At 39.7% G+C, this 144,179-nt stretch overlaps 3 protein-coding genes across 5 annotated transcripts; 1 reads left to right on the forward strand and 2 right to left on the reverse strand.

The window, feature by feature from the left end:
* Positions 1-5,940: 5,940 nt before the first annotated feature.
* tent5aa (terminal nucleotidyltransferase 5Aa) lies at positions 5,941-10,013 on the reverse strand. Its single transcript, XM_057834449.1, has 2 exons — positions 9,411-10,013; positions 5,941-9,045 (listed from the first exon to the last, which is right to left on the reverse strand). Exons 1-2 carry the CDS (start codon positions 9,834-9,836, stop codon positions 8,266-8,268), a joined length of 1,206 nt encoding a protein of 401 aa, XP_057690432.1. The 5' UTR covers positions 9,837-10,013; the 3' UTR covers positions 5,941-8,265.
* Positions 10,014-49,185: 39,172 nt separating this feature from the next.
* ibtk (inhibitor of Bruton agammaglobulinemia tyrosine kinase) lies at positions 49,186-102,805 on the reverse strand. Of its 3 annotated transcripts, none has more exons than XM_057834352.1 (29): positions 102,662-102,805; positions 101,016-101,898; positions 100,733-100,829; positions 99,807-99,931; positions 98,575-98,685; positions 84,475-84,645; positions 84,231-84,348; positions 81,829-82,009; positions 81,559-81,682; positions 79,118-79,295; positions 78,764-78,917; positions 78,229-78,613; positions 77,853-78,094; positions 77,685-77,771; positions 74,599-74,681; positions 73,073-73,110; positions 72,876-72,972; positions 72,649-72,750; positions 72,449-72,566; positions 72,232-72,292; positions 68,081-68,202; positions 67,850-67,962; positions 66,481-66,623; positions 66,290-66,399; positions 61,826-61,924; positions 61,552-61,710; positions 60,769-60,966; positions 53,080-53,212; positions 49,186-50,128 (listed from the first exon to the last, which is right to left on the reverse strand). In XM_057834352.1, exons 2-29 carry the CDS (start codon positions 101,337-101,339, stop codon positions 50,003-50,005), a joined length of 3,999 nt encoding a protein of 1,332 aa, XP_057690335.1. In that variant the 5' UTR covers positions 101,340-101,898; positions 102,662-102,805; the 3' UTR covers positions 49,186-50,002. The 3 variants fall into 3 exon arrangements, 2 of the variants coding, with proteins under 2 accessions (XP_057690335.1, XP_057690333.1); XM_057834350.1 differs by having other exon boundaries at positions 49,188-50,128; positions 66,481-66,626; XR_009063002.1 differs by lacking the exons at positions 49,186-50,128; positions 53,080-53,212; positions 60,769-60,966; positions 61,552-61,710 and adding an exon at positions 64,909-64,995 and having other exon boundaries at positions 61,907-61,924; positions 66,481-66,626.
* A 5,639-nt stretch (positions 102,806-108,444) lies between these two features.
* tpbgb (trophoblast glycoprotein b) lies at positions 108,445-110,441 on the forward strand. The gene has a single exon (XM_057834734.1). The coding sequence runs from the start codon at positions 108,808-108,810 to the stop codon at positions 109,942-109,944; it is 1,137 nt and encodes a 378-aa protein (XP_057690717.1). The 5' UTR covers positions 108,445-108,807; the 3' UTR covers positions 109,945-110,441.
* Positions 110,442-144,179: the final 33,738 nt, after the last annotated feature.

The following is a 144,179-nucleotide window of genomic DNA, read 5'->3' on the forward strand; positions in this document are numbered from 1 at the left end:
TTAACACCAGGGGTGCTAATAATTGTGACACACATTATTTGATGTCAAATATTTTTTTCTTTATGTGGGATTTTTTTCCCCACTGAATGATTTCACTTGTATTGAAGGTTGGATTTTTCTCTTTTTTGCCATTAAGGTCCCATTTTATTTGAATGAAAAAACATTATTAGAAGCTAATAAACACATCTTTTTCAGGGGTGCCAATAATTATGGAGGGCACTGTACATTATGAGGCAATAACAAAATAGCAACGCACAGACACTAAGGAAACTAACTTCAATCGGATTACTGATTTTGAAAAATGTGTTAGATATCTCCTTATTGAAAGAAAGTAATCACATTACAGTAATGCGTTAGTAATGCATTACTGACAGTGCTGGTTCTGAGACATTTTTCTAAATGTACGGTCCCAATTCAAAATTTCAAGGTAGAAACATAGTTTGGCTTTCACACCTGACACCTATCATAAATATCTTATTGTGAACAGAAAAAGAAAGACCTGCATTCAAATGTGAGACTTACTGTACAGCATGGCATGCATGTGACACGTGATGTTGCTAAGGATATTTTTCTCGGATCATTCTATATCTAGAACATAATCACATGTATTTCAAGGTTGTTAGAGAAGCCATGTCTTTATAAAGCAAAACCAAAATAAGTGACAGGAGACAATGTGGCCTTTTCTTTGCTGTTTGCAAGTTGCCGTTTCCATATACTGGAAAACTGTTATCATATGAGAGCCAATACAGTGGGGCCTCAAAATTCCAGCACCCTTGCGAGAGTTCAACTCTGTGGCTATCGAAAGATAAAACTCTGGGTGTGTACTGTATTTTTCTTTGGACTTCTCTTGCTTTTAAGGACAAGTACAGACTCAGACGTTCACACCTTGGCAATATTGGCACTGTACAAAGTCAAGATAGTTGTCATTGTTTTCAAGGCTCACGGTGCTTCTTTTTACAGTTGTGCGACAAGTTGAGAATGTTAAAAATGAGATGTGTGAGTCACAACTAATTCAAATCACCTTCACATTCCATGATCATCATTTGTTAATACTGACTGCATTACTGCACATACAGTGAACCGTGAAGAATGCCAGAATGCACTCAAAGGGTTTACACTGTTGACAGATGATTTTCCTAGCAATACGTCTTTTCAAAATCTGAGCACAAACAAGTCCAAACTTGGTCAACCCAGAAGTTTGCAAACTATATTAGCCATGCATCAGTCATGGATCAGTTTAGTATGAAAATTACTGATCAGCCCTAGCCTGTCAGCCATGACTGTTATGGCTAAAGGGAACAGATAATGCGATTAAGTGACAGTGATAATAATCTGATCACATTTGCTATATTTAGTATTGTGTCATACATTGAATTTCATAGACTCGTGCTGAGTGCCATGTGAAATGTGGGATTGTCAGCTCAAATGCAGACAATTTCTTTTTCAATCTGACAACCATTAGCCAATTGGACTCCATATGGACCTTAGGCTTGACTGTCAATGCACAGCTGCCAGCTATGAGCGGGATGCTATTCAAACAGAATTTGATGAGCAGGCAGAGATTCATTGTGAAAAAAGTGTGAAAGTCTCTCCTTTTTTTCAGTGGATGCAAATCCCTCCACATTCAGTTTCTGCTTAGTCTGGCAGGAGATGGCCACTGCTCAATGAGTTTCTGCTTGGGCCTGCTGGGCCCAACAGGCCCTCGCAGCAGGAAACTCATCTAAAAAGCATTTGAATGGCAACGTCAGTGAAAAGAGACACTCTTACTCTTCTTTTTTTGGTGAACAAAGTTTGGATGCATTTAGACTTGGTTTCTTACAGAATTCCATGCACACCGCAGCTATCTTTCACACATACGAAAACATAAATATATGTTTGGCTCTACTGGCAAGTGGCCTATCTTCCCCCTCACTGGACCAAAAAAAAAAAATCTTCCAAAGGTCAGTCAAAAGAGTCATCATGCAGGCAAGTACACATTGATCACAATGGTAAGAAAAATGTACCGTTTGTGTCCTTATTATATATATATTTTTTGTACGTCTCCAACTGATGTTTATTAGTTTTATCCTGGCACACGTTAAAACAACTCCATTTTCCAAATAAGAACAAGAATCCTTCTCACAGGGACACACAACTCAAACCTCAGCCTATTTTGGAACATTTTGAATGGAAATGTCTGGTTCCTTTTTTTTTCATGCATGTTAAATTAAAGGTTTTGAGGAAAAACAATAATACTCTTAGATTCGCATATATTGACAACCACCAAATTCCTTTCCTTCTACCACAAATTTGGTATAAAATGAATATTTAAGATTTAAATTATGAGGGTGAGGGGACCCTCTACTATGCGGTATTAAAATTACACATTCAAATCCCTCAGTTTAATCTATTACATTCAGTAAAGCTCCAAAATTCTTACCAAAAAAATGGTAGTTTTCCCTCACTGCTCTCTACATTTTAAAATGGACTGAATCTAGCTAACTAAGTTGATTATACATTTATCAGAACGCAATATAAATCCATATTAACTCAAAATATTTTACTAAGTTTGATTTTGTTCAACATTTACTTTGCAAATTAGCAAATTAAATTGTCAACTCTTACTGCACTGTTCCAATAGCATGCCGCACGAATGCTATTTTTAGACTGTGACGTCTCATCGTAAAGCGGAAGTGGGACATTATAGACACGCCCTCGCATACAAACCATTATATTTCTGCTATTTTTCTCCGGTAATCTTTCAAAAACGAACATGCAGATCAAGCACTGCTGCTATGGAACTTGTAGAGACAACTCTAGACATTACGACATATGAAGGATGTTTTCTTCATACGTTTTCAGAAACCAAAAACTCGGAGGAAAAATGTGAAGAATGGATCAACTTGCGTGGACGTTTAACGCCAGCAAGGTTAAGCCATTCACATGTCATATGCTGTAAACATTTTGTTGGGTTGGCGTGGTCCTTCAGAGGACAAAAAGGTAAGCCATTGTGATATTTTTTTCTTATTTTTCAGTGTCGTGTTTTGCCGTGCTGCTTCTGTCTGTCAATGAATGACTTGAAAAGAAGTAAAATGGTATCTGACTGCCACTGTTACCTTTTCTGTTGTAAAAAAAAAAAAAAAAAAAACTTTAGTAAGTGGGTAAATAAATTAATTGAATTAATTATAGAATTAAGATTTGTTATTAATGAAAAAATTAAAAGTGTTCGTTGGCTGTCAACGAGTAGCATTTTCGATCGCTACACGAATATAGCAATGTAAATTGCCCAAAACAGCAGTCAGATATGTAAGACAACCAGAGGATATAATATATAAGATAGACAGGGGATATGGTGGTAAAGGATAGATTGTTGAAACATGAGAATGTCCTTGTCATTGGCATAAGAAAATGGTGTCGATAAAAAAGCTAAGGCTAAGCTTAGGTCTGCTCGTTTCATTTTTTTCCATCTTTTTCAGCCATCGACACTCAAGCCATCTCTTTAACTGAACATTTGTTTGTTCTTCCACATCTTTACCAGTGAATTTTGCACCAGGGACATCATTTTAGGGCAGAATTGGTAGGTTTAGCTCTGTAAACATCTCCTTTGTTCATTATTTCCATTCATTTACTATTGGGGACAAACGGGAGCTTGTCCCCTCCTTAGCAAAAGTTGCTAACATCATGAATATTAACGAGCGAAAGTGACGTGTAGCGTGCGATACGCCATTACATATTTTTTCATGTTAGTCACCCTTGATTTTGTGGATCTGCCCATACTGAGTCCCGGTGTAATATCTCAGAAATCGATTCAAGAGAGGGAAAAAAATAGCACAACTAAATCTTTCATCCCCCACACACACACACAATTTCAACACAGCTATTAAAGCCATATAAAAAGGTTATTTGTACAGCAATGGTGTCAACGAAGCGAAAACAAAGTTAACTATTCCCTTTTTTTTGCTGTCGCTGTTTGTTTCAGTAGTGTAAATATTAATGCATACTGGGCATAGTATAAAACGTACTGTATATATTATTATTTCAATTTTTTTGTTGTTGTTGTTTTTTTTTGTTGCATTCCTATTATTATACCACTGGATTTTTTTGTCACTTATAACCCATAACACATTCACTGCCATTGGCAGTTATAGATATCAAATCCATTTCAACTGGGAAGGATGGCATTGAGTGATTATGTTAACAGCCACTGCTTATTATAAATTATATTATTAATATATATCATATATACTAGTATTATTTATATATATATATATATACTGGACTGTCTCAGAAAATTAGAATACACAATATTCTAATTTTTTGAGACAGTCCTGTGTATATACAGTATATATATATATATATACAGTATACGTATATCATTCTTGCATCAAGAGTAAATACTTTTACTTTTTACTTGTAAAGTGAATTTTAAATCAAATGCTTTTATACTTGAGTGATTTTTTTCTTAGATACTTGTACTTTAATTATATTTTTTGCCCCTATATGTGTACTTTTAACTTAAGAAAATATAAAAGTGAGTACTTCATCCACCACTATTCTATTCTATTCTATTCTATTCTATTCTATTCTATTCTATTCTATTCTATTCTATTCTATTCTATTTATAGTTTCTGTACCTATGCAATTTGTCTGCGCCTTTTTCTTTCTCAATTTGAGAGTCCAAGCCTGCGTCACTTCCTGGCTCCATTAAATCTTGTTTCTCCAATAGGCCAGGCAATTTGAAATACCTACTTTTGATTGTTTTGTATAGTACTGAGAATTAAAAAATGTCTGATGTCTATTTTCCAAACGTCCTTGAAATATTGGTTTTTATAGAGATTTTGTCTCCACTATTTGTTTGATTTGCTTTGTGCTTATGTTTGTTTTAATGTGTATATCATGTGCATTGTCCTCGGGTATTCAAACTGGTGATTATTATGTATCATAAAAATGACCTTTTTTTGGAATTATTAAACAAGAATCTCTTTGCTAATCCTGTCTTGCGCTTTATAAAATCAGTTGTAGTCATAATCAAAACCTCTATCTCATTTATGTACTATTGGTATAATATTTTATGTACAGGGGTTGGCCAAAATAATGGAAACAATTTAAAAATCAACAAAAACTCATTTAATATGGTGGAGGTCAGCTTTTTGTGGCAATTACAGCCTCAGTTCTCCGAGGTATTGATTCATACAACTTGTTTCCAAAGTAATTTTAAGCCATGCATCAGTTAGAATACCCTCTAACTCTTTTAGAGACGATGGCGGTGGAAATCTTAATTCTTAATTGAATCTCTAAAATCGGCCATAAATGCTCAATAATGTTGAGGTCTGGGGATTGTGCTGGCCATACAAGATGCTCAACTTCATTAGAATGTTCCGCATGACATTCTTCAATGATTATGATGCGAAATGTTAGGTGTTTCCATTATTTTGTGTCGGTGTGTTGATATTACTGATACATTTTCATTACTGTCTAAATATACATCAGAATCTAGTGGCAATACGAAGAGAATAGTCCCTCCATTGTACATGCCTGTCCAGCTCTTTAAGATTGATGGTACAATTTCCTATGGATTTGTTTGGTGAATTCCTAAAAAAAATTCCACATCTATGCAACAGGGTCAAGCAGTGAGTGAGTGCAGAAGTACAAGATGGATTGTGGTGGCAGCTACAAGGGTCAGGACAAAAAGCATCAATTTTTCTCTATAAGAAAAAGCTTTCTTTAAAGGCTTTTGATCCATTTTTTATACTTGGATTTCACTACATTCAATATGTGTATTTTTTTATCTTTATGTACTTTGGAGATGAAGGCTCATCCATTTGACTTTTATCTGTGAAAATGACTTGATTGGAATGAATGGGTTCAAAAGTACAAAGGGAGGACATGAGACATCCATCTTTATTCTTGTATATTTTATTGATGAAAACATCATTAAATTTGGACCCATTGGACAGACAACATAACATAGCAAAAAAGCTATAGAGAACATATCCATATATGTCCGATCACAGATTCATAAATCACTGCAAAAGATGCAGTCTCCTTTACTAATAAACACTGATTTAAAAAAAAAAAAAAAAAAAGTGAATATACAAGCAGTTAATGTTTATCTTTGTTTTCCTTATTGTTCTATAAAACACTGCATCATGAGGAACTTATTTGAGCCAACAAAGACAGGGCAATGCAGTAATCCACAATCGCAAATTGATAGGCACAATCAATACTCAACAGGCAGACTGTAGCGAGCAAGCTAGTCAGGTGGCAACACATCACTGAGTAGAAAAGGCAATATAATTCCTGCACAATCGCAAGTTTTACCATCAAAGACACTCACTGACAAGACGAAAGAAATGAAAAATGGTGTTAGACAGGGTGATACATATGTTGATTTATGACAGTTTGACTTGGCTCACTTTTTTTTTATTACAAAACAGCAGGAAAGGCTGCAGTATAAGTGAACTGGCAAAGCTGGAGCATTCATGTATGTACAACATTGTTTTATCGTGTAGCTGCATGTAGCATTCACAACATGTAATAAAGAGCTACATTACAATTGTAACACTTCACCTCAAATATTTGTTGAATTGTACATTCCTCTGTTTCTGTTTTTTTTTTTTTCTCTCTCTCTTGAAAGAAATCTGTTGATAAAAATAGCAATAATGCTCATGGTGTCCCGAATAAAAAGAAGCAGCACTGTCATTATTTTGTGATCTAGTTTGCACAGTGAAGCATGGTAGCTCTAGAGATAAACCCCATCACCAGCTGCACCCATCTCTCCAGACTGATTCTCTCCTGCTTCACGTCTTTCTCTCTTCAGGTTTTCTGTCTGCCTTTTGTTGAACACACAACCTATTGCTCCACATCCATTATCAATGACTAAATCAACAGCTTCCATCAATATATCTGCTACCACAGCGGATCCCCATAATATTTCGCAGTGCATTTTTTTTTTTTTTTTTTTTGCCCTCAAGAGAGCATCTGCAGAGGCAGACCAAGCTGGAGTGCTTGAGCAGCAGATGAGGAATTCCCTGTCAGGGTGCTACAGCAAATAGTGTCTCATCATCTGAGGTGTCATGGCAAATATTCTTCAAGCAGCAGCTCTGTCTGACTCCCTCTGATCGCAGAATTTGCTCTCGTTCAGCTGCTTTGTAGCACCGCCAAGGAGCCTCTTGTCATTACTGTTGTTTTTTTAGGTAGGAATGATACAAAACAATATCTGTGGCACTCCATTTTTATGGAGCCTGGCATGAGCCAAGACAGAACATATTTCACTATACACATAAATGAACATGAAATGGATTTCTTGTACACCCTGAACGTGTAGGATGGCTTCAAGTGCATATTTGCTCAGCTATCAAAGTGGCTATTGGCCTCTGACCTGTGTGAACTCTCACTGCAGTTTCCCAGGTGAGAGAGAGGGGGAAATATCACCCTTTCCTACAAAATATACTGATAACCTTGAGTTGAGGAGGTTTCTCAGGATATTACTACTTTGGTCAAGTGCTCTCATTAGTGACAAACAATTTCAGAATTCAAGTTGGACGCATGATAAAACGATGGTGCGAACTGAGAATATACTGTACTTAATTCTAATATTCTGTATATATAATCTATGCACAGCATTTTGCTGCTACTTTCATGTGAAACACTGGTCATGCTTTTAATTTGCAAATACCAGTCTTTGCAGATCTGTCTCATTCGCAAGCCTTCCTGGTGCTGTTGTCTCGTGTGCTGCACTAAACAAGCAGATTCACACAATAAATGGCCTGCTCGTTCTTTTCGGGCGATAGGCACTTAAACAAACGTTCAAATATATAAATAGACAGAGCTTTCACTTCATTCCCTGTTACAAAACAGGGATTCAATGTAAGAAAAAGTCTAAAATCTTTGGTCTGCAACAACCATATAGATATACAAATGAAAATGCTGATTTAATAACCCAAGTAAATCAAATGGCAGCTTCTATTTTCCCCACATTGAAAGGAGGTTAGGTTGGGGGATGTATTCCCCTTCAGAGCTGAGCAGTGATGCAGATTTTGCTGCTCACTTGCTGATTGTATGACAAATCTTATAATTCAAGAAACGGGAGGTTTTCACATTGACTGAAAGTCGACTGTTATGTTTTTTATCTATCAGTCATACTCAAAGTATGAACAAAAACACAAGCTTTGATGCAAAACATTAAAAAAGGCTCCCTTTGCTGTCAGCTGTCAAACAATTTGTTTGTTGGCAACTGTGGTCCTGATCAAACAAATTTAACCTTCTTCTCTACTCAGGGCTGGCTCAGTTACAGGGCAGCCAGGTGGAGTAAGCAGGCTGCTGGCAGGCAAACACTGGCTGCACCTGAGCTATGTAGTAGTTACTGAAGTTTCCATCTGCCACATAAGGAGCAGGTTGGTAGTAACAGGTGACGTTGGCCACGTTGGGAATGACGTTCTGCTCGGCCAGAACGCGCACTGCCAGCATGGCTATGAGCCCTAAGGTTTGTCGCCTCTCGTGTCCCATGAGGCACACCGTGCTCTCGTTGACCACCCCGTGGAGAGTCATCAAATAGTCGTACTTGCGGTCCTCCAGACCCACAAAGTGGTTTTGAAGGTAGGACTCCAGCTTGCGCTGTTGTTCGCCGATGTCAGGGAAGTCAATGAAGAAGCGGGAGCACATGTAACGCTGCAAGGACTTCATTTCCGTTTCAGACGTGGCCTGGAAGCCCCTCACCAGCAGGTGACAATACTTGAGCAGTCCGCCACCTCGGATCTCCTCAGGGTTGCGGGTGCAGATGATCTTGTGACGTAGGTGATGCAGTGCCTGGCTAAAGTCGCCGTACACACTCTCGCCCATAATTGTAGGGTGGAAAGTCGCGGTCATGGCATTCTCGGAGCACTCATAGAAGAGTAGCAGGGAGTCCAGCTTGATCTGGAAGGAGTCCACGCTGAACTCAAATTGACGGCGAAGAGAGTCCACGAACTTCAGCTCCACATTCTTGCCACGATTGTTGGAGAGAGAGATGAGGCTCCAGCGGTCTGAGTCGTTACACACCTTCACCATCTTCTGCACGTAGGCTTCCTATGAGAGGCAACAGATTGCAAGGATAAGGAACATATCGTACATGGACCCAGTTGTTAAAAAGTACTATCCGTGTTTCAAGTATAAATTAGTTGTGGCTCTATGGAATTGTTATCATGAATTCTCCTGAAAACCAAAGATTGTGCTGGGATAGGAGATCTAGGTGGCTGAGCTCGAGTTACCTTCAAATTGGTTTAACTTAATCCTCTTCGGCATCCTTTACTATCACCAAACTAATCTAATTGCCAATTAAGTGCGAGCACTATGACCGTTAACCTATATTGGCACAACTGTAATTAGATTTCACCACGTCAATAATAAATAAATGTCCAAAATATATGTATTTTTTTTATCTGTCAGCCTACCTTTAACGTTAAAGGGGTTATCCTCTCTTTATTCACACAGTCTGGTAAAAAGTCAAGGAGACAGTCCAGAACAATGTCCTTCACAATCTGGAAATCCCTTTCTCCTTTCATATCTGCGCAAAAAATGAGATCGAGATCCTTGAAACCCAATCCGCTGTCTTCGTGAAGTATGTGGCTGGCCGCGGAACCGTTTAACCGAACGTCCCGGACGTGGATTTCTTTCTCCTCCATCCTGCTGCGCACCACTTTGACAATCTGTCGGGGCTGCATCTCCAGCGTGGGGAAATTGCCCCGTCCGTGGATCGGGATGGTGTCCGTCAGTATGGCGTCCAGACGCTGCACTTGCTCCCAGCTCAGTACGCTGACGCTGACTCCTTCTGTTTCAGAGAGAGCGCTGCCAGCGCAGCTACTGTCGCTGTCTGACATGCTGATGCAGGAATATCCCCGAGTTATTCAAATTAAAAACAAGTGCCAAAAAATGAAGCAAATGCGCATTGACGCACGGATTCAGCTTCGTGGGCTGACCTGAACGTCGTATGCATTGAATCGCAGCATTTAAACAAGAAAAAAATGGACGTTAAAAAAAAAAAAAAAAAAAAGAGGGGGAAACGGGTTCTCTATCGCTTTTACGCAACAAGTGATTTTTTTTTTTCTTTTACGCAAATCGCAGCTGCTCACTTGAAGAAACATGCACTGCGCGGTCAGTCAAGAAGACAAACGCGTGGAAAGTGAAGCTCGACTTTGTGCTTCACCAGTGTTCGCTTCAGTGCTGCTGTGGATTTGTGCGCACCACGCTCTTTGAAGGTGCTGTACGATCCAGGAGGTGGTTAGCTTTTCCGGCTCCATCGCTCAAAGGCACGCCTATGATTTGGCGAATTTGCATGAGTATACGGCTCCCCGATTCACGCTTCTCTCTCTCTCTCTCTCTCTCTCTCTCTCTCTCTCTCTCTCTCTCTCTCTCTCTCTCTCTCTCTCTCTCTCTCTCTCTCTCTCTCTCTCTCTCTCTCTCGATCGCTCTCTTCTCACTTCACTGATCCCTCGTTTTTTGCAGTTAATGGGGACCAGAACCCACCGCGATGATTGAAAAACCGCGAAAGAGCGCCTCCCTCCCCCCAAAAAACATTTTTAAAAATTATTTCTGTTTTTCTGTGTTTTGTGCTCAATGTATTCAGATTTAGCATTGGAAAGAGATATACAGTGGTACCTCTACACCAGACATGTCCAAAGTCCGGCCCAGGGGCCAAATGCGGCCCGTGGTCAAATTTCATCCGGCCCCCAGCCTCTGTCTTAAAATCAATAGGCAAGGCAAGGCAAGGCAAGGCAAATTTATTTATATAGCACAATTCAACACAAGGCAATTCAAAGTGCTTTACATCACATGAAAACCATAAAAATCACATTTAAATCAACACAACGTAAAAACCAAGACAAAAGATCGCATTTAATCACAGAATAAAAATAAATAAATAAAAATAAAACAAAAATAGAAATAAAGCAAAAACTACTACTAATAATAATCATTGAAATCAGCAATGGAGATAAGCACAAGAGGAATAGAAGGCAGGTAGATTGAAATATATAGACAGTTATGGATATGCAGTGCTAAACAAAAGCGTTTTTAGCCCTGATTTAAATGAGCTAACGGTTTGAGCATACTTCAGACCTTCGGGTAACTTGTTCCAGAGGTGAGGAGCATAATAACTAAATGCTGCCTCACCCTGCTTGGTTCTTGTTCTTGGAACATGCAGAAGACCCGTTCCAGACGACCTTAAGGGTCTAGATGTCTCATAGGAATCTAACAAGTCAAGCATGTATTTTGGTCCAAGGCCATTAAGTGTTTTGTAGACGAGCAGTAGTATTTTATAGTCTATCCTTTGACTCACTGGAAGCCAGTGTAGCGATTTCAAAACCGGTGTAATGTGGTCCAGCTTCCTTGTATTTGTGAGGACTCTGGCTGCAGCATTCTGTACTAGCTGCAGCTTCCTGACTGATTTTTTATCAAGACCTGTAAATATACCGTTGCAGTAGTCCAATCTGCTGAAAACGAATGCATGCATAAGTTTTTCCATGTCTTGTTGAGTCAGAAGCCCCTTAATTCTGGTTATATTTTTTAGGTGGTAATAAGCGGATTTAGTGACGGACTTTAGATGGCTATCAAATTTTAGGTCTGAGTCAATAATTACGCCAAGGTTTCTGACTTGATTTGTAGCTGTAAGTGACATTGTGCTAAGTTGGCTGCTTATCTTTGACCTTTCCTTTTTTGGCCCAAAAATGATCACCTCTGTTTTCTCCACATTTAACTGGAGAAAATTCTGGCACATCCATTCATTGATTTGATGAATGCATTTACTCAGGGAGACTAAGGGACTATAATCATGTGGGGACACAGAAATGTACAGTTGTGTGTCATCTGCATAGGCGTGATAGGAGATGTCATACTGTTCCATTATCTGAGCTAACGGAAGCATATAGATGTTAAATAAGAGTGGTCCAAGAATTGACCCTTGAGGGACTCCACACGTGAATTTGGTTCGTTCTGACTGATAATTTCCGATTGACACAAAGAAATCCCTATCATGTAAATAGGATGTGAACCACTGAAGAATAGTGTCAGTAAGCCCTACCCACTGTTCCAATCTGCTGAGTAGTATGTTGTGATCAACCGTGTCAAATGCGGCGCTGAGATCCAATAGTAGCAGAACAGATGATTTGCCTGCATCGGTATTCCGACGAATATCATTTAGGACTTTGATAAGCACGGTCTCGGTGCTGTGTTGTGGCCGAAATCCAGACTGAAATGAGTCAAAAAGATTGTTTTGGATCATAAAAGTCTGGATCTGTTCAAACACAACCCTTTCGATAATTTTCCCCAGGAATGTCAGATTTGATATTGGCCTGTAATTACTAATGGTTGAGGCATCCAGATTAGGTTTTTTTAGGAGAGGTTTTATTACTGCAGTTTTTAAAGTCTGAGGAAACTCTCCTGTTTGGAGGGAAGTATTTATAATCTGAAGTATGTCTGGGGCTATGCAATGAAAAACAGTTTTGAAAAAGTTTGAAGGAAGGATGTCAAGGCAGCATGTTGTGGGCTTTAGTTTCGACACAATTTCTGTTAAAGTGGCATAGTCCAAGAGGCTAAACTGTCTAAGATTGACGTGGGGGACATGTTGGGAGGCATTTAGTGTAACATTTGTTAATCCGGAGTTGCACACAGTCTGTCTAATCATTAGTACTTTGTGTGTAAAAAATGCTGCGAAATTATTACAGGACACCTCAGATGCCAATTCCTGAGGTATTGATGCTTGTGGGTTTGTCAGTTTGTCAACAACAGAAAATAGTGTGCGAGTATTGTGGGTGTTTCTACTAATGATCTCTGAAAAATATGATTGTCTAGCATTTTTCAGTTCCTGGTTGTATTTGCGAAGACTCTCTTTGTAGATATCATAAAAAACTAGGAGTTTGTTTTTTCGCCATCTGCGTTCTGCTCGTCTACAAACTTGCTTTTGTTTTATAGCTAGTATGGCATTTCTCCAGGGTGACCTCTTCTTTCTTGACAAGGTTTTTGTCTTAATCGGGGCAATAGTGTCCATTACAGTCATCACACCGGAACTGAAACTGTTTACAAGTTCTTCCACTGGAGCTATTGTAGGGGTTAATAATGAGGCATAGGCCTGTGTGAATAACGCACATGTGTTATCACGAATGTAACGCTTCTTAATAAACTCTGTTTCCCTTTTCAGAGGATGGACAGGGGTGGTCATTTTAAACATAATGCAGTAGTGATCAGACAGAGCAACATCATTCACTGTGACCTCAGAGATGTTAAGACCTTTGGATATTATTAAGTCCAGTATGTGCCCTCTGTTATGTGTTGGAACTGTGACATGCTGAGATAAACCAAATGTATCCAAAATATTTAAAAGCTCTCTAGCACATCCTTCTTCAGGATTATCAACATGAATGTTAAAGTCACCCACTAAAACAACACAATCAAAGTCCATGCACACGGAAGACAGTATTTTGGTAAACTCATCAAAAAACATTGTGTTATACTTCGGTGGTCTGTAAATTGTTACCAAGGCAGCTCTGCAAGGGCTTTTTAGCTGAATGACAATATACTCAAAGGAATCAAACTGACCACATGAAATATTCGTGCATTGAAAACTGTCCCTGATCAGACTGGCAACCCCACCTCCTTTCTTATGGGTTCTTGGCGCACTAAAGAAATTGAAGTTTGCGGGGGTTGCCTCGATCAGAACTGTCGAACTCTTATCTTGATCTAACCAAGTTTCTGTTAGGAACAACATGTCAAGGTTATGTTTGCAGATAAAATCATTAATTAAGAAAGATTTGCCAGCTAAAGATCTAATATTTAGCTGAGCCAATTGGAGATGCCAGACTGGATTCACTGGTGAGCTTTGGGAATGACATACTATGTTTAACAGGTTGGCAGAATTTATTGAACGTTTTTTATTTCTCACCAGTCTAGCCCTTTTTTTGTTGTTTATCACCACTGGGATTGTTGAGCATACATACTGTACTCCATAAGGCCCCGGCTTTTGCTGGGACAGAAAAGTCTTTGTAATGTTTTCACAGCCTGGACCCGGTGCACATCATATTGGTGTCGCAAACATGGCTCCCTCCATAGAAGGATAATACCGTGTAGTTCCAGAGTTGTAGTGCTTTGGCTTTGCCCCGAGAGAATTCCAGTGGAGGCTGGTTGGTTTGTTGCCATCTTCCCCTGGCACCTGTCGGGTGTGGCAGGTACAGGGTGGAAGCGAAGACATGAACTTGAGGAGATCAAGAGACTGGTTAACCTTGCTATCTAGACCCATGGAGTCCCAATCAGGTTGACTCATTATTCCATCCAAACTAAGTCGTCGGCGGGGTGGCTTCCGGGACTGTGGGGATTTAGGCCTTGATGAGGCCTTAGCCTGACTGAGTCGGAGGAGTGGTGGCGTCTTGGAGTGTGAGGATTTGGTGCTGGATGGGGCCTTATCCTGGAGTCTGCGGCGTGGTGGCGTCTTGGAGTGTGAGGATTTGGGGCTGGATGGGGCCTTAGCCTGGAGTCGGCGGCATGGTGGCGTCTTGGAGTGCGAGGATTTGGTGCTGGATGGGGCCTCGACCGCAGAGGATTGCACGGTCGGGTCGTTCTCCTCCTGTTGAGCTGATGGAGCCACTTCTTGAGTTTCGTCTGAAGGGGGTCGATCACCTGCTACCAGGGTCTCCTTCCGTTGAGGCAGTGGAGCCTCAGCAGAGGAGGGTTGGTCACAGCCTGGCGGGGCTAGCTTAGTCACTTCCCCTTCAGCGACTATCGGCTCCATTTTTGGAGGAGAGATTGATCCTGCGTGCACACTGTCTGATTCAGCACTCATCCCAGCCATCATGTTTATCCGATGTTTTGGGACAGCTTGCCTCCTTTCCTCGAGATAAGCAGACTGTCTGTGCCTCAAGAGATAAAACATGCTGCTGCTTAGTAACCGCACTCCTGACTTATTTAGGTGAAGGCCATCGTTCTTAAAGAGGTGCCTGCGCCCTGAAAATATGTTGAAATTGTCAATGAAGTACATCGATTGTCCAGCGCATGTTGCTTTGAGCCATTTGTTAAGCATCATCACTCTGCTGAAACTTTCATCCCCCAGCCTGGGCGCGGGTATGGGTCCACTGAAAAACACCTCAGTATTTAAAGTTCCGACTTTGTTTATCAGTTCAGTGAAGTCTTGCTTTAAAAGCTCTGATTTTTGCTTCGCAATATCGAGGGCTCCTGTGTGTATTATCAGACTAGTGGCTGTTGGATGCTGAGCAGCAATGCTCAGGATACGTTCAGAGATAACAGACACCGTAGCTTTGTTTAAACAACATACTCTGGTATTGTTGCTACAAAAGTGTTTCATCCCATTCACAGCAAAGTCGCCCACTATCAGAGTGCGGGGCCCATTGGGTCGCTTTCTCTGTAGCCTGCTAGCACATGCATTAGCATCGTACCTCTCTTTCGAGCTGGGTGTTCCAACTTTCCCTGGGTCAGGAGTCTCGGAGAGTGGCGTAAATCTATTTTCCAGTAGAATTCCAGCAGCTTGAGGCACTTTGCTTTGAGCCTTTGTTGTTGCCTTGATCTGTGATAATTTTCCTTCTGGTGCCGGAGTAGATGACGCATTCTTCTGCAGAGGTGGCCATTCCTTTTCATCGTAAATCTGCCAGTGCTGGGTTCTGCCAGGGTCCCGTTGAGTCTCGATGGTGTTTGTTTGCATTCTATGGGTCCGCTCCCACTCGCTGTTTTGGGAGATCGGCAGAGTGGTTTCATTCCCGAGCTGTCCGTTTACCTCCATATTCACTTCAAGCCGGTAGATTTTTGTTTCCAGTACTGCTATCTTCTGGAGCAGTTTGTGGTAATCATCCATTGACAGGGGAGGCATGTTGCTGCTACTTAGCTTTCGTTAGCCGAATTCCTCAGCTCCGATAAGGCAGACTTGTGTTCCAGTAACGACAAAAAAGCACTTTAAAAGGCTTTAAAAGGCTCAAAAAACGTCTGGCCCGCACGCAGACTTAATAAATTGGTCAGCAGTACTGCTATAAGCATATGAAGTAGCTTACGCACTAAATGCTGCTCCTCATTTACCCACTAAAAGGCAGCAGCACTCTAAGCAACATTACAACATGTGACCCTTTACTCCCAATTTTCTAAAATGGCGACAATCAACAACAAAAAAAGTTGACTGAAACGGCTGGCGCTTCAAGGATAGGTAGAAACTGGACTATTTCTTCACAAAAATACGCAACAACTGTGTCTGCCTCATTTGCAAAGAGACAGTCACTGTTTTTAAAGAGTTCAATATGAGGCGATATTACCAAACAAGACACGCTGACATGTACTACAAGATCACAGGGTAGATACGTAGCGAGAAATTGAAGCAACTTGAAGCTAGTTCAGTTTCACAGCAGCAGTATTTTGCAAGAGCCCAAGGGTCGAAAGAGAACGCCACAAAGGCTAGTTGCAAAATTGCTGAAATTATTAATTAAAAAAAAATAATAATAAAGCAAATGTGACACACAGAACGGCTTGCTAAAATTTGCTAAAATATATTGTTCTACGTAAAGGACATCAGCCAAGGTCGGCCCCCCCACATTTTTACCACACCAAATCTGGCCCCCTTTGCAAAAAGTTTGGACATCCCTGCTCTACACAGAGGCTTTGCGTTCCATTAGGCAAACCAGGCAACTGCCTAGGGCCCCCAGCCAGCAGGGGCACCCAGAGGGCCAACAGATTTAGCACACGCAGCCAGTGAAAGCTTTGTGTCTGAGTTCCCTGAAGGGGCCCCTTCACTCGCAGGACACTTTGAGTGTCCTAAAAAGCATTCTATGAGACCGAGGCATTATTATACTTTCATTAAATATGCTATTGGTCCAAGTCCAACTGTCCCCCTTACTTGCACACGCTTGAAGAGCCCCATGCTGCTTGTTGCCTGGGGCCCCCGGGGACCCTTGCTACGCCTCTGCTAGGCTCTACATACGAAGTTAATTCGTTCCAGGACCTTACTTGTAAGTCGAAATGGTTGTATGTCGAGCAGGATTTTCCCATAAGAATACATCATAATTCCATTAATTCGTTCCACAGCCCGAAAACCTATGCTAAATTCTCAATAAATATTGATGTTACTATTGCAAATATCATTTACAAAGAGCAAAACAAATAAATTATGAATAAAAATCGCAATACTAATATATTAATACCAATAATAATAATAATACCTGTAATAATATAGCAAACCGGGTTCTAATTTGGCGAATGTGTTTGCGTGGTGTACCTGAACGCATCGCTTGGCTGACCCGATAGTGTGAGCCTTTTTAGTTTCACTTTCACTTTGTTTAATTGCTGCAGGCGAGGGACACTAGGCACAAGTTGATGGAATAAATGATTAGAAACCTGACGAAGCTGGCGATTTCTTTGGCGATGTTACCACAAGAAAAATTGCCACCTTAACTTAGAAAGACTGGCAAACGGAGGACGACTGTCATTGACTGTCTACGACTGTATTGTTGAGCAAGCCATATCACGGATGCGCACCCCATGCACATATTTTTCGATCCGATCTATCTTCATGTCAATGGTATCGGTAAGCATGAGCTTTTTTCCTTTTTTTCACCACCTGCACTAACATTGTTGGAACCCATGTTGATTTCTCTCACAAGAAAATCTACCATGCGTCCGTCTTGCGGGAAAACAAAGAAACTGCGGTGCTGTCATAGATCGTCATATTTAGAGCTTGTCGTCGAATGTAGGAACAAATGGCGAGTCAAATTTTACTTCGGATGTCGAAAAGATCGTGTGTCGAAGCGATCGTATGTCGAGGTATCACTGTATATGTATAAGGGACAGTTTACATGGCGACTCTGCGACACGAAGACACAATGACTGTGTTGCAAAGTGGCCTCGCATGTATATGGTGTCGGCGAAGACGGAAGGCGGAGACGAAAAATTCTGAATCCAGCCTCCAAAGTGGAAGAATCCAATTGCGGGGCTTTCAGGGGGGCTTCCTCGGCATGCATATCAAAGGTTCTCGTGGCGTGAGACCGTGCTGATAACGTCAGCGCTCATACACGTCACATTGGGCGTGCGCAGCTGTGCTACTAAACATTAAAAACAGCAAATATGGCGGAATGTCGGCTTTAATTTACTGTTTTAATAATATTTTTAAATTAAATATGTTGAATGTTTCCATTTTTGTGTCTTTTTGAACAAAATGCCATTGCCTCGAGTGAGCGGGCATATTTTTTTCTGGGCTGAAGGAGCTTGGTGGGGTCAAAGTGCATCATTCTCTGTCGCCCTGTAAATTTGCACTGCCCCCTAAGGCCTGGCATTAATACTACATCGTTTTCATGCGGAATTGCCACATTTTTCGAATGGAGACGCAAATGCAAATGCAAATTTGAAATTTTTCGTATTCTCGGAGAGTCACCATGTAAACGGCCCCTAAGACATGTTTGTATGGCGGAAAGCAGACAAGGCTGAAAAAGCAGTTTCTGCTCTTGCACCCCTCTTTAAAATAAACTGCTGTATTTTAAGCCAAAAGAACTGTTGTGTTTGATAGAACAATATGTCTACATGCTGCCATAGCAGTTTCATGGCGCATTAAGCCCCCGAACCATTTTTAATTTGTCCATTTTACCCTGGAGATCCCCGTTTACATACACCACGCAACCGCTTTTGTTTCAACCCAGCCATAAAAAGAAGATAAGTAATTATATTTATTATTTGAAATGTATATCATTTTTAGCTTAGAACAGTGTTTTTCAACCGGTGTGCGGTGAGAGATTATCCAATATTGATTTTTTTTTTTTTTTTTTCCTAAATCATCGAGCGGAGTTGCAGAAGGAAGAAAGGAAGGAAGGACTAGGTAGAAGGTTTCGGTTGTGCGCAAATGAGCGAGATATTGCTCGTGTTGTGCTCAAGAACTGCTCAGATTTCTAGCCACCTTGCTGTTCGCGACAATGTGGACCCCAGCACGTCATCGACTGTACATCATTGGATTAGACTCGTCACGTGATATACACGAAAGTGTCCTTTCCATATGTGACGACCGTCAATCCTCCCCCTGTGTTTTATTCCAACACATTCTCGAGGACAGCAAGGTGGCTGATGGCTAGAAATCCGAGCAGTTCTTGAATGCGGCCCAATCAACTCACCGACAGCGCCATGGTGCCAAGCAAGCTTAAACATCATCTCCAAACGAAACGCCCGTCGCTTCAAAACAAGTCGATGGACCATTTTGTTTGCCTTCGTGAAAACACCGAGAAAAAGGAAACTTTTTGAGAAAAACTACAAAGGTAAATGAGAAAGCCATCAAAGCCAGTTACCTTGTTGCTGAACTTGTTGCTAAATTCAAAAAGGTCCCATACGGTGGCAGAGAAATTAATACTACCTACCTGCAAAGTAATTGTCAGCAAGATGCTCGACCCTGATGCGGTTAAAGACATTGCTAAAGTCCCCCTGCAAGATAAACCTAACGGCAATAAAAAAATAAATAAATAAAAACACAGAGCTGTTGAAGAAGAGCTTCGTGTGCGTCTTTCTTCAATACCAGCCAGGATATCAGCTTTATGTTCATCTAAACGGGCTCAAGTCACACTTGGTTGAGAAATTATTACTGGATATTATTGGATAATTAAATATACTGTACAGGAAGTCATTTTGGAACATTTTTGGTTTGTAGTGTGCCGCAACATTCGTTCCTATATAAAAACGTGCCCTGACTCAAAAAAGGTTAAAAATACACTGGCTTAGAATCATTAATTGATGTCTAAAATTTAGTTTAAAAATACATAAATAAAAATATCATTCACTCGCATATTTTAAACTTTTAAACGTATTACGTCGCAATGAAAAAAAATAGTGTCTGTAATAAATAAACGATCCAAACGAAGAAAAATTGAAAAAAAAAAAAAAACGCTTAAAAGGGTTAATTTTTGAAAAAAAAAATCTTGACCACTCCTTCATGTCTGCGATTTCTGTATTGCGACCCTTGTTATATTATCGCGTATCACCCATAAAATCCCCCAAAAGTCCGGTTGTGGCCGTTCACAGCTGTCTTGACACTTGGTGATACATGCCACACGGAGTTTTTGGATCGAAATAAGGTAAGTACGCGAAAATATCTCGTTATTCATGGTGTCTTTAATTAAGCACTCTCCTGCTCTCACCTCGAGTTAGGTTTTAGGGGTTTAATTTTTTTTTTTTTTTTTCTAAATGCTCTCCTGTTCAAAAAATTTCGTCCCCCAGAAAATTGAGATTTTAAGCTTTCCAATGATGTATCAAACATGCATATAGAACAATTTTGAAATTTGGCCAAATTGGGGGTCTCAGAGCGGAACTTTAAGCCACCTGAGTGTTTTCCGCCATATGTCTATTAATGAATGGTTTATAAGCACTTCCAATGTAATAATTATGAAGTTTTAAACATCTTACTGTCCCACCGAATTATTTTTGAACAAGAATAAAGCAGAAAAATGCTTGGCTTTAATAAACTCTTCGTTGACTAAATTCACTCAAATCCGCTGAATTGCACACAATGACTTGCCACAGCAATTGTTTGACAATTTAAACGATGATTGACGTATGTGCAAAATACAATCGAGTACCGTCAAAGGTGCTGAAACATGAGCATTCGCAAGTAGTTCTCTCATTCTAAATGAATTGGACGTCCATAGTTGTCAATGGCTCGAAATGAGTTAATACCAATTAAAAATAAAATGTTTAGAGTGTTTTAGTTTTATTAGTTCCATTTTCACTAATTTATAATTGTGTTTAATATATACATAATATGCAATATTATTTATATTTAAAAAAAAAACATTTTATTTCATTAACTTCATGACAAAGCAAGAAACAACTGTCGAACAATAAAACCAAAGAAACACAAATGACAAGCATATCAAATAGATACAAAATAAATAAAAAGTAGAAAACAAAAATATAAAAATATCAAATCAATAGTAAAGAAAGTGTTCACATTCATGTACAAAAATGAATAGAATTATTTTTGAGACATTTTGGGTCATGTAGGCCACGCTTGTTTACCAAATGTTCATATTGCATTCTCGCAGTCGGCGTGATGTCACGATGACGTCATCTCACATAGGAACGTGTCGCCATTTTGAGATGGGGGCGCGCACAGGTAAACATCTGTAGACAAACGTTGCCTGAAATTCATATATTCCAGCCGTGTTTTGCATCATTTTTCCATAAAAACGTCATAAACATGACTTATTATTATCACGAGTCACTGCCGACAGACGCAAGGAGGTGATACAACTTAAAATTAGCATGTACTGGCCTGCAAATCTGCCCATACAAAGTTGCAGCTGATAGCTGGATAAACAATCCAAAGGATTTGCCTGCAGTGGAGTTCGGAAACATGTACAACTACCAAATAAAGTCACCCAGTAAGTTGACCTTTATCAATTACTGTACGTGGAATATGTATTGTGTGGAACTAAGAAAACTGGCTGAATATACGGGGTGATTATTTCTGCCGCAGTCGGCAATTCGCCTCCAAGCGTTATTTAGCTATGAACACATGATGGCAAAATAACCAATTCCCACCAGGCCAATAATATACCAATTGACCGATCAGAGTAGATCACGGCAAAAGAAAAATAACGCTTTGCGAGTTGTCGGTTCCGGTAATAATAAACATGGCCTAGTCTATTGAATCCTAGCAGTTAATTGGGGAAAAAAAAAAAAGATCGATTAAAGTTTACTCACCAGTAATAAAATGTCGGCTGCAAACATAATTGTGCCTGGTCCACGGAACCATCTTCTTTTACTGTTCCTCGATTGACTGCTTTCAGCCAATTGCATGTCCTTTTCTTCTCACGAGGACGAATGAAGAACTTCAAATGCGGCTCCGAACTCTTCCTTGTGTTACAACTCGCAACACGGCAATTTTCAGTCATTCCGACGGAAAAAAAGACCGCAAATAAGACAAAAGTTCAACGCATTTGTACTACAATGCACGACAGAGCAACTGCTTGTGACTTGTGTTTTGCCCCCATTTCAATATGGCGACGCTTTGTTGTGGCTGGTGACGCCATTAATGCCCGGATGTCCGACTGCGAGAAATGTTGCATATACAGTATACTGTAATACGAAATGTGATGTCCACATACATGGATGCCATGCCTTTTTGAGGTTACGCTTTTTTTCTTATTACTAAAAATAGTTTCTTTCCCGAGAAAGGGAACTGCCAGCTATTTACTTGGATGTCCAATACATTTAAATTGAGAGGTCTGGGTGGGAATTATCATGTTGCAGACAGCAGAACCAATGACAGCACTAGATGTCCAATCCATTTTGATCCATTTCTGTCTGTAGTGAGTGAGTGAGTGAGTGAGTGAGTGAGTGAGTGAGTGAGTGAGTGAGTGAGTGAGTGAGTGAGTGAGTGACTGAGTGAGTCAGTGAGTCAGTGAGTCAGTGAGTCAGTTAGTTGTCGGGTGATCAAGTATTTTGAAGCTGCACACCACAATAGGATTGAATGATGTATTGAACCCACAAATGTTGCCATATCGCCTCCTATAGGTTGTGCTGTGTACTGACTCCTGGCACAAAGCAACTGTATAATGTAGTGTTACATCCAGACAGACAGACAGACAGACAGACAAGCAGGCAGACAGGTAGATGTGAACTAGCTCTGTTTCTGAGTCACTATAAGGGTCGTGAACCAGCTCTGTCAGGGCTTGGCAGCTTGGCAGCGTAAAGCTCTGCGTCACTAACTGCCACTTGAATCTCTAAAGCCTGATTATCCCAATTACTTAACTTCAGTGTCCAAACAGAAGCTGCCGTGTTACTACTATCCCCTGTAGGGCAATGCTTACAGCATCCTTGTGAATACAAAGATAACGTAAGGTATCAGGTTTAATCCCAGGACTGGACCTTTAGGTTTTGAGCAGGAATACTAATAATAATAAGAATGTAAAACAAACCAACTGCAGTGCTAATCATCATATGTACATTTGGAGGGCAAAAAGTAAATCCTTCACTGATGTCACTAATTCTAAGCAAGATGTTCCAAGTCATTTGACCGAGGTAGAGCTGTAATTAACAATTCAACATGTGTTGTTACAAAAACATACGTTAAAAAACCTACATAGTTAGCATGATCATTGTGAATTGATGGACATTTCTGTTGTTCGGCTGAGTGGCATAGGCACTGGCAGGGAAGCATTTTTTTTTTTTTTTGCTGAAGTTCCTAAAGACGAACCAACCTAACATTTACCTGTGATAAAATATCTTCCACAAACCCGATGATAGAGTTTTGGACCCCAGACTGTCCCTTTAGAATTCGCTACTACACCAACGCGGAAGTCTTGCGAACATTCAAAGGAACCTCGGACCTAAAAACTTATAGGCTCTAATATGCCACAACTGTTTTCTTTTACTAAAATATGTTTATAAAAAAACACATAAAATACTGCCATTGAATTAAAAATCTAAAATATTTAGTACATGTTTTGACCTACGGAGGGCGCCATGTTTTATGCGCGCAATGGAGCCTCGGGGTGATGATGTTGATCAGGGATCTCCAAACCGGTTCTCAAGGGCCGTTGTGGTTCCTGGTTTTTGTTCCAACCGACCGAGTACCGACAGTTTAACCAATGACGTTTCTGCTAAAACATGCAGCACATGACTCAACTGATTACCCTTGTAAGACACCAGATTGGTGCATAGGTGTTGTCTTGTTTTGTTGGAATGAAATCCAGCGCACACTGCGGCCTAGGGTGTTTCAGGAATATCGAAGTGCGACAATTTTGTCAGCACGGGTTTGCCCGGGCTCCTTTCCTTGCAAAACTACGTTCTGCAAAGTTTTGGCAAAATCGGCTCATATTTAGGGGTCGCGCACTTTGACCATCTGCATTGCTCCTTTAGTGAGTGTGGGCAGAGTTGAGATTCCGCTCTCATCCTATCGATGGAAGACACGCATCGGTTCAGGGCCCCCGGTGCGTACCATCAGGCAAGGTGGATGGCCAAAGCCATCTACATACTCAAGCTGGCCCTGTTCCACAAGCAGCTTGATTTGACGAGGGCGGAAGAGCGAGGAGTCCATCGCCTGGCCAAGTTCGTCAGTCTTCTGTACGTCAAGTTCTGGCACGAGGCACCCATCGCACGGTGGGCCCCAAAGAACGACCTGGACCTGCTGCAGACTCTCTCCCTCTTCCCGGATGAAGAGCTGGGCTCAACAGCGGAGAAGGCTCTCCGGAGGCACCTCTGGTACCTGGCGGAGCAGGGGGTGGCTCTGGCATTCTTTGATGAGAGGATATCAGCTGCTGACCGAGCTGAAATGATCAACAACCTGGGCCGCCCAGCCACTGAAAAGGGACTCAAGCGGATCCAGAGAAAGACGCGCACCACCTTCCCCGGAGGACTTCCCGGACTCGTCACTGGGAGAACCCTGGAGACTCTTGGTCTCCTGGCGGGGAAGAAAGCCACTCTCCAGAACGCTGAAGAGATCGTGGAGGACCCTGAGACACGGCAAACTGTCTTTGGCCTCCAGGTGGTCAATGACTCTGCAGAGAGGGGCGTTGCCCTGATCCAAAAGTTCCAGACCCGCTGCAAAGATGAGGAACAAAAGCAGTTCCTCATGAAGGTGGTCCAACACGACCGAAGAGCCGTGAAACGAACAAAAAGTGGAGTGATCGCTAAGTTCAGCACGTGATGCCGTATCGCCCATCAATGCCCCTGTGGGAACAGCACCGCGATAGAACACATTGCGGCGACAGGCCAGTAGGGCGGCCCATCAGGTAGCCCTGGAGACACAGAACCGATGCTGGCGAATCCTGTTGTGACTGTGCGTTTGCAGAATATTTTGCCCTTTGAATGCTCATGTTCTCATTGTTGTTGTGGGATGTTCATGTTCATCACCGTTGTTGATGTTGCGGCAATAAATATTGTCTCAATGTCTGAATGCCTCTTCAAATAGGTTAGTTTCAGTGTTGGTTTTTATCAGACTTCCTTAATCTTTCAAGTGAATATCACAGATGTGCGCACTTTCTGCTCTTTTTTTGCTAATATTGAAAGGGGTCAATCTGCGCGACCAGTAAATATTAATGAATCGCTCTAGTTTTTTGCACAGAGTGTTTTTTGGTCAAATGGAACTAGGGGGAACCCGTGCTGACCATTTTCAAAAACTTTTATTTTCACCCCATGTGAGATGAAACACCCTACTGCGGCCCTATGTGGAATAGTTTGGAGACCACTGATGTAGATTGTCACTGTCACTAGACAAACACTACCGGGTTACTCCAATTCCTTCTACGCGGCGAGACGTCCAACACGTGCGCACAATGGTTAAAAGCAGCGAGTACTTACTATTTGTGTTTTTATTGAGTATATCATTACCTTTTCATTGCCTCAAAATACGTTTTTGCGTGTGTTTCCCTCTCATACGTTTAAGCATTGTGTTTTCTTGTCGTAGCTTTAAAGCAGATTGTTGATCTGTTGACCACATTAGTCACGTAGCATATTTAAACCACCCTTATTTGATATTACTACGTGTAAGTATTTTATTAAGGCATCTTTAGTATGTTCTGTCTTTATGCATCTAAACAATACAGGCTGAAAGCGCACGGTGGTACTTTGTGTGTCAAATTTGCCTCTTGTAGACGTTTCGCCAGTGTAGAACATTTTGCCAGAACGCCGTTTTTTTTCCTACTCTTGTCTTGTCTCATCTGGTCTTTCCTGTTCATTTTGATTTTGCTGCTCATTTTGTGAAATATCGACAGTGTTGTCATGCTCATTAATGTTCCTCTCGGTTTTAAATTGAAAGGGTTGAACAGATGACATGTTTATGTCGCTAGAGCCATACTCTGGAAGCCCGGCAGGGGAGCCATGTGACGTCACCGCCCTGCAACGTCAACAACAATGGCGACCTCTAGTTAAACTAATTTTACGAATTGTATAAAAACGAAAACATCAAGACGGTTTCAATATCAAATTATTTTAACTCATAATGACATTTATCTTTTAAGAACTACAAGCCTTTCTATCCGTAGATCCCTTTAACAATACAGTATTCATGACATTCACATGATTTATTCTTCTCACCGACTGCTTCAGATGAATAATTTAAGAAAGAAATTTGTCAGAAAGTACAACCAAAAACAACATTTGGATATATTTCTGGGTGAGCAACTCCAAACAGTGATAAGTTCAGGAAAGTACTGTAGCAACTACTCACATTTACATAGCAGTCCCTATATGGAAATATACATATTCATTTCAATCTATCGGCTGTACTGGACAGAGAGTAACTTAGTCAATATACGTATTGATTGTGCATGTTCCGTGATTTCTAGTCATAAACAAACATAAACATTATATGTTATGCACATCAACAACATTTTGATGAACACACTCCATCCTATGTTTGAGCCAATAGAAATATCTGAATGGAATTATGCCACTCGGTGACATGGTAGGAAATATAAAAATGATCAACAACATTCCCTGATGGAAAGTGGAAATGTATTTCCCAGTCATTAGATGGATTGTGGCCAAAAACATGTGCTTCAACAATGCAATGGAGATTTTTTTTAAAAATTTGTTCTGTCTTCAAAAAGACTTGGTATTTTTTTAGCATCACTTCAATTTTAATCACCATTTTTTTAGCATCACTTCAATTTTAATCACCAGGTTACCATCTCACGATTAAAGCAAGCTTTTTCAAGGTCACCATCTATTTAAAAAAACCTGTAAACCTGAGACTGTAATTCAAACGTTTTTTGTTTGTTTGTTTGTTTGTTTGTTTGTTTAAATGGTCTTCAATTATTATACTAGTGCACACAAACCAACGAACCTTGATGACACTATCACTGGCTCAACAACACATGGTAGTTATCGCTACAATATTTATTATGAGTCACTGGGAACCAGGCCTTACAGTAGTATGAAAAAGTATCTGAACCTTTTGGAATTTTTCACATTTCTGCATAAAATCCCCATCAAATGTGATCTGATCTTTGTCAAAATCACACAGATGTAAAAACAGTGTCTGCTTTAACTAAAACCACCCAAACATTTTTAGGTTTTCATATTTTAATAAGAATAGCATGCAAAACACTGACAGAAGGGGGGAAAATAAGTAAGTGAACCTTCTGCCTAAGGGGACTTAAAGAGCTTAACTTAAACTAATTTTTATCAAACATTTTAAGTCAGGTGTGTGCCCAACCACTGATGAATGGTTTCAAGCTGCCCTACCCACTATAAAACACACACCTGGTAAGAAGTGTCTTGATGATAAGCATTGTCTGATGTGCATCATGGCTCAGTCAAAATAGCTGTCTGAAGACCTGCGGTCAAGGGTTGTTGATTTGTATAAAGCTGGGAAAGGATACAAAAACATCTCTAAAAGTCTGGATGTTCATCATTCGACAGTCAGAGAAGTTGCCTACAAATGGAGAGACTTTGGCAATGTTGCTTCTCTCCCAAGGAGTGGCGCCGAGAGTTCAACGCAGAATACTCAGAGAGGTAAAAAAGAACCCAAGAGTGTCAGCTAAAGACTTACAGAAATCACTGGCATAGTCCAATATCTCTGTGTACATATCAACTATATGTAAAATTATGGCCAAGAATAGTGTTCATGGGAGGACCCCACGGAGGACGCCACTGCTGTCTAAAGAAAACATTGTTGCTCGTTTAATGTTCGCAAAAAGGCACATGGAGACTCAACAGAGGTTTTGGCAAATATTTTGTGGACTGATGAAACCAAAGTTGAATTGTTTGGGAGTGACACACAACGTCATTTGTGGAGGAAAAAAAATGGAACCGCTCACCATCATCAACACCTCATCCCCACCGTGAAGCATGGTTGAGGGAGCATCATGATTTGGGGCTGTTTTGCTGCCTCAGGGCCAGGACAACTTGCAATCATTGATGGAAGAATGAATTCAAAAGTTTATCAGGATGTTTTGCAGGAAAACCTGAGGCCGTCTGTCAGACAGTTGAAGCTAAAAAGAGGATGGATGCGACAACAAGACAATGATCCAAAACACCAAAAGTAAATCAACTTCAGAATGGTATCAAAAGAACAAAATACACGTTCTGGAGTGGCCAAGTCAAAGTTCAGACTTGAACCCCATGGAAATGCTGTGGCATAACCTAAAGACAGCGATTCATGCCAGACATCCCACGAATCTGACTGAACTACAGCAGTTTTGTAGAGAAGAATGGGCCAAGATTAGTCCTGATCCATGTGCCAGACTGATATGCAGCTACAGGAAACGTCTGGTTGAAGTTATTGCTGCCAAAGGGAGGCCACAAAATATTAAATGTGATGTTTCACTTACTTATTTTTCCCCTCTTCTGTCATTGTTTGCGTATTATCCTCATTAAAATATGAGAACCTCTAAATGTTTCGGTGGTATAAGTTAAGGCAGACACTTTTTACATCTGTGTGATTTTGACAAAGATCAGATCACATTTGATGGTGATTGTATGCAGAAATGTGAGAAATTCCAAAAGGTTCAGATATTTTTTCATACCAATGTATATTGTATTTCTAATTGTGGAAAACTGACCAAATTACAATGAGAGTTGTTTCTAATTTTGCCTCTTTCAAGAAGTAAATTTGATTTTTTCTTTGGTTTTTCCTTTTTTGAAGTTGTCACAACAGTTTAATCTTTTTTAACATTAAAGCCTTTAAAATTTTTAGAATCCATCCTCAGGTCTTCCCTCATTTATTTGAAGTTTTTCTTGGACTTTCTTTGTCCGGCGCTGCTTCTCATCCTATAATTATATTAAACTACCTGGTCAAGAACTTTAATTATGAAGTTAAGTTACTTTGCACACCACCATCCTTTGCTGTCATACTAAACTCTCCCTGACCACAACCTTTATGTCAGTGACCACCTGCATGCTTGTACTTACACTCCTGTAGGTCACTATATGTTCCTGCAGATTATGAAACGAAGTGTTCGCTACAGCCATGCCCATCCTTTTGACAAAATCCATCAACATCTGCGTCTCTAAGTTTTTTTTGTTTTTTTTTTGCTTACCAAACGTACCTATCACTTCTTTACCACCTATGCTTCATTCAAAAAATTTCCATTAAAATCTGTACTAATCCATATACTCTCATTGCCTGGGCTGCTCTGAAGTAAATGGTCTAGGAACTTCCAGAATGTATCTTTCTCTTACATTTCACTTCCTACCTTCTGTCATAACCACCAAACACATTAACAAAAGACCCTTAATTTCAAGTTTCAGACTCATCATTTCATTTGGCGCTTTGTTGACCTACAGAACTAACGTTTCCCCTGTGATATGCCTATGAGTATTTATAATGCAGACCATTTCATTGTGAGGGCATTGAATCGGAATTGGAATTTTCTGAATTTCTTGGAAATGGTTTTGCATTTATTTGAATTATTATCATAACGCTGTCATAAGACTTAATCAGGACATAGCATCTGTCACGAATATGAATGAATGCTTATGACAGATCTCATCAAGTGTCATCCAGTAAATTATGCCACTTTAATGCAAAACTGACCTTGTTTCAAATCTCTTTGGGTTATGCTTTGGGTTAGGAAATTTAATTACATTTATCATAAGCATTCATTCATGTTCATGACAGGTACAGGGGTACAGACAGGTATATGTTATAATTATGACAGGTTTATGACAGTTTTCTGAAACAATATGGGCCAAATTTTCCTATGTTAAGTCACTCAGAGATGACACTTAGCTACACACTTTTCTGGCTGCATGCAATCTCCCATAATCCTATGTCTGTCATTTAAGCACCTTCGTGCTCGATATTCTCTCACGGTGGAGCAACCCTAATGTATGGTCACTTTCAGTCAAATCTGGCTATCAGCGCATTCTCCAGTCGACCAAAGCAGAATTCTTTTTACACTTGGATTCTGTTAAAAAAAGCATAGTACATCATAAAATATTGTAAGATAGTTTCAGAAAGTTATCATGAGCAAAGTCTAAACAAACTAGCACACGAGTACTAAAGGACACTACAGGCTAAGGACTATGACAAACAGCGCACAAGTCCTCTATTGACTAACCTACAGCAACAAATCCGAAAAAATTAACCAGCCTTGGTAAACAACAACAACAACAACAAAAAAACTTCCAAGATCAGACGAGATCGGGTGTTCTCAGGGTAGTATGGCCGTAAGCTTGGTGGGTGGGGGCCGCTTCCCTGGGATGGCGCCCGCGTGGCGTCTCCGCTCGTCTGCGTGGCTGTCGCACACCTGGTGGGGCTCGCGTGCGGCTGAATGTGATAGGGCGCGCTCGGGTGGGGGGTCCCGGTGCCGGGATTGGCGATGGAGCGGCGTAGGGTTGGCCGCCAACGGGCTTACACTCACAAGGGATTCACACGATTACTGGGTTCTAGTTCACAGAGCTGATTTGTGTACACTCTATCCCCTTTCAATCATTTAGCTTATAGACTCCCCCACCCCAGTCCCCCTCTTTCCCTTGTCAACAGGCCCCAAACACGGTGTCAACCGCAAATACAGTAAATCTAGCTGACGATAGCACCAACATATTAGTAATTGGTCTAGATGTTCAATGTATTTCTTGTTGTAGTTTGTGTTTTTCTTTCTTCTCTTGTGTTTCTTTTCTTCTGTTCCCCCATAACCCCTTCCTGTTCGCTGCTTTATCATAATAAACGAGGTATGTTGAGTGATCACAATGGGAGTATGTCAGACTCTCAATGTGAAACATTAAAACTGTTCAGACTATCCGGGCAGCTTCATTCCACTTCCATTTGCCGTGTCAAACAGCTGAACAGGACAGGTTTTCAAAATAATAAAAAATCAGACCTCCGAGCATTGATAGATACTGGCCCATGGTATAGCAACCAAGTTCCAAGACGTTTGATGAATGTCCGAAGAGTAGGACTGCAAAATGAACAGATGGAGAAGTGTGAGTGCTTTAACTTTCAGAAAAATAAAGACGTAATGTGATGGTAACTTGATTGGTGATACTTACATTAGCATCCACTACTTTCCAAGAGCCTGTCATTTTCCTTAGGTTAAAAAGCCCTTTGTAATTAAAAAAAGAATACATTCAAAAAAATTAAAATTGATCATTCATTATATCTTATAGACACAATTTTGCAATATAAAATGGAAATGTACAGTATGTACAATTCCTTCGCTAATGTTCCAAAACAGTCAAATCCAGCATCTTCTCCTCTTTGATTTTAAAAAAATACAACATGAGAGGTTTCCAGTGGTTTAATTAGGAGTTTGTTTTAAATGAGTACACAATAGTAGTTTCATTCTCCATTCTTTGACTCTCTAATCTAATGCCTGGACTAGTCGGTTGTCAGAAATTAGCTGTCCAAATTAGGACTGAAAAAATGCCGAAAATAAATGAGCCTCCCATTTTATAAATTGTTTCCGATGTATAAAGTTGATATATCACATGATTTTTCTATAAAAAAGACTTTAATTAAGTCTTCCAGTGAATTTTAATCAATGCCCTCATACCGCTTTTATTTTAAATTATTTCAAATCTTTCCAGAACTCGGTAACAACACAATTGAGAACATGTTCATTTGCAGTGGTGGAATGTTACAAATGTTGTGTCTGTAAGATATATATATATATGCTGTATATATATAGACAGTTTAATACCATGGGATTGTGGGATATGTGGGTGGAGTTAGTGTGTTGTTAGCGTGTGTGGATACGGAAGTAAAGGAGTGTTCAGAAAGCCAAGCTTGTGTCCATCTGTGCTCTTACCGTAACACAACAATTTGGCGACGAAGATGGCTGGCTTTAACCTTCCTCCACCGGACCCGTTCCTGCCGGTACCGGGAGAGCCCGTCGTGCCGTGGGGCCGATGGCTAACAGGTTTCAATGCCTACGTTGTTGCAATGGGGTTCACCGACGAGCAGATGCCGGATAGGCGCAAATTGGCTCTTCTCATCCACTGCCTCGGCATCGAAGGACAGCGCATTTTGGAAGCGCTTGGGTCCGCTACGACGTTCGACGCGGCTGTGTTGTTACTGACGGCTCACTTCACGGGGAAACAGAGAGTTCTGATGCGCAGATACAAACTGCGGAAGCGCCATCAGCGACCGGGCGAGTCAATTCAGTCCTTCGTTGCAGACCTCCGCGGCCTTGCTAGTCACTGTGACTACGGCGCGCTGCAGGATCAAATGATACGAGATCAAATGATTGAAGGCACATCATGTGAAAAAACGAGAGAAAAACTCTTAATGGAATCTGACGATCTGTCACTCGCTGACGCCATCAAAATAGCACTTCAAGTGGAGTCGGCACTTGAATGTTCTTCTTTGCTGAATTCCACCGAAAACATGTACGTCCAACAAATGCCGACGCAGCACGTGGTACGACAACCACCATCTCAACATGCATCAGCTCCAGACACTGCAGCAACTGTGGCTCATTTACACATATAACAAGAGCACCAGACTGCCCCGCACGCGGTCAAACGTGCAGAAACTGTGGAAAACTCAATCATTTTGCTAAGTTATGTCGTTCAGCTACATACCACGTCACCTCACCTAACAATCCGGTTTGCAGTTCTCGATCTGCCACAGGCTCTGCTGACATTAGTAATGTCCTATCTACCAGTGCGTCATTCAAGACATGCACTGTCCAACTGGGAGAGGTGGGCATTCCATTGCTGGTGGATACTGGAGCTGCAGCGTCACTGCTCAATTATGCAACCTATAGGATGTTCTTTCACCATCTTCAGCTTGGCCCTCGTCCCAGACTCCCTCTGCAGGGGTATGGAAATTCAAAAATCGACGTGATGGGCACCCTTAATCTGCCGGTCAGCTACGGGTCAAAGCATCTACCATCCTTCCCATTCACAGTGGCACGCCAGGGGGCCAACCTGCTTGGCTTGGACCTGTTTATAGAACTGGGCTTTTCAATGATGGACAACAGCGGCCAGGCTATAATGCAGGTCCTACCTGCATCGCTTCAAAACAAATGTCCAGCATTGTTCGATGGTTTGGGATGTATTACGGCTTTCAATCACCGCCCTCGTGTAGATCCAGGGGTTGTGCCAGTAATCCAGCCTCTCAGGCGCGTGCCACTTGCGCTCAGGGATGGGGTCTCAGCCGAACTGTCCTCCATGTTACTGGATGGCATCATTGAGCCCATTGATGCTTCGCCATGGGTCTCCAATTTGGTGGTCGCCAAAAAGAAGTCAGGGGGACTCAGGATATGCGTTGACCTACGGCAGGTCAACAAGGCCATCATTCCGGACAAGTACCCGTTGCCCACAGTGGAGGAGCTCACAGCCCTTTTTCATGGCTCAACAGTTTTTTCAAAGCTTGATCTACGACAAGGCTACCTCCAAGTGCCTCTGCATCCCACCAGCCGGGACCTGACTGCATTTGTGACTCACTCGGGGGTTTTCAGATACACACGCATGCCGTTTGGTTTGAGCTCAGCACCCAGCTGCTTTCAGAAAATTATGTCAACGATTTTGGCGGGGCTTCCAGGAACTGCTGTCTACTTAGATGACATAGTGGTCCACGCAGCGGACCAGGCCACCCATGATGCCCGCCTACACAGTGTGTTTGACGCCCTGGAGAAACATCATGTCACTCTGAACGCTGACAAATGCTTATTCGCAGCTGAAGCTGTGGACTTCCTCGGGTTCCGTCTTTCAGCGAAAGGAATTGTGCCCCTGTCGTCCAGCGTTGAGGCGGTGCGGCGCATTCCTGAACCGACCTCTGCGGCCGAGGTTGCTTCATTTCTCGGGATGACTGCTTATTACATGCGTTTTCTGCCCCACTATTCTGACACCACAGCACCCTTGCGTCGCTTATTGAAGGTGAATGAGCCATGGGTGTGGTCTTCACAATGCTCTGCTGCCTTCGCTGCCCTGAAAGACCGGCTGATATCCCCTCCGATCCTGGCTCATTTTGATATTAACAGCCCAACCATCCTGACCTGCGATGCATCTACGGCTGCAGTTGGTGCTGTCCTTTCCCAGCTGCAGGATGGAGTAGAGAGGCCAATTGCCTTCGCATCTCGCGCTCTTTCTGAGACGGAGCAGCGCTACTCGGTTGGCGAACGTGAGGCGCTCGCCTGCGTATGGGCATGCGAACGGTGGCACATGTTCCTCTATGGTCGGCACTTCACCATCAGAACAGACCACCAAGCCCTGACTACGGTGCTTGCCACATCCGGCACCGGACACAAGCCGCTGCGACTCCACCGCTGGGCCGATCGCCTCCGGCAATACGACTATGATCTTGTATTCACTCCAGGCAGGGAAAATGTTGTAGCTGACCTCCTCTCTCGTTCTATTGCAGCCTCAAAGCCTTCTGTCCCACCCATGCTGTCTAGGCAAGCAGAGGAGGAGGAACCGATCCTTATACAGACATTGTACGCGCCTTTGCAGTCTACAGTCAAGCTGGAGGAACTGCAAGCTGAATCGGATAAGGATCCGATTTTGTGCAAGCTCCGCACATATATTAGACTGGGCTGGCCTGCCAAATTTCCTGAGGAGCTAAAGCCATTTGCTACGGTGAAGGATGAGTTGTCCTGCTGGGCTGACACATGTGTGTCAAGGGGACTCCGTACCATCATTCCGACCACCCTACGTGCTCGTGTGCTGGCGATGGCACATGAGGGCCACCTTGGAGTGGTTAAGCTCAAGCAAAGGTGCCGTGAGTTCGTGTGGTGGCCAGCAATTGACCAGGACATTGAGCATCTGGTCCGTGACTGCTCTGCTTGCCTCCTCAGTGGCAAGGCAGGGCCTCCACCCGCTGCTCCCTTACAACCACTTGCATGGCCTTCTCAACCATGGGCCCACGTGCAGTTGGATATATGTGGTGAAATCCATGGCCGTAATGTTCCTCGCCACCAGCGCTTCCTTGTGGTTGTGTATGATCTCCACTCCAAGTGGCCTGAGGTGGTTCCAGTGGGTACGGTGACGTCCTGTGCTGTAATCCAAATTCTTGATGATCTGTTTGCTCGCTGGGGGCTGCCAAAGACTGTGACGACTGACAATGGCCCTCAGTTGACATCAGCGGAATTTGTGGATTTCCTCGCCAGCAGAAGCATCAAGCACATTCGAACCGCCTTTTACCACCCTCAGGCAAATGGAGGTGTGGAGCGTTTCAATGCTACGCTGAAAAATGGTATCCGTGCTCACATGGCACAAGGCTGTAGTTTTCCAGTTGCTCTCAACCAAACATTGTTACACTACAGGGCGAGCCCCCATTCCACGACTCAAGTGTCCCCAGCGCAGCTTATGTTAGGACGGGACATTGAACTTCCGCTGCACAGGCTTCGGGCCCCCACTTTGTTGCCAATCAGGCCCTCACTCGCGCAGACAAAGGAGGTTGTGGCAGTACGGCAGCGGAAGACGAAGGAGCAAGTGGACCGGAGGCGCAGGGCACGTCCAACAACGATCCAGGTGTCGGACTGGGTTAGGACTCGGCGGCCACAACGCCTCAACAAGATGTCATCTTTCTGGTCGCAACCAAGGCAAGTCATACGGATTCTGGGCCGTGCGACTTTCCTTTTGGACGATGGCTCCCGTTGGCATGCCTGCAGACTGAGAAAGGTTCCACCGCCTTCACCTCCAGATGGAGCTGCACTTAGAGTTCCACCAAAAGTGGATCCTGGACCACCTGCACCTCCAGTGTGGGCCGTACCAGAGGAACCGGTTGCTCCCCAGCTCCAGGCGCCACAGCAGCTGGATGCCAGGCCAGTGAGGGTCCGAGCTCGGCCGGTTACTCTTCGGGACTATGTTACATCATATCATACCTAGGTTGGGTGTGGGACTACCGACAATAGTTTATGTTGCATGTTATTCTTCTTGTTAGTTGTTTGTTCTCAGTTGCACTTTCCGGTGGGAGGGGGAAATGTTGTGTCTGTAAGATATATATATATATGCTGTATATATATAGACAGTTTAATACCATGGGATTGTGGGATATGTGGGTGGAGTTAGTGTGTTGTTAGCGTGTGTGGATACGGAAGTAAAGGAGTGTTCAGAAAGCCAAGCTTGTGTCCATCTGTGCTCTTACCGTAACACAACAACAAAGTCAAAGTACTTCCTTACTACAGGTATATTTAAGTACATTTTTGTGTATCTATACTTTACTTGACTACAAATTTGAAGTGGTACTTTTTAACTTTACTACACAATATATTTTACAGCACGTATCTGTACTTTTTACTCCACTACTTTTCAAATTGTCATCTTCTTTACACGTTACTGTTGTTTGTTGTTTTGTTTTTTTTCATTGTGAAATTACGCTCGTGGCGCAATCGATATGCCTCATGCAAATATACCGTAACTGAGCACTAGGCAACCATAAACCTCATAATACAATATATTGACGGGACATGGGGCGCGGGGCCGATTAAGAAGGGGCCTATCTCCATCAAAGGTGAACGAGTGGAAACACAGACAAAGAGCTTTTTACATTGAAAATTCTTGAGAATTAATGCTTAAATCCCTCAATTCTTTACAGATATGGACGCAAAACAGTCTCAATTCTTGGTTAAAAGCAAAAAATAAACGGGCAGTTAGCATTTATTTCACGTAAATATGTCAAATGTGCTGCTAATCTTTAAGCCACTGTGGCGCCACCTTATCACCACAAAGAGCTTTTTACGTCAATAATTCTTGTGAATAAATGCTTAAATCCCCAAATTCTTTACAAATATGAACGTAAAACAGTCTCGATTCTTGGTTAAAAGCAAAAAAATGGGCAGTTAGCATGTATTTTGTCTAAATATTGCGAAATATGATGCCAATGCCGTAGTGGTTAATTCCTCCCATTGGTTTTTTTCACGTTTCAAAATACATGCATGGTACAAAAAATATAACATTTACCTTGAATCCTCGAACCAAATCACTCCTGAGACAATCCTTCCTGTTTGTATCCGGCACAGCTTTTGTACTTTTTCAACCTAAATCCGGCGTTGGAACGCTGCATGTGTTTGAGGATAACTGCGACCGACTTCGACCAACTGAAGCGGAGTGTGGGACGGCCCCCTAGTTGAAGGCGTGGCGCAGTGTCTGGGAAATGTGTCCCGTAAATATCATTAGGAAGTTTTTCTTAGATACCTGTACTTTTACCTTGGTATTTTTTTGCACATGTATCTGTACTTTTAATTAAGTAAAAAAAAAAAAGTGAGTACCTTACCCACAACTGTTCATTTGATAGTCATCTTTATGATTTTCTCGCAATACCATCGCAATCGCAACAAACAACCATCATTTCCTCTTATTTTATTCTGAGTTCAGGGGAGTTCTGATTCGTTTTGTACAGTGGGGCAAATAAGTATTTAGTCAACCACTAATTGTGCAAGTTCTCCCACTTGAAAATATTAGCGAGGCCTGTAATTGCCAACATGGGTAAACCTCAACCATGAGAGACAGAATGTGGAAAAAAACCGAGAAAATCACATTGTTTGATTTTTAAAGAATTTATTTGCAAATCATGCCCCAAAACATCACTGCTCTAGAAGAGCTCTGCATGGAGGAATGGGCCAACATACCAGCAACAGTGTGTGAAAAGCTTGTGAGGAGTTACAGAAAACGTTTGGCCTCCGTTATTGCCGACAAAGGGTACATAACAAAGTATTGAGATGAACTTTTGTTATTGACCAAATACTTATTTTCCACCATTATTTGCAAATGAATTCTTTAAAATTCAAACAGTGTGATTTTCTGTTTGTTTTTTTTTTCCACATTCTGTATCTCATAGTTGAGGTTTACCCATGTTGACAATTACAGGCCTCTCTAATATTTTCAAGTGGGAGAATTTGCACAATTAGTGGTTGACTAAATACTTATTTGCCCCACTGTATCTGTGCTCATATATTTAATCGTGAGTCAATGCGCCGGTGCAAAAACTAAATTTGACACAGATATATTGCTGAATAATATCTACTAACAGCATGTCATATTTGATCAGAAACACTCAGAAAAGGCTGAACAGTGTCCAGGGCCCCACTAAAGGTGACAACCTTATGAAAAAATATGATTTACTGCATGACTAAGAGACAACGATCCACTCATTTATGTCCCCTCAAGTGCCTCTTCAAGCTCTCTTTTCAGAGAGAACTTGAATTCCAGGAGAGTCACCTTAGTTTTGCTTTGGTTTTCCATGTGCTGCTTGCAGACAACAGTTTTAGCTGTGGTTTGTGTGCCAGACACATGACTGACAATAATGTAATTTCCTTCCTGTTTTTCAATCAAAATGCTTCAGACGCAGTCGTTAAAACCATATCTGTAGAATCGCTCCTGTCAAGAAAATGTCGAGCGGGACTGTGTGAGGGTCTCTGGAGGGGAGAAGCTGCAGTAATCAGTCTAACAAAGCGGATCCTTCATTTCAGTTGTGTTTAATCCCAGAGGCACGGTGTGTTTGATTTCATGTTTTTCTTGCAGATTAAAGATAAAGGTTACAAAGTGTATTATGTTTCACAACGGAGATAGGGAGGCCCATTTTACTTAATCTGCTTTATAAAGGGTCTTTGTAAGCATCAAGTCTGAACGTCCGTTGGCAGGCACACAGAGGTAGATTCTGGTGAGACACTTTAGGGACTACTATATTTTACAGACATGTTGTAAATTTGGTACTTCAGGTTGGAATCTGCTGTCCAAACAAACTCATTGAATTCAACCACTCCCTTACCTGAAAATTATCTAAATGTGTTGAAATTTAACATCAGTATTCACAGAGACACCTTTAATTTGAAGGGGTTCCCCTCTCATTTTAACTATGGTACAGTTTTTAAAAACCGAACCTCCTGCCCTAATACGTCCGAAAAAATAATTACGTCTACAACAGGACGTTTTCAAGAAGAAAAAAAAAGCTTCCACAGCCAACCGCAGTCATTTGTTTTTAAGTACATTCATAACAATGCGCGAACAATAATCGTCCATAATACCCTAATGCTTCGCATGTTTTCTTCAATATGAAGCACTGCAAGGGTTTTTAAATCAATGAAAGCAAACAGCACCTGTCCAATAATTAGATGTAAACACACTGCAGGGTTTTCTTCAAATGTAAACATTGTCCCATGTGTGATGTAGGAACAAAGTTTGTCGTAGGTCAGTGACGTTTCCGCAGTTGAATCTTTGGTTATCAGTGTCCACATGATGGCGCTACAAACGCAGAATTCACATATCTTCACTTTGGACGGAGTTCTTAAGAACCCTCGTTTTCAGTGCCCAAAATGTGTGCGTACATGTGGATGATAGGCCATACTATAGAAAAAACTTTTTGCCAAATACCCTGCTACGTGTAGACATGGCCTAAATCTATTCAGTACAATTTAAACCCATTTCTACACGTGTCAGTAAGAAAACTATACAAATCATTTTTTGTTTGGCTTCAAATGAAATGACTTATTTTTAATGTCAAAATAGACAAAATGACATCATGGTGACATTGAGAATTAGCCTGGTACTCCAGACTCACAGCTGTTCCAGCTATTGAGTCTGGCCATTATTAAGCGGATAAAATTTCCAGGGCTGAGCAAGCTACAGCAAACAGACAGCGGAGTGGACCAATCAGCGACGGGCGGGATGAGGGACTTGCACGCGGAAGTAAACATACGAGGAGAGCGGAGTTTATTCAACATGGCTAGCGCGAGACAGACTGTTGTCAATGACTTGTGTCGATGTGTTTTTGGTAATTTAAAACTGATTTTACCGTGGATTGAAACATATTCTCGGCTCTCCTGTTCGCCATCTGTGTTGTTGTGGAGACGACTTCCGACGCAAAAGAGTGACGTTGCTCGTTAAGAACACGTCACGCAAATAAACGAATCTGATTTGTCGATTGATTTTGTACTTGCTCGAGAGCCCGTTAATGGGCTGAGTCCCAGACTATTCTCTCAGTGTTTGAAAAACACAGGGAGAACAGTCTGGCCGTGCCAGGCAAGAGAAAAGTACTTAATTCAATTACTCACTCCTGAAAAAAATAATGCCGTTAGTAACGCCGTTATACTCTCTAACGCCATTATTAATAACACTGGTAGCTACTATTATGTATAATGTGTTACACCCACAATGGTTCATGGGTAGTTGTGGCAACCATGACTGAGAGTGGTGGTTGCTGTTGTTATATTCTTGTGTTTTCTGTTCAATGGAGGTGCTGTCTCTTGAGGCCGTGTGGTGTATGGGGCACAAGAGCAGAAAGTGTGAAACATAAAAACTGTGTCACTAGTTCTTATCCAGGTCACTCGCCACAATACTTTAAACAGTGATGGAAAAGCGACTGCGCATTAACCCCTTCATGATGCCCTTTTGTTATTACTACAAAACAGGTTTATCTCTAAGGGAAGTATGTTTTATCTAACGTTTGGTTGTATTCCGTTCACCTTAATCAAAACCGAGAAACGCTGGGTTATCCTGCTAGTAACATATACTTCCAAATCATACCACAAACCCGCAGGTTTTCCTCCTGCAGTCTAATGTCCTTTCTCAACCTTCTTGGGAAGCAGCCACCAGTTGTCCTGCTTTAACTTTTGGCTGTTCTTACTCAGTGAACGGAGAAAAAGCCACAGGGTCTCTTTGTAGACATGCTGGGTGATTGTTTGGCCGATGTTGAAAGGGAAAACTCATTAATCGTGGTTTGGGTTTTAAATATTTTTTTTTTAGCCTGTTCTGTTAGCTGCTTGGAAATGTAGAATAGTGAATCTGTATACACTTAAATGCTGAAACAGTTTTAATGTGCCACGGGGATTGTTTGGAATAATCCTTTTGTATGTTTTTTTGTTGTTGTTGTTATTAAGAAAATGCAAGGTAGAAGAGGTTTTAAGGGGGTAGCAAGAAATAAATAACAGGGGGAATGAGGATAAAAATGCATTATTGAATATACTAGTATATGCTACTTACTGTATCTATGAGTAACTTTGCAAACTCATTATGACTAATTTACTGAGATGACACCATCTGGAAAGGATACACCTAATGACCGGAAGAGAGGAGACAGAACAGATTGAGGTATGACAGAGCAGAGTTAGTCCACAAACAGAGCTAATGATAGGTTGTGTGGGAATCCTGTATTAGGACAAATCACCATTTTGAGAATAGTGAGTCAAAATTCTCATTTTGACTGTGTTAATTGATTTTGGCATACCAGTATACATCTGGCAATGCTAATTTATAAGTGCACCCATTCTCATATGCATAGCCATGTGGAGAACAGAACTGCTGTGCAGTAACCGTAGGATAGGCTTGCCGTCGCTCCAATTACTCTCGAGGGGAGCCGAGCCAGCGCCCTCCAACTCCCGTGCACAGTTTCTTTTAAAAGTAAATGGGACATTTTGAGCATTATTATATCTGATGTAAATAAATAATAATCATAAATAAATAAAAACTGGTCACATTTAGCAACAACTGCGGGACCAATATTACTATTACTACTACTACTAAAACGGAAGATCACAGGCCTAGATTTGAGGAGGGTTTGATGATGATGATGATGAAACTTCTTTATTTCGAGCATGCACACACAAAAGGAACAAAAACATACAATATAATTCAACAAAAATAATTGCACTCGAAAGGGAGTGGGAAGAAGAAAAAACTTATTATGTCACACCCCTGATCTCATTGTCCAGCATCCTTACTCGTGGGATACTCCTGTCCAGACAATGAAAAAGAAGAAAAAAGGAAAAACAGACAAAAACAACTAAACCAACAGACAACCAACTAATGTTGGCTCATTCACAATAATTTCAATATTTACACCAATTGACAAAAACAGCAACACACATTGTCAGCAAATGTCATTATATTGTGACCAGACCATATTTTTATACAACGATTTAAATTTTTGGATATTCTGACACTGCTTGAAATGATTGTCTAAATTGTTCCAGAGTTTCACTCCACATACAGACACACGAAAACGTTTGCAAGTAGTTCGAAATCTTGGCAACATAAAATCTCCAGAGCCTCGCAGACTATGGATATTCTCAGGAACCTTAAATAGGTTTTGTAAATTATGGGGCAGTAATTCATTTTTTGCTTTAAATAGCATTATAGCTGTATGATAGTTTACAAGATCTTTGATTTTTAATAGTTTTGAGTGGGCAAATAAACGGTGGGTTTGATCGAGAAATCCAACCTTATGTATGAGTCGTACCGCACATTTCTGCAATGTGACTAATGAATTGATGGTAGATTTGTAAGTGTTTCCCCACACTTCAATATGATATGCGAAATATGGGAGCACCAGAGAACAGTACAAAGTGCGGAGTGCACGGTCATCAAGGTACGATTTCACTTTGTTTATTAGTGACAGGCTTTTGGAGATCTTGGTTTTGATGTGTCTGATGTGGGGTTTCCATGATAATTTACTATCTACAATAACTCCTAGAAATTTGAATTCATTTACATTCCCGATTGGGACCCCTCAATCTTTATTTGTAGTTCTGCGTTATATTTTAGGTTACTAAATATCATTACCTTTGTCTTATTTAAGTTAAGTGATAATTTATTTATATCCATCCACCTCTTTAATTTACTTAATTCAACCTCGGTAAAAGAAATTTCCTCCCAGACAGACTTTTTTATTGTGCATGAGGGACGGACTGGAGTCTGCATTGTGTATGTATGTGAATGGACAGGCAGATGTCAACATTATTGCAGGATTTGCACTGCATGAGTACATTTAACCATCCTTTTTATATAATCCTTGTCCTCACTCGGGTCACATTTAAGTTGAAACCGATCCCAGCTGTCTTTGACCAGAGTGCCGGGGTAGACTGTTTGCCAGCCAATCGCATACACAGTAGTATACCATTAAAAAACAGTTTAGACTCACATTCATATCTATGGACAGTTAAATCTTCAATTAACCTATTATCTTCAAACTTTAGGAATGCTAGGGGGACGAGCTTAATAAAAAAAAAGATATGCTTGAAGTACATTTTGGAGGTTTGCTGTTGATTATAAACAGAGGTGGGTAGAGTAGTCAAAAAATATACTCAAGTAAGAGTAACGTTACTTCAAAATAATATACCTCAAGTAAAAGTAGTCGTCCGAAAAATGTACTCAAGTACAAGTAAAAAAGTATTTGATGAAAAGAATACTGAAGTAATGAGTAACATTGTGAGTAATTGCTTATATTTTTGTTGGATTTTTTATTTATTTATTTATTTATTTGTACTTAGGGTATTTTTTTCTGAGCACAAAGTTAGCTATATGATAATGATACTGTACAATAACCCACTACATACCCACATTAACCAAATAAATAAATAAATAAATAATGATTACATTCCGACGAGAGAAAAAAGAATAAATGAAGCATTATTAGTCCAAAGAGCATGACTGCCCTCTGGTGGAGAAAATAGTTCCGAGTTTGAATAGTGAAACGTTCCTTCATAATTACTATCTTAAAATTAAAAGGATCATATCTCCGGTTTTCCGTGGCCAATCGGTGCCAAATAAAGAGAGAGAGAGAGGTTAAGATCTGCGCTTTCAAGTCATGTTGAGGGAAAGATCTATTTCAAATACTTCATTGTTTATGAATATTTTCATTTTTTTACTTTAAAGACACCACATGATTGAACAGGCTGGCGTGAAGAAAGAACGGCCAGCTTGCGTCTGATTGGTATAATGGAGTCATGTGATTATTGTTGCGACGTCTCACTGGTGAAATCGGTAGAGCTACTTGCTACTAGTACAGCTGCTACAGCTACTTGGCATCGCTGCAAAAAAAAAAAAAAAATCTAGTATGTAGAATAAAGAGGAAAAATGTAACGACTCTTGAGTAGCCCCAAGTAGCGGAGTAATTGTAGTGTTTTTTTCTTCACAAATCTACTCAAGTAAAAGTGAAAAGTATAGCTTAGTAAAACTACTCTTAGAAGTACATTTTTCCTCAAAAAGTTACTAAAGTAAATGTATCGCAGTACATGTAATACGTTACTACCCACCACTGATTATAAATAAGGAAAATAATTTAAAATGGCAGCCATAGTTATCTTGGTTTTTCACTTTATTTTCATCTCAATAAAAATATTTGGCGCATATATGCAGGGTGAATTTTAACCATTTTCAAAAGGTTTCTCACTTTTTAAGGGACAATTGGCTGCCATGGCCATTTAGACATGGATGGCTGCCAATGGAAGTGTTTTTTTTTCACAAATGATTTTGGTGGCGTTTCAACTAGCCAAAACTAGGAAAATTGTGTCAATGTCCCAATATTTATGGAACTGACAACCACCCTTTCACCACCAAACCAACTTGTTTTGTTGTATTTATTGATAAGGCTACTACGAATGGCAGGATAGAGTTAGGTGATGGTACTTTAGGGTCTTTTGACTGTGCAGTAAAGGCGATTTCCACGGCTAATATGCTTCCCAATGATTGATTTTATTTTGTTAAGAGAGCACAGCCGTACTATGTTGCCTGAATGATTATCATGCAAAAAAGGGGACCTGAGATTTCCACAAGGCCTCAATCAACCACGATCTTTTACTAGAAGCATTTTTTGGGGGGGAGGTGAAGGTTAATCCTCTCCTACATTGACAAACCTTTTCGACATTGCTATTGACAAAGTAGTTGACTTTGTATTTTTTTATATTTTAAATGTCAAAACTACATAACTGGACTTAAATGGTAAATACAAAATAGACAAGTTCTCCAAAAATGAAAGGTATGTACACATATAGCTAGGATACAAAATAAGAATAAGCCTGTAAGAGTACTGGAAGAGGAATACTTTCTTCAAATGTCTTACAGCATACATTTCTTTAATAATCTCCCAGATTTAAAGGGTTCTTTATTCGGCCCAGGCAACATGCAAACAGCCCAGTAGCTTCTGTCAAAATCCTGGCAACAGAAGAATGATTTTATTATCAGAGTGAAAGTGAAGTGAAATTTCCATCCACTCGTTTCCATTGCATCTTGGATTGTGTCACTTAAGAATGAATACTATTTAAACGTTGATGAATCCGCAGAGTCACATTGGATAAAAGGGCAGTTTGAGTCACATTAAGGCATGGGCTTGGCACGCTGCAGCAGGTAGGAAGTGATTGCATCGAGCGTCTGGAACGTACTGCTAGCCCATAAATAATACTGAAAGAGAAGTTATCGTCACAATTTGGAGGACGCCCTCACAACTTTCCCATCTGGCTGACTGGAAAGATGTCCAGGGTCTGTCCTCCCTCATCTCCCTACAGACAGTTTGCATGCGCCGTCCCCAAATCAACCATCTTAAATAAATCAGTGCACCTTGAAACAATAAAAAGCTACTTACCTTTGGAGGCTGGACACCTTCTCTATTTCAGATTATAGGAATTTCCAGGGTGGAGTACAAGAACAATGGGATTTCTTCTACTGGGACTGACGTCTGAAATATCAATTTTAATTATCTTTTACCTTTTGTGAAATTAAAAAAACATACACTTAAATGAAAGGAACAGGACTCTTCATTATTCCTCAAAACAGTTTCCTCTACATCCACCTTTGAGTTGGGTTCTCGCCATTTTACACAGGCCCGGCACCAGACATTAGTCTGAAGGGGCACATTTGAAAAGCAGTGGTTTTCGTCAACAATGACAATAACGAAAATAATTTCGTCAACAAACACTTTTTTTCATGACCATCACGAGACGATAACGGGCTAAAAACGCGTTTTAGGGAAACTAAAACATAATGAGCCTAATGCCAGTTTTTGGAGACTGGCTAGGCCCCTCCAGAACCTTGATATGCTTTTTACGAAGCCACTCTTTGGTAATTTTGGCTGTATGCTTCAGGCCATTGTCATGTTGGAGGACACAGTGATGACCCATTTTCAATGCTGTAACTGAGGGAAGGAGGTTATTCCCCCGAAAATCTCAACACATGGCCCTGGTCATCCTCTCCTCAATACAGTGCAGTCATCCAGTCCCATGTGCAGAAAAACACCCCCCAAAGCATGATGCTACCACTCCCATGCTTCACTGAATGGATGGTGTTCTTGGGATGGCACTAATAATGTTTCTTCCTCCAAACACTATGAGTGGCCAAAAAGTTCAATTTTAATCTCATATGACCATGACTTCTCTGGATCATCCAAATGGTCAATGGCAAACTTAAAACAGGCCAGTACATGCCCTGGTTTAAGCAGGGGCTCCTTCCGTCCCATGCATGATTTTACCACAGTAACCTTGGAAATGGTGGTCCCATTCTTAGGATCATTGAGACCCTAAGAGGTAGATCTTGCATGGAGCCACAGTCCGAGGGAGACAGTAATGTTTAGCTTATTCCATTTTTTAATAATTGCTCCAACGCTGGAACTTATATCACCAAACTGCTTGGCAATTGCCCCGTTAACCCTCTTCAGCCTTGTAGAGGTCTACAATTTTGTCTCTGGTGCCTTTGGACAGCTTTTGGTTTCAGGGTTTCCCCTACAACTTAAATATTGTGGCGCACCGCCACAACAAAATAAAAGCCGCAACGCCTGTGCAAGAGATGTTTTATTTTCGTTTATTAAAATTTTTTTTAAAGGCCGTTTCAAACTAACGGCAGCCTAACTTGAAGGGTTCAGCGGCAACCTATTTGTTGTGTATTTTAATGTCTGTAACTATACGGGGCCACCTTAAAAAGTGACAATCGGACGGGGAGCTGTGACGTAGAGGGAAGCGAGGAGGAGATAGCGGTCGCATGTCGCGGAAGCCCGCCGTCATTTTGTTATTCCTTTTCTTTATCATTGTTGCCACAATAAAGTGGCTAAGCCAATACAGACTCCTGTCCTTCTCCCCCCCCCCCCCCCCCCCCCCCATCCGGGGCATTACTGTATTTTGGATCGGAGTTTTCGGCAAAAATGAGCGGTGGACGGCCGTCTTGGACGGAAAGGCAAGTTTGAATGAATTTGCGCCGAGCGGCGGGTCAGAGTGCCGCCGCGCTAATGTGTCACAACGCACTCAATAGCAGAAAATGCAGGGCTGTTTACAGCGGACGGATATATGCAATCACGGCTGACGAACCCTTGATAAATGCCCCCCCCCCCCAAGTTTCACGAGCTCTGGGACACTCGAAAAATGTCTCTCATACCTCTCCTTGCTAAGCTAAAAGGTACCGCGATGAGCGTTTGTGTGGAAAAGTAGTTCACGAACCCCCCCCCCCCCAAAAAAAAAACAAAAAACAAAAAAAAACTATTCACCTTCTCACTGAAACTAGTAAAACTCTTTACACGGCAATTAGAATTTCCCCCTACACCTTGAAATGGCTCCATTACAAGGACGTAGGTTTGGTTTCAATATTGGTGGCGATGCTATAACAGCATAACCTGCATGTACACTTTTTGCTGGGAACAGGACATTAATAAAACCAAACTGAATAGGGGAACGGAGATCAGTGCTTAATTTCTCATCCATATGAACCTAATTAATTTTTAGGCTAAATGATCAATGCAAAAATAAACCTGTATTGACTTGTACTAACTTTCACACTGCAAATTTATAACGTTTCAATCTGATGATTTTTTAAATTAAATCTATTCGAATATTTTTTTCCATCTTGTTTTGAGTGTTAAAGACTAGTGTTAACATATTAATGGGTCAGATTATTCAATTTACTTTAGGTAAATATTACCATTTGTTCTTATTAAACCCATTCATCTAAAGTTTGGTCATTTTTCACCAAATCAGAGGGGGGAAATGATTTCAAATGTTTTGAACAATATCACTTCTTGAAAGAACATTTCTGACGAAAAAAAGCTTTAAGATTAAAAATACTCACTTTTTGCTTAAAATAAGAGTTAAGATTATCTTCAGATAGCTGTTTTTTTATTTCAAGAAATCTGAGTAAAATTTACTTGAAGCACTGGCAGATAATTTCACTTATTTCTCGTAGATTTACACTGAAAACAAGGGAATTTAACTCGTCAACAGCCAATCAAACGTGCGTTTGAGGGTGAAAAAATGGTGTCATTGTAAGTCTGAACATAATGAAAGCAATTCACTTAATAATGGCAGGATCAGTTCTATGCTTACAAAATATGTGAACACAATCTAAATGACCTCTATAACTGAACTCATTATATAATGCAAATAAGGTTGCCTAAAAGTTGGTGTGGGGACAATTTGAGCATCCTGAAAAGTTAGTGTTATGTTCCTAACGTCCCTATGCAAACCTACTCCATTGGTCCATTAACGCACTAGTATTGTTGTGTTAATGTAGTACATTAAGGACTACGAGATGTAAGTAGTACTATTGCTACGAGAAAAAAAAGTCGTATTATTACGTAGGGTAATGTAGCTGTAATCAGCTACGCATTTTATGTACATGTAAAGCTGAGAGCTACGACATTTAGCCTGGCTAATGAAATATTTCAAATAGATGTTTGTTATGGTTCTTCTTGGGTAACAAAATGTGAAGAAAAAAAAAATTTGTCATGATATGATGCAATTTTGCCGTGGCACGACATGTTGAGGCGACTCCGATGCAGCCCACCACCACAGCTTCAAAAAATCATAGGGGAAACCATGGGTTTTGAACATGTTGGTAACTGGAGTCTTCCTGATTGTATGGGGTGGACAGGTGTTTATATGTAGGTAACCGTCTCAAACATGTCAAAAAGTCAAGACTCAAAAAGTCTGCCTCTACTTCACTAATTCGTTGGACTTTTTAAAGGCGACCAATGGGTTTTTGAGGCTCACAATTCTCGCTATTAGACAAGTGTTCAAATACTTATTTGCAGAAGTATAATACAAATAAATTGTTAAAAAAATGAAAATTGAAAATTTCAAGCCCGCCCATCATTTCTAAGTGGGAGAACTTGCAAAATCACAGGGTGTTCACTTATTTTCATCACTGTATATCACAAGTTTGTCAATTAAAACATTTTGGCAGTTGATTTTGTTCCTTCTAAAAACTAGGTGCTTTTACTGTTCAGTACTTGAATGAGGGCACACTAGCCTTTCAGGAGATCCAGCCCTCTATGGCTCTTCCGTGGTGACAGGTCTGATTATACACTTTGATTCAGTATAACCTGCTATAGTGGTATGATGAAAAAAAATACTCCAGTTCATTACACACTAATGAGTAATTAATATTTCTCTCACAAGCACTCCCTCTCAGACGTCTGATGTGGGCTTCACCTGCAATTACAACCAATAAAATTGGTAAATTACCCCAATCTGTGTTTAGATCAGGGTCATCACAGTCAATTAGAATCTTAGATGTGCAAATTGTCAGTGGCATATGCAGGGCAGCCAACAGGTCAGGAGGCAAGCTATTTTTCTTTTTGTATTAGTTAAGCCGAGTTTCAGGAAAAAGGCTAGGAAATGATTAAGGACATTTAAAGATGTCACCGTTTTCACTCGGCTTGCCATTTAATTAATATCCCATTCAGAATAGGAATCATTGCACAAGTGAGATACTTTATTTCATGCCATATCTCATTAATAGAAAGAAAATCCAATCACAAACTTCCTAGTTGTCTGAGGTACCGATAGAGGCTGAAGAAAAAAAAGAAGTAAATCAAAACAGAAAATCAATATTCTTAGAAGCTGCTGAATGCCAACTTTGATAACAGCACCTTGCAAACATGAGGCGTCAAATCCAGTTCCACATAATTCACCCTGCAAAGTCTATAAGTACCCAGAACACAAACAATGGATTAGACAAATAAAGAATTTTTGAATGACTCAATTTTTCTATCAATTGATACCAATGACATAATGACACTGTAAAATCAATTAGTTGAATGAGCAAGAAAGAGAATTGTCCATCAAAATTAAGCTACTGCCATTTTCTAGTTGGCACGCCAAACTTTCAAGATATTGGAGAACTTTAAATAATTAAACACACGTTCTGCAATGTGCAACCTGTGTGTCCTCCATTTGGTTTCTTTGGCAACATCACATTACAATAATATTGGGAAGTGTTAAAATAAGCCACATGAGCCTTTCACAAAAAAGCTCCAACCCTAAAACGCCTCAGTACATTTACTTAATGTGGACAACATTCACCCGTGACACATTAATAACACAATGCAGCATATGAGGAAAACTTGATGTAACACTGTGTAGAAAGTAGCATAGATTTCTAAACTATGAGCACATGATGTTAGCACATTGCCAAAAATCCTCTCACTTCACTGCAATGGCGTGGCAAGCAATCAGTGTTTGTTCCATATTGGAGCTGCCATGGGACCTGAAGAGGCCCTCTCCACCAAAATCAGCTCATCAGGGTTGTCGTGTGCCTTGTAATGGAATAGAAGGTCTTGAATAGCCCGTTCTTCAATCTAATCAGAAAGAAGGAAGCAAAAGTCAGGCAAATGAGACATATTTGAGGAAATTGTGGGCAGCGGAATCACACTCCTTCTGGGGGTGAAATGAAAAACTGCTGACACTTAAAGCTTGACGATCATACATGTTTGATAATGACAACCAGAAAGTCACTGGAGTGAAAAGAGGCTTTAGGAAGGTGCTGAAAGAAGGCTGGCAATAGAATAACTTGGAGAGGCTTTTTCCAGTTGTGTTCAGAAAATGGTATACCGCGGGGGGGGGAAGGGCGGCGATGTTGAGTGAACTCTTATGTCACAGTTCACTGCTATTTTGCAAATTTTTAAGATACAGCATGTTTCTCTATTTCCATTCATTTTATACGGTATACCTATGCAAGGATGTCTATGTACCTTCAGTCTAGTATTACATTGAGCTGCAGCATGTTGGAGAGCAGCACTGAGGTGTATTGAAAGCAATACGGCATTACTAATAGCAAATCGTCATTTCACTTGTACGTAATATATGGTTTGTTGCTCCCATTGAACAGAAAACAAATATCTGAGTACTATATTTTAGTATGTTAATGCTGTATGTCAAAGTTGAAGGTTTATAATCATCCCATCTGTGCTAACTTCGTTTAGCTATGGTGTTTTACATTGCACGTTAATATTCAGTATTAAGACTTTCATCAAAAGAAATTACTTGAGGCTTTGATGTAAAAAAAAAAAAAAAAAAAAAAAAGCAAATTTCAGTCTTTGTTTGTTTTGTTAGTTTTCAAGCAAACTTCAATAAAGTGTGACAAAGAACTCAAAAGCCAACACATTACCTTTTATTTGGTGGAATGTGGAAGCGAGAGCATGAGAAGAAACACTAGGGAATACTTCAGAAGGCATGTTTGTGTACACGGCTCAAAAAAATAAAAAGGAACACTTTTAATCAGAGTATAGCAACCTATTAGTCAAACCACTTGGATATTGATCTGGTCAGTTAAGTAACAGAGGTGGTTGTTAATCAGTTTCAGCTGCTTTGTTGTTAATGAAATCAACAAGTTCACCAGAGGGGTAACAATGTGACAGGACCCCAAAAAGGAATGGTTTTCCAGGTTGAGGCCACTGACACTTTTCCCCCTCCTCATTTCCTTGGTTGAATTTTACTGAATGCTTTTCTACTGCTGTAGGTTTTCATTTGGCTTGGATCAACATCTCTGTTTATAGCATGGATCAGTACCTGGATGCTACAGAGGTTGCACAAGTAGTCCAATTCCGCCAGGGTGGCACATCAATATGTGCCGTTGTAAGAAGGTTTACTGCGTCGTCCAGAAAAGAGCATGCAGGAGATCCCAGGAGAACAGTAGTTACTCCAGGAGAGCTGGACAGGGCCGAACGTCCTAAAAGTCTCAGCAGGATTGGGATCTACTCCTTTGTGCAAGGGGGAACAGGATGAGCACTGCCACAGACCTACAAAATGACCTCCAGCAGTTCACTGGTGTGAATGTTTCTGACCAAACAATCAGAAACCGGCTTCACGAGGGTAACCTGAAGGCCAGACGTTCGCAGTGGGTCCTGTGCTCACTGCCCAGCACCGCAGAGTTTCATTAGCATTTGGCATAGACCACCAGAGTTGGCAACTACGCCACTGCCACCTTGTGCTCTTCACCGATGAGAGCAGGTTCAACCTGAACACATGTGACGGAAGTGAAAGGGTCTGGAGATGCTGTGGATAATGTTATGCAGCCTGCAACATCATTCAGCTTGACCGGTTTTGTGGTGGGTCAGTTATGGTCTTGGGAGGCAAATCCCTGGAAGGACGCACAGTTCTCTAATGTTAGATAATGGCACTCTGATTTCTATCAGGTATCGGGATGAAATCCTAGGATCCAGTGTCAGAACCTACGCTGGTGCAGTGGGACCTGGGTTCCTCATAGTCCACAAAAATGCCCAACCTCACGTGGCTCTATGATGGGTGGACAAACCGGTTCTCAAGGGCTGTAGTGGGTCCTGGTCTTTGATCCAACTGATCCAGCACAGACAGTTTACCAATGAGGTTTCTGCTGAAACAAGAAGCACCTGAGTGCAATCAACTGATTGCGCTAGCAAGACACCATATTGGTTAAAAGGTTTTTTCTTGAAGGGTTGGAACGGAAACCCGCACCCATTGCCACCCTTTTTGGAATACTTTACCCACCTCTGGGCTAGAGTATGCAAGCAATTCCTAGAGGATAAAGGAACTGATACCGTTGACTCGCCCCCCACTTTCACCTGACCTAAACCCACTAGAACACCTCTGGGACATTATGTTACTACCATGTGGCGCAGCTAGGTTGCTTCTCAGACTGTCCAGGAGCTCAGTGATGCTCTGGTCCATATCTGGGAGGAGATCCCCCACGACACCATCCGCCGCCTCATTAGGAGCATGCCCCAACGTAGTCTAGCATGCGTACAAGCACGTGAGGGCCACACAACGTGTCTTTGATTCCCCTACCCCAGTATAGAGTATTCATTTTAATTTCCAACAAATTATGTGTCATCCTTTTGTTACTGAGAAATAACCTACTCTTTATCAGGAAAGACATTCAAGATAATTTTTATCCAAGTTAAGATCTGATGTGTTTTCAAAGTATTCGTCTAATTTTTTTGAGCAATGTATATATAGTGAGAAAAATCGTGAATGAGAGCTATTTTTAAAAAATTTAAGTATAGAGTTTTTTTCATTGCACTTGGGTCTGTAATGCATTACCCGTGATAAATGGAGGTTCATTGCACATTTTTGATGACAACCAGAAAGCCATTGGGGGAAAGGGATGTCAGACAAGTGATGAACGAAGGCTGGCTTAAATAAAATTAAAAACCTTTTTTCCAACCAAGTCAGAATATCGTCTGCTACAGAGGGAACGGGAGACGATGGCTGCTGTATGTCATGGCACGTGTGCGTCTGCGTCAGTCAAAAAGCACTACCACACACAGACAACCTGAATGAGCGCCAGCGGTTTCTCTCGGCTGCGGATTAGCGCTGCTTCCTGCTGTCGCTCCTCTTCCACGATGGAAGCAAAGGTCACCAAAGGGGGGAGGGGAGGGCTTCCCGCTGCTGCCATCATCCAAGGCCTAAGGGGAGACAGGTAAGGTGGGAGGAAAGAGAGTGGATGCATGAGGGGCTGTAATGTCTCAGTATGAGGACAAAAGGTTGCATGAACTACCACTGACAAGCTTCTGTGTGAATAGCTGCCTCTCCACATGGCTTGAATACATCCGTAATGCCTTTGTGCAACCAGTCTGGATTGCATGAACCTCAGTTCCAGTAAAATTAAGACAATGTTGAGCTTTAAATTATGATCTCACAATCTTGGATTTAGATGAAACAGCAGTCATACATCACTGCATTTCAATCAAGGCAACCAATAACTATTTTGTAGGCCAGAAAATGTTTCATGGCTATAGTTCAGTTGTCTGTTTTGTTACTGTTTCTTACATTTTCTTGACATGTGAAGTCTAATTAAAACACTGACATCAGAAAAAATATTCCAGTGGATACTTCACAGAATAAGGGACAAAGTTCTGATGTCAATAGTGCCTCGCTTATTTTTCAGGCATATGGTATTCTACAACACATTCTGGTAAGATTTGTGAAACTACAGTGGGAAGAACAAGTATTTGATACACGGTCAATGGGAAAACCCATTGGCAGTGTATCAAATACTTGTTCTCCCCACTGTATATAATTCTTACACAACTTAGTATAAACTTTTTTTTTGCATCATGGCTCTCTCAAACGGCTGGAAATGGGACTGTCTCTTTAAGAAACTCATCCCCCTATCTTTCTTTGTCCTTACTCAAGCTCTCCAGTTTAGTTTCATTTCACAGTTAAACCATTTTTGAGGAAGCACGTCGTCCTATGAAAGTGTGAAAAGATGAAACTCTCCTTTGCATCAAAAAATACATTTTATAAATACAGTGCCTTGCAAAAGTATTCGGCCCCCTTGAACCTTGCAACCTTTCGCCACATTTCAGGCTTCAAACATAAAGATATAAAATTTTAATTTTTTGTCAATAATCAACAACAAGTGGGACACAATCGTGAAGTGGAACAACATTTATTGGATAATTTAAACTTTTTTAACAAATAAAAAACTGAAAAGTGGGGCGTGCAATATTATTCGGCCCCCTTGCGTTAATACTTTGTAGCGCCACCTTTTGCTCCAAGTACAGCTGCAAGTCGCTTGGGGTATGTTTCTATCAGTTTTGCACATCGAGAGACTGACATTCTTGCCCATTCTTCCTTGCAAAACAGCTCGAGCTCAGTGAGGTTGGATGGAGAGTGTTTGTGAACAGCAGTCTTCAGCTCTTTCCACAGATTCTCAATTGGATTCAGGTCTGGACTTTGACTTGGCCATTCTAACACCTGGATATGTTTATTTTTGAACCATTCCATTGTAGATTTGGCTTTATGTTTTGGATCATTGTCCTGTTGGAAGATAAATCTCCGTCCCAGTCTCAGGTCTTGTGCAGATACCAACAGGTTTTCTTCCAGAATGTTCCTGTATTTGGCTGCATCCATCTTCCCGTCAATTTTAACCATCTTCCCTGTCCCTGCTGAAGAAAAGCAGGCCCAAACCATGATGCTGCCACCACCATGTTTGACAGTGGGGATGGTGTGTTCAGGGTGATGAGCTGTGTTGCTTTTACGCCAAACATATCGTTTTGCATTGTGGCCAAAAAGTTCAATTTTGGTTTCATCTGACCAGAGCACCTTCTTCCACATGTTTGGTGTGTCTCCCAGGTGGCTTGTGGCAAACTTTAAAGGAGACTTTTTATGGATATCTTTGAGAAATGGCTTTCTTCTTGCCACTCTTCCATAAAGGCCAGATTTGTGCAGTGTACGACTGATTGTTGTCCTATGGACAGACTCTCCCACCTCAGCTGTAGATCTCTGCAGTTCATCCAGAGTGATCATGGGCCTCATGGCTGCATCTCTGATCAGTTTTCTCCTTGTTTGAGAAGAAAGTTTGGAAGGATGGCCGGGTCTTGGTAGATTTGCAGTGGTCTGATGCTCCTTCCATTTCAATATGATGGCTTGCACAGTGCTCCTTGAGATGTTTAAAGCTTGGGAAATCTTTTTGTATCCAAATCCGGCTTTAAACTTCTCTTGTTCCATTTCACGATTGTGTCCCACTTGTTGATGATTCTTGACAAAAAAATTACATTTCATATCTTTATGTTTGAAGCCTGAAATGTGGCGAAAGAATGCAAGATTCAAGGGGGCCGAATACTTTTGCAAGGCACTGTACATAAATTATTCAATTAAAAAAGCGTCCATGAGCGTTTCTTGTTTTCTTCCCAAGTGCTAAGTGTTAGCATAAGCTGTAGCATTATATGCAAAATTGTCTTGATGGGGAGAGGAGGCGACCATTGGGGCACACGTCAGAGCAGAGGAGGTGGTAGGGGAAAGAGGCAGAGGTAGGTACCACCGAGCGTTTCAGCTGCTCCTACCGGCAGACATGAGACATTCGACAAGTTCTCATACATAGGTGTGATTAACAAACACTTCAACTGTGTTTTTAACCAGGCAATGACCATATAGCATGATTAAAATAGACGCAACCCCCCAATTAAGGCGAAACAATGATGGTTGGACATTTTGGCTGCCACCAATTGCTTCTACCAAGGGATGCTGCACTCGTTCCGACGAAGATCAATCAGATGCTTAATGCCAGAACAGAAGAACAGTTTAAGGCTAGCCATGGGTGGTTAAACAGATTGCCACAGTGTGCTGCAACAAAGTTGTTACGCTACAGTTAATGCTGACAGCAGAGTTCATTAAATCCTATGGTAAATGTTAAGAAAACTTTGTCCACTGCAAGCTTAAAAGTCAAAGTAAAGCTGATTTTATTTTTTTCTTCTTTGTAAATGTAGTGGCTTGATCAATAGTTATTTTGTGGGTATTTTGTGTGCTTTTATGATTTCAGAGTCTCAGAGAACATGAGTAGGCCTTAATGTCTGGCTTCCCTGACTAGCTGCTGAATAGAATGAGCAGGATGCAACTCAGCATGTTGATGTATTGTTAACTTGTTTATTAAAAATATTTTTGTTAAATCGAATGTTTGTGTCAAACATCTATGTAAATATATCTAATTAAGACATGGGTACCTGCAGCTTTTAAGTTTATAATCAGGGGTGGCATATATATGGATTTTTTTTTTTTTTTTTTTTTTTTTTAACTTTTGTGTAATTTGGGCTCAGTGGCTTATAGTAGGGCATGCTATTTCACACTTTAAAATGTTTAAATGGCCAAATAATTGTAATCATCATTTTGGTCATAAATCTGCCATAGCGCAGCCCTAAATATCCCCCTACCCCACAAAATCTAAACAAGTGAATTCACAAATGACAAACATGTAGCGATAACTCCTCTATAATACTACTCAAACATACAGTACATTTCACACATATATCAGACAAATCTAAACAAGTTCAAACTGACTTTTACAACCCATGTTGCATGAACATAGCACAAAGTGAGCCTTAACAATGACCTAAAATGAACTAAAAAGGATTTATTGAGCAGTGAACAGATTTTTTTTTTTTTAATCCCTCACTATACGTACTATCATATGTAGACCACAGAAAGCAAGTTGTATTAAAAAAATAAATACATAAATAAACAAGAGTTATGATTCTGAGATTAGAAATGCATCTGAAGGAAAGAGTGTTCCAAAGAGTAGAAAGCAACATGTACGAGGCTGGTGCTGCCATTTCTAGACTCTTCAGCTTAATACCAAGACGAGACAGATTCCTGCTCCCTCTTCTGTATGATATAGTGTGACATGAGGGCTGCCCTTATCATTTCTTATTAGCATCACCGCCCTTACTAGAGACTTACACAGCTGTTTAACATCTGGAGGAATCTTCGAAAATCTGCTGCAGGGTAAAACATACAGCACAAGTATAATAGCAGAGATGCAAGTTTCCAGACTAGCAGGAACTAAGAAAAAAAAACAACCTATTATTTCCAAGGCTGTCACTATCGAATATTTTTTCAAAACGATTATTCTGTCAATTAATCGAATAATCGGATTAAAAAAAAAAAAAAAAAAGAATTAGAATATTATTGCAAAGTCATTTTTACAGATAAATAACAGGTTATTATTCATTTGGTATTGTGTAAAGCTTACACAAAACTAAATAAAAATCATTTGCGTAAAATCACAAGACTGATTGATGCACTTGTCGAGATTTTTAAAACTAACAACCACTTCTTTGGTATTGGTTAATGTGCAACACACAAGGCTATTAGATTGCTATACAGCAGGGCTGCTTATTATGTCGATTGCGATCTACCGGTCGATCGCAACGCTAGTGTGGGTAGATCGCAGCATCAAAAAACTAATTAAAAAAAAAATGTACATAGTTAATTTTGTGTGAGTAACACATGTAGTTGTGCAACACCCACCCCACACTCCTGCTGTTAAGGTAGATCTCAAGAGGTTGTCTCCTTGAAAAGTAGATCTTGGAGCAAAAAACAATGAGCACACCTTCTATACAGTAAGCTCTTGGAACTGGTTATGATTCAACTATGTTTCAACTACATGTTATACATACCACTGTTCAAATAGCACAGTATTTTCATCATAGAGAATATTGAACTTTTTTTCTCCACAAAAATCAATTCTGAATAAATTACTGGTTCTTTCTTTAACATGGCAGAAACTAGTGAAAAATGTTATTTTCTGCGAAGTAACGGCAGACGCTTGCAAATCCTATTTTTTTAAAATAAATACAGAACATAATAGGTCTGCTTTGATCAATGATGATAGAATCCAGAGGATATTCATCTCTGAGGCTGATATTAGAGTGTGAAAAATTACTCAAATAATCGATTACCAATATAGTTGTTGATTACTTTCATTGATCAGTTGTTTATTAATCGATTATTTATAATACCTCTAGTTTTCTCATTACAGGGTCATAGGCTTTCGTAAAAAATAAATATGACATGCTTGAGTTTTATGTGTGTACATGAACAGTTTGTGTTATAAATAAAATAAATAAATAAGCATTTTTGACAAAGTTACCATGATTCAGTGTCAGGTCAGGTCGACCTTGCTGACCAGGTCAATTCGAACTGGCCATCCTACATCCACCACAATTCAGTTAAGTAAGCAGTTTTTCCGGTGTCATACCACCTTACTAAGAAAAAATAAACAAAATTTAATAGAGCAAGCTGCGGCATTACTTAAGTATTCTAATGATATCATTACTGTTTGTGTTAAGACAAAATGAATAATTTGCATTCTGGTGTCGATTTTTTATTCAATTGATCATGTGGTCCACACAGGTGGAGAGCTGCCTTTTCAATTCATTTCTGCTGTCTGACATTTTAGGCAGGTGAGTATGGAACCCCAAAAGGGTCTAAATAAATAAAAACAAAACGTTGAAATAAATACCCTTGATGAATAGACACATTGTGTAATATGGCCCTTAAATTGTAAAATAAGGTAATGTTATGAAAGATTCTACAAGATAAAAGGCTTGTTTTGCATTGTTATTATTTCATAATGCCTTTTTCCAAAGTAGCTTTTTTATTTCACAATGTCGTTTTGCAGCACAATCAAATTTTATAACATAAGCAAATAAGACAACTTATATTCAGTCTTGGTTACTCAATAACATTTTTTATGTGTATTGACCAGCGTTTTGTGAGCCCGGGGGGGGGGGGGGGGGGGGGGGGTAATTTTTTTTTTTAAAGATGATAAATGATAATACCAACAGTTGTCTTCTCATGTTAGTAACATTGTTTCACTACAACTAAAAATGACTACTTTAAATTGTTTCTTAAAATATAGAAACATTTTTCTTGAATGCTGATCAGTGCTAGCGTTTTCCTAACCTAATAAATGCATTATATAAACACTAGTAGCAGCTGATCAAAAAAAAAAAAAAAAAAAAAAAAAAAAACACATTAAAATAATGGAACCACTTATAGGTTAACATGTTTCCAGTTTCTGAAATGGGCCAAACCCTAAATTGAAGTATGGTAGATGAATAAAGCTTTAAATATTCAATGAATGTGGCCTGTTTACAGTTTTACGGACAGCAATATTCCTGTTATCAGACTACCAAAAGTCACCAGCCGTATGAAAAATACCAACTGTAATCAGAAAAAAAATCATGTTCCAAGGATCAATAGATACTGGCCCATGATACGTAGTTTCCAAGTTTTGACGTTCGGCTCACGAATGACGACGAAGAAGAACAACAACTACTACCTGAGTGGTACCTTGACAGGCCTTCAACCTGTAAAAAAATGGCACTGAGGAAACAGAACAGTGGCATAGCAGAGGCTTGGAGTTCAGTTTAAAAAGGCATTGAAGTCCATTTCCAATATTTAACAGTTTTATGCCCAAGAAGATAAAAATGGAAGTGTGCCCGGGTTGAAGGATATCTAGTTTTTTTTTTTTTTTGTATTTGACTGAAATCGCTTTTGCACGTGAATACTCTCTGCAAGTATGTGCGCTCTTCATTTTTCCTCCACGCCCACTAGTACCAGGAGTATCAAGGTGGCAGGTAATCTGTCTCGAGTTGAACCTTTCCTTGTTCTAAACTAAGCTGCACCAAGCATACACAAAATAAATAAATCAGTATTTAAATGTATACATGCAATTTGCTGTGGTTTATTACAATTTTTTTGTTGCACGACCAGTTCCTGTCTTTGTCACTTTTTCATTTCCCGACCTCCACCCCGTGCCGCTGTTCATCGTCTAGCTGGACTCACTGGTGAAAGTTGGCCTACTCGCCTGGTACTTGATCGACATTTTTGTTTCCCCTATCTCCTGTGCTTTGTCTCCCGACGTCTGCAATACGATGATGACCACTAGCCTTGATGCACCTTGTGAGTGTGTAGGCATCAAGTGAGTGATTGTTTAAGTAGAAATAAGGAATATCTAAGCGTTTTAGAACCAGAAAGTCCTGGCAAAAGCTTGCCTCCTGAATGAAATATGACTGTCTTGCACGGTACCCAGCTGAAGTGGAAATGTAAATGAGTGAATATTTTATTACGTATAATTGTTAAACAGTGAAGCTTGGTGTCAGTGAGGAACAATTGTAGTAGTAAAGGCGTCAAGTCACTACATCACACGCATTGCCAATGCCCAGAACCTGTCCACGACAACACACACTTTACCGACAGCCAATCAGAGCTAGAAGTTGAAAATTAAATACTAAATATTCAAACTGGATACAGTGACATATTAATGAGCATCAAACTTTTGCAGAAACTCAAGCCAAGGGGAGCAACTAAAATAGCTTATAAATGGCATGCTGTGCATTTTCTAAGCAAATTGCTGTGCAAACCTGGTAAAATGGAATTCAAAGTTATGAAAAACTATGTTTAATTTACAAAAAGAAAAAGAAAGAAACACGTAGGTTGCCACTTTAAGATTTATGCCTAAATAACAGTGATCACAAATTTAGGAAATAATTCAGGCCAAGTGAAGGGAGGCACACAGTGTAATTGGATACTTTCCACACACACCTGATCTATTTCGTGTCTGCAACAATGGTTGGGAGTTACAGGTTAGACAAGCACAGTATCTTGTGCAAAACAGTGTTTTATGACAACTGTGCCTCCTAGTGATAGCAGGACACACTACATGTAATTAACTTACCCAGGTTTCTCCAGCTCACTGCCCTCAGCACACTTGAATGTCACTTTCCTGCTAACAGGTTTAACACTGACAGGGGATGCTTGAGCTATGTGGCTCTTCTGAGTTCCAGTCTGACCCGCTCTGATGAGTAAGTTCTCCTCCTCCTTCATCAGTTCCCGAAAAGAGAATGAGGAGGGTGGAGACTGTAAGGCTGTTGCCCTGATAGAAATGGATAGACAAGAAAACAAACACATATAGTCCATCTTTTGACAAATTCCAAGACAGAGTTACCTAAACACTGTATATCTTTATACAATTCCATATTTTTTAAAGAATGAAAATGTATTTTAATTTACTTTTTTTTTTTTTTTTTTTTTTTTTCTTAAATCAATTTAACCATTAACTACCTAGTTGAGGCAATTCAGGACAGATTCTTATTTGCCCTGTCTACCTAGCTTAACACAACAGAGTGAAAGTGAATGCCAGCAACTGGCGGGGGGTTTGGGCAGTTCGAGTGAAGCGCTTAAATTCAGTCCAACATTGTTGTTTGGCATAAGGTTGCTAGAAGATGTTAAAAGCAAGCTTGTACTGCTTTCGCCTGAGCATAACAACAGTTGCGTTCTTAAGCAATCAATCATGGATAGGTTGAAAAATAAAAATTTAAAAAATACGACCACGTGTAAAACAAATACGAATATGAAAATTATAACATGAAAACTGTTCCACACAAACCAACACAATGGCATGGACATGAGGATATTTTCTTACGCCCTAGTTATCCTTCTCATCCTGGAACACACTCACCAGGTCTTCCCACTGCTGTTCTTGGATGGCGTGTCTGTGGGGGTGGGTTTGGATGGCGTGGACTCCACACTGTTCTCCTTACTGGCCAAAGACAACTTCTTCCTTTGCTTCTGGGATAATTTAGTCGGAACAGGAGAATGTTTGCAGAGGGAGAGAACACTGAAGGCAAGCAGAAAGATACGTAAAGTGAGTGAGGATACCAAAAATGTGTATGCTGTAAATAGTCTAGGCAAACAAAAGTCTCAGTCAGTATGAATGGATTGCGACATTTTACCTTGTTGGGCTTTTTGGAGCAGCTCTGAGGGTCTGCATAGAATTGGCTTCCATGTCCATGATAGCTCTAAAATCCAAGACAGGAGGTGGATGGGAAGGTCTACAAATTGGAAAAACATGCAGTAACATCACAAGACTTGTATTAATATATCAACTGTGCCATCTGCACATGTTATATGAAAACAAAAAAGAAAAATAGGTGCTTATCGACTGACTCTTCTGTATAAAAGCTTGAAGTGGCCTTTTTAAATCATGGCTAATAACTGATTGTCATTTGCAATATCTATGTGTGGACAAAAACATTGAAACACACCAAGACTTGATGAATTATTTGCTAAGCGGGTCAAACCATATCAAGGTTTAATAACCTCCAGGCTTCAACAGTGGCTATCGTCACATGCCAGTCACTAAAACATTCATAAATCGGCATACTGGCAGTAACCTTTGTAACGCATAACCATGTAACAGGGTTCCCCTAGGATTTTTACATTCAAATTTAAGACTTTTTAAGACCTTTTCAAGACCAAATCCAATGAAACTGAAGACCACTCTCGCACGTATTCTGGCATACATTTATGAAATAATGCAAAAGAATCGGTCAGAATAACTAATAACTGCGTAAGACAGGGACAAGTAACAATGACTTTCAGAAAGGGGCCAGATCAAACTTAATAATGTAGGCAGTCATGTTGCTCCCACATGTGAAAGTAGTTGTGATCTCTCAATCGGGGAACATGACTTTGAAGAGCTCACTCATATAGTCATTTGAAGGATACGAGTGGTGGTCCGATATTGTCGCCACAAACAGCTCGCATGTTACCTGGCTGAGAGGGCTCGGTGTTAGCGTTAGCATTAGCATTTAGCGTGGTGAGTGTCGTCTTAAACTCTTGGAAAACATTTTACAGTTTGTTGTGTCCAGGTGAGTTTGATTATTTGAAAATAATGTGCTCTTTTCCTGCTAAGTGTGTATCATCATGAAGATGGTGATGTCCTTGTAGACTAGGAGTGGGAACCTCAGGGCACCTCACGATACGATTTGATTCACGATACAAGGCTCACGATAACGATTATCTCACGATATCACGATACAGCGATTATCGATATATTGGTCAGAAATTGGATACATGATATTCTACGATACAACTGTTGAAACGGAAAAAAAAGATTTCAAAATAGAAAAAAATACTGTTTAAGTCATTTATTAAACAGTGACACCTTTTCTGTGCAACATTGCTGTAAAATATAGATCTACTGCAAATTGTGCACCTGCACATACAGTGCCTTGCAAAAGTATTCGGCCCCCTTGAATCTGGCAACCTTTCGCCACATTTCAGGCTTCAAACAAAGATATGAAATTTAATTTTTTTGTTAAGAATCAACAACAAGTGGGACACAATCGTGAAGTGGAACAACATTTATTGGATAATTTAAACTTTTTTAACAAATAAAAAACTGAAAAGTAGGGCGTGCAATATTATTCGGCCCCTATACTTTCAGTGCAGCAAACTCACTCCAGAAGTTCAGTGAGGATCTCTGAATGATCCAATGTTGTCCTAAATGACCGATGATGATAAATAGAATCCGCCTGTGTGTAATCAAGTCTCCGTATAAATGCACCTGCTCTGTGATAGTCTCAGGGTTCTGTTTAAAGTGCAGAGAGCATTATGAAAACCAAGGAACACACCAGGAAGGTCCGAGATACTGTTGTGGAGAAGTTTAAAGCCGGATTTGGATACAAAAAGATTTCCCAAGCTTTAAACATCTCAAGGAGCACTGTGCAAGCCATCATATCGAAATGGAAGGAGCATCAGACCACTGCAAATCTGCCAAGACCCGGCCGTCTTTCCAAACTTTCTTCTCAAACGAGGAGAAAGCTGATCAGAGATGCAGCCAAGAGGCCCATGATCACTCTGGATGAACTGCAGAGATCTACAGCTGAGGTGGGAGAGTCTGTCCATAGGACAACAATCAGTCGCACACTGCACAAATCTGGCCTTTATGGAAGAGTGGCAAGAAGAAAGCCATTTCTCAAAGATATCCATAAAAAAATCTCATTTAAAGTTTGCCACAAGCCACCTGGGAGACACACCAAACATGCGGAAGAAGGTGCTCTGGTCAGATGAAACCAAAATTGAACTTTTTGGCCACAATGCAAAACGATATGGTTGGCGTAAAAGCAACACAGCTCATCACCCTGAACACACCATCCCCACTGTCAAACATGGTGGTGGCAGCATCATGGTTTGGGCCTGCTTTTCTTCAGCAAGGACAGGGAAGATGGTTAAAATTGACGGGAAGATGGATGCAGCCAAATACAGGAACATTCTGGAAGAAAACCTGTTGGTATCTGCACAAGACCTGAGACTGGGACGGAGATTTTATCTTCCAACAGGACAATGATCCAAAACATAAAGCCAAATCTACAACGGAATGGTTCAAAAATAACTGTATCCAGGTGTTAGAATGGCCAAGTCAAAGTTCCAGACCTGAATCCAATCGAGAATCTGTGGAAAGAGCTGAAGACTGATGTTCACAAACACTCTCCATCCAACCTCACTGAGCTTGAGCTGTTTTGCAAGGAAGAATGGGCAAGAATGTCAGTCTCTCGATGTGCAAAACTGATAGAAACATACCCCAAGCGACTTGCAGCTGTAATTGGAGCAAAAGGTGGCGCTACAAAGTATTAATGCAAGGGAGCCGAATAATATTGCACGCCCCACTTTTCAGTTTTTTATTTGTTAAAAAAGTTTAAATTATCCAATAAATTTTGTTCCACTTCACGATTGTGTCCCACTTGTTGTTGATTCTTGACAAAAAAATCAAAATTTTATATCTTTATGTTTGACGCCTGAAATGTGGCGGAAGGTTGCAAGGGGGCCGAATACTATTGCAAGGCACTGTATAGACGAAACAAACCACAACCACTGATATCTCTTGAATGGATCATGATGAATAGCACCCTTAATTTCTTTACAGTTTTAAATCTTAAAAAAAAAAAAAAAAACTGTGCTGTAGGTGTCAGTCAGCAGTTGAGCTTGGAGTGGGGCAATTATAAAATTGGTGGGTCTTTTCTTTGTATATGACCTTTGTTGCCAAAAGCGTTGGTTTGAGCACTTCCACTATCTGCTTCAGCATTTGAGATGTCAGACTTGGTCAGTCAGTCTTCCTCACCTTAAAAACAACAAAATAAAACAAAAAATATTAGCTACTTCATAGCTTTTGAGTTGAAATCCTGATTTTTTTTTGTGTGTGTGTTGGAAGTATTGAATTTAAAAAAATATGAATTTAATGTATCGAAATTAAAAATGCAATAATTACCTATTTTTAATATGTAGGCTACATTAATTATCATGCACATCACTTTATATACAATATCTTGGAACCTATTCAAACTATTTTTATAGCTTATTGTATCAAAATGGCAGTAATAACAGTTTGTGTAGTAAACTAGATGGAAAGTGGTTCTCAAATAATATCAAATAAATCGGTAAATTCATGTGGGCTTGTTCGATATTCATTTTCATCCAGTTTAGGGTCCTGGTTTATTTTATATCATTCAACATCAAATGTCATCAAAATAATACATGTAAATTAAAAATCAATTACATTGCAAAACTTTCTTACCTCAAGTGATGAAAGCGAAGCAGTGAAGAAATTCGGTGTGCACTTCGTCACCAACTCCCAGTGAACCTTATTTTTGCTAGACAATTCTTGCATACAGCAAAGTCCTTGTTTACCTTACTTCCTTTCTTGTTGGTGAAAAATCTAAAGTGTGTCCCCATGTGTGATTTGTAGCAATATTTTTCTCCTTTTTTCCTCCACCGTTCTCACGAAGCTTTTTTATTTTTTTCAACCCACTTGGAATTTCCACTCTTCTTCTCTAGACGACTTGTGCGCACTTTACCTTCACCGCCACTCCCGTGCGCCCCTAGTGGACCGCCAAGGAATTGCTCAGCAAACATTGAGCAGTTTACAGCATCCATACTCCATTGTATGGCCAATATGTTAAATAAAAGTTTCGATACTTGGCGGGAGCATATCGATAACCGATTGGGTTGCAAAATATCGCGATATATCGCTGTATCGAGATATTGTCACACTCTTATTGTAGACACTACAATTATGTGCTCGTCTGTCAATGTTCATTCGAAATTGTTGGATACCCTTTATTTATTTATTCAAGGACTAAAACTTTGAACGTTATAGACTAAAACATTGTGAGTAGCTGTTGACTGAAACTAGACGAAGACCAACACATTTTGAATTGACTAAAATATGATTACAACTAATAAGCATCCTCGTCCAAAAGACTAAGACGAAGACAAAAACAACAGTGTCCAGCACTGGCCAGGTGCATCATCACCCCCCAGAGTGCATTGCATGCATAAAACATGGCGCCCTCCGTAGGTCATTAAGTCCGAGGTTCCCTTCAAAAACGAACAAGATTCGGTAATGTCCATCTTACCTGTTGAGGCTCTTCGGGATATCTTTTGGACCAGATGTGGGGGGAGCTGGGAGGCCATTCCTTGAGCTATTGGGTGGGGTTATTATCTTCTGATAAATGACCTTCTCCTCCTGTGACAAATAAAATTAATAATTTTCGTTTTAGTTTTGTACCTTGTGTGACCATTACAGTATTCATACTCCAACACTAACCACAGCCTTGTCATGAAAGATTGGTGACTGCATGTCTCTAGGGCTGCCCTGCTCCATGCAGCTACCCTCCGAGTCTGATGTGAGCAGTTCCTGTAGTGACTCTGTGGAGGTACCTTTTCCTGTCTTTATCAGGCAAGGAGAAACTGCTGAGAAAGAAAGTGCCAGTTAGTACACTATAATTTTGACATTTAGAAGCGCCTTTTAAAAAAAGCCAACATACAAGAAGTACTTAGATTTGTGTGGCTTGTGATCGTTGTTTCTTTCGTCAACAATGCCAATAACGAAAATATTTCGTCGACGAGCTATTTTTATCATGACAGTGAAGAGACTAACGTGCTAAAAATATGTCTTGGTAGACAAACATAATGAGACGAATGTCAGTTTTGGTTTGCCAAGACGAGAACAATAACAAAGTGTGACATAATTTCCGTCATATGTTCACAATGTGTGGTATTTATTGTATGTGTAGTTAACCCACGCTGCATCGCAGCAGTGTTTGGTTGTGTCATTCATGTGACGAGCTGCCCCACCCACACACACTCAATGGTGCCTTGAAGCTCGGCTTCACTCCAGGCTTGCTTGTTTTGAAACACATGGTAAGATTTGCTTTATCCTGGCGAGAGAATATGCAATGTTGCTTTCGCCTTTAAAGATCTGTGCTGACTGATCATCACACACTAAATGTAACTCTTAGCGTTAGTGTAGCATTCGTATTCGTGTTAGCATTAGCTTAGAGAGTGTCCTCTTAAAGTTTACAGTGGTGGTGTCCAGGTTGGTATAATTAATTGAAAATAATGTACTGTTTTCTTGTTGAGTGTGCAATCATAGGAAGAAGTACTGCGTTTGGTGGTTCAGACAGAACTTGCTAGCAGTTTACATCTTTTTTTTTGTTTTGTTTTTTAAATGGTCGTAGTTTAAACAAACCTGGTCTTGATTTAGTGTTAGTAAGAACCTGGTTTTAATTATAATAGTTTGCATACATTTTTCAAAACGTTTGCTGTCGAAATTGGATAGCATTTTTTCATTCATTTTATTCTAAAACCTCTGAATTTTTGCAGGTAAAAACATCTCGAGTATTCGTTAACTAAAAATAAATGAAAACCGCTTGAGTATTTGTTGACGAAAACTAGACGAAGACTAAGACAGTTTGAAATGACTAAGTACTTTCGTCCATAAGACGAAGACGAAAATTAAAAGGGCTGCAAAAAATAACATTGCTGGTGACGATTGTGTATTTGTGCCTTGTATGTTAATATTATACAAAGATGACTGCGTATGTGTGGCATGTAGTTATATAATAATATTGCACAAAGATAGCACAAGGAACATTTTTCACGCTTCCATCATGTGAGTGAGTATGTAAGCATACCTGCAGCCGGGGGGCTTTGAATAATATCCGACAATGTGTAGCCTCCTGAGCTGTCAGAGCGTCGTCTTGGTTTCTTTTTCGCCTTCATCTTGGCTTTCCGTAACAGTACTTCCCTGAGATTAAAGGTTTCTGTTAACCAGTATCTTACATTTACGATCATTTATTTGTTTAAAGAACGATTCCAAGGACTTGTAAAAAGAGATAGTCATGAATATTTTATGTCTTAGTCACCTGCTGGATTGCCCTAGTTCTGATTCCAGTTTGGGACTGAAGGCAAAGTCCTCATCATCAAACAGACTAAGATCTGGGGCGTCAGGATATGGAGTGACAACCCTCCTTTGCATTGATGGGATCTGAAATTAAATGTCCAAATAAAAATAAAATAGCACCAAGTGTACTGTCACACCGAATCACCTAATTACCCAAGTTAAAAAAAATAAAAATTAAAAAAAAAAAACGTCATTATAGATTGCAAATGTCAAACATTAATGAATAATCAATCTGGACGGCAACAAAAAAAAAAAAAAAACATTTCAAGATGGAATTTATTTTAAATGATTAAGAAACATTTCCTGGGTAAAAGTGTCAAAATGTGATCAAAGCCAAGCACAAAACAGAAACAACAGTTTGACAAGTTTCTACTTTCAATTTAAAAATTGCCCCCCCCCCCCCCCCCCCCAAAGAACTTCCCGCGACACATCTATTTTTATCAGTTTATGATCCCCATTTCCACCAATGCCCTGGTGATTACATGGATGCGTGCCACTTTAACTGAGACTGTATTGAAAGGAAGACAAAGGGCTTTTTGGGGACACGACTTCAAGTCGAACACTGAGCGAACACACACACCTGTGCACTAGCAGTGCAACGGTTTGCGGTTCAAAGCTGAACCGTACGGTTCGCCCTGTACAGTTCAACACGCCTTGAACTGCGCCTTTTCGGTTTTGCAATTAATTTATTCCGAACGCTTGTGGAATGAATTGGCCGCTTTAACAGCGCAACTAATGGCACCTGATTTGTATGTTTAAATGATGGGGGAAAATTTGGGATTAAATGGGTTAATGACCCCGAACATTTTTTGTTGGAGGATAACTGTATTTCACTGCTCCAGTGCTCCAGACACTCATTCAATCACACTCATAAATAAATCAAAAAAAGGAATAATTAATGAAAAAATAACTGCAATTTTAAAATATAAAGGACAGTGATATTAATCGATGTTTTGATCAATTACCGGGACAGTCTAAAATCAGTCATCATAAAAAAAAGTCGCTCAATTCAAAAAGTTCAGTGTCGCTTAAAGTCTGAAAACTGATCACCCATTACCAAAGTTTATGTGGACATTAGAGGAGGTTAAAGGGAGTGCCAAAAAAAAAAACGATTATTAGATGCATCGCGATTCGACACATGACGATTCGATTACGATTCATAAAGGTTCAAAAACGATGATTTTCCCTCATAACTTTATGTCAGCCGCTCGTAACTGAATGAAATTCAAGACACGTCTGCCACCAGGACACTGTTAACGGATGCACGCACAACGTTATGATAGATGCTGCCGGTTACTGAGAGAGATTTACTTCTTTTTAAAAGACTGGAAAATAAATTTGTGTATGAGACCCGGCGGTCGCGCTTTTGTGTCAAGTTATTTTTTAAAGCGAGACGGGATGAGAGAGTTCGTTGCTCCTTGTCTTTCAGATGGTCAGCAGTAGTTTTAAGGCATTTCAATTGGAAAATGTACTGAGTGTGTTGAGAACCCTGTGCGTCAATAAGAGGTGAATACAAGGACCCTCTTGTACTGTTTAGCCTTTATTGTTGTTGTTTTTGAGATGTTAATAGTTAGCGCCGAGAGCTAAGCTAATTAGCTCATTCGTATGCAGAACGTGTAAAAGCATGATTGTTGCAAGTGCTGCCTGGGAGCCGACAGGCATGTGTGCGCATCCGCGGGCGGGGAGAGAAGAAAGTGCGCGCGCTGTAATGAGTGTGTGTGTGGCGATGTTGGAGGCAGCCGGACGTGTTTATGTGCTCGGCAATAAACGCCACAAGTTAAAAGTGATCAAGAGTAGAGATGGGAATTGATATGATTTTTCCGATTCCGATTCCATTATCGATATTGCTTAACGGTTCGATTCTTTATCGATTCTTTTATCGAGTTTAATTTGGGGAAAACGAAGAACAAACATTTTAATTGGTATCGAGTTTGTTTAATCAGAAGTCATACCCTAACAAACTCAGAACGAGGTCAAAGGAGACCCAAAGCCTCAATGTTAACTGTGGCAATAAGTGGCAAATGCACAAGAATGTGTAAAATTTTACTGAAACATTTTTCTAATAAAAAATATTGGTATATATTGGCATATAGGTCATTGTTCTGCCTTTGGAAATATTAAAGTGTATTATTTACCATTATATTGAAATGCATGGCTTTTAGTTTTTATGGTGTTTTCACGCTCAAGTGGGGGCGCCGTTGCACTTCCTCACGCGAAGAAGAACGCGCTCACGTGAAGAAGAGCGCGCTTACACGCGAAGAAGAAGTACCGCATCCAAACGAGTGAGCGAGTTAGTGAGAGAGGGAAACTGCTACGAGCCTACGTTCTTTGTTAATGTTTGTAAAATATCTACAGAGGCAACGCCTGTATGTATCATCTTTTGTTTTGTCTTTGTGCGTTTCCACTCCCGATCGGACACTTAAATCCAGTTGTGTAGTGGTTTGAACGATGTGCTAATGCTCGCGAACGCATGCAAACCGTTTGTGTTACAGTATTACTGTATTAGCAGCTAATCATCGCTGATTCACGTTGATGCAAACCTGTTTGTTATTGGGGACGAAATTGATTTGTTTCATTTCTATTTTTAGTCTAACTCTTCAAGTGATGGTTGAATAAAGTCAGCAAATTATACCAACGTCTTCTGCATCGTCATTTGGAAGTTTAGCTAGCTGTATAGCCAGGACTGAGCCTCAGCGTCTCGGTGAGGACAGTGCATTCGTATTCCCTCCAGATGCAGTTATTTCCACCTTGCAATGACTGCAAGTCACTTTGTTGTATTTTTTCCTCGTGAAGTGAAGACACGCTTTCGAGCGTTTGAACCTACGTGCTGTCATTGTTATGTTTACGGCTGCAATGCTCATGCTAAACCATCGTAACCTTTCATTTTCACCCTCTTTCCTGGTGAAGTGTAGCCAAACTTTGGAGCAAGTGGTTCTTGGCGCCATGCATTTTGATGCATATGGACAACTAGAGACGTCACGACGCAATACGCGTCTTTAGGAATCGTTAAGGCTTTTTCATTGTGATGTCGAGGCCTCAAAACACTAGGACCCGGTTCGGAATTGGAATTGGATTTAGATTCCCATCCCTAATCAAGAGCAGTTGTGATTTCCACCTGTCACTCCAAGAGTCACACAAGGTAACACTGTGAAAACAAAGTATTTTGGTTAAAGTAAGTCTTATTTCTAAGGACACTTTGTTTCCAGAAAATGTGGAATTCATCCCACCAGTGTAAATTTTATTGTATTGTTGAGAGAAATAAGTACTCCCTCTAAAATGGTTAATGTTTTTGCACTTTCTTTGTAAAAAAGCTTTTTGTTGAATGGGCATGTTTCCATTGTTCCTGTTGAATCATTAGGGTATTTTAAATAAATAATGGACATTAATTTGTTTGGCTACTTTATTAATCAGTAATGTACGATGCATCGATAATCGTGATAACCGCAATCATTATCAATACCCCAATCATCGTTCAATAATCGAATCGTAGCACCCTGGATCGTAATCGAATCGAATCATGGGGTGCCTAAGACGGCACACCCCTAGTAAACATATCTACACTTGCCCACATCAATCTCTTAAAATATTTTAACCATCACCCCAATATTTTAAATTTTATGGGCGTTAATTTTTTTCCTTTCCACAGTTGCTACAAAAGGTCATATATATTGGAGACTGTCATTCTGATATTTTCAGCAGTGGATTGGCACCTAACTACTAACTTTAGCAATGTCCACAAATTTTGATCCTTACATTTGTTGGGGAGGGTGGGGGGGGGGGGGGGGCGACTTTAGACCATGAACTCTGTTTATTGACAACAAAACACAGCAACTGTGTAACTGCTGCCAACATAACAAAATGTCAAGAACAGAAACACACACTTTTCTCGTTTCCAAGCATTTGAGATTTCGAAAATGGGAAATATAGAGAAAATGCCGTACTCCATTTTTGAGCATGGATACCAGCAGGGGAATTAATAATATATGAGAGGGGGGAAAAAATAAACATATTTTGAAGGGTGATAATAGGAGAAGGAGTCTACATTAGAGGTATACTCCGAAAATTACCGAACTAAAGCAGGAAATCTTGTGGGGCAGATGTTAGGTGACTCACCATCTTCTTGTAAGCTGCAGAAAGGTCCAGTAGCACTTCATCACTAAGGCCATCTAGAGCTCTGAAGAAATCAGAGGAAATAACACATTACAAGTACAGTACCAAATATATTTCCCCATCTTTCAAAGCTCAACCATATTAAATCTATACATAATTCAGTGTTTGACAGCAGGTATATATTTCAAGTCATTGCATAATTATTAATCCAGGCTCTCACTTTGACTCAAGTAGTGCAGCCATGTTCAGCACGATGAACTGGAGGCAGGAAAGTTTAAGTTGCTCAGCGTTGTATATGGCGGAAAACTCCAACAGCTCTGCTGCATTTTTCAGAGTTACTGCAAAGAACAAATTAGTTTAATTTCACAGTTATAGTTAACTTCAGTAAAAAGGATATTGATAAAATAAAAAGGAACATACAATTTTCTGTGATGACAACCTCACACATTTCCTTTAACCGTGGGATCAGCAGCTGATCAGCTACAACAAGCACGTTGCAGACAAATACCACATTCAGAGACTCTACAATGAAAAGTAGGAAAATAGCATTTTTGAGTTTCATTTACATTCATATTCATACTTTCTTTGTGAGTTTCTTTTACATTCATATTCATACTTTCAACCAAACATGTAAAGTGTGAAACTACCTCTAATGGTGGGGGAATCATCCGTGTATATATACTCAAGAATGGCCTGTAGAATATCTGAGGTGGTAGGCATCTTAAGTGCAGAACACGATGTAGCCTGAAGAGGGCAACAAAATACTAGTGTCAATGTGTGGCAATAGCAAACCAAAATGTTAACACCACCAGAAGTGTTAAATTAGAAAAAAAACAAAACAAACCTCGATCCACGGATTGCCAAGCATACTGTGGAAGTATTCTGTAGAAATTGGCATTAACATAAACATATGTTATTTACAGGGAAATATAATGGGATTTTTACTCTGTGAACACTTGTATACAAAACTGATATTTGATGCCCTAAACCTAACCACCCATCGGATGAAACAACTAAGTAAATCTTAGCTGTTTGTGTCTTGTGTGAAAAGATGTCTTAGCCATCCATTCTTTTTATTAAAGGTGTATTCTCTGTGGTGATACACATTTTGAAATATTGTGACACAATAATATAGCACACGGTCACTCATCAAAATAAGCGCTTCTATGGTGAAATACGTTCTCTGTTTTTGAAAGTTTGCGAGAGGGAGGGTCCTTTGTTTGTTCCTCGATGGTGGGGGCTAGAAACACCACTGGCTGAAGCTTTCTTTTTAATGTGTTCCTTGCTGTTCGATGCCAAAATGTTTTAAAAGTTTTAAACTTTATTTTTTACTTTTGAGGTTAAACACCAGTTGGCCAATTTTTGTTGTCATTTCAAGCTGTTAGTTAACCATCACACTAGATTAGTGCAAGTTACAATGCAGTGTAATAATGTCAAATAACGGTGGCTTAAATATTGCGTGCAATAAAATAAATGTTAATCCGAAGCAGAAATTGCATGCATATTTTCAGCATTTTTATTCCTATACAACCCAAAAAAAAATAGTAATTGCAAATTTTCTTGAAATATCGTGATTTAATTTTTGAAAAATTTCTTAAAATATCGTGATATAATTTTGAGGCTGTATCACCTATCCCCAGTAACATTACGAGCATTAGTGAGTGAAAATGTCTGCCCTTGTCTTTAGACTCCCACCCATGGTACTGAACAACCGTTAGCCGCATTGAATAATGAGTGGGAGAACTGCATGAGACAAAACCTTCCCCCGAAAGCAAAGCAACTCATGTAAATACTGTATCAGGTAAGGGAATGCCAAAAAAAAAATCGATTCTTAGATGCATCGCGATTCGACACGTGACAATTCAATTAGGATTCATTAATGTTCAAAAACAATTTCCTCTAATAACTTTATGACAGCCGCTCGTAGCAGAACGAAATTCGAGACACGTCTGCCGCCCGGAACGGACGCACGCACAACGTTATGATGGATGCTGCCGGTTACTGAGCGTAACTTCATAAAAGTGCTGCACTTTTGAGCTGGGTGGCACAGACAGTGCCATGCTCAGCCAGAAAGATGACAAGCTTTTCTTTATCAACTATTTTAAAAAATTAGCATTTTATTCCAAAGCCTAATTCCTTTCAGATGAGCAACCAAATTAAAAAAAAAATTCCACATCTGAACTCTTTCCTTTTGTGTTGTGAATCACTTCCACACTTACCACTGTGCAGAGAATCTGTTTCAGATGCTTGCATGCTAAAATTTTAGACTTCGTATTACAAGACAAACACTAAATAAACATGCAATAACAAAATCCTTTGTGTGTGAGTGTGTGCGTGTGTGGTTGTGTGTACTTTTAGACTCAGTCATACCTTGTCTCGCACACAGGACACTTTTATGGCAAGGAAACTCTTTCCCATCTACTGATTTCAGAGTAACATCACATAGGTAAGAACTGTAAAACAAAAGCAGAAAGGGAGGTGTTGTATATAGATTTTTTTTCTATTCAGCATTTCTCTAAATGGAAAAATGCTTTATACCAGGGGTGCACATATTTTTTTTGCCCAGGTTCTCAGAGGAGGACCTGGAGATGTAACTTGGTCCTCATTGAGCTTGAGAGCCGACCCGCCTGATGCGATAAAATTATGACAAGCTTTACTTAGAGCCATATTACCTTTAATTAATTATATATACAATTAATGCTTGATTATCAATTGGCACAACAAAATTGCCATTACTTTGAAGTGAAATGTAAAGAAATAAACTTAAAAGCACTAATTCAAAATAAAGGGCATTATGCGGCTCCCACATTAACTCCAAGCCTTTGTAAAAGAGGAATGTCCTCATAAGAGCTCATTGAACGTGCATGTTTAACTTTGTGAAATGCGAGCAAAAACACGTTTGTCAGTGCATGGCGCTGTTCTTCATTAACTTTATTAACTTTAGTAACTTCATTAACTTTCCGCCACTTGTTCATAGAGCGAGTGGGGTCCTGTCTGACATCGATAGTTTGCTTAATTGCCACATGCTCTGTTTTTTTTCGTGCTTTTCAAAGTTTGGATGGCTGAAATTCTTTGACCCTACATAAAATGCGCTGCTCTTATCTAGAGCTGTCCCGACTAGTCGACGTAGTCGACGTCATCGATGACGTAAATCCATCGACGAGCACAACATGCCGTCGACGGTTAATGAAGGGTTAAAAAAATATATGCGTGGAAAGTTAGAATGTCGGATGCTCTGTTTGCAAGCGGGGAAAGCGGCACAAAGCCAAAAAAAGCGCACCAGAGTGTCCAAAACATTGACTCATTTCAAAGAAACAAAGGAGAGTACACTCTTCTGTCCTGTCTCTTCAGTGCCAAGCTTGGCTGCACGTCGGCCGTGAATAAACACCTCAAGCGCCTTCACGCAGTTTGTAATTTTTTTTTTTTTTTTTTGTACACCAGAGGGTGCTGTCGCCTTACTAAATAATAATGTTTCATTGACAATGGGCCTATAAGTGCTATTAGTATTGTTCTTAATGTTAATTGAAAGGTTTATTTCATGTTATGGTTTATTTTATGGTATAGAAAATTATATAAGGTTAAAAGGTCATACATATATACAGTATATACAGTGATTGCACTCAAGGGAGAGATTGTCAATGATAAGGTAATAAGGTAAAGGCAATTCATATAGGCAATTCATTGATATATAAATAAGGTTTAAAAGGAAAAAGGTGAAAAGTTTTTGTTAATTTCTAATTGTGTTGCTTTATTTGTGTGCACCGTAGCTCTTACAGCGTGTTTACATCAAGAATGGAATAAAAGTTGTAAACCATCAGTTTAAGAGACCATCTTTTCAATCGGGATGCTACACTAGTTAATTCTATCAGCATTTGAACTCATTGTTTATTTGTGATTCATTATTGCTATTTACGTGTTTATTTGTACTTTAATAAATGATTTGAGTGTTCCAATATGTTTTTTTTTTAATTGATAAGCGTCAACAAAAATTTCATTGCTAAATTAGTTTAAATTTTTTTTTTTTTTTTTTAAATTTAATTATTAGATTAGTCGACTAATCGTAAAAATAGTCGGCTGACTAATCGGGAGAAAATTAGTCATTTGGGACAGCCCTACTCTTATCAGCGACATTGGGATTCTCACGGCAAATTCTGCACCACATTTCTGTGCGAGCATCATTTGCTTCTAGCCATGGTACCTCCTGCAGCCACTTTTCAGGAAAAGTCCTTTTTTTCATTAGATCCGGTGAAATCTCTGTCATCTGTGTCTTTTGACGGGGGTGGGGGAACACAGAAATAATTACTCAGTGGGGCCTGCCTTTTTGGCATTTTGAGAAGTGATTTTCTTGTGTCCGCCGCAAATACAGTGGTCAGCCATCGGTACGCAAAAGCGTATGGAAGCCATTGAGGGCCAGCGCGTTTGTCTACGTCTAGTAAGCATGCGCATGAAGACCACTTACAGTGCTGCTCGAAAGTTTGTGAACCCCACAGCGATGGTCAGATTTTTTGTAAAAAAAACTAAAATAAACTTATTAAATGTTAAGTTATACCCAAATCCACAATACTGACATTCCAAATAATGGACTGAAACAAAAGAAATAGTTATATTGTCATTCTTTATTTAACAAAAGTGGTTGATTTAAGAAAAACTCAGATATCATGTGTGCAAAAGTATGTGAACCCCTTCAGTTAATAAGATATTGCGCCTCCTTTTGCAAAGATTACCTCAACCAAACGGTTTCTGTAGTGACTAATCAGCCTCTCACATCTACTTTGGGGGATTTTTGCCCATTCTTCCTTGCAGAACGCAGTCAGTTGAGAGAGGTTTGATGGGCGTCTGGCATGAACTGCTCGCTTCAGGTCCCGCCACAGCATTTCAATGGGATTTAGGTCAGGACTTTGACTGGGCCAGTCCAAAACACGAATCTTCTTCTTTTTCAGCCATTCCTTGGTTGTATTGCTGGAATGCTTTGGATCATTATCATGTTGCATGATCCACCTTCTGCCAAGCTTTAACTTCAAAACAGATGGCGTCAGGTTATGTTCTAGGATTTGACAATATTCCTCAGAATTCATGATTCCCTGGACTATGTGGAGTTGTCCAGGTCCTGAGGATGAAAAGCAAGCCCAGATCTTGACATTCCCACCTCCATGCTTCACTGTTGGGAGAAGGTTCTTTTGGTGGTATGCAGTGTTGACTTTTCGCCAGACATGGCGGTTTTGGTTGTGACCAAACAGTTCAATTTTGCACCTACATCAGTTGATGAAAACTCTTTTTAATTTAGTCTCGACAACACAACTGTTAAAAAAACAAAAAAAAACTACTGAATTGATTGATTAGGAAATCAGGTTGAAATAATAGAAAATTCCAAAATGTTGAGGGGGTTCACAAACTTTTGAGCAGCACTGTATGTGGACCCCTGTTTATATCACTAAAACAGATTACAGTACACCAACCATTTCTTTTGGTTGAATTTGAGTTGGTTGCCAGCTTTCTTGTGTATAACGTTGATCTTTCCACCCTCATATTTAACACCATCCAGTCTGTCGAGGAACAATTAAGTATTATTGATAAGTAATTGAAATGTATGTGATGATATATAAGGTTGAGAAAAAAAAAAATACCGTGTAGACAAGCTGCTGAGGCCAAGCTTCTTTGCTACTCCTTGTAGAGTTTTGACTGGGTTGTACCCGACATCATTGGCACCTTTGCCTTTTCCCTTCTTGCCGGGTTTGGAGACCTTGTTTGTGATCTTGTTACAATCTCCTTCAGCTGCAAAGGGAAGGGAGCGATATACTTCCAGTGCTGTCCTACCTCTCAGGTTCAAGCCTCGCAGACTGCTGATAAGACTTTTCCCCTCTGTTTTCTGGTGAAGACAAAAATATTAAAAAATGAGAAATGTTACAGGACAGAACTAGAGTAGATGCGACTCGTCAATAGTCTGAAAAACCAGAAACAAGAGGGAACAGGGTCAAAAAAGCATGGATAAATGAATTTTACCTGGCTTTGATCAATCCAGGAGCTATGCTGTTTAGGTCGGGTCCCGTGGACCAGTAGCTCACAATTATCTGTGTAGATGAATTGCAGGGCATACTCTAGCATGTCGGGTGGAATCGTCTCCAAAATAAGCAAGTCGCAGCCCACTGCATCTTCACTCTTCCTCACTTCTTTATCAAGTTCTTCATCGATCCCACAACGCTCAGCCATAAACTGTTTACGGAAGAACTCAGACCTCATGGACAGGATATATTTGTGAGCTGCGAAGGTGCGATTGCCGGCTTGAAGTGTTACATCATGGATACTGTCCATTTCATCTGCTTCCCCCAGAAGTCTTTGGAAGTGTGTCGCAAAAGACGATGGCGAAATGCTGGGAATCTCATATAAACTGGAAAAGGAGGAAACAAGACGCTATATTCTAAACGTAATTTTTTATTCGCACTGTCAACAAGTTCGTGCAAACCCTACAAGCTACCACTATTTGCTATTACTTGAGTCCTAAAATATTTAACTGGACTTTCATATAATGATTATATACCTTGTTTTGGGATCAACCTGGAGCAATCCAAAATTCCGACCATTGGAGTCCATGGTGATGCTGACAGCTCTGTGAATGTGGGGGAGCTTTTCCAAACGAATTCGCTCAAATATTGTCCCAACATCTGAATGTCCACAAACTTCCACATTGATCTCTAATGCAAGTATACAATTACAAAAAAAAGAAGAAAAAAATATATATTTTTTTTTTCAACTGCTTTTTTATTGATAGTTAACATACCATTCGCAAAGTTCTGAAGGATAATAAGTAATCCGTAAATACGTAGCTAGATATGATGAAAATTTAACAACTTTAAGTGGTTGGTGAAAGTCACAACTATTTTGCTTAACTCACCTTTTTTGTCGGTGTACTTTTTATATTCTCCAGCCCACATGCCACTGAAGCCCTCCCCCTCCTTAGTCACAAACATCATGGCATTTTTGCTGAGAGCAATGTCTGACATGAAAACCTGGCGCCCGTACGCCCACCGACACTGTCTCACCGAGCTACCTGAGGAGCGCCAACAGAACACCTGACAGGAATGGAAAAATACAGAAGTTATTCAAACCTTAGTCATCATTTCCATCTATAGGCCTCCACCGAGACATGACTGCTTAGGATTGTGTAACCGTCCACTTTATACAAAAGGGTTAGATAACACTATAGAAAGCAACACTGTGGTAAAAAAATAAATAAAAATAAAAACTTTTGGTGCAAGTGCAGGATCAAAGTTACAAAACAGATTTTGGCCAACTGTGTCACATCTAAAGCAATGAACAGGAGCATCTTCTTTTCTCTGCATCTCGTACGGTGTACACAGGACATGAATGTGTAGGTGCAGGTGTAGACAGGAAACAGACACATACAAAACTAGGGATGTCCCAATCCGATCACGTGATCGGAAATCAGGCCAAACGCCTCATTTCTCAAAGGATCGAAATAGGGTAAAAAAGGATCAGGTTTTTAATTTTAAAAATTAATTCATGTTTTCTGCTTCATGCTCGTATAGGCTCTCACTCTCCCTCCTGCTGCTTTTCTTGGTCAGCAGTTTGTTAACGATGATTGACAGGTTTGTAGCTTTGATCTCACGAGTGAAGGCTGTTGCGCTACGATCAAAGGCACAAATGCGATAATCAAAGTTTAGTCATTCTTCATTGTCTAGACGACGTTCTCGGCAGCGTGAGCGTCAAAGCGTGAGTGAATCTTGAGTGGACTCATTCATATAAATTATATGAATGTTATGGAGAGTGATTAAAAGTATGTCGTTGAAGGTGATTCAATGAAAAATGTGGGTGTGCCTACATTTTGTGCTGGTGCACCTTAAGAAAAGGCACACAAGTGCAATCAATGCAAAAAGTAAGTGTGGAGCCTTGGCAATATCTATCATAATGTTATTTTTTTCCAATATCATTAAGGCCAAATTTATATATTTGTTTACTTTTTAAGGCCTAAAAAGTAATAAAATAATCCTGGAATACAGTAGCATTGCCAAAAGATAAAAATATACGTTTATGCGTTGCGTATACTCCGCAACACCCTTGGAAAAAGCGGAATCAATGTATGATTATGTGAAAAAATGTTTGCATAGGCTGCAAATTTAAAAAAAATAAATCCATACATTTTAATTAATAAATGAAATGCACTAATACATATTTACACACATGCTCTAGCCTTCTTTCCTTCTAAACCAGGCCGTTTACAAGAAGCACGCGTAGGGTTTTTTGGACGGTCAACAATTTCCTGTGCAACAGACTGCTTCTTGGGACCGCTCTCACTAAGCAGTTTCTTGCTCACGTTTTTCTCATTCGATAGTTTCCAGCAGAGTTCACTACATTTCTCACAGTTTAATTAACGGATACTGTTCTCTTAGCGGCTTCCTACTCAAGTTTTGCAGGTTTGCAAGTTCACACAGTTTAATGTAATGCTAACTCTGATGCAGGTCGGACTTTCAGTAGCAAAATTAGTGGTGTTTCCCACCTCCACAACATGCACAACACCTTTTTACATTACTTACAGTGGCTGCAGCTGGCCAAAACAAAACTTCTGATATCCCTCCTCTTCAAAGGGGGTGGAGGAGGTGGTATGTTGTCGACATGTTGTATTTCTGTGTTGTGACTTGAGGCTGTCTGCCTGTGTATGGTGTGGGGGGGGGGGGGGCTTCAGCTAATGAAATGTGTGTTTGAGAGAAAAAATGGACTGGCACATTCAGCAAGTGAGAGGGGGCAAATGTAAATCTGAACATAATAAAAATAATTCACTCAATAATGCATAGGGTCAATTCTATCCTTACAACATATGGGAAGACAGTCCAAATGACCTATATACCTAAACTAATTATGCAATGCAAATAAGGTTTCGTAAAAGTTGGTGGGGACAATTAAAGCATCCTGAAAAGTTGGTAGTGTTATGTCCCTACCATCCATATGCAAACCTACGCCCTTGTTGCAAACATACACAATTGTATTTGATTGATTGACTTCGCACATTTGTAATTTGGGGTGTGGGGTTTCAATTATTTACTATTAAAAGTGTTTACAAGAAGGATAGTATTCAGGGCTAATTTTACATTAACATTTACTTAATATAAAAAATAATAATAAACTTTTCATGTATTTTTCATTACAAATCCTTTAAAACTAGCAATTCAGTCTTTAAATGAAATTCCATTTTGTGTATTTTGCCAGAAATGAGGTCACATGGTTGTTTAGGCAGGAAAAAACTGCCAGTCCATTGATTGGAATGTTGGCCAATTCCTACTGCTACAAAAGCAAAAAAAGAGCAATTTCCGCACTTACCCGACCAGCTTCATCCAATAACAAGATGGACACCTTTTCTCCCCCACACTCATTTAAAATCTGGGGATTCACACGATGGTCGAGATTGCCACCAGTGACAAGGACTTTCTTGATGTTGAGCTGCCTAAAAAGGATGAAAAACAGACAATCATCAAGACTACGATCTCAAAAACAACTAAGATCACCAACTCTTGATATCAAAACAGGTGGTTTAATCAAGAAAGATAGTGTAAAATGTTTGTTTTTGCTGTGATGGCTCTTTTGATTGACCTTGAAGCAATTTTTTTACACTGGTAATCAGCCAACAAGTAGACATCTCCTTTCTCGCTCACAATCACAGTCGCGCCACCACTTGCAGCAGCCATTGCTATGGTGACGTCCTTTTGGTGCAGAGCAGAAATTTGCCGTGGAGCTGTCACACACCTTTCCCCATTAGGGTCCAACAGGTACCCTGAAAACAAAGCCAAAGCATAAGGCCTTAAAACACTAAACTTCTGTCTTTCAACTATATAACAAATAATCAAAATAAAAAGTTACTTTGCAAGATACATAGAGGAATCTTATGTAATAAGTGCCACAGTTTACAATGAAAGTTATGAGGAATTACGGCTCTATAAATTCCAGATGACCGAGCGTTCTGTCACTCAGAATCCTTGTGCTCACCAAGAAGGTTCTGTAAAGACTGGACCTGTGATGACACCGGAACTTAAACCTGTTCCAGGGGTCAAACATGGGTCACACGCTTTGGTGGAATGTAACGAAATAAAAGTACTTTGTTACTGTACTTCAGTACATTTTTGTGTATCTGTGCTTTACTTGAGAACAAATATGAAGTGTTACTTTTTGCTTTTACTTCATTACATTTTACAGCAGGTAGTATATGTACTTTTAACTCTACTACTTTTCAAATCGCCTGCGTTACTCGTTACTTTTGTTTGTTTTCTTTTTTTTTTTTTTCATTGTGAATTGATAGTTTCGTTTTCATGCCTCCGGTGCAATCGAAAGCCCCATGCAACTATAGCGTAACTGAGCACTAGAGGTAGCAAACGGAAGTACAAGCAAGATGAGGCAGGTGAACAAGATATTGAACAATAAAAGCCACGACTCTTGTACAGTAGGTAGTGTATACACCTGAAATTTGCTTGCAACCCGCCATTAAGCTAAATTTTGTTTAAATAATGTTTAGAGTGCAGTCAATTTTATTGCTTGTTTTTTTCATTTTGCAGTTTTAAATAAAACTGGTCAGTGAATGAATCTTCTGGTTCTTTTGAATATTGACTCAGATCTCTGTATACTTACATACAGTGTGGCAAATAAGTATTTAGTCAACCACTAATTGTGCAAGTTCTTCCACTTGAAAATATTACAGAGGCCTGTAATTGTCAACATGGGCAAACCTCAACCATGAGAGACAGAATGTAAAAAAAAAACCAGAAAATCACAGTTAGATTTTTAAAGAATTTATTTGCAAATCATGGTGGAAAATAAGTATTTGGTCTATACCAAAAGTTCATCTCAATACTTTGTTATGTACCCTTTGTTGGCAATAACAGAGGCCAAACGTTTTCTGTAACTCTTCACAAGCTTTTCACACACTGTTGCTGGTATTTTGGCCCAGTCCTCCATGCAGATCTCCTCGAGAGCAGTGATGTTTTGGGGCTGTTGTTGTTTGGCGCATTACGCCCCCAAAGTATTTTTAATTTGTCCGTTTTACCCAGGAGACCCCCGTTTACAGACACCGCGCAACCGCTTTTGTGTCAACCCAGCCATGATCAAAATGTCTATAATTTTTAGCTTTGAATCATTACAGGATGTCTAATATTTAGTTTTAAAAAAAAAAATATTCACTCGCTTATTTTTCACTTTTAAACAAATTACTTGGCAATGAAAAAAATAAAAACATCTTTAAATTGGTCACTGATGCCTACATGTTAACTGTCGCTTAATTGTATTTTTTAAAAAAATTTTTTTGTTATTGTCGCATTTTCCCTGATATTTTAGATGATAATCGAGCCAAACAAAGAAAAATTGAGAATTTAAAAAGTTTTAAAAGGGTAAATATTTGAAAAAGAAAATCTCGACCACAACTTGATGTCTGCGATTTCTGCATCACGACCCATGATATATTACCGTGTTTCACCCATATATTCCCCAAAAATTCGGCTGTGGCCATTTACACCTGTGTCTTGACACTCGGTGATACATGCTACACACAGTTTTTGGATCGAAATAAGATTTTCTGCCCCCAGAAAACTGATTTTAAGCTTTCCAATGATGTATCACACTTGCATATAGGATTTTAAACATATACATACATATTGGGATTTTGAAATTTGGCAAAATTGGGGGGTCTCAGAGCGCAACTTCAAGTCACCTGAGTGTTTTACTTTTTACTTGTAAGGTATTTTAAAGCAAACACTTTTGTACTTTGCACCTGTAGCTGTACTTTTATTTATTTATTTATTTTTTTAAAAAGTACTTCATCCACATGTGACTTTTTTTTTTTTGTATGCATACTCTGATCGCGCATGCGAGAAGTGTTCATTCAGGGCTTTCAGCACCGCCCTCTGGCTGTCAGCAAGGATGAAATAGAACATCTCCAGACGTTTTACCTTCTATTTAACAAAGTCAGAAGGTTATAGTACATGTCAGAGAGCCACACCAGTTCTTACCAAGCTGCCCTCCATTGAGTCCCATTGTATAAACTGCATCCTTAGTCCACAGCACTGTATGGAACCTGCCTGCAGCAACTCCAATTACTGCCCTCCCTCTTAGTGTCTTGGAAAACACCTAAATCCAAAGAAAGAGAGAATACTGTGCTAATAAACCAGATAGACATTTGCAAACTGTGTCATGCAGTTTTTACTAAATATATGACATAACTAGCATCACAGTATCCTGTTAAACCATATTTACCTGTTTAGGAACATGTGCTGAAGCTGGCGGAGGCGTCAAACCTAGTTGGTGGAAGGTGTTAAGCCCAAAAGTGTAAACATAACCTTCTTCTGTCAGCACCACTGTGTGATCTTTTGCTGCTGCCACCTGAGAACAGTGGTGGGACATCAGACCCTCCACCAGTCGGGGAACCTGTGGAGTTAAGTGAGAATATGGTGAAACAGTCTGGGCAACCACAGCAGATGCTGCATGGATAAGTTATGGTATATGGGCATTATGCAGTAGCCTTTGGTCTTTCAATACCAATACTGTATATGGGAAAACCCATTGGGAAAACCCATTGGCAGTGTATCAAATACTTGTTCTCCCCACTGTATGTAACATATATACCTAACAACAATAATATTAGTCAGGCAAGTAAAAAGGGAGAGAGTTTAATTGAGGCCAATTAGTGTAGTGTCAAACACAGCTTTATACATATATATTAAGTGTGTAACGGTACATGTATTTGTACTGAACCGTTTCGGTACTTGGTGCTCGGTTCGGAACGGAGGCGTACTGAACGAGTTTCTGACGTAATGTAACCCTTACTTTTCAAGGCTGTGAGTCGATCGGGTTACAGTTTGTGTAGATTATATTTACTCCGTCTTCTCTACTATAATGAGGACCAACACGGTAGGACAGTATATAACCCAGAAACGTCAACGGCGCGACAACGTGGCCGCCGCGAGAACGCAGTGAAACGCGGGCGTTAAAGTCGATCAGCAAATGCACACCAGTCGCAGCGCGGCCGCGTGTTAGACGCGTCCCAGAAGCGGCTCAACGCGACGCAGGCGAAAAGAGTATTATTTGACGGGAGACGCGACCCTCCTGCGTCAAAACTACTACCGGTGTTGTGGCGAAAAACGGAAGTCACTCGTGTAAAAATACGGTGGATCCGGTCGATTTTCAAACTAATATGCAATCGTAACCTACTTTTTGACTCCATTAGATCTCTTCAGTGGTAAATTGGGGCACAGTTGACTTGTCTTTGTTGATTTACTGCCGTCTTCTCTGCTATAATAATAACCAACACGGCCCCGTGTTCAATACAAAATCCTCCTACCACAACAAAACAAATAGGAACTAATATTCACATAGGAACTAAAGTTATACAACATAAAATGTACAATATAAATGAATACTACATCACATTTGTAACATATAAACACATCATAAAATAAATAGTAGCCCATTTAAATAAAATAAATTGAAATGAGCTAAAAGACCTGTAATTAAATCACAAGAATAATAGACAGATCCTGCTTACACAATTAAATGTATTAATTTCTGTGTGGCGCTTTAACTTGAGAAAATCCACCAATAATAGTGTTGTATCGGTCGCGAACGATTCGTTCCTTTTGAACGAATTGTTTGGGTGAACGAGACCGAACTAATCACCATCTGCACTGATTCATTCTATGAAGTTGGTGCTTGTTCACTGCGTGGGAGGGCGTTGAGCAAGCGGCAGCGTCTTCTGACATCGCACACGACCAATCAGACGCCAGCCTCATCGCGGGCAGGGGAGGGACCGGAAACAGATTCAGGGCGTATGTCACTCACTTCCACGTGTGGCCAATGAGCAGCCAGCGTGCAGGCAGGGGGGCAAGACTGAGTTTTGTCACTTCCCGTTCAGTGACTCGGTCCTCCGGTTCCTGACCTAGCTTGCTGCTAACTTGACTTTCCAGTAATGAATTTGCGGTGAACGAATCAAAAAATGAAAGGAAAGGACTTTGTCACATATTTGTTAACGTGGAGCCTATCAAATGCAGCTCAAAAAGACAAAAACACCACACAAATCTAGCGAGCATGGTTTAGTGTACTACTTTTCTCAACAGACTCACGACTACCTATGACCACATACTATCAAATTTACAGTAATTTAAAACACGGGTAGCTACGAGGCAAGCAAAAGCTGAGCTGCGGTCGCGTGACGGCAATGAAGGGGGCAAAGAACTGTCACTATAAGGAGGCTCCATGGCAGCAATATTTACCTCATATGTGCACAGAAAAAAATATTTAGTATGATCGCCATAATACTGATTTGCAATGAAACGGTATATACATGTCATTTTTCCCAAGTGTTTTATTTTTTTTTTTTCGTGTCAGGTGTTGGTTGGTTTGACAAATCATGTGAATCCGTCCATCATGTGCTACTCAAGCGCCCCAAAACAACGCACATGGACACGGGAGATGTCGCAATATGTGTACATTTTTCTTAACAGACTAATGAGAGTAGAAAGGCGATATCGTAAAGAGCAAACAATTATTTCTTGTCAGCATTTGACGATCTGAGATGCGGGGACGACAGGGGAGCTGACCGGATTATTTTATTTATTAATACCAGTGCAAAAATTCAATACGATCACCATAATACTGATTTGCAATGAAACTGTATATGCATGTCAATTTTTTCCGAGTGTTTTTTTTTTTTTCGTGTCAGAGCGTGTCGGTTGGTTTGACAAATTATGTCAATCCGTCCATCATGCGCTACTCAAGCGCCCCAAAACAATGCACGCAGACACGGGAGATGTCGCAATATGTCTACATTTTTCTTAACAGACTAATGAGGGTAGAAAGGCGACATCGTAAAGAGCAAGCAATCATTTCTCGTCAGCATTTGACGATCTGAGATGCGGGGACGACAGGGGAGTTGACCGGATTATTTTATTTATTAATACCAGTGCAAAAATTCAATACGATCATCTTAATACTGATTTGCAATTAAACTGTCAAATATCAAAATGTAGTATTGTCTTTATTTCAGAGCAGCACATTCGACAACTAGCTATTTACACTTATAGTTTTAACAATAGTAACTAAAAATAATAGTGATGAGCATAAAAACAAAAATACAACAGAGCGAGAGGTAAATATGATGTGTTGGTCGTTCCATATTTTGAAATTAAACTTTCGATTTATTTTTATTTTCGTGACAGCAAGCATTGTAAATGTGATCAAGAACATGCTAAAGAAAGTCCGTGCGCCCCCGACCCCAACCCCCCGCTCCCCCCACAAAAGGAAAATGTTTAACCGTGTCCTCAATCGAAATGCAAGCACGAGCCATGACTTTGAGCCCATAGAACTAGGACAGACGACGCGGAAGTTCTCCCTCGCTTTTGCAGCAGCAGTAGGGAGACGAGGCTGTCTGTGAAAGCAGAATGATATTGCCTGTCACTCATTACTGAAACTATGACGAGCGGTCAATGAGGAGCCTGTGTGCAAGAGAGAGGGAGGGACCAAGAATGTCACTTCCCGTTCAGTTATACTGCGAAGCGGTCTTTGGTGATTCGTTCGGCAACGTCACTTCCCGTTCACTAACCGAACGATTCATTTGGGCGGGGAGGGAGATGAGGGGGGCGAACGATTCCTTGAACGATTCGTTTGAACGAATCTTTTTACTGAACGATCCGGAATGGATTCGTTTACTCAAGTGAACGACAGATCCCGTCACTAACCAATAAAGCTTTTGAAAACCGTTCATAAGGAAAAAAATATTCATTGAGGCATTTCATTTGTAAAATACATGTTAAAATCTTTGTCATTGGGATTGCTTTTCTCTTTAGCACAGGACTTCTTTTTTCTTTCAGAAAGGCAAATTGTTGTTGGATTATCTTTAAATGCCCACTACTTTTTGAGCAGAATTCTAGCTTTGTATAGGCTAATGTTCCTATTGATGAAAACACAAAGGTGTGCAATAAACAACAAGCACATTTATATTTTGCATTTTGTTTTTTTACTGTACCGAAAATGAACCGAACCGTGACCTCAAAACCGAGGTACGTACCGAACCGAGATTTTTGTGTACCGTTACACCCCTAATATATATGTATTACCGGTATATCAAATCTATCCATCCATCTAGTTCCAGAGCTATCCCAAAACACAACCTAATTAACTCAAAAGAGCATAAACTTTGGTGTAGAACAATCATGAGTAAACAAATCATTAAAAGCACCAATGTTGCAAAGACAATCCTGAATCAAAGTGTATTGTCTGGGGAGAAGTGTATATTGAAAGTTTGAAACCTTGATGGAAAACAATTGATATTAACCCTTTAACACCGAAGTGTCGGCAGCGACGCGTTTACGCATATCGTCTTTGAAGCTTCGTCACGCTGTAATTACATCACCCACGTGCCGCTGGTTGGTCTCGTTTGAAAGTGCGGAAGTTGATGTCCACACCAGTTTTTATTTGAAGTCAATCGGCCAAGAAAAACGGGAGATAATGTCATTTGAGTTTTATAGTTTTATTGCACTCATAAATATGCATTAAAACGCTGCATGGACCATGTGTCCATCTCCATATATCCATCATTTCTTGTCCTTTTTCAAAACCGAAAGCAGCACAAAAGACTACTTATCCCAAAAGTCGTTGTGATGTCAATAAGGACGAACCGAATGTGATCATTTTTAATAAATTTCCGAGCCAGGCGCCAACTATTGAAAGGGAGGCATGCGAAGCAAACAACAGCCGGTTGCGTGCGATTTTGAAACGTGCAGAATGAATCTAAAACTACATTTAGCACAAACTAATGCATTATTTCATTAACTCAAGGAAGAAGATGAGTCGTGTTTGTCGTCGTTTTCCTTTGATGAATCAGCGACTCTGCGAGTAGAAGTGACAGTAGCGCTCAAACGGCGAAAGAGTAGGCTGTGTGACGTTGTGTGTGACGCAGCTCCGTGACCTGTTCAAGAAGAAGCTTTATTGAGTGCGCAAAAAAAAAAAAAAAAAAAAAAAAAAAAAAAAACTTTATTGGGTCGCATGCCTGAAAATTTTGAATTGAACTAACTACTTGTCAATATTTTTTTAAATACTTTTTTTCAATGTTATATATATTTTTTCTATAATATTTTCAATTTTTATGTAGACGTGTGTTCGAGAAGCTTGATTGCATGCACGTTTATACTTTTGAGAAGGTGATGGGTACAACACCTAACTTCACAAAGAGATATCTTCCAAACCCTTTTTGTGTTAAATGATATATATAAAAAATTTTCTCACTATTTTGCACAATATATAACCTGTTTTGACCATAGTATGTGTAAAGGCCAAAAACGCCTATGACCATACCTGCTATTTGTGTTGAATTGTCAAACATAAAACTATTCAATCTTATTTTTTTCTATTGAATGTTTATCCTAACAAGTTGAATAAATATTATCAAGCTTCAAAACGGTTGGTCGAGCAAGTTTGGTTGTCAATGGGACGTCAACATTACAAATTTTGAAAAAAGATTTTGGGATTTTTTTGTCTTTTTGGGTCCAAAATGTGGATTATAATTGGTCAGTGAAGAAAATAACAGTTTAGACATGAAGTTCAAGGTGTCCTGAAAAGAGGGAGCCAATATGGCCATTGTAAACATTTTTTCTTTGAAATATAAAGGCAACATCAAATGCATGCAAATTCGGCCAAAACAGGCTTAGGTGTTAAAGGGTTAAAGTGCCTGTGACAGAAGAAAAGCATGTTTATTTCATATTTCACACGGTATTTTATGCTCCTGAATGAAATGGACTGCTTGGATGTCCGTGTAAGCGATCGTTTTATTTATTCTATTTTTTTAGTCGCGCGCCATGAAAATAAATAACTTCCTGTTTTGAGGAGGAATGCGAATGTGACATCACCTGGGTCAGCATCTCAAAATACAGCATTGCTTTATAGCATGCAGATGGACAGCAGATTCAGCTGATTTTGTGGATTGTTTATTTTTGGCATCACACCAGCCAAATGTGCTGCAGGGTTTTGTTTCAAAAAACCCCACCCAATAGTGGCCAAAACAAGTCCGACAACTGTGGACCTTTGGACTAACAAGGAAGTGAGTAAACATCTGACAAACAGCTGACGATGCTCCTTGTCCACCGAGAATGTCACTCGGCCGACAACCGGCAGCTTGTTGCACACCCCCCTCGGTCCTCTTCGCTTGCCTGCCGGGAGAGCACTATACCCCATAAGAAATTGTGACTTTGTGTTAAAAATGGCCGCGAATACAGCGATTACAAAGTAAACACTACTTTCTTTAGATAAAGGAATATTTACTTATGTTTGATCATGGACGGACATGTAGAAAAGCTCTCTCCTCAGACACATGCTGCCATATTGGCTGCACACAACAACTGCACGCCGCTCTCTCACTGTTTATGTCTTCACCGTGTCGTTAAGCATTAATTTACGCTACATTCCTGTTGAACATAAATGCTTACGATGTTACGTGTTTATTTAGGACCTGTGGATAACATTGGGAGTCCAACTGAATGTAAAATAGGTCTTCTTCACAGCCACAACAGCTTTGGGAGTAAAATATTATAAGGGGGAAAAATTTGGCAGAACACCAGCAATAGACCACTCGGGCAGCTTCGCGCTCCTCCGACGTTTTTCCGGCGGTCATTCTCCAGCTGCTTCCTCGGCAAACGAGCTCTCCTGCCCGTAGCAGGGGAATGACGAGCTGTCACTTGCTCGCCGCCGGGGTGGATGCCGATCAGCGAAGACAATCGACAACCCTACTTCCAGGTGACATGATCCGGGGTAGTTCTGTGTGATTTTTCGCTTCGAAAGGCGAAATAAGACTTTGAAATGCCGTTCAGTTCGGGTTAGCATGTTTGCTAGCTGTCACGCCTCCTGGTTTGTTTACGCTCTGGGCAGGGAAATGACAAAAGTCGGACTAACTCCGGTGGCATAAAATACCGTTAGGGAGAGGAAGAAGTTGCCAGTTTTGACCATTATGCAGTAATTTTGCCTTGTCGTACTAAATTAATTAATTTTTAATGTTTCATATTGCATTTAGCACAAGACTTATATTTGTCATTACTAGAGCTGGGAATCTTTGGGAACCTAAAGATTTGATTACGATTAGAGATACACAATTATATTGGTCACCGGTAATTATCAGCCGATAATGGCAATTATGACGTCACACAGATAATCCAGATAATAAAAAAATTCAACCGATAATGCAATCCGATAATTATATACTTGATTTTGCCTCCAAATGTGCGCAACCGAAGAATTCAGCATGCCGCCTCCTCAACCCCTCCCCTCTCTGAAGCCCCTGAGGGAGGAGAGGTTGAGGAGGAGGTGTTACACGGCAAGAAGTAGTTGAATATTATGGTGGCTGTTACTAAAAAAACTACGCTCTCGCCATCTGTGAAACATGTACCGTAGAAGTTCCACGAGGCAGAAAGAAAGCGTCCTCATTCAAAACCATTAACCCAGCAGCCATTTAAAACTGCATCACAAAGATTTTTGGAACGAATACGAGGCTGCTGCTAGGGGGAATGCTAAAGCTATTGTAAACACTAACCAAGTTAAACTACAGAGCTTGTGACGATACAGAGTCGGGCTGTTTGGGAATGCAGCCCAAGGCGGGTGGTAAATTCGCATCTAAGGCTAGACATCGGCACGACTGGAGACCGATAGTCGGCAAGTAGCCGTCTTCCGACGGAGCCCGCCGCTCTGGCCGGTTCCCCGGCTTCGGGACCTTCGGGACCTCCGGCAAACACCCCGGTTTCTCGAGCGTTCCCCCACGGCGTGCGAGCAGAGCCAGGACCCGAATACGCCGCGGCGAACCGGCTGGGGCGGGCGGATTATCCGGTACGAACATAGCTGCCGCCGAGACGAGACATGTTTTTTTTTTTTTTTTTTTTTTTTAACCTAAATGACCCGAGAACCAAAGCCCTGGATAGAAAAAAATAATGCAGTTTATACGACCACCATTCTTCATGAAAAAGTGATGTCCAGTAAGCAAGCTTATCATGACGGCACAGTGGTTAGATCAGTGGTCTCAAACCGGTCCTCAAAGGGCCGCAGGGGGTACTGGATTTCATTCCAACCAAACGAGACAAATACCTTTTCACCAATCTGGTTTCTTACAAGTGTAATCAGTTGATTGCAATCAGGTGCTGCTTATGTTAGTAGAAACCTCATTGGTTGAACTGTTTGTGCTGGATCTGTTGGAACAAAAACCAGGACCCACTGCGGCCCTTTGTGGAGTCGGTTTGAGACCGCTGGGTTAGATGATAATTTAAACATGGAGAAAACGAAGTCAGCCAGTCAATAATGCATTCAGTATGTAAAATGACGAGCGGCCAGATGACTTTGTAACGCTGTCTTTATTTTCGGCTTAACAAAACTCAGGCACAAAACAACACGCACGCGGATGCGAGCTCCAACTCCGTCCAGATAGTACTGCCGTGTATCAGGTGTATCAGTTTAGGTGCTGTGAAGCAAATGTCGTGAAAGCCGCAAATGTAAACAAAGCGCTGCAGAATGGGTACATAACATCTCGCTCTTTTGAGTTAATCATTTTCACAGTGTGCAACAAAGCATATAACATTAGCAATCACTTTTCAAATTATTTAACATATTTCTCTGATCAATTACAGCCACAGTGATAATCAAATTCTTAAATCAATATTCTGTAGCCACAAATATTATTCAAAATATTTCCTTCGTCCAAGTTTTTGTTTTTTTTAGGATTAAGTATAATAATGTATTGCTTAAAACAAGGCTGTTAAGATTATTTTCAGCTAGCTATTTTTCTTCCAAGAAATCTGAGAGAAATAAATACACTTGAAGCGATGGCAGATAATTTCACTTATTGCCAATAGATTTACACTTAAAACTGACTAGTTTTAAGGAGGTGTGTTTTGCAGTGTATTAATGTTATATATGTTAGAAATGGCTTACTTTTAAAGGCATTTTGTGCAACTTAGGTATTTACTCTTTAAGTAATCGTTGCCAAAAGTTTACCATTACACAATGTCAGACAATCTGTCATTATTTAGATGTTTGAATTGACGACTTGTTCATATTTTATGTTGAAAAAAAAAAAAGAGCAATAAATTATATTTTTGCACAGTAATATTTTCTTTTGTGTATACTTTAAAATTTTACATAAATCTTTTAATAGAATTATCGGCTTGACATTATCGGTTATCGGTTGAAATGAGGAGGAAATTATCGGTTATCGGTATCGGTTGAAAAATGTATTATCGTGCATCACTAATTACGATTCAGAGGCTCCGATTCAATTATAAAACGATTATTGATGCACCCCCCCTCCTTTTTTTTTTTTTTTATGTTTTGTACATTAGTTGCTAAATTGTTCAAAAATACTCTCAGGCTAAACCAAACTACTATTTCAGTATGAAGTTGACCAACAGCAGTAAACAAATATACAAAAATAACAGTAAATAAAAAACACTCCAGTCCCCATTCTGTATCAGCAGCTTTAAACTACATTCAATTAATTTAATGTTGTGAATCAACCGTTAAGTTGTTAAAATTGCTCCCGTTATTCCATAATTTCCCTTTTGTCTACTTTCGACATGTGAAAGTTTTAAAACTATTTTAAAGATAGATTCAAGTCAATATTTTACCGATTTAGGAGTATTTTAGATAAAAACTTAATTAGGTTTGCTTGGAAGGTTCGCTACAACAGCCTTGCAGGGAAGTGTACTGCTTTAAGATGGCGGCCGTTTACTAACACCCGCATCTAGCTTTTTGTAGATCTGCTGCTAACGCTACCGAATCTATATTGCATCTAGTCCTATATAAATGATATCTACCGTAACATTATGTGGATGTACTTTGTAGCAGCTTTTCGGCAGCAGTCAGGTATGTTGTTGTGTTTTTTTATCTTGTGGCATGAGTTGAGCTAGAGCCGTGAGTTGAGCATTGGCATTACCCGAGGGGCCGGGTAATGAGAAGCATGATGTTTGGCTACTCTCGCTCCGTTCCTCATTGCGTCCCGAAGACCGCGCGGCGCGCTGAGTGTGTTGTACTTCCGCTTTACTTGGCACATTTCAATAATCGGAATTTGGATGTTTGTGAATCGTTCTCGAATCTTCCACGGCCGAATCGCGAATAATCTAAGAATCGGAAATTTTGCACACCTCTAGTCATGACCATACCATTTATGTAGCAAATGGGGCAAAATACTTGGATAAAAAGAATATCCTGTAAAAATATTGGAGTAGAGAGAGATTTAAACAATATTTGACATTTTGCTCCTCTCTTTCGTATTTCCCTCGTTCTGAATCTTCCCTCTCAATTGGCTGAATTCTATATCAGCTGAAATAGTGACCCTGCCGATGTCAACCTCCAGCTGGGGAAGCTAGAGCGCTATAATGAAAGGCGTGGCTAAACGGTAGATTAAAAGACTAATTTCTCGTCATCTGTGATTTGCCAAATTGTTGTATATAGTCAAATTGTCTCAAAATATGATTCAAATTCACATTATAATGCTATTTAAGACTTTTTTTTTATCCTGTCATAGGCACTTTAATGATCATTCTTTTTAATGGAAATCTGAATTACTGTAATCAGCTCCTGTGTTAAACTGTCACCACCATGAAAAGTAAATGCTATACAAGTATAGAAGAACCTAAATACTCTTAAATGTCACACATTTGATAAATTTGATAAAAGATGACATGCACAAAATGAGTCATTGGAGATATTAATTTACAGCACAGGGGGCATCGGCTTACGCAGTCAGGGTTCCTGCACTGTTTTAAAAGTCAAATGTAATGCTTTTTAAGACATTTTTAGGACTTTAAAATTTTAATTAGAGACCAAAAAATGTCGCAACAATTTCTGACGAAGAAAAAAACTAATTTTATCTCACTGTAACTGGTGTTTTTCTCCTCTCATGTGCGACTCGACGCTTTGACCCCCATTATCTCTAACCAACGACTTTGCACTAGGGGTGGGAACATCTGGATACATCATGACACGATTTGCAATAGATGGCTCATGATAACGATCTTACGAAATGGCGCTTCAACATTTTTCAATACATTGGTTGGAAAATCATTCCACAAAACAATTAATAAACAGAAAATATGAATTCGACATGTGAATTGGAATGAGTTTATCACTAGTATACATCAAATCTATTTGATGTGGGAGGGTGTCAGCAAATTAACATTCGTTAGTTCGCTGCCATCTCTCCCATTTCAAACGGATTGGACGTCTATGGCCGTCAATAGCAGCCAATGCCAGGCAAGGAGTAATTTGGGGGCATCCGACGTCATTTCCTGTTGATTTTTGGTATATTTCTTTTCCTAATGAGGCATTTACTGGGTTTTGATTTTGGTTCATTTACAGGTCACTTCCTGTTGATTTTGGGTTGCTAAAAAGGAAGTGACTCAAAAATCTCCCAAAATAGGCAGCGAGTCGGAAACAACAGGAAGTTGCCATTGACAGTTTGGATATCTAGCGATTGGACGTCTAGCGCCGTCAATGGCAACCAGTGAGCCAACACTATTCTAATAGAAGATTTTGGTGGAAACTTGGGCTAAACGATATTGGAAAAAAACTACCACTGCGACTTTATGGGGGTTCACGATATATATGGCAGTATTAAAACTAAAAAAAAATTCACCAGATGACTTAAATAGCTCTGCTTGGGAAGAGTTGGGATCACTGTGACAACATTGTTTTCATTAGAGATGTCCTGTTCCGATCACGTGATCGGAATTGGGGCCGATCACGCCATTTTTCAGAGGATCAGAATCGCGTGAAAAGGAACGGGTTTTTAATTTTTAAAAAATTGTAAGTTTTTTCTGCTTTGTGCTCATACAAGCTCTCACCCTCCCTCCTGCTATGCAGTGCGACCAAACTGTTTTTTCTTGGTCACCAGTGCAGCTGGCATTTGGTACTTAAAGTTAACAATGATTGACAGGTTTGTAGCTTTGATTTGGCCCAAGACACCTTGGTAGCGCTACAATCAAAGGCACAAATGTGTTAATCATCGTTAAGTCTGGGCCATAGTCTGAAGTGTGCTGTGGCAACTCATTTATTGTGTATGTGAGAGGCTGTTCTCGGCAGCATGAGCATCAAAGCAAAAAAAAAAAAAAAAACTTTCTCAAAATCAAGCGACTGACTCAGGTGCAAAAAGGTGCAATGGAAAAATCCCTAGTATTCATATAAAACAGTTTAATCTGGGCTAAAATGGTTTATCTGTGAATGATGAAAACTGGTTTGAATAAAAGGGATTCAGGAAGCCACGTCTCTAAAAAATTGCTCCTTTTATGAAGAAAAAAAGTTTAAATAAAAAAATAAAAATACAGAAAAAAAACGCACATCCTGCAATGGGACTGTTGCGCATGCGCACATTGCGAAGGCGATGTTCAAACAATATATTGTGCAGGCCTACTGGCAACCCTGGCATTAAATGCATCTTCTGGAAATGTAATACCTAATTTTCCATTACATTTAAAGTGCCTGTGACACGAAAAAGCATGTTTATTTCATAATACACGCGGTATTTTATGCCCCTGAATGATATGGGCCGCTTGGATGTGTGTGGAAGCGATCGCTATTTTTATTTAGTTTTTTGAATCTCGCGCTATGAAAATGAGTGACTTCCGGCTTCGGTCTTGCATTGAGGAGGAGGGCGCTGTGACGTGTACGGTAGTAGACGTCCTCTTCACGCTACAGTGTACCGTTGTGTATGAGGACGAAGGATTCAGCTGATTTTGCGGATTAATACGTTTATTTTTCGCATCACGCCAGCCAAAAAGCTGCAGAAAAATCACTCTGTATGAGGGAGAGGCGTATGCGCCTTTTTGGAGTTTCAAAAGGTTCCCATTCACCGTGGATATTTACTGTGGGACCATTGGACTTACTAGGAAGTGAGTAAACATCTTGTTTTGTATTATGTCAAATATGAATACAGCAATTACAAAGTAAACACTACAAACTTCCTTTAAATGAAGGACTACTTACGTTTGATCATTGATAGGCATGTAAAAAGCTCTCCTAATGCTCATTAGCAGCAGCACGTTAGCTGCACAACAACTCCAGCCACCCTCCTCCGGGGAACGAACTGTAAATTGCTCTCCGCCGGGCGGTTTGCCGATCCGCAAAGACAATCGACAACCGGGTCCTCATGTCAAATAATCCAGGATAGTTATGTGTGATTTTCCGCTTCAAAGATTTTGAAACATCACTCGGTTCGGGTTAGCATGTCGGCTAGCTGTCACGCCTTCTGGTTTGTTTACATTCTCCGAAGCCAGGGAAGGGAAATGACATATGTCCGATTTAGGTGTCATAAAATATCATTCGGGAGGTGCGACAGTAAAGGTGAAGTCGACAGTTTTGACCATTATGGAGTAATTTTGCCATGTCGTCCTGAATAAATGCATTTTTATTATTTCATATTCCATTCCGCACAAGACTGTTATTTGTCATGACCATGCCATTTATTTAGCAATTGGGGAAAATACTTGGATAAAAAGAATATCCTGTAAAAATATTGAAGTAAAGAGACAGAAACAATGACATTTTGCCGCTCTCTTCATCGCGTTTTCCTCGTTGTGAATAGTTCCCCCTCGACGGGCTGACTGGTCCTTCTCAAGCCAATTATATAGCTATTGGGGAAAATACTTGGATAAAAAGAATATCCTGTAAAAATATTGGAATAGAGAGACTGAAACAATGACATTTTGCGGCTCTCTTCGTCGTGTTTTCCTCGTTCTGAATAATTCCCCCTCAATGGGCTGAATAGTAAAACCGATGAGCCCAGTCTACAGCTGACGTCATCCACCTGTTGGGGACGCTAAAGCCCTATAATGGTAGGCGTGGCTAACCGGCAGAATAAAAGACTAATTTCTCGTCATCTGTGCTTTGCTAAATTGTTGTATATAGTCGAATCGTCTCAAAATATGATTCTAATTCACATAATAATGCCATTTAAGACTTTTTTTCTCGTGGCATATGCTCTTTAAGGCAATTTGAGACCTTGATTACCTCCAGATTTTAAATCTATTTTAACATTTTAAGACTTTTTAAGGACCCGCAGGAACCCTGACAGTCCCAACACACAAGCTTATGAACAGAACACAATGGGATAGTTTCCGCAACAGTATAATAGTGGCTGGCCTTGATCCGTTTTCATGCAAATTTTTATTTTTTACTGTAACGAAATCTTTTGCTCCAGCATTGACATGGTTTAGCGATGCACAATGGTATGTTCCATCTCACCAAACAAATTTGGCCAATATAAGTCTTACAAAATGAGAACAGTCATTTATTTTGATATAGTTTTAAAGCACAATCCTGCCAAACAACAAGACTCACCAGGTAAGTCTGTTCATCTCCATGGCCTAGTCGTCCACCTTGCCCGTGTCCACATGTAAACACTTGACCTTTCTTTGAGAGAAACACTGAATGGAACTTGCAGAGCACCACCTAAAAGTGATTGAGAAAATCATTAACTACATTCATTTAATTCAATTTTCAGGCTTAACTAGATAATAAATGACACTTGACAGCACATCCAGAAATGCGTTGAAGGGGGACAAAATACAGCTCACATCTCAAATTGCTGTTTGCACAATGACTTACTCTAATTTGACCTCATGATATATGTCGCCATCTCTTTTCATGTCCATCAGCCACAAGACCTCTTGTAGTGATCGTAAAATACTACGCCAATAAAGAGGCTGGTGGACAAGTGGAAAAGCAAACATCATTAATAATAAATGGTTCCCCTCAAACGTTCAATAGACACAGGGATGTTTTGCCAAGTATCACATTGATGTGGACATTCGCACACATCATGGTTGTTCATTTAATTAAAACATGTCAATGTGGAATTAATATTTAACTTCTGGCACCTACTACATTCAACTATTGATGACAAGCGGAATAATATGCAGTGCCACAGAGTCATTGTGTGGTCATGAAATTAGATCCACCTGCACCCCCAGTGTGCTCAGAGAAAAAAAAAAAAAAAAAAAAAAAAAAGTCAACAACGATACAGCAATTCTGCTCTTAACTGTAGCCGAGAACTCACCTTTGACCAAGTACGCATAAGCCTCCATGTGACAACACAGTTTTGTACGGCAATATGGCCTAAACTGGTATCTTGGCGTTTTTCTCCCCCAAATGCAGATTTTTTTCTTTTTCAAATGACAGAAATTAAATAGCGCTTTTCTCCTGCCTGATTACTCAGTTAATCAAAATTATAATTGACGGATAAATTAACAGGATCATTGCTAGTCGCTGTCCCGACTTTTAACTGCATTGTGTATGTGGCTGTATCAATGATTCTTAAATAAGATCACTTATTTCTCTTCCCCTCCAGAGATAGTTACATAACACAAGACTCAGGAGATAAAGTTTTGCTGCGGTACCCAGGTGGTGTCCTCATTGGACGAACTTATAATGTCATGTTTTTATGCAACACATATTTCCCTTCAGTTAATGGACACAGGACACTTTTGACTAGTGTGACATAAATTTAGTAAAGATGGTGAATGTGGGATGTTGGATGTGTGGAGGCAAGTTGCTAAATTCGCAAAGCATACCTGCTTAACATAAACGCCAGTCTTGGCAAAGACATCGACGAGCTCAGGGTGCTGTCGGCTGTCTTGATTACCATGGCCAAGGCTGAAATTGCTATTGTTTCCCCATGTATACACCTCAGTCGGGTCTGCAATGAGTTGAAACACACACAGATTTAGAAAGAGGGAAACCATACATTGGTATGAAAAAGTATCTGAACCTTTTGGAATTTCTCACATTTCTGCGTAAAATCACCATCAAATGTGATCTGATCTTTGTCAAAATCGCACAGACATAAAAACTGTCTGCCTTAACTAAAACCACCCAAACATTTATAGGTTTTCATGTTTTAATGAGGATGAAGCCATTCTGTGTTTTGGATCATTGTCTTGTTGCAGCGTCCATCCATCCATCCATCCATCCATCAACTTCAGAAGAACAAAATACACGTGCTGGAGTGGCCAAGTCAAAGTCCAGAGTTGAACCCCATTGAGATGCTGTGGCATGACCTAAAGACGATTCATGCCAGACATCCCAGGAATGTGACTGAACTACAGCAGTTTTGTAGAGAAGAATGGGCCAAGATTAGTCCTGATCTATGTGCCAGACTGATCTGCAGCTACAGGAAGTATCTGGTTGAAGTTATTGCTGGCAAAGAAAGGGCCACAAAATATTAAATGTGATAGTTCACTTACTTATTTTTACCTCTTCTGTCATTGTTTGCATACTATCCTTATTAAAATATGAAAACCTATAAATGTTTGGATGGTTTTGAATAAAGCAGACACTGTTTTACATCTGTGTGATTTTGACAAAGTTCAGATCACATTTGATGGGCATTTCATGCAGAAATGTAAGAAATTCCAAAATGTTCAGATACTTTTTCATACCACTGTACTTCCATAACGTTGGATATGACAGGGTAGTAAAGGTAAACAAATAACTTTACCAGAGGTTTTAAACACCACATGATGCGGTCGGTCCTTCATTATCAAGTCCACTGTAGAGAGACCCTCCTTATCCTGAGTAGATATGACTCCACCATGCTGGACAAAATGAATATCAGGTAAATCACGAACATTAACAGTTAATCCATCTAAATTTCCAAAAGTTGCATTCAGAACCAGCTGACAGTGTCTCATTTTGCTTTGGCTGAATCATTGATTTAAAAAAAAAAAGAAAAAAAAAAAAAAAAAAACTTGATGAAACAAAATTTTGTCATATTAACATACCTTGACCAGCGAAATGAGACAATGGATCTGTCCATAGAAGACGCTACGGTGCAGAGCGGTCCAGCCTGATTCTTTATCCTTCACCGACAAGTCAGCGTTCTTACTTTCCAGCAGCCACTCCAGTAAAGCCTTCTTTCCCAGGGAGGCAGCCAAGTGCAATGCTGTGCGACCAAATTCATCCCGCAATATTGCAGCATTGTGGCAGTGTGATGTTAAAAACGCTCGTAGCTGCCGTTCTGAGCCACTTGTTATTGCCGCTACCACCTCATTTGCATGCTGCATTGAGCGGCATTTTGGGGTGCAGTCTGACAATTCCAGACTCATCCTGAGTCACTCAAAATCCTCAAATTAAGGCCTGATTTCTGACAGTCTACCCTAAATTCCAAACCAAATCTAAGGCAACACAATACACACACTGCAGACGTGCTGATCAGCATCAAAAAAAGGCTTCCACGTTGGAGGTGTGCATTAAATCCTTAAATTCAAATAACTAAAGACTTAGATGGTAGTAGTGTGGAGTGCTAGAATTGTGCTTGTGTTGAGGTTCCACCGCACTCTAGCAACCCCAGAGAAAGTGAAACTTGCTCAGTCTACCATCGCAACAAAATGCTGACCATTAGTCAAGCTGCTCAACTCATATGGCATTACACCATCAACAACAACAACAACGTGTTTTATCTTGCGTACAAAATCGTAAAAATAAATAGTCTAAAAAATAATCTGTCTTCTATGAACTTTTCACATAATTTACAAAAGGCAACATGTTCAACAAGTCCTCAAACCTTACACCCGTGCAATCCAGCCGTCAACTTGAGGGGAAAGCCCCTCTTTCCCCTCAAAATCCACTCTCTGCTTTTTAAAACTCCATAATTGAAGAAAAGTCCTGTGGGGAGAAAGGTGGAAAATTCAATTTTGTTTAAAAAAATCTAATTAAAATTAACTATGTTCCAATTTGTAACTCATTGGCTGCCATTGACAGCGCTATAAGTCCAATCCATTTTGACAGGGAGAGGCTGTCAGCAAATGATCGCTGCCAGCCTTCATAATCAGAATGGATTGGGCGTCTAGAGTCATCAAAGGCACTGAAATACGTAAATGCATTGGGCCAGCTCCTAGTTTAAATCAATTGAACTTCTATAGTTGTCACAAGACAAACTATGAAGCTACTATATTTTCCAAAAATAAATATTTGAGAACAGTATGGAGGAAAACAGGTGCATGAACAGCATGGTTGGACCCACTGATAATGACGATTTGGCAGGAATTATGTAACAAGTGACCTAAGTTAGCATTAGGAAGCATGATTGAAATTACATTAACCACATTCGCCATTTAATGCAATTTCAACGCAATAGCAAGTTTAATGCATTCCAAACAGAACATCGGTTACTAACTTGATGTTAGCGAGTTTGCTAACGCTGCTAGGTGAACCTCCTGAGCAAAATGTTAATAATACATTAGAATCGGTATTTCAGTGTCTTAAAAAAAGTGAAACGTATGCACGGATATGGACAGCATTAAAGTCATATTAATAAAACTGTAAATTAGCAATCGCCCGAAACACTAGCTAGGTTGACACATCAGCACAATCTAGCATAACTGAGCTGTTATGCAAAGAGGTAAGAAAAAACAAGTAAACGCAATACCTTCCGCTAGATGAATGAGAAAAAGGAGATGGAATAGTAAGTGACATCAACCATACATATCAACTGTTCCATTACTTCATTTAACGTACTCATAAAAGAACATTCGACTGGGTTTCTTGCCTGTCCGGGTCAGACAAAGCTTTAACAAATAACGCGAGTTTTGATTGGTGCATACGTGTGTATTCAGCTCTACTATTGGTTGACTATTTTTGCTTCGTGGTATCCAGGTACTTTGCGAGATAATAGTTATTAGGCATGGGGAAATTCAGTAGGCAGTGTTTCTAAAACTTTTTACACAAATTTAAATGTACATTTAAAAAAGCGAAAGTTTCATTGAATATTGTTTTGTGCTTAAATGTAAATTTTAAAAAAAGAAAAAAAGAAACCGATCTAAAAGAAGGCACCAACAAATTAAATAAACCTGAAAAGTACTCAACAAGTGCACATACAAAAAAGTTTGCAGTTAGTTTGAAAGTTTGATTCATTAACCCTCTGATGCATGAATTATGAAATCCTTGGTGAAGATTTTTTTCCAATGTGTTTTTATTCTTCATGACATGAAAATGACGCTCATTTTTTTAATTTAAAAAATATTTTTTTCATGAAGTTACAGACATGTCCAATACAGTGCATGAACCTGTACACTCAACGTCAAGTAATGTAAGTTTACCATAAAAATGAATTAACTTGTGTTCTATTAAGAATATAGAAACCCCTGATCAATTTTACGCTTTGATAAACAGGCCTGAATAAGAAAATAATAATAAAATTGACCATTTAACCCAAATTATACAGCACTATTTCAAAGTTTATTTTGCTTAACAAACAGCTGAAGCAGTATCGCCACGTCAAAACCTTCATCTTCATTTTTAAGCAATTCACTACTGTTCTGCTGCCCACGTACATGCCATGTACAATACCAAGGGTCGGCAACCAAATTTTGAAAGAGCCATATTGGAGCAAAAAAAACAAAAAACAAATATGTCTGGAGCCGCAAAAAATTAAAAGCCTTATACAAGCCTTATAATGAAGGCTACACATGCTGTATGTATCTATCTTAGCTATATTAGCCTACTATCTAAATGACTAAGTTGACTACCAATACATAATGAGCCTTCATAATTACCGTATATTCCACACTATAAGGCGCACCTGAAAGCCTTCAAGTTTCTCACAAGCTGACAGTGTGCCTTATAATCCGATGTGCCTTATAAATGGATCAATATTGGTTAATCATGGCATGACATTCCATTTAGCTCAGCTCCATCGAGTGGATGCATAATGCAACATTAACCACGACTTACTAATACTACTATTAATATTATTACTACTGCGCCCTATAATGCAGTGCACCGCATACATGAAAACGGTTTTAAAATAGGCCATTCATTGAAGGTACGCAATTATACGCCAATGCACCTTATAGTGCGGAAAATACTGTAAATGTTTATTTTCTCTGCAGTGCATCCTACAGAGAATGACGTGCCATGTGACTACTCTGTTGTACCATGCCGTCTCAAGTTTAACGTAATTATAATATTAATGAATTAGAAGAATGTTTGTGTCATATTTGTCCTACAAAAACCTATTTCCTACATTACAAAAACATATATTTCCTTCCCGTATCTTTTTCCATTTTCTAACATTTTTGAAAAAGCTCCAGGGAGCCACTATGGCAGCGCTGAAGAGCCGCATGCGGCTCTAGAGCCGCGGGTTGCTGACTACCGTACTAGTCTAATGTACTTCTCTGCCACTCCAGACCTTCTCAAGCAGTACCACAGTTCAGTCCTGTGTCAAAGATTCCTTTAGATCTACAAAGACACAATCGAACTCTTCCTGATCTTCTCTGTACATCTTAATCAACATTACAAGGGGAAATAATGACTCTGCGGTGCTTTTACAAAGCACAAAACCACAATGTTGCTCGAAAATACTCACCTCTGCTAAATTTAGCCTAAAACTCTACTACTCGTTCCCACAACTTTATTGTGTGACTCCACAACTTTATCCTTCAATAATTCCCACATCTTGCATATGACCGTGGAGTTGTGGTGTTTTCCTGTACCCCTTTGGGGTTTCAGATTAATTGACAAAAAGACAAATAATTTGACAGAAAAGATTCACCAAAATAAAATTTAAAATAAAATGAGAATAAATCACTTGACTTGACACCCTTGACACTTGCATTCTAATTCAATCGGCTCTGCCTACAACTCAGTGCAAGTGATACTGTAAATAAAATTGGTGTGTCACATTTACAGTGTGTACCCAATCTGAGTTTGTAATGATGATTTTCATTTAAGAAAAGTAAATTTATGGTCTAATTGTTGAGTAACATGCAAACTGGAGATCTGTTGTTTGGCCCTCCATATTGTTTTTAATCCCAATTCAGATTTCATGGATATACTTAGATTAATTGTCACGCTGAGCCAGGTTTAGAATAGGAGGGGATCATCGAAGGGTGAAGCTAGTGTCAGAGTGATCCACAGCGGGCCTCCCAAAAATGACATATTGATGAGTGTACCTTTACCTCATAAACATCAACTATAGCAGTCGTCTGAAAAAGGACAGCTGTACATGAGTCAATCTTGAATTAAAGGACATTTTGCCTTCAATTTTTTAAAAAAAATAAGCCTTCACTTCTCTTGTTTTTCTGCTACGTATTCATATATAATAAGTAATGAACGATCAAAGGCTTGAATGGGTCGTGTTAGAGACCAATGGTATCATTTAGGGTTATTATTACAAGATTTATTTGATATTTTAAAATATTTGACATAGTCACATGCAGTAACAGGGTGAAACATTCCTAGTATGTTAGCTTTCTCTCAGGAGTAGATTCTAGCTGTTTGTGTTCTACCTGCTGATCCAGATCACAAATTTACTGATGTAATTCGGTACAGACAAACACTCTCTTTATCATAACATTCATTGAACATAATAGTGTGGGATAAGGTAGAGAGTGACATTGAATAAAGGCTAACTAATTTATAAAAATATGGAAATATTGGGCGCTTCCCCTCGCCCCATCCCTGAAGGCCGGTTTATGGGGCGCGGATGGTCCCCTGGGGGACTTCCCGGGCTCCCGGGGAGATCACGGCAGACCCCTTAGTGGGCTGCGGGAGGAGAGATGGGCTGTGCTGGTTCCCGCTCAATTGGCTGGGAGAGGGCCGCGGCCCTGGGGCGGCCCCCGCAGGCATTTCCACTCGTCTGCAGGACTATCACATGTCTGATGGGATTCCCGCATGACGAGCTGTAATTAGACACACTCAAGTAGTAAAACTCGGTGTTAGGATTAGCGATCAAATAGCATAGAATAGGATGCCAGCATACTCAGGCTCACAACGGATTCACACAAATACTACACATCACATGGCTGATTTGTGTACACCCCACCCAATCACTTATCTTTCTGACTCTCCCCCCTCCTCCTGCTTTTTTCCTTGGTCATCAGGCGCCCCCATATGGTGTTAACTGGAAATACAACTGGCTAACGATAGCACCAACATATTCATAGTTAGTGTAGGCCAGGGGTGTCCAAACTTTTTGCAAAGGGGGCCAGATTTGGTGTGGTAAAAATGTGGGGGGCCGACCTTGGCCAATGTCCTTTACGTATAACAATATATTTAAGCAAATTTTAGCAAGCCATTCAGTGTGTCACATTTGCTTAATTATTTTTTTCTCTTTCGACTCTAGGGCTGTTGCGAAATACTGCTGCTGTGACATTAAAGTAGCTTCAAGTTGCTTCAATTTCTCGCTGCGTATCTTCCCTGTAATCTTGTCGTACATGTCAGCGTGTCTTGTTTGGTAATATCGCCTCACACTGAAATCTTTAAAAACAGCGACGTCTCTTTGCAAATGAGGCAGACAGTTTTTGCGTATTTTAGTGAAGAAATAGTCTAATTTCCACCTATCCTTGAAGCGTCGGCCGTCATAGTCAACTTTGTTTTTTGTTGTTGATTGTCACCATTTTAGAAAATGGAAGTAATGGGTCTCACGGAATAATGTTGCTTAGCCCTTAAATACATCCAACATGAAGCATTTATTAGAGAATCCCTAAATTTGAAAAATAAGGTCCTAATCAAACTTTTTTTTCAAATTTGTAAAAAAAAGTAAAAATGAATATGTGTAATAAGCGCTCTTTATCTATAACCTATGCTAAATCATGAATTTTTTTTCTCATGGAACCTGCAGATGCATGTGTTGACTTGCATCCATCAATTTTTTTCTCAAAAAGAAATGTCAAAATTCTAAATTAGTCTCAAAATCATGAAATTTTAGCTGTATCAAATGTGATACATTTGGCAATAAAGGGTTAAAGTGCTGCTGCCTTTTAGTGGGTAAATGAGGGGACGCATTTTGTGTGTAAGCTACTTCATATGCTGGTTGCAGTACTGCTGACCAATTTATTAAGTCTGTGTTCGGGCCAGACGTTATTGATTTTATGACAGAGGCTGGGGGCCGGATGAAATTTGACCACGGGCCGCATTTGGCCCTCGGGCCAGACTTTGGACATGTCTGGTGTAGGCGTTCAGTGTATTTCTTGTACTTGTTTGTACTTCTGTCTCTCTCTTTTTATCTTCTGTCCCCTTATAACTCCTTCCTGTTTGCTGCTTTCTACTAATAAACGAGGAATGCTGAATGATCACAATGGGAGCATGTCATACTCCCATGTGATACATTAAAACCTATTATTTTGGAAAACTGGCAGTGTCAAGTACGGCATATAATGTGATTTCCTTTCCTCTTCCTCTCCTCTTCCCTCTTCTTCTACTATAGTAAACTGATTATGGTAACAGGGTTACAGTTCTGAAATATAAAGTTCAGGCGGCACGGTGGCTGAGTGGTTAGCACATCCGCCTCACAGTTCTGAGATCAAGGGTTGAGTTTGCATGTTCTCCTGCGTGGGTTTCCTCCTGGAACAACGGTCCCACAAAAACATGCATGGTAGGCTGATTGAACACTCTAAATTGTCCGTAAGTATGAGTGTGTGTGTGAATGGTTGTATGTCTCATTATGCCCTGCGACTGGCTGGCAACCAGTTCAGGGTGTACCCTGCCGTCTGCCTGTGGTTTGCTGGGATAGGCTAACTACCTCTGTGACCCTCGTGAGGAAAAAGCAGCATGGAAAAGGAATGAATAATATAAAACAAATATTTGATTCATTATGTTTATAAAATCAAGTGTTCCCAGAGTTTCGAGAGACATATTTGGCATTTTTAAAATGTTTTCATTCATTCATTCACTCATTCATTCATTCACTCGTTCATTCATTCAAATACTCAAATTGTACTAAAATGAACACGTGTTTCACGTTGTTACAGAGATCATCAACAGTGTATGCCTTATTTTCATGCTGGCACGAAAAGGTACCTTTCAAATATTGTATGAGCCATATTCCTGATTTGTGGTTTTATCTAATATAAAAAAAAAAACATGCATATCACTGTTATTTTTTTCCTGACAGAGTACAAAGTTGTTCCCACCATGAAGATGTAGACACGCATTACTTGGAATAACTGAAATTTGTAGTAGGCTAAGAGGTACCAAAAGTCAACATCATGACGGTATTTAAAGATAATTTGCATTCTGAAAGGATTGCGATTTCAAACACATGATCGAAATTTCTGAAAACATGGAATTCCGGCTGTGAATGGCTCTTGTAACTCCTCACCGCGACCCCTCTAAAGGATGTGTAATGGTTTGGTCCACCCTGTCACGGCTCGGAGCGGCTGCGCTTTGTTTGGGCTCTCTCTCCTCGGTTTCACAACCAGGTTGCCGAGAGGCAGGCGCTTTACTTGGAGTGTATGGGTGCACGCAGCCGATAAATATCACTTCCCCGAGAAGAGTTGCATTGTCTGTTTCGGTACAGCTGAGATTATAATAATTAATTTTGACATTTTATTATCTGGCGAATTTTTTAAAGCCTTTTTATTGTCTTGCGCTTTGGGGTCGGGACAATAAACGCAGCTAAGAAGTTTGTGCACATCGTCAGGTTTCCCCTCTCGCCGAAATGAAGACTTCAGTGAAGATGGTTTGGGGTTAGATTCATGGCGTTGGAATTTGAATTGGAACGGATCAAGGTGGGGAAAAACTTCACTCGGAGGTGACTGTTCCAGACTGACATTGCACACGTCGGCACCAAAGATGGTAAAGGACAAGATGCGCCTGTTGAGCACATCGTGCTGGTGCCAAGGCGCACGAATGAAAGCATTACCGTCCGGTGTGATGCAGTTACTTTTGCTCCTTGCTGTCATGCTGTCCTGTCAAGGCTGTCCGGATAAATGTGAATGTTCCTTACAAACAGTAAGGTGCCAAAATAAGGACTTGGATGCAATTCCACCGTCCATACCTGCCAATTGTAAGATACTTTCGATTACAGGAAATAATATTTCAGGCATCAATGAGGACTCTTTTCCAAGTCAACTGGAATTATTAACATATCTTGATCTCAGTGACAATGAAATAGAGGCTGTGGAGGAAATGGTGTTTCATAATTTGCCAAATCTAGTGCAGCTGGATCTGAGTAATAATTATATTCAAACTTTCAGCATGAAGGCTTTTCCAGATGAGAACAAATTGCAGCTGTTGAACCTCAGTAGGTCTATTCATAATTATTCCTCTGTGATTGGGCTCCTGAATGGAAACCTCCGTCAGCTGACCGTTTTGGACCTGTCGGACAATGACTTTGTGCTTTTGCCAGATGATTTCTTCAAAAATTTACCCAATCTGGTCAACCTCAGCCTGCAGAACAGCTCCATTGTCTCTATCCCCAATGGTTTAACAAAGGTGCCACGACTACAAGACCTTGACCTGAGGCACAACAGTCTGCGGAGTCTTCCTTACACCATCATGACTGAGTTCAGCCTGAAGTCAGACCTTTATATCCGCTTGAATGGGAACCCCTGGCGTTGTGACTGTTCTATTGAAGACATGTTGGTATGGCTTAAGAACTCCACTCTGGTCACTGACATGAAGAACCTGACCTGCGCAGATCCTGAGCATCTTAAGCGACGGCCGCTAGTGCAGCTGGAGCAGACTCAGCTGAAGTGTTCGGGCAACATGGAAGGCGTGCTAGAGACTTCCTATGTTTTTCTGGGTTTGGTGCTGGCGCTCATTGGTGTGATATTTTTGTTGGTGCTCTACCTGAACCGCAAAGGCATCAAGCGCTGGATGTACAACATCCGGGATGCTTGTAGGGACCACATGGAGGGATATCATTACAGGTATGAAATTAACTCTGACCCACGTTTGGCCAATCTGAGCATCAATTCAGATGTGTGAATAAGGATTTAGATTTTGTCCGGGAACGCCAGTGATATGCTAATATGACTTTACACCACTTAAAGTTGCATGAGTCTTCTAGCCCTTCTATTATGGCTCCTAATGAACGCTTTCACTTGTTCAGCTACTGCTGCATGTTCTGTACCTACCTGGCAGCTCTGATATAGCCCAGTGTTCTTTTTCCATACGTGTGTGATCATTGCATGGACAATCAACCATGATGACAGACTGAAATGCTCCATGTTCGTTTTACCTGAGGACAAATAAATGCACTGGCTTTTATGAACAAAACAATCTTGTAATCCGTAAAGTCCATATTCTTAGAAACATCACATCCTTCTGCTTATGTCTTTGCTGATGAGAAAGTGTAAAGCTCTTCTGTGTTTATTTTTTTAATATGTGAATTTGTGATAGTTGGACTTCTATGTATTAATATTATGAATATAGCGAACATTGCATTCCTTTTAAATTGCTGTAACTTTTTTCATGTGAAGATGTTCAGGTAAATAAAATGCTTTTAAATTGCTTGTGTCCTTAGTGACTGAAGGCCTTTTTAATCATAGGGGCAAATATTGTCAGACACAGGAGTTTGTAGTAAGACACATGTACCAGATGTTCCTAAAATCTACTAAAACTACAGTACCGTAATTTTTGGACTATAAGCCGCCCCTTTTTTCCTTCATTTTGAATCCTGCGACTTATAGTCCAGTGTGGCTTGTTTATTGATTATTGGGGGTTAATAGGTAACATTTCATTTGACAGCGGCAACATAAGACTGCCAAAGACCATCATAATTATGACACGACACTATCATGGGCATTACTGAATGCTTATGACAGATGTCATTAAGTGTATACCGGCAAATTATGTCACTAACTCCATTTATGTCAAGCTCAGATCTTTTACATCCACTCAAAAGTGAGATCATTTGCCAGATAACACTAAATGAAATCTGTTATAAGCTTTCATTAATGCTCACGACAGTGTAATGTCATAATTGTGATTGTCCAATGACAGTCTTATGGTGCCACTGTCAAATAAAGTGTTACCAAATACCATAATTAGCAATCGATGAAATAACTGGAACAGTAACTGAAGAAATAAATAGCACAGAACATGAATTTTGATTGTAATTGACATCTGTAGTGCTGCAATGCATGCTAGGAGGTATGCTGGACAACAACAGTGTTGACAGCAGGTGGCAGAAGAGGTTGACTGTCTTCCCCAAGGGAGCAGCGATGACCAAATGAAGCTTCTTAAAACAATGAAGCTTTGAAGCCAATTGGTTCAAAGCTTTATGGTGGTTTATTTGGTCTAATGACAGTCGTATGATGCCGCTGTCAGAAAAAGTGTCACTGGTTAATATCTTTTAGTATAAACATCCCATAATAAAGTGAGGACAGCTGCAGCTTATATTCCAGTGAGGTTTATCTATGAACAAATGCCGTTTTCGTGTCAAATTTGGTGGGTGGCGCCTCATAGTCAGGCGAAAATAGTGCAAAAATTATGGTACATATTATGATGCACTGCAAGCCATCTCACATCAAGAATACACTAATGATGACCACTGCTCCTCTGCTGGTGGAATCCTTCATCTGCACTCATGTAGCTTGTTAGTATCAAAAAAAAGTTTTGAAATACACATTTATGCTATACCCATTTTGCAGATTTCTCAGGGGGACTCCTGCAAAATGTTTTCCCTTCCACAGTTGCTCTCGTTTAAATGCTCCAGTGGCCTTTAAAGATCAAAAGGATTTTTGTGAGCTCCGAACTTCTGAAGAGTTAATGAACTGTCATTAATAGGATTGATTTGGATTTCTGCTGTCACACCAGCCAGGTCGGCCTAGTCCTTGATGAATAACTAGCCCAGCGTTTCTCAAAGTGTGCCATAAGTACCACTAGTGGTATGTGGGCTCTCTATAGCGAAAAGTTTAGTGAAAAAATAGAGAAAGATTGACTGAATTAAATGTTTAAATGACATTTTTTTAATCCACAACAGCACATTTATCAAGTACAATTCAGTTGTATTCAATTTAAAATAAAAAAGATTTGCATAAAATTATTTAAAACATTATATTTTCAAATGTTTAGGAGCACCTTCTAAGTAGACAAGTACTGCATTACCTTTTACCCCACAAATCCAAGCACAGTGTCAATATTAAACTTTTCTTTAAAAAAAAAATATATCTAAGACAACACGATTTTTTTGGTATGCATTTTGGCCTACTAAATTCAATTATTTTACTCAATGGCTGCCATAGAGAGCGATAGCTGTCCTATATATTTTTACTGGGCGGACTGGAAGTGAATGCTCATTTTTCAGTACTACTGCTTAACATCCAATCCAATTGTACTAGGAAGGCCGCTGCCGGTCCAATTGGATTGGACATCTAGCGCTGTCAGTGGAAGCCAATGAGTTAATGTTGGCCTGATGGTGGTACTCGGAGAGCCAAGCAGGGGCGTCACTAGGTTTTAAGAACGGGGGGCTTAGCCCCCAGGAGATGACTAGGATGTAAGCAAACCTAGCGTACAAGCACAAAACTTCCCAAACAGCTAACAAAGACTGATAATTAATGAATTATTATTATAACAGTTGTTGTTGTTGTTCCAGTGTATTTTTAATAAAGTAGAACAACAGGAAAAAATGGCTAAAATTGCAAGTTACTTGGTAGATGGAAGTATCAAAGAATTTGTCTGGTATACCAGACTCACCGCTGTTCCAGCGACTGAGTCTGGCGACCGTCCGGCGGATCAAATTCCGAGGGCGGAGCAAGCCACAGCAAACAGACAGCGGAGTGGACCAATCAGCGACGGGCAGACGTGACGTTGTTAAAGCGACAAGTAATTAGCGTGAGCGGAGAATGGAGAAGTTTATTCAACATGGCTAGCGCGAGCCATGTTGACTGCTGTCAATGACTTGTTTTGATGTGTTTTTGGTAATTTAAAACTGGTTTTACCGCGGATTGGAACATATTCTCGGCTCTCCCGTTCGCCATCTGTGTTGTTGTAGAGACGACTTTCGGCGCGCAAGAGTGACGTTACTTGTTAACAATATGTCACGCAAATAAACGAATCTGATTGGACGATTGATTTTGTACCTTGCTCGAGAGGCCGGTAATGGGCTGGGTCCCAGACTATTTCTCACTGTGTTTAAAAAATACAGGGAGAATAGTCTGGCTCTGCCAGGCAATCAAAGAATGCCGTCTGTCTTTAAGGGTGGCAAATCGGTCTATCACTCTGCTCTGACTCCTACAGGTCAATAAAGGTGGTGGAGTATATCCACTGATGATAATCATATGTGAATGAGCTCAGCTCCTGTACTCATCCATGTGTAAAGTGAGAAACACAGCTGATGCTCCAGAAGGAAGTCACCCCAAAAATAGTGGTAAAAAGAGTGTACTCTGCTAGGACCTTCACAATGCATTTCAGACTAACTAGCTAGCGGCAGCAGCTAAGTAGCAGCATTATTTTAGAGTTGGGATGTAACTTCTGAAAGCAAAACAACAGATGTAAGACGTGCGCAGAGATTGTAGTGTGCAAGGCATGTTTTTATTCATCAAACACAGAGCAGGGGGTTTATTATTACATGATACTTTCTGCTGTTAGTCGGGGGCTGGAGCTAACTTGTAATACCAGCAGTGATTAATACTCACTTTCTTGGAAAACCTTCTTATGTCCATCCTTCATCCATCTATTCTGCTCTGTGTGCGTCAGAGGTACACACACCCATGCTGCCGGTACCAGTGTTGTTAATCTTACTTTTAAAAAAGTAATTTGCTACAGTCACAAATTGCTTGTTCCAAAAAGTAATTGAGTTAGTAACAGCCATCTCATTGTAAGAGTAATTACACTGCTGGTCAAAAGTATTGGCACCCCTGCACTTCTGTCAGATAATGCTCAATTTCTCCCAGAAAATGATTGCATTACAAATGCTTTGGTAATAATGTCTTGATTTATTTTGCTTTCAATGAAAGAACACAAAAGAGAATGGAAAAACAAATTAATCATTAATTGAAAAATCATGTGATGCTCTGTAATTTGTGTAATTAACAGCACCTTCTACTTACCTTTGGCTCATAACAGGTGGTGGCAATACCTAAATCACACGTGCAGCCAGTTAAAATTGATTAAAGTTGACTCAACCTCTGTCCTTTGTCCTTGTGTGTACCACATTGAGCATGGAGAAAAGAAAGAAAACCAAAGAACTGTCTGAGCACTTGAGAAGCAAAATTGTGAGGAAGCATGGGCAATCTCAAGGCTACAAGTCCATCTCCAAAAATCTGAATGTTCCTGTGTCTACTGTGCGCAGTGTCATCAATAAGTATAAAGCCCATAGCACTGTGGCTAACCTCCCTAGATGTGGACAGCAAAGAAAAATTGACGCGAGATTTCAACAAAAGATTGTGCGGATGGTGGATAAAGAAGCTCGACTAACATCCAAACCAGTTCATGCTATCCTGCTGTCCGAGGGGACAACAGTGTCAACCGGTACTATCCGTCGCCGTCTGAATGAAAAGAGACTCTATGGTACCCAGGAAGACGCCACTTCTGACCCAGAGACATTAAAAAGCCAGGTTGGAGTTTGCCAAAACTTACCTGAGAAAGCCAAAAACATTTTGGAAGAATGTTCTCTGGTTAGATGAGACAAAAGTAGAGCTTTTTGGGAAAAGATAAAAACGAGGCCTTCAAAGAAAAGAACACGGTCCCCACAGTCAAACATGGCGCAGGTTCCCTGATGTTTTGGGGTTGCTTTGCTACCTCTGGCACTGGACTGCTTGACATGTGCATGGCAATATGAAGTCTGAAAACTACCAACAAATTTTGCAGCATAATGTATGGCCCAGTGTGAGAAAGCTCGGTCTCCCTCAGTGGTAATGGGTCTTCGAGCAGGACAATGACCCAAAATACACTTCAAAAGCATTAAAAAATGGTTTGAGAGAAAGCACTGGAGACTTCTAAAGTAGCCAGCAACAAGTCCAGACCTGAATTCCATAGAACACCTTTGGAGAGATCTGAAAATGGCAGTTTGGAGAAGGCACCCTTCAAATCTCAGAGACCTGGAGCAGTTGGCCAAAGAAGAAAGGTCTAAAATTCCAGCAGAGCATTGTAAGAAACTCATTGATGGATACCTGAAGCAGTTGTTCGCAGTTATTTTGTCTAAAGGTTGTGCTACCAAGAACTGGCAAATATGGCTGAGGGTGCCGATACATTTGTCCGGCCCATTTTTGGAGTTTTGTGTAAACATAATGATTTAATTTTTTTTCATTCTCTTTTGGGTTTTTCCATTGCAAGCAAAATAAATAAAATGTTACTACCAAAGAATTTGAAATTTCAATCATTTTCTGGGGAAAAAAATGAGCATTATCTGACAGAATTGCAGGGGTGCCAATACTTTTGGCCAGCAGTGTAGTTACTCAGCAAAGTAATTGACGTTACTTTTCACGTTCCACATGTTATTCTATTATACGTTCGATAACATCTATCACATCAAAGACGTTGATATTGGCTGATTGAATTGAAATTATTTTTTCATTCCAAAAACCAAAAAAACCAAAAAAAAAAGTAGGTCACACTTTAGGTATGAAGAACTGGAATGGATTGGATAATTCCACACTAAAGGGGCTCTCTACCTTACTCTCTCTAAGATTTTTGATCACATTTAATTTAATAATGATAGTTATATGATTATTGATTTAAACTAATATTCTGGCAACTTCACAGTGAATTTTGTTCTTCTGTTTTTTTTCCCCCAAAATTATTTAGGGGGGGGGGGGGGCTGAAGCCCCCTAAAATAGGCCTAACGACGCCACTGGAGCCAAGTATTATTTGAAGTGGTACTTGCTGTAAAATGTTGGGGAACCACTGAACTAGCCTATGGGCAATGTTGACTATCTTAAGAGTATTTGACTAAAATGAAATGAACTAGGCCAAAACAGATATATTACAATCAAGACTAAGGTAAATATTGATGGATATTATTCTAATTCACAGTAAAATATAAGAAATAAATAAATAAAAAGAAACAATATATACACTGTGGGGAGAACGAGTATTTGAGACACTGCCAATGGGTTTCCCCATTGTCAGTGTATCAAATACTTGTTCTCCCCACTGTATATATGAGAGATTCCAAAATTTATTAGATTTCATAACCTACGATAGCCCCTGAAATCTGGATTTAGATTCACTTTTGCGAGTTTGTGATTTAGTTCACATAGAGTATGTGCAGGAACGCCAGTCAGAAGTTTAAACACAGGCAAACAGAGGACATTGTGCCCAAATTGAGCTATTTGTGGATCTACAGAAGATGAGCATAGCCGACATTTTTCTCCTGTTCAATTTGCATCCTGTTGTGTATCTGATACAAATCCAAGGCTCGGCTGAATACCCACCCAAAATGTCTTTGAGCTGCAGCCAATGGACAGGTTTCAAATTCAGAGGCTTTTACCAACAAAGTCTCGCATTCACTTGTATGAATTTCATTATACACCAGTGGTCCCCCAATCCTCAAATACCAGAAAAGATCTAAACCGTTTCTTGGCACATGCAAATGAAGGCAAACTGCTCCCAAGATTCTAATGGTGCACAGTGCGGTATTATGGAAATTAGCTCAAAAAGCTTCATGCCGTTTTAAAAAAACTAACACTAACTTTCTTTTCCATCACTGTTTATTACATCACCTGATGTGTGTACTACTGTGCTGAGGACAATTTGAATTGATAATTCTAACGAGGTACTCATTTTGAAGCTTCATTCATTACAAGTCAAAATAAATAGGAAAAAAAATGTTCATGGCCTCTTGAAGAGTACCCTCAGATAATTATTTTCCGAGCAACCGTCGGTACCCTTCACGATTTGTCTGTCAGTGCTATGTACTGTATATACTTGCTGCTACTCACGGACTCTGTACACTGTAAATTTGTTATTGCGCCTGAGGTTTAACACTTCCCATCTTGTAAAACTCTCGGGAGACATTTTCACAAAAACAGCAGAGGGAATTCATTTGTGGGAGGAATCTCACTGGCGTGAAGGTGCTTTGCTCAATTGTCTTTGGCAGTCTGATTTGCTCCACAGCTGTGACTTAAAAAGGTTAATTTCATCTCTCCCAAAGTTAAAGACTTATGCACTTATTGTGGCAATCTGCTGGTTCATTCTGAAAATGGATAGTTCTCCCCAAAGTGAGGCATCCCTCGCACTCTGTCCCACAGGGTACACATAGAGGTGATTACAATGTTTCCACAGAGACCAATAGCGCGGAGTCTTCAACACACACCTCCATGTTAACAAGATTTTTGCTGAACCACACCTCAAAACAATGCTTGGCAGCGCTATTTAATCACAGTGGAAACAAAGATTGAACGGTTTTGGGAGATGGTAGAATAAAACAAATGAGCACTTTCTGTTCTGTAATCCCAGTTGACACCTTCGCCGGTCTACTCAGTGGCCCTTTTGTGCTTGTTAGCAGAAGTCTCCAAACACAGGCAACATCTAAATAGCCTGCCATTGACTTATGATGTCAGCGCTTGTCCTGGCAGCTCTCTAAGGCATCTCCCTGGACTCCTAGCTGTCAGGGCTGCTGCCTTGAGCTCATTTGCTGACAAGAAGAGAACTGATGCCTGTTATTTCCATTAAACAGGCTTTGCCGATAGAAGCAAGCACAATACAGTCAAGATCATCACTGGGAATTTAACTCATTTGGTCTGCTTGGTAAAAGTAGAATACAAATATGTAAGTCTAAAATTTATGAAAATGTATAACATGACATTTACAGTTTGTGATTTTAGTGCATTAAACCTGAACTTGGTTGACTGTGAACAATTTTGGTTACTCATATATTGTGATGCACGTTCATCAGTTTCATTATCTCTTCAAATTGTCTGTGTACAGTTTAATAAAATAATGCAAAAAATGCCCTGTTTTCATACTTCAAATTGATTTTAAAAATACAGTACCGTGAAAGCATGTTTTTTAAATTCAATTACATTTTTCTCCACTTTATCAGTGCAACAGATGATAATGTTTTATTGGTTGTACTTTCTGAAACTTCACAACAATGGGAATGAGGATTTTGTTTACAGTGGTATGAAAAAGTATGTGAACCTTTTGGAATTCTTCACATTTCTGCATAAAATCACCATCAAATGTGATCTGATCTTTGTCAAAATCACACAGATAAAAAAACAGTTTCTGCTTTAACTCAAACCATCCAAACATTTATAGGTTTTCACATTTCAATAAGGATAGTATGCAAACAATGACAGAAAGGGGGAAAATAAGTAAGTGAACCATCACATTTTATATTTTGTGGGCCCCCATTTGGCAGCAATAACTTCAACCAGACGCTTCCTGTAGCTGCAGAGCAGTCCGGCATATTGATCAGGACTAATCCTGGCCCATTCTTTTCAACAAAATTGATTCCTGGGATGAATCACTGTCTTTAGGTCATGCCACAGCATTTCAATGGGGTTCAAGTCTGGACTTTGACTTAGACACTCCAGAACGTGTATTTTGTTCTTCTGAAACCATTCTGAAGTTGATTTACTTCTGTGTTTTGGATCATTGTCTTGTTGCAGCATCCATCCTCTTTTTAGTTATAACTGTCTGACAGACGACCTCAGGTTTTCCAGCAAAACATCCTGATAAACCTTTGAATTCATTCTTTCATTAATGATTGCAAGTGGTCCAGGCCCAGAAGGGGCAAAACAGCCCCGAATCATGATGCTCCCTCCACCATGCCTAACGGCAGGATGAGGTGTTGATGTTGGTGAGCTGTTCTGTTTCCTCCACACATGACGTTGTGTGTTACTCCCAAACAATTCAACTTTGGTTTCATCATTCCACAAAATATTTTGCCAAAACTTCTGTGGAGTGTTCAAGTGCCTTTTTGCGAACATTAAACTAGCAACAATGTTCTTTTTTGTTTGTTTGTTTGTTTGTTTTTTAGACAGCACTGGCTTCCTTCATGGAGTCCTCCCATAAACACCATTCTTGGCTATACTTTTACATATAGTTGATGTGTGCACAGAGATATTGGACTGTGTCAATGATTTCTATAAGTCTTTCGCAGACACTCGGGTTCTTTTTTACTTCTCTTAGTAATCTGTGCTGAACTCTTGGCCTCATCTTTGGTGGACGGCCACTCCTTGGGAGAGAAGCAACAGTGCCAAACTCTCTCCATTTGTAGACAACGTCTCTGTCTGTCGATTGATGAACATCCAGACTTTTAGTAGAGATGGTTTTGTATCCTTTCCCTTAAGCTTAATAAAAATCAACACTCCTTGATCGCGGGTCTTCAGACAGCTCTTTTGACTGAGCCATGAAGCACATCAGACAATGGTGCTCATCAAGACAATTCTCACCAGGTGTGTGTTTTATAGTGGGCAGAGCAGCTTTAAACCATTCATCAGTGAGTGGGCACACGCCTTACTTTATTTGTTTGGTAAAAATGGCTTTCAATTGCTCTTTAATTCTTCTTAGGCAGAGGCTTCACTTATCTATTTTGCCCCCTTCTGTCTTTGTTTGCATGCTATCCTCATTAAAATATTCATCATTGTTGTTGTCTGTCTTGTTTGTATAATTTCATGCACCTTACAATTTTGCTCTTTTATACTTCCTTTACATTTATATTGGCTTTCAAAACGGGACCTGAGTTGTAATTTTTCACCAATAACATATAAATGTGAACGAATGAGACAATAAAAATCCTTGAATCCTTGAATATGAAAACCTATAAATGTTTGGGTGGTTGTAATTGAAGCAGACACTGTTTTTACATCTGTATGAGTTTGACAATGATCAGATCACATTTGATGGTGATTTTATGCAGAAATGTGAGAAATTCCAAAAGTTTCAGATACTTTTTCATACCACTGTATTTGTTTAAAATTGTTCAGGTTGAATTAAGAGACAATTTGTAGTTCCTCTCCTCCCAAAAATACACCTGAATGTTTGATGTCTAAAGGTTTCTTTGTAAACATCATACAATTTTAGCTCGGTAGCAGATCCAGCATCACAGAACCACAAAATGTTTCTGATTCTTACCAAGTGTTGGTCAGATTTTACCAGCTTATTTTGCTCCATAGGCAAGTGAGAGACAAAACTTCATATGATAGTCACTTTCAGTTAAGTGTGCCTCTGGTAAATAAATAAATAAATAAATAACTGTACTCGCAGGAGCAGAAAAATCAAGTGAGCAAGTGAGCCACACCAAAAGGAACACACAGTATTTTAAATCAATGTTTGGGAATAAAGAACGAAGATAATTTCCACACATTAATGCAAAGGAATGTCTGCTCCCACCCATCATAATGTACAGTATTACTGGAAGAATGAAAAGCTGTAGTAGACAATAATGAATTTTTTCACACTCTATTATATTTATGTTAACATTTTGTTTTTATATATTTATATCTTAATATTCTATCGATCTGTACAAAAAGAGAATGAAGACATTCTAAGTATTTAGACAGCAGTAGAGTTTTTCATGCCACACTAAACTGCTTGCAATGAAACTGCCTGAATTTTATGTTATAGAATAAGTAGGTGTCCACCTGACATTAAAATCATAATGACCTGGCACCTGTAAAAACCCATAATACTCTGCCCTTCTGACAACCATGTTTGTTTAACCACATTTAATATGCCTGTGCTCTTTTCTTGTCTTGAGAGACAGACTGGCAGGTCATCAGAATGCCCAAAAGCCATAATTACAGTCACTATCCCACACTGGCCTGTTGTTTTGCAAAGACCTGGCAAGTTGCCCCGATGAGTGACCTTTCTGCCTGAAAAAGGCAATCTAAAGCTGTCAGGAGACACAAACAATAGACTGGAATTACGATGCAAAGATTTCCAATGCCAGTCCCCTGTATCACCGTGATATGCCATTAATGCCTCTGAGGACATATACTTTGTCTGGATTTTGTAGGGCATTGGCTGGCCTTCCCTACTTATCATCATCCTCTCAGCATCCCACCTCTACGTGAGATGCCTCATTTTCTCTAATGTGGATTTATGATGCTGTACATTAGATGCTCTGGAAGCAAGTCTCCCATTGAGCTATATTCCCAGTAATGAAGACGGATCTGAGCTGACAGCGCCGTAGCCTCTCTGAGGCTAGCTCAGCCATGCGCCGTTCGCCACATGAGCTCGAGGGGCGGACTCGAGGAAAAGTAACACGGAAAGAAACAGCATGGTGAGACAGGCTCAATTTGATACTGTATATGAAATGCGTCAAACAATATAGGGAGAATACAAATTGTGAATCTAAAGAGTTCATAATCTACTCTACTCACCTTTTGTGTGTTGTTTTTACACGTGTATGTTGTGAGAAAAGATTTCACCACTTAAAGGTACGTATTTATAAAATCAACAGTCGTGGATATCTATGTAGTGCTGTAATAAAACTGATAAAGTTTCTTAAATTAAAAAAAAAACATTTAATAGATCTGCAAATTGTGTGTAATAAAAGGCAACTACATTCACTACTACTACTACTCAATTGGTTACTTATGATAAACGTACTTAATTCTTCCAGACATTCCAACAACATTATTTCAGTTTCTGAATGAAGGTCAGATGATTTGAAAAGCTCCCAAAACACCACCCACCATAATTGTGTAAGTGCTACCAAGCAGCATCACAGCCAACAACTTATTAGACATGCTCGGATAATTTTTTGTGTTGATTTCCCAGAGCTTAATAGTATAGCTATCAGATCAATGTTCCAGTCTCTAATGCAGTTTCTGCAGTAAACCTGGAAACCGGCATGCTTATGTTAATCAAACATTGAGGGATGGGCTCTCAAAAGCATATTAAAACAGCTGAAGACTGATTAATAGTATTAGTTTGCTCATTTGATGCTATCTAATGTTTTTATGCATATTTGTCTCTTTAATGAACTGATATCTTGACATGCCTGCTGAGAAGATTGCCAGTCATCAGCACGTGTGGGTCCACGGACACCCAAAAGCTTTTGCTCTCCCCTACTTGAATTATTCTATACATTAAGTCACATTTGATCAGTTCAGTAGAAGCAAAATGTATGAAGATTTCAAAGTTAAAATCTGTTGATTACTGTCTCATAAGAAAATACATTGTACAGAAAATACACAAAAATCATAGTGGACACTTGAAAAAAATCACACTCTAACAGTGGACAAGAGTGATAATAGAATATTTCTTTGGAATAATTGCAAGTTGATGTTCTGTTTGCATGGAAGGGAATAGTCAAACCGTAGTGACAGAATTAGATTAACTGTGGCTATCTGCTTATTTCCAGTTGTCGGAAACCCGATCAGGACCAGATAACATCTTCTATCCTGAGCTCATGGTAACTCTGTGATACTCTCTATACTAGGGCTCACCAAAACTGGACCTCGGGGTAAGTAAAAGTAAAAAGCAAACGTATTTTCTCCCAATGCAGAAATGCAATGTACTGTATATGTACAGTATATTCACTGCTGGCCAAAAGTATTGGCACCCCTGCAATTCTGTCAGATAATGCTCAATTTCTCCCAGAAAATGATTGCATTACAAATGCTTTGGTAATAATGCCTTGATTTATTTTGCTTGCAATGAAAAAACACAAAAGAGAAAGGCAAAACAAATTAAACTAGGCCTGCAAGCAGGACTGAACGGGCCCTCGCACTTTGGCGCAACTCGGACGTCACGCAGGTCGGGGTGGTGGCAGACAGCCCCCCTCTAATCATCTAATGAGAACCTAACATGCTTTAAACTCGCTTCTTTTTTTGGGATGAGAAATTGTTTTGAGTTTTCGAGCATGCAATGGCCACAAATTCTGCTGCCACTAGTTGGCGCTACAGAGTCGATGCAAATGACCACTACTGGACTCTTCAGGGTAAGACTCTCACCAAGCATGGGAAGTTTGGAGCAGATATCATGTATATCTGTCAAGTTATGACTGTTCAAAATGTGTGGAGAGACAGAATGGTGACAGTCATTATCACTTTCCTGTTGGACCCTTCTGCTTCAACCAAACCTCAATAATTTTCATCAGGCATCTGAACACATATCTTAAGGCTCCCCTTATGCAGGTTTGAGGTAGATTGATTTTTTCCCTTCAGAGGAGGAGTGTGTCCCGTAGAAAAGGGCATTTCCTGTTCCCACTAGGAGGCGCCAGGCACAAATGGTAAATTTTCAATCCAGTCCTGCTCAGGCTGGGATACCCCACACACATGCCAGATTTAAAATAGATCGAACGTTGTATGAGGGAGTTTTCAGTAATTTTCCAAATTCGGTGTTTTGCCGAAAAAAATGGCCGACTGTGGCGACTGTGGCACCCCGCCCAGGTCAGGCCCGTAAATGAAAACACACCATTTTGATAACTTAAGATTTCATATGCCTCATGAACAGTCTCGTCAATTTTGAGGATGATCAAACTAATTCCCCAGGTAATTACAAATGCTTTGGTTGGATTATCTTCATTTATTTTGCTTGCAATGAAAAAACACAAAAGAGAATGAAACAAAAAATTAAATCATTATTATTTGACACAAAACTAAAAAAAAAATGGTCCGGACAAAACTATTTGCACCCTCAGCCTAATACTTGGTAGCACAACCTTTAGACAAAATTACTGCGAACAACAGCTTCCGGTATCCATCAATGAGTTTCTTACAATGCTCTGCTGGAATTTTAGACCATTCTTCTTTGGCCAACTGCTCCAGGTCTCGTAGATTTGAAGGGTGCCTTCTCCAAACTGCCATTTTCAGATCTCTCCAAAGGTGTTCTATGGGATTCAGGTCTGGATTCATTGCTGGCTACTTTAGAAGTCTCCAGTGCTTTCTCTCAAACCATTTTCTAGTGCTTTTTGAAGTGTGTTTTGGGTCATTGTCCTGCTAGAAGACCCATGACCTCTGAGGGAGACCCAGCTTTCTTACAGTGGGCCCTACATTATGCTGCAAAATTTGTTGGTATTCCTCAGACTTCATAATGCCATGCACACAGTCAAGCTGTCCAGTGCCAGAGGCAGCAAAGCAACCCCAAAACATGCCATGTTTGTCTGTGGGGACTGTGTTCTTTTCTTTGAGGTCCTCTTTTTTTCACTATAAATTCTATGTTGATTGCTTTTCCCAAAAAGCTCTACTTTTGTCTTTTCTGACCGGAGAACATTCTTCCAAAACGGCATTGGCTTTCTCACGTAAGTTTTGGCAAACTCCAACCTGGCTTTTGTATGTCTCTGGGTCAGAAGTGGGGTCTTCCTGGGTATCCTACCATACAGTCCCTTTTCATTCAGAAGCCGATGGATAGTATGGGTTGACACAGTTATACCCTCGGACTGCAGGACAGCTTGAACTTCTTTGGATGTTAGTCGAGGGTCTTTATCCACAATTCGCACAATCTTTCGTTGAAATCTCTTGTCAATTTTTCTTCTTTGTCCACATTTAGGGAGGTTAGCCACAGTGCCATGGGCTTTACACTTATTGATGCCACTGTGCACGGTTTACATAGGAATGTTCAGGTCTTTGACGATGGACTTGTAGCCTTGATATTGCCAATGCTTCCTTTGCTTCTCAAGTCCTCAGACAGTTCTTTGGTCATCTTTCTTTTCTCCATGCTCAATGAGGTACACACAGAGACACAGGACAGAAGTTGAGTCAACTTTCATCCATTTTAACTGGCTGCAAGTGTGATTTAGTTAGTGCCACCACCTGTTATGTGCCACAGGTAAGTAAAAGGTGCTGTTAATTACACAAATTAGAGAAGCATCACATGATTTTTCAATGGGTGCCAATACTTTTGTCTGGCCCATTTTTGGAGATTTTTGTAAAATTATAATGATTACAATTTTTTTTCCAGCGCCAAAAACGTTCGGTCGAAAATAGCTAAAATTGCATTTTCGGTTTTCGGTTGAAAGGCCAAAAGTTTACCACCGAAAAGTATGAAGAACCTTAGTCCTCTAGTAATCACGTCTAAACACGGCGAGCTAACACTACTGGCTCACAGCGGTTCGCGGGAGAAGTATTTTGAGAAAATAAAGTAAATTTGCTTCATCACTGTTAAACGCTCGTTCTGAAGTTTCTTCCCATTGATGTTCCGCGTCACATCGAGCACAGTGCATTTGAGCCCGTGCGTGAGTAATTTGGAGTTTAATCAAGCGAACAGTAAACAATTAAGTAGTATTTAAATGCATACATATGCATTTGCTGTGGTTTTCAATAGGTTTATTAAATGACAACTTTGTCACATTTTTCTGCAACTTCCACACCCCCTCTGCCAGTTGCAGTTTAATGCAGCCGGGAGCGAAGTCGCCACTAGAACTTGGCCTACTCGCCTGGCTCTCGATCGATTCCACTTGTTGCGCAAAGAAAATGCAGAGTCTTATTTTAAGGTGTAGGGGAGATTGTAATAGCCTTGCAAAGAGCTTTACTAGTTTCGGCAAAAACGGAATAGCTTTGTGTTGTTGTTGTGAACTACAGTTCCACATAAACGAACATCGAGATCTCATTCAGCTTAGCAATTGGAGGCATGAGACGCATTTTCCAAGTGTCTCAAATTTGCCGTGAGGTAATTTGGTTGGGGGTGCAAAATCTGACAGAATATCTGGAACGCATGTCTAACGCATGTGACAATTTCAAAAGTAGTGGAGTAAAAAGTACAGATAAGTGCTGTAAAATGTTGTGAAGTAAAAGTAAAAAGCACCACTTCATATTTGTATTGAAGTAAATTACAGATACACAAAAAATATAAAGTAAGAACAGTTACATTCCACCACTGTAATTGACATTGAGAATTTTTCTCAATTGAAAAAACACAGATCTTACCATGAATCGTGTATACAAAGGGTCACTAACCTTTTAAAATGGAAAGCTACTTCAGCACAGTACTTCTGAAAACTATGTTTGCTGAAGTCAGTTTTAATTGCATGTTATTTAAAATAACTATGTAAACACGATTCATGTTAATAATTTCCTACAATAATCATCAACAAATAACAAGGTAGAAAACATACTGTAAATATCAATATGCAACTCTTCACTTCTATAAATCCATGCAAGTGTTTCAATGTTTACAAATCATCACTTCTACAACATTCTTGGGAAGTCACCATGTTCCATTACTGGTGAGCTATATTTAGAACAGAACCACAGGCTACTCCTGCAGCCATTGGGGCGACTGTGGCCACCATTACTCTAACCCCTTATGTATACTGTGTAAATCCTTTTTATAACGTTACCATCAATGCAGGAAGAAGGACAATTCCAACTTACATTCACTTCAATTACCCTGACATGCAAGATGTGAGGAGGAAAACCCAGACGTGCATAGGCAAGCACATTTATTTTGATCCAGATTTGGGAAATAGATTTTATTATTTTATCCCCTGGGATTTGGTTTAACGATAATAATTATGAGAGTATTTTTCTCATCTATGTTCTAATAAAGCAATAGTACGATAATAAACCTTGCATGTCTGCAGGGGCACGATAAATTAGCTTGTTCTACCATTTCCACAAATAACCAGATGGTTTCACCAGGGATACTTAGCTCTAACTAAATTTCCTTTGGTGAACCAATGCTAGAAGTAGAGATGCAGATTTTTTTTTTTTGTTTTGTTTCCCTGCCAGTGCAACATTGGCGAAATGTTGCCAAGAAGCATCACATTAGATTCTAGAATTTTACACGTGCTTGTGAACAGGAATGCTGATTGATTACTTCTTTTGGCTCTCACTAAATCCAGCAGATCATTTTCCCTCTCCTTTTTAATGAGTAAAAAACTAAAGTGGGGAAAAGAAATACATATAATATTAAAATAATAAGTTCCGTTAGTGTCCCTTCCAGGAACGTTTATCTCCAGTTGTACATACTGTATTTTCAAAATGAAAGCACAATCAGTTTGGTTTACCTTCCCGCACAATGTAATTGAATCCATACAAACATCCTACTAATACAAAAAATAATTTTCATATTTTCTGTTAGTAGTTTTCAAAAGTGTACATCATCAGAGAGAGGAGGGAACATATTACCTTTTTGAGGTACACTGCACTTGCACTTTTTCTGTATCTGTACTTTGAGTACAAATATGAAGTGGTAATTTTTATTTTATTTTTACTTCACATTTTACAGCACGTATCTGTACTTTTTACTCAACTTTTCAAATTGTCGCCTGCGTTACATGTTACTTTTGTTTTTTCTCAATGTGAATTGATAGTTTCGTTTTCAAAAATCCAATTTAAAAAATAAAGGGAACACTAACGTAACACATTGTAGATATAAATGTGTCCTGCGGTTCGCTAGAGAGCATTTGGATGATCCAGAAGACTGGGACTGGGAGAATGTGTTATGGTCAGATGAAACCAAAATAGAACTTTTTGGTAGAAACAGAGGTCCTCGGGTTTGGAGGAGAAAGAATTGCATCCGAACAACACCATACCCACTGTGAAGAATGGGGGTGGAAACATCATGCTTTGGGGCTGGGGACCAGGATAACTGATCTCTGTAAAGCACAGGTGTCAAACTGATTCCAGAAAGGGCCAAGTGGGTGCAGGTTTGCTTTCCAACCAATGAAGAGGACACCTTTTCACAAATTAGATCTTTTAAATGTGTAATCAGTTAAACTTTGTCAGGTGCTGCTTGTTTCAGCAGGAAGTTCATTGGTTAAACTCTCTGCGTTGGAACAAAATCCAGCACCCACTTGGCCTTTTCTGGAATCGGTTTGACACCTGTGCTGTAAAGGAAAGAATGAATGGGGCCATGTATCGAGAGATTTTGAGTGAAAATCTCCTTCCATCAGCAAGGGCATTGAAGATGAGACGTGGGTGGGTCTTTCAGCATGACAATAATCCCAAACACACAGCTAGGGCAACAAAGGAGTGGCTTCGTGAGAAGCATTTCAAAGTCCTGGAATGGACAAGCCAGTCTCCAGATCTGAACCCCATAGAAAATCTGTGGAGGGGAGTTGAAAGTCCGTGCTCCCCAATGGCAGCCCCAAAACATCACTGCTCTAGAGGAGATATGCATGGACGAATGGGCCAAAATACCAGCAACAGTGTGTGAAAAGCTTGTGAAGAGTTACAGAAAACGTTTGGCCTCCGTTATTGACAACAAAGGGCACATAACAAAGTATTGAGATGAACTTTTGGTATTGACCAAATACTTATTATCCACCATGATTTGCAAATAAATTATTTAAAAATCAAACAATGTGATTTTCTGTTTTTTTTCCCACATTCTGTCTCTCATGGTTGAGGTTTACCCATGTTGACAATTACAGGCCTCTTTAATATTTTCAAATGGGAGAACTTGCACAATTAGTGGTTGACTAAATACTTATTTGCCCCACTGTATATTACATTTTTGCATCATGAGAAAATACTTTTTTTTTACTTGAGTAAATTTTAAAGCAAGCACTATTGTACTTTTACTTGAGTATTTTTTCCTTAGTACTTCATCCACCACTGCATTTACGTGTGTTGAAAGGATCGTATCTAAGTATTATCATGCAATATTTACAAAAAGGGAAGGTCATTCACAAGCGTAATGATAAATTCATAGGATGTGATCCCACAATGTCCATAGGATACGTTTTAGAGCAGTGCTGTTTGTCACAGTTATTAACAACTTCAGTGACACAGCAGGATCAGAGACAGCATGAAGGAACTTGACTCAACCACCCAGTGTGACTTCTACAAGGTCATATGGTAAAACACCTTTGAAAAAAAAAAAAAAATGAATGCACGGCAGGCATTGGAGACACTTTCTAACAGGGTCCAAACCAAAATGACAGTTCTCTTCCCGTCATTAATCTGTTAGGCTAAAAAAGTTCAGCGTCTTTTAGCAGTACTCAGTGAGGAAACATGAATCTGATCTTTCGCCATGTGCTATTCTGCCGTAGTCACCGCCAATTTTAATTTTAATTGCCTGTAAAAACGTATGCATAACTCAGATGCAGTCCTTTTTTTGTTTTACTTTAGTACAGGAGTAGAATCATCAGTTCTACCTTTACAATTTAATCTTAAGATCCTAAAACTAAGGCCAGACATCATTATTAGTGGATCTGCTGCCAAAATGACCCAGATCTATTCAGATGATAATTTGGACTCTCCTACAGAAACTTCATTCAACGGGAACTGCAATATCAACAATGTATACATTTTTAGATGGACGCCTTTATGCACGAATTGCAACTTTTTCTTATTTATTTTTTTACATTCATATAGGACAGGGGTCTCAAAGTTGTGGCCCATGGAAACAATATTTTTCTGACCCTTTTTGTGTCACAGTGCGGAAGCGCAGCGGACCCAATAGCAGGGAAAACAAAATGTGGCAAGGCAGGGTGGGCATGGACTCAAAAATGTTTTAATTCCAGTGTCAAAACCCGAACAAAAGTCCAAAATGGCAAAGTAGAACCAAACTCAAGAGGTAAACAAAAAGACTGGGTTAAAACTTATTTGGAGATTTGAACACAAGGGCTTGGGCTTAGACAGCAATTCGACAATGACACAATTTGGGGCCGTTTACATGGTGATTCTCCAAGAAGACGAAAAATTTCATTTTTGCATTTGTATGGGCCCGCCGAATGTTGCAATTCCGCATGAAAACGATGTAGTATTCATGCCAGGCCCTAGGGGGCAGTGCAGATTTACAAGGCGACAACGAATGATGCACTTTGACCCCACCAAAGTTCCTCAGCCTGGAAAACAAATATGCCCGCCCACTCGAAGCGATGGCATTTTTCTTTTGTTCAAAAAAGCACAAAAATGGAAACATTCAACATATTTAATTCAAAAATATTATTAAAAAGTAAATTAAAGCTGACATTCAGCCATATTTGCAGTTTTTAATGTTTAGTAGCACCGCTGCGCACGCCCAATGTGACGTGTACGAGTACTGACGTTATCGGCGCTGTGTCGCGCCGCGGGAGCCTTTGATATGCATGCGGAGATAGCCCCTCTCAATCCCCCGCAATCGAATTCTTCCACTTGGAAGGCAGGATTCAGAATTTCCCGTCTTCCTCTTCCGTCTTCGCCAACAACATATGCACGCGAGGCAACTCCGCAACACAGTCATTGCATCTTATATATACATATAAATATATAAATAATGTAAAATAAAATGAGTGAATTAATTGAAGGATCCATTTCATTTTATTTAAATGATACTAAATTTAAAACAAAAAAAATACAAACATGCAAATAAGAAAAAGCTAACATAGAGTATGTATATATATATATATATATATATATATATATATATGTGTGTGTGTGTGTGTGTGTGTGTGTGTGTGTGTGTGTGTGTGTATATATACATATATAATTATATACATATATATATATATATATATATATATATATATATATATATATATATATATATACGTCCGATATGCATGTGTAATTCATCATTGGAAGGCTTAAAATCTGAATTTTCTGGGTGAAAAAAAAATAAAAAATTAAACAGCAAAACCCTAACTGGAAGTGAGAGCATGCAAGAGCATAATTAAAGACGCCATGATTTTAAGGAGTTATTATCGCATACTTACCTCTTTACGATCCAAAATCTAGCATGTAGCATGTATCACCGAGTGTCAAGACACAACTGTGAATGGCCACAGCCGGATTTTTTGCGGATTTTAGGTGAAACATGGTAATATAACAAGGGTCGCGATGGAGAAATCGCAGACATCATGGAGTGGTCGAGATTTTCTTTTTCATATATTTAACCTTTTAAACGTTTTTTTCCCCCTATTTTTCTTTGTTTGGATCGATTATTTATCATCCCATAGATCGGAGAAAATGCGACAGTAACAAAAAAATACAATTAAGAGATAGTTATGAGGTAGATATCCGTGCATTTTTACAGACACCATTTTTTTCATTGTGACGTAATTTGTTTAAAAGTTTAAAATATGTGAGTGTATAATTTTTTAAAGTTGTTTTTTTGTTTTGTTTTTTTTAAACTAAATATTAGACATCAATTAATGATTCTAAGCTAAAAATGACAGACATTTCAAAAAATAGATACGATTACTTACCTTCTTTTTAGTGCTAGGTTGAAACAAAATCGGTTATGCGACATCTGTAAACGGGGGTTTCCAGGGTAAAATGGACATATTAAAAATAGTTGGGGGAATTAATGCGCCATGAATCTGCTATGGCAGCATATAGACATATTGTTCTATCAAACACAACAGTTGTTTTGGCTTAAAATACAGCAGTTTCTTTTAGAGAGGAGTGCAAGAGCAGAAACTGCTTTTTCAGTCTTATATATATATATATATATATATATATATATATATAGTTTGTAGTAATAATAAAAAATACAAAATCTAAACAAAATTATTTTAAAAATATTTCAAACTTCGAAAATAAATTTAAAATAATTTCATAAATTAAAAAAACAGAATGGGCCCGTGTTTATTTTTGCTTTATGATTTTATTGATATATTTTTTTGTTTGTTTTATTAATCTCTTGTGAGCTCCCATAGCTTAACTTTTTTGGCTACTGTTGTGGAAATAGGTGTTCTCAATATCAATTTCCTTTTGTTATTAACTACAACAACACATACTCTGTGACCAGTGGCCTGTACTTACGAACGGGGTTCAACCTACCCAGAACCAACCCAGGGTTCCAGGCGGAAAACGGGGTTGACAAAACTTGTTTATCTAGTTTGGGGTTAAGTGGTGCTACGACGCTGATTATGAAGTTGATTTGCAGAATCTGTGGTAACTCAATCCCAGTTACTGCGGGTTCACAGAAAAGGGGGCGGATACCAGAGTCAAACACAACTTTTAATGATGGCATGGGCACCTTATTTCTCAGACGAGGAATGCGGTATAATTATGCGGAGTTATGAAGAATTTAAATCCACCCTCACCGCGAAAATCCAACTTGGCTTCAGTGAGTAGAGTGCGACTGGCCTCTTGGCAGTGAATTACAGATCGTGTGAATGCATAAGTATGCCAGTTTTACTTATGTCCGTGGAAAGAAATAAAGCCTGCTGTCGGGACAATAAAATAAGATTTCATCTGTTAAATTTAAGAAATAATTTATCTTATGTGCATCACCACATGAAGCAGGATGATCGTATGTTTAGTCCCCTTGACTGTATGAGTCTATGTATGTCCTTTAAACATCTTCAGAGGCAACAGCAGCAGAAAACGCACCTAGTAACAGGTCAAAATGAAATATAAGAACATCATCCGAAATGGTAAGTGTGTGGTGGGGTTGGGGGGGAAGAAGAGAGAGTGAGGGAATGAAAATATGCTTTTGTCTTTCTCACAGCCAACAAAAACAAAGTTGCAGTGAGGGGCACAGGAGGAGCCAAGTGCACCAGAGTCCTTCACTGTGGCAGAAGGGTGGGGGGGTGCAGTGCACCCCTGGTGCAGTAGAAATGTCCATCCTCTATGTGCGGGGTAACATATGACATTGAGGAGGTAATATATAGCGTGGTTAATCGGAAACCTGGGGTTATGCAAGATCTAACTCTGCGACGACCAGGTTTGAGATGTGGCTTATATTGTCATGGCAACATTCCCGTTTCAACATGTCCACCTTTCGTAGTCCCGGTTAGCCGGGAAGTTCGGCTGCACGCGATGAAGTTACTCTAGAAGTTCCCCAGATAAGAGGCCAGAAAACCGGCTTTGTAGTACAGGCCACTGGGCTATCAGTGAATGAGTTAAGCTAATGATAACTTTTGAATAGATTTCCACTGTAGTGGCTAGTCTTCCTGAAAGTGTTTAGCAAATTATGTGAGAAAGCATACTGTATCTCCTGAGAATCAACTTAGTGGGTATCTCAAGAATAAACTGCAATTTTTAATTTCATGTTAATTTCATGTTTTTTTTTTTTTCATTTCAGCCTTTTGGTGCTCTTCACCTGGTGCCGTCGCCCATTAACATGTAAATTATCCTTGCAGTCAAAGACGGAATTGCTGAGTTGGCTGACTTGCAAATGAGCCAATTAGTGGTTAAGTACACAAATATTTGTCCAGGCTGCTGAGTACAATATGGCTAGATCAACAAAAAGTGAGTAATCATAACTGTTGGAATAGAACACAATGTGAGCTGTGTGTATGTGTGACAACTTTTATCCTCTGCTTGAGTTGTGCACCATCAGAGATAATTGGTGGGTGCACAATGTACATAATCTTGACATCTTATTATGAGTAGTGGTAAACTTATGTTTACTATGCCATTATAGCAGGTAATTAGGTTATAATATTGCTGAAAGTTTTAGGCAATATTTCCATGTCAAATGTATAATACTTCCTTTATCATATCATTAAAATTAGGCATTATCAGGGGTGAAAGTGGCAGAATTTCTTACCGGAACTCCCCGACGTGAAGGTCGCCACTGAGCCAGAAATTGTGTTTATTTATTTATGTATTTATTTATTTATTTGGGGGGGGCACATACAAAAACTGATTTTCATTCAAAATTACATGTTTTCAATGATTTGCAAAATAAAAGTTAACAAAAACGGCAATAACCCCAACCTCTATCTCCTAATTTTTATTTTCCTCACAAACTACTAGTAAATGCCAAATCTCAATTTTAACTACTTAAGAACATAGGATGTCGGAGTGGGAACCTCTTGGTACCTCACGATTCGATACGATTTGCGATACAAAGCTCACGATAACGATGATCTGACGATATGGCGATACAACGATTATTGATACATTGGTCAGGAAATCATTCTAGGATATTCTACAAACAACTAATAAACAGAAAAAAAAGTTTCTGCTGTGATTTAGAATGCGTTTATCACTAGTAGATGCCATTTGGACTGGGAGGATCATTCGCTGCCATCCCTCCCACTTCAAACGGATTGAACGTCTATGGCCATCAGTGGCAGCCAATGCCAGGCAATGAGGTAATTTTTGGGCTATTTAAGGTCATTCACCTGTTGATTTTCAGTTACTTCCTGTTGATTTTGGTGTATTTTAATGGGCCACTTACTGTTTATTTTGAGTTACAGAACAGGAAGTGACCTGGGAATTACCCAAATGAATAGGCAGTTACTCAAACTCAACAGAAAATGACCAGTAAATGCCCTGAAAATCACACAGAATGACTGTGAATGCTCTGGTTTTGAATGAAAGAACGTTCCCAGTCTAAATGGATTGGGCGTCGTGCACCGTCCATGCAGCCTTAGAGTTAAGTCTAGTTAGTTAGATTTTGGTAGCAACTTGTTGGTTCCTTTTTATTTTTTTATTTTTTAGACAGTGACACCTTTTTAAAACGATATCTCGATTCTTGGCAGGAGCATATCGATAACCTTTTGGGATGCAAAGTATCACGATATATCACCATTTCGATATTTTGTCACACCCCTAATAGGATGTATATTAAAATTTAAGTTAATGTAAACATTTACTTTTTAAAAAAAAAATATATATATATAAAGATATAAGTAACATACACTCAGAAAAATAGGTAGGCTACAAATGACTTATATTATGCAGAGTGAAATGGAATATATTTTAAATCAAAAGAAAATGAATAAGTAGCCTAACATAAATGAATATAAAGTCCAAAGTGCACATTGACAGCTAAGATGTTCCTAACCTCCCTGTCACAGCAAATAAAACTAAATATGATAAATAAGCCTCCTCAACTCTTTCCTTGCTCTTAAAGATTTTATCCATTTTATGTTGCATTGCCCTTTTTTGTCACATTAATTCAACAAACTTTTTTTTTTTTTTTTTTTTGCTGTTCCAGAAAACATGCACATTTGAATCAATCAGAGCTAAGTATTTCTGCTGATCACATGTCAGTATGTCAGCCAGTTGAACGGATAAATGAGTCCAGGTGTTTTGTTTTGCTGTGTGCATTCGCACATTGACGTGACTCATCAAGGTCAGACTCGGATAACTGCAGCAGCTGGGGAAACCTCCATGCCGTCCGTGGAATAAAATAAATAATAAATATAGGTGGAAATGGATTATGCTACACAAGCACTTTATTATGCTCGTTGTTAACACTTGTGTATGTAAATCTGATGTTGGTAGATTGTTTTCTTCTTGGAGATGAAATGCATGTGTGGCAGCTTAGCATTTTTTTCTTTTTTTTACATAGCGTTTTGACAGTTGCTGTCATATTTTAGGAATCAAAGCACTGTGTACCGGAACAGCATTCCGGCCCTGAATCTTATCACGGAACTGCGTTCTGGCCCTGAATCTCATACTGGAACTGCGTTCCTGCCCGTTGTGGCCCACTTTCACCCCTGGGCATTATCATCAGTATTCCTCACTTTGTATTAGTTGTCATTTGGTTGGGCAAGCGGAACTAATGTGTGTTGCCAGTGAGCATGCATGTGTCCAATTGAGCACTTTACTCCCAGGCTTCAGTAAAGTTAAAAAAAAAAATTAATGACACAATTCTTGTTATAATATGTATAGCGCCTCCTCTTTTTACCATAAGCGAATTTTAAGGGAGGGAAGGCCCCCTCTGATGGCCGAAAAGTGTGATTGCAACAAAAATGAATGAAATTAAAAAATATATATATTTTATAATATATTTTTATAATGGGTCAAAATTATTTTTCCGAACAGATCATGTGACTAGCAACTTAGACGATCATTTGCTTTGAGTATAATTTTCACACACACACAAAAAAATAGTTAGGGGCAATTTTATTTTTCAAATGATTTTTTTCTTTTATTGAAAATATATATTTTCTTTTTTGGGGGGATTAAATTATTTAGACACAAATGTCCTACTCATAATATGGCCCAAACACAAAAAGGATTGCTTCAATCAAAGAAAACTTTTTCAATGAAAAATTAAGTGTTCAAATGCAAATTTTTCAATCTGAAATATTTTTTCGCATTATAAAACTTTTTCCATGATTGAATTTTTTTTTTTTTTGATTGAAGTAATTTTTGTATGACTTTTACATTTATATTTGCATTCAAACATTTATTTTTGATTGAAGCGACTTTTTTTTGGTTGAAAATATATACTTTGATTGAAGCAACTTTTTTGATCAAATAATAAAGACACAAATCTACCTCCATATGGCTCCGCCCAGGGGATACAATTTTTGACTTGGGTAACTACATTGGCACGACACCAGCGGGTGTACCATATTCAATGGAAGATGACCTTGGCGAAAAGTATTGCCTAAACAGCCTGATTTAGAATTCCCCTCTAGAATGATGGGAAACAAAAAACGCTCATTGTTAACTTATTATTATAAATATTTTTGTCAGTAAATTTTATTGCTGACACTGCGTTTTGGGGTCATCAACATGTTGTGCCCCCACCCGGCCCCAAAAGTCAAACTCCGCCTATGCTTTTCACCCTATTTTGTCCTTTGCTATTCTTTGTCTGACACGAGAAAAGTGATTGCAGCAACAAAACATTTCGGCGGCGGAGTAAAGGGGAACAGCTTGCGTCAGATTCAAGCTCAGACAGATACCCGCCAGTTGAAATGCAATGTTCTGGAAGTATTGTGTGATATGACGTTCATGTGCAGGAATCAGATACCTGAGGAAATATCTATTACCCGCTACAAGCCAAAAAGGAGAGTTAAAAATCTCTGTCGTTACCCCAATTTGAATGGATCATTCTGTGATATAATCATGATTGCAGCCATGATAAAAACATCCAACATCAGGTCTTTTCTCGCCCTTATTCTAACAGTGCAATAAGGAGCAGGTCAGGTAGAATAAATCTATCTGACCTTCTCTGAAATTCTTTCAGCATTGTTGTCACAAACATTAGTTGAAAACCTGATGTGACCATTTGTTTTGCGGTCAAAGCCTCTCAAGGCAGAAAGTATGAATATGTGGCATTATGCGAATACGTTTATTCCTGCAACTACAAATCACTCACAAATGAGTAAAGTGATAAAGTCTCTACATGTTTAGACTTAGAACCCCTCACCCCCATGTCGCATGTGATCCCCAAACATTTTGACCTATGCGCAAATAAATTGAGAGCCCACATTCATTAATTTGTGTGCACTTGGTTGGCAAGTATATTTTAAATCATTGCACTGCACACATTTTTTTAAGTGTACAGGGTTATGAACGTCCCCAGGTTATGAACACGTTCCGTTCCTACGCTGGCGACTTAACCTGAATTTCTGCGTAAATTGCGTATACACTAAGTACCCCCTAAATCTCAAAATAACCATCCAAAAAGTCCAAAAGTCTTGAATTTTGTTTAATGATTGAGGATGCACTGCCCTCTGGTGGCAGCGTTGGGTCTGGCTGGACTGTCGCCTTGTATGACTGACGAGCAGACTAAAGGCTGGATTACACCAGGCGCGTCTGTGGCACGTCGGTGACGTAGTGAAACGGGGCCATCAAGCAGCGAGTGTGCACCAGTTGTAGAGCGGCTGTGTTTCAGACCTGTCCCAGAAGCAGTTAAATGCGTCGCACCCGAAACAGACGGCAGAGTTTATTATTTGTCGGGAGACGCAAGCCTCCTGCGTCAATACTACTAGGTAGGATCGGTCAGACCGGAAGTCACTCATGTAAAAACACTGTGTAGCCAGTCGATTTTCAAAATAATATGCAATTAATTTGATAAATTTCTGCGTGGCGCTTAAAGTCGAGAAAATTCATCAATAAAGCTTTTTAAAACTGTTCATAAGAAAAAAATGATTTATTGATGTCACGTGCGCTCAAAGTGCGCTCATGTGCTATCATTTTGCATCAGGCTTCCATCACAAAGTCTGTTCTGTCATGTGCCACCATATTGCATCACACTCATGCATCAGAAAGGTTTCCATCATAAGGACTGTGCGCTCCTTAATATGTCACAAAGAACAACTGAGAATAGTATACAAGGCACAAACAAATAGCATTCAGTGTCAGGTCGTCAGCGTTCCAGCATACGCTACCATGTCAACTGTCCATTACCGCTTGACCTGATTGTTTCCTTTGCCTGTCAACATCAATAAAGTCCTGTGTCTGCAGAACGCAACAGGTTCCTCCGTCCCCTTCGTGACAATTGAGGCATTTAATTTTTATAAAATACATGTTAAAATCATTGTCATTGCAATTGTTTTTCTCTTTAACACAGGACTTTTTTCACTGAGAAAGAAAACTGACCAATACGTCTGAAAGGCAAATGGTTGTTGTATTGTTACCTTTAAATACCCGCTACTCTCGTGTGATCTTGCAATTCTCGGGTGAACCGATCGAGCAACTCCACAGACGCTCTGCTCGTAAAACTCATCCTGTGGAAATTGGGAGCGAACAGTGCGTTGATGCACCGCAGGTGTATTAACGGGTCAGACGACTCACATGGATAAAGGAGAGCTGCGCTCTGGTTTGGCCCACATTAGGCTGTAAGTTGTTTCAGCTAATGCCGTATTGGCCCGAATATAAGACGGTGTTTTTTGCATTGAAAAAAGACCGAAAAAGAGGGGGTCGTCTTATATTCGCGGTCTAGACATTACACGCTATTACACACATTATAAGCTAGATGGCGCCAGATATGATTGAAGCGATGTTCTGTCATGACAGATCTCAGATACTTTCAAGTTTAACCAGTTTGCATTATTTTAATGCATAGTTTTTCCTTATTCAGATTTGTTTCAAGACTACAGTTACAGTTAGACTTCACTTTGATGGTTAATGCAGTTATTGCAATTTTGTTGTTTTATCACAATAGATTGGTTTATTTACATTTCAAAAACCAGAAGCCAGTCATTTACGAATGTGATTGCACTTTAGTTTATAGACTTAAATGTTCAGATATTAAGATTTGAATGAGGCAAAATAACATGCTATTTCTCTCAAATATATTGTTATAATCATTTGTTTCGGATGTACTGTAATTATTTTCTGTATAAAAATTAATTTGGTGTTCAAAAAGTCTTTTTTCAAACTTGAGTCTTGAAAAAGAGGGGGTCGTCTTATAATCAGGGCCGTCTTATATTCGGGCCAATACGGTATATGTTTGTGTATGCATTTTTTATTACGTTTAGAACCACAGTTTGGGGAGTTATGCGTGATTGATTTGCAATGAGGATTGTAAATACGTTAGTATTTGGAGCATTTCAGCTAGGGAACTTTGTTTAATTTACTAAATTAACATATTGATCAGAGGAGATGGACGTTTGAATACCAATTGTTTTGTGTCAAGTGTTTTATTGTTATAATGCGTGTCGTTTTGAACATAAGTGTACATATGTGTGTTACAGCTTTGCAAATTGTCAAAAGTGAAGGAAGTAAAAAAGCACAGTTGACTTGTTTGCTGTCTGTAAAGATGAAAAACTTCACATTTAGTGAGGACAGAACATGTTATATTAATAAAGTAAAGTACAAAATTAGATACTGTGAGGTATAGTAAGGTACTGTTTATGCGACAAAAAAATAAATAAAACGACTGGAGACAAAATGGCGGACGGGACTCCGGTGTCATCAAGTCGAAATCGCGTAAGTCTAGTACATCGTCGTAACCAGTGTTGGGCACGTTACTTGAAAAAAGTAATTAGTTACATTACTCACTACTTCTTCCAAAAAGTAACTGAGTTAGTAACTGAATTACTCTATAGTAAAAGTAACTAGTTACCAGGGAAAGTAACTATTTCCGTTACTTTAAAAAGAACTTGTATGTCAAAGAATTTGAAATTTTCTGAGCAGTATTCGAGTCAGTGGAATAGAGAAGAACAGACAGGTAGTTAACTTGTTAGGTGCTTCAGCAGATTTTAATTGCTTACCACAGATGTCGACAAAAGCTTTGCCCCGGGACATAAATTACACATTACATGCAGGTTCTTTCCTTTAATTTCGACAAACTTGAAATAGTGTCTATATCTCCACCTCTTAAAGGACAATTTTTCTTCTGACTGCTCTGCCATCCCAATCCTGTGCATCTGTTTTGCGTGTGTGTGTTTGCCACACGCGCTGTTCCGGTTTGCTTGTGAAATCACCGGCTCTGATTGGCTTACCACGACACATGACTCTAACCCTTAGCCAATCACAATCACTTCCATCGCATCTCTCGAGGGGCTGCATTCAGGTAGGCTCGTTTCCCGACAATTCACGTCACCTTCAAAGCGTCTGCCGTCCTCAAGATGGAAGCAGAATTATTGCTGGCTGACAGTGGGAGATGGGAACGAGGCTAGCATCAGGTATAGCAAACACAGAAACGTTACCAAACTTTGGAAAGCATTGTCTAATTGAATGAGCAGGGAGCTATTCTCGAACCTGAACGCACCCCAAGTCTTGGAGCAGAGAGTCGACTCGACACGGCTGGTAGTTTCTTCAATTTATTCAGAGTAAGTAACGCACCACTTTTGACCGTCAGTAACGGCAACGGCGTTGTAACGGAGGAAAAAATAATTAGTTAGATTACCCCGTTACTGAAAAACTAACGCCGTTACATAACGGCGTTATTTATAACGGCGTTACTCCCAACACTGGTCGTAACCCATGGACTACCTTTATTAACCTTGGAAATTAAAAAAATTAATACGACTGCTACTCAATATTGTATTAATTAACCCTCCTTATTTTCTATATCCACCCCGTGTCTCCTGTTTCAAACTGACCCGTCTTCACTAAGCCACAATTCAAGCAGTTTAATTAATTTTAAATACCAAATTTCATACTGCGTGAAGAAACAACTCGTCCTTCATCACAATATGTGTGAATACTCCCCTAAATAAAATGAGGGAAAGGAGTTTGGAATGCATTTTTATTGATCTTAACGCATCAACTATGCTTAATGGCTTCTTCCTCTCCTCCAGTGAATAATTTAACAATGTAAAGCGTAAACATTGAAATAATTTTCAGAATATTTTTTCCCTTTGAACAACTATTTTTTTTCTTGAAATATCCTTTTGCATATATGAGTTTCAAATTGTATATTTGATACATCAGATCACAGTGTTCAACGGTCATTTTTTATTCCCTGAACAACAAAGATCACAATACAGTAAAGCATAACAAATCCAACAAAAAAAGCCATCATCATGCAGTAGAGAGAAATCCACCAATGGAACTGGCTGTGTGGAAGCCTGGAAAACTGTATTTTTTACTAATTTTGCAGTTCACAACTTTTTATTTTGCATGGTGCTAGGTTTGAAAACAGTTTCTTTCCTTCTTCAAGCAATGATGCACTCTGTAATATCTGACAGTACATGTGGGTAAAGTGGCCGATGCATTTCTTCCATCACTTGTCAGGTTTCCCAGGTTGGAAAATGATCCAGGCCATCCATTCTTACATTAGACCTCAGTGGTTTTCTTCTTTTTGAGAGGGGTTGCCGTTGCTTCTAGAGAGGACAATGGTCTGCCACACCTTTAACATTTTCTAGGCTTTTGAGGGCAGTGCCAACAGAAACCTGAAACTGTTGCAGAGGCAGAAGTTTCAGCCTGGGCTGCAGTTTCTCCAGGTCTCTTCTGTAGCGGATTCATGCAGTGATTACTGCCACTGTAACAGTGTGCCACCAAATTTAAATGTACCATATTTGAGATCTGCAGCTGAAGTTTTACAGTGCAGATAGTATCCTAAGAAGGTTGACATCTCCCATGAACCTGTTGTATATGTCAACAATGGCTGGTCTATGAACCATTATGCAGGTTTTGCTTTTGATCCCAATGCCTCACATTACCCGTTGGTTCAATGACAACAAAAGAAGAGAGCATGTTCAGAGCTTTGTTGTTACACCATCTCACAATTATGGTGATGATGCCACAATGTTTTTCCTTTGAAAGACAGCAAGGTACCTTGTTTCTATCTCCCATTTGGCTCATGCGTTAGGCATCTGTACTAACCCCATGTGCATGTACATACCCAGAATTTGCTCTTTTTCTTGAGCATTTGTGTACACCGTCTGTCCGTTTTTCTGTTAGTTTCTTATGCAATTCCTTGAAGCATTTCTTTCAGTTAGTCACAAAATCTTTGAAATGCAGCTATGGTGTCCAGTCAAACCTCTCTTCAGTCTTCCTCAACAGACACAACTAAAACATTCTGAGGTGTGTAAATAATTCTCTAACCTTGATTTCAACTCTATTTGCCTCATGGATCATTTTGACCCGAAGACCACCTTTGTAGTTTTTTTTTTTTGGTAGAGCTTTCATGGAAATGTGAATAAAAGCAACATTTCACTCATTCTACTATTGGGGCCACTGTCGACAAAGTCGTACAATTTCAAGTTAAAAAAATATTGTTTGGGGTAATTTGTTTTTGGTTTTGACACAGTGGCGGGGAAACACTCAAGACCGGTTTTGACCCCTGTAACGACTGCAACCTTAAAAATGTAAACATAAACACAGTTAAAATAATCTTAATCTGCTAACACCAGCAGATCTAATTTTCCTTGCTAAAATGAATATTTATGTTTAAAAAAATTTTTTTTTTAAAGAAAAAGGCAGCAACAACAACAGAACACGAATACACTGGTATATCAATATTTTACAAGAGAATTGCAAACATTGCATACAAATGCACACCAAAGAAATGTCAGTAATTGATTTTGCATATTAATCTTTCTCTTGGAAAGGATGGCCAAATTGTAGGGCTAATATATTTTGTGGGGTGAGTGTCAAAACTGAATAGGAGTGGTTAAACCCATGCAAAATGTGGGAAAAATTGAACTGCCTATGCCAAACAGCTTGTTTTCAGCCGTTGCTGATGTCTGTATTTTGAGTACTGTCACCTGTAAACTTGATAAATTGCTTATGAGGTGTTTATCATTGACTAACTCCAATGTTTAGAAGTAAAATAACGCGGATTGGCCATTTCGGTAGTCTCAATACTAAGAAAAAAATAGAACCCAGCACAACTAAATTGTTGCGACCTGTGAGTATATGTAATTATAGCTGAAATGATTACTCGAATAATTCGAGTAACTCAATTTTAAAAATCGATCGAGGAATTTTCTCCGCCTCGAGGAATTTTTTTTTTTTTTTACCAGCTCCGAGCATGACGTTTTGCCCAGACTACTTTTAATGCGGCACAAGAGGTGGCGGATATATTTCATTTCAACGATGCATAAATATAGATGTCACGACGAAGACGCCAAGGAAAGCGAAGAGAAAGGCACCAAGAAAAAGCAGAAAATGTCAAAAGTGTGGGAGCATTTCAAGCTGGACACCAAGGCGAACACTGTTTCATGTAGTCACTGTAAGACAGCGCTTGCATCAGAGGTTGCGCTAGACTTTTTCGTTGTCTGTCATTTTGACTGACAGGGTCGTAAAAATCCGGTCATAATCTATTTATACCCGTCACTTAATTTTTTAAAATGATAATAATGACATTGTGGTGACCCTTTGTTTGGCATAATTCATCTTCCGTACTTGTGTGTCCATTTGGCCGAGCGCGTTACCGGCTACGACACAGTCACGAGACATTTAAGAGCCGTGCGCATTCCGGCTCGAATAGAGAGTTCACAGAGAGCAGCAGGGCTACAGCGGCTGGACACAGCAATTCGAGCTAACAGGCCTCTTAACATTGCATACCGCTTCAACATATTCAATAGTATTTAGTTTTCATTCATTTTAAATTAATATTCTGTCCGAACAAGCTTTTAACAGAGAATCCACACCGTGCCATCACACATCAAGCAGATGAATATGTAACTTTTTTGCCGCAGTGACAAAAACAGCTGACTGTGGCCCCAGTAGGTAGGCTACATATGGAACAATGAAATTAACAGTTCACCTGCTGTGGCCTGAACGCAGTCTCACACCTTCCTCCTGGTGCGCATGGACTTGAATTGCGTACCCGCTTGTGCAGTCCTTCTTTTTTTACCTCTTTTATAAACACCATCGTCGTTTTGGGGCTTTTTGAAGAAACTTCGGACACTTAGTTGCCTTGACATTTTTCAGAGTAAAGGCGGTAACACACTAGAAACGTCAACGTTGTGTCAACGATCTTGCCGCGATTACGCTTCGAAACGCGGCCGTTAAAGTCAATCAGCCAATGCACACCAGTCGCAGTGCGGCCGCGTGTTGGACGCGTCCCAGAAGCGCTAAACGCGACGCACGCGAAAAGAACAGCAGAGTTTGTTTTTTGACGCGAGACACGGCCCCCCTGTGTCAATACTACTAGGTAGGATCGAGCAGGCCGGAAGTCACTCGTGTAAAAATACGGTGGATCCGTTCGATTTTCAAAATAATATGAAATCGTAACTTACTATATAAATAAAATAAATTGAAATGAGCTAAAACACAAATAATACACAAATCTTGCTACACAATTAAATTTATTATTTTCTGCGTGGTGCTTTAACTTAAGAAAAAACCTCAATAAAGCTTATAAAAATGTTAATAAGAAAGAAATTGCTTGAGGCATTTAATTTGTAA

This window comes from Corythoichthys intestinalis, chromosome 4, assembly GCF_030265065.1.
Source record: "Corythoichthys intestinalis isolate RoL2023-P3 chromosome 4, ASM3026506v1, whole genome shotgun sequence".
Classification (NCBI taxonomy): domain Eukaryota; kingdom Metazoa; phylum Chordata; class Actinopteri; order Syngnathiformes; family Syngnathidae; genus Corythoichthys; species Corythoichthys intestinalis.

Excerpts from the sequence above, each read along its gene's own strand:
- tpbgb (XM_057834734.1), top strand. The coding sequence starts at position 108,808 with ATGGTAAAGGACAAGATGCGCCTGTTGAGCACATCGTGCTGGTGCCAA.
- tent5aa (XM_057834449.1), bottom strand. The coding sequence starts at position 9,836 with ATGTCAGACAGCGACAGTAGCTGCGCTGGCAGCGCTCTCTCTGAAACA. Across the intron at positions 9,046-9,410 it reads TAACCCCTTTAACGTTAAAG|GAAGCCTACGTGCAGAAGAT; the intron begins GTAGGCTGACAG and ends TGCCTCTCATAG.
- ibtk (XM_057834350.1), bottom strand. The coding sequence starts at position 101,339 with ATGAGTCTGGAATTGTCAGACTGCACCCCAAAATGCCGCTCAATGCAG. Across the intron at positions 67,963-68,080 it reads GAACTAGGGCAATCCAGCAG|GGAAGTACTGTTACGGAAAG; the intron begins GTGACTAAGACA and ends CTTTAATCTCAG. Across the intron at positions 53,213-60,768 it reads AGTGAGCTGGAGAAACCTGG|GCCTTGGATGATGGCAGCAG; the intron begins GTAAGTTAATTA and ends GTCTCCCCTTAG.